The sequence below is a fragment of the Mercenaria mercenaria genome, chromosome 2, assembly GCF_021730395.1.
Source record: "Mercenaria mercenaria strain notata chromosome 2, MADL_Memer_1, whole genome shotgun sequence".
NCBI classification, from domain to species: Eukaryota; Metazoa; Mollusca; class Bivalvia; order Venerida; family Veneridae; genus Mercenaria; species Mercenaria mercenaria.
The window spans coordinates 102,799,350-102,943,528 of NC_069362.1; the positions used below are offsets into that span (position 1 = coordinate 102,799,350).

Here is a 144,179-nt window from a genome sequence, read left to right on the forward strand (position 1 = left end):
TAAACAAATTTAGGCGATTGGTTTCAACATTTTATACGCTTCAAGTATCAATAAAATCTGTAAGGCGATCATTTGGAAGCATAGAATGCAAACAAGCAAAATAATTGCAGACTCGGTTTGATTGAGTCTGTTGATGAGAGGTAGTGGATGGTGCAACACCCCTCACGCCCCTTATCACCGGCTTAAGCGGAACTGTATTACCCATGAACATTAAGTGGACTCCAAGACCCAAAAGGACCAGAAAATATTACAACACTGAAGTTACAATTGCATTTGCCTTAGGAGACAATACACGGATGTGTATGCAAAATTATTTTTTTAAGTCAGTCCATTTTCACAGAATGTTTGTGTGCTTTATGGACCAAATTGAATCTTTTAAGTCTTAGCAGAAATATTTTTAACTGCTTTATTTTACTATTACTCGAATAATGTTGAAATCAATGTTGCAGTGGGCTTGTATTCTCAATTGTGATTTCATTTCAATGTTTAAAGCGTAATAACCTTGAATAAATGAGTTGAAATTAAAATGTCATAGAAATATTCATATTGATGAGGTTTCCAAGCTATTATAAGAACTCTGCATTCTGCTGACTTGTTACTGTGGTTTTGTTTAAATCTGTTTACTTTTTTGTATATATTTTGTCTAGCGACATTTGGTATAGCTATAGTGACATAAGTATTTAAGTATTGTTAAAGAGTACAACGCAGTCACCATTCTGCCCAGGATCTTTAGATATATGTTTAATACATAATATTCGTTTTTCATCATTCATATTTGCAATACATGCATTTTATGTCGTGTATAGAAGAGTCTTTGCAAGAAAACATCAAAATCTATTAAGTTTTTTTTCTTTTTTTTTTCTTGCAAGTACAACAAAAAGAAAACATCAATATAACTTTAACATAATCCTTCCTACACTAAATGGCTATAACATTGATTTATGCTTCATAGATAGTCAGACTGAAAAATTTGCAATATGTTGATACCAGTGCAAAAAAAGTCTGCACAAACACTGTTCAGACAAAACCGAATGTACACTTCATCGCATGTGATTTTCAGTGTACTCATTCAGTTGTTTATATAACGAACACGAGTTGGATCGGTTGCCGGAAATTACATTTTGAAAAACACAATAGCCCATTGAAACTGTCTACCTAATGAATCCTATCCCATATTACCTGCAAGTGAACGACCAAGGGCGACAGTTTCGCAAACTTTAAATGAATATACATGGATCCTCTAAAGAGTCAGGAAATTCAATCGATGCGGTCATTAATTATTCACAAAATTCTTTCATCTCTGGGTATCCTTACAAACTATCATTTATAAATACCTAATGAAATATAAATACCTATAGCACAATTCATGGATTTGCCGTTTATTTTGCATGAACCTCAAATCCAAGTAGTTATTATAGATATATCGTGTGACCCCAGCGCAAAAAGTGGATAAATGCTTTGTAGGTCAATCTTCCTATGCATTTTTGACTGCACCAACGTCCACAACCTGAAAAAAATGTTTTAAGGATCATTTCCTGAAAACAAATATATCTGAGCCGAAATAACATGATTCTGGGTAAATTATTTGCGGATAATAGAGACCACTCCGCAAAACATTATTGTAGAATTAGATTGCTCGGCACTTTCATCTTCCTCGAAGTATGCACTTTTTACCTCTAAGTATTGCGGACAATAGCTGGTTATTTGCACGCTTCCGGTTCTTGGCATTGGTTAAACAATCATGCCCTTCAGGGTAATGAATGGTATCAATAAAGAACCTGAGATTTCCATTCCCAATAAACTGAACATCATTTTATTCATCATCTCAAATAAATGTCCAGAGCATGCATCACTAGACTTGAATGCCAATTGCCACACAACGCAGCAACGTTATCGCTACTGCAAAATTAAAACAGTTTTATGTTGTAACTTCTATAAGGCCTCTAGTATATTTGCGAATTTGTATTCCTTAAAACCATTCTTTTACAATTTTCTTCAATACAACTCGAACACATGTGCGTATGTTTCCATCTATGCCAGCGCTAGATTTTGTTCTTTCTTCAAACTGTATGTCACATTCTGTCACTAACTTAACTAAGGCAAATAATTGCGGAAACGAACTACTGTTTGGTCTTCCTTTTCCGTAGAAAAGATTTCTGTGATCTCTGTTTAAACATTGGACAATATAAATATTAACAATATATCATCCTTAAGATTCCAGAAGATGGTGAAGGGAACTTTTTAAATTTTCAAAATATCTTGATAAGTTCTTAATTATTTATCAAAAAGCGATTTTATGTTGAATTTTTCATTTTGAAATTTAGTCATTTTTGGACACCAAGAAACTCTAAGATTTTAAATTTCGGCTTTACTTGTCAATTGATTGTTACAAAATTTTCATGCTGTCTTAGTTAAGACAAAATCAGTACTTTCATATAGAAATTTTACAACATTTCAAAAATAATTATATTTCGAAATGGTGATTTTGACCGATTTTTAAAGAGGGAAAAATACATTTTTGCAACCATACTACAATTATCAATATCTATAACATTCAAAAAGTTTCAGTTTCCACCCAGGGAGACCTTTAGAATGGTATATTGCTTATATCTTGATCTCGCATAATTATGAAAAATCCTTTTTATTGATTAGGTGGTTCAAAACAGTAGTAGGTTAAAAACTCTGTAAGCTATAAGCATTACGTACGTACATAAGTATATCAAAAACTAATCAAAAATATCATTCAATATAACAGACAAAAATGTAATGTCTAGTTAGGGACGTTGTGACCTATTTTTAAACCATTATTTTGTTCGTGAGTACTTTCAACCTATTGTGGCAAACATAGCATTAGTTTAACCCAGATTAAATGAACTACGACAAAATTGGCATGAAATGTTCCAAAAGTTGTCCAGTTCGTCACTACAAACATGACAATCGTCAGTTCCTTCGTGACATACAGCTCCAGTTTAGTAAACACAAGTATTATCTTCATCACGATCTGATCTGAAAAAAAAATACCAGAACAAAAAATAGAACTATCCCCGATAGGAGTGACAATGAATGCACTTATCAACCGCATAAGGCTAGGTAATTTTTTGCTTGTGGCTTCATATAGACATAAGTCGTCTGTTTTTCGTCAAGAGTATACGGTTCAAAATACTTTTGAAAAACAAGGAAGAAGGTTTGTCATCCAAACATAATGAAAAAGAAATATATGATATTGTTTTGATAACAAATATGCTCTATTCTGATTAAGGTCTTATGTGATGTTTGCAAATGTAATACTATATATGTTAACGATTATTTAAGTTTTCTTCGGAAATTCTTCTGATCATTTTGTTTCGTTTTTTATTACTTACCTATAAGTTCACTTTCATGTATATAAATATCTATATTATATCAAGTGATTTGGTATTTGTAAATAAAAAGCTGAACCCCAATAAGTTCTAACTGAAACGGTTGAAAAATGTATTTAGTTATCTTTGCACATATTTGCAGTCTGAATAATGTCTCAACAGATGAAAAGGTATTATAAACCGGTTTAAGCTCCCCAGTGGTGTTTTTGCCACTGACCGTTCCAAGGCGGTGCCCCACGGTATTTCTTTGTTTGTTCGTTTTGTCCTCTTGTGTAGGCTTTGTGTGTGTGCGCGTGTATGTGTGTGTGTTCCTTTGTTTGTTCGTTTTGTCCTCGTGTGTTGGCTTTGTGTGTGTGCACGTGTATGTGTGTGTGTGTTTGTGGTGTGCACGTCTGCGTGCTGTAGGTTTCGTTTTGGGGAGGCTGCGATTTTGGTGCGTGGCATTCCCTGTTTGATATTTGTCTTTGTTTCCATGATTGTTTGGAGAAAAACTCATAAGGAACAGGAGACACATGTTTCGTCTGAAGAAGATAACATTCCAAAGACCTGTATAGACCTATATTTGACTACAACTGATACGCATCTGTTAAATTACATGGGCTTGGTATTAAATTTTGAAATAGACACCATCGCCTGATTACTCTAAAGTCTCATATTAAGGTCATTGACAGCTGTAAACATCACCTCATTTATTTCATAGTGAACTGAAGAAATACTTACACCTACTAAAATGTATGTAATGTACGTAACTTTTTACTGAAAACTGTATAAATTAAAATGTCCGAAGAAAATGACCCAAATCAACACATAATTTCATGGTGGTTTTGTTTAAAAAAGAATACTTTTTTTCTTTCTTCTTTTTTTGTTGGGTTAAACGTTGCACCGACACAATTTAGGTAATATGGCGACTTTCCAGCTTTGATGGTATTTTAGTACTGTGAAAATCTATGATTTTAGCTGAAAACATCTCACTCATATGGAAATATACAAATGAAAAAACAATATTTCATTACTGTGGAAATGTACAATTTCAGCTTAACAACTAATTGGAAAATGTACCTAAAAGTCGTCGATTTTAATTTATACTAAAATGCAACATCTTACTGCCAAATTTATGTCTTTTTTTCTATGCGGTCTCGTAAGAATTACTATTGATTCAAACACCTGACACATATTACAGCCATTCATGACGTTGTAAATAGACAAACCAGATCTCTTACGTCACATATACAATGACGATTTACATAGATTTGAAATAGAATTTAAATACTATTAGGTTATTTAACATCGAATGAACTTATTTCACACTAACACTACTGGAAAGACAGAGTCGTATACTCCAAAGAAAAATAACATTTCCTTTTTAATCCCTATTTAAATAAACTATTCGAAAATGTTGACAAGGCTAAAACTGATATATCAAACAATTTTTGAAAAAAGGTTTTAAAGATTTTTAAAGCGGACAGAAGTTTTGAATAGACAGAAGCTCGTTTTGACGGTCACATTCATATACATCAAGTACTAATAATATGACATATAACCCATTTTATCTGATGAGCATACGAATATAGATGTTCGTGCAAAGATGATTTAAAAATGACATAAACGCCTCATTCGAATGATACCAGTTTGATCACTGATATGACAGCCGTCTTTTTTTTTTATCTAAAACACAGTTAATGACCAGGAACACTGTTTATTGATGAGTATTTCAGTACTTTTTTTCCAAGCCCCCATAAAATTGGTTACCCATTTTTTCTTCGTCAAAGGCAAGGAAAGGGACGGAAATTTTAGTACGTTTAATTTTTTAACGTATGTTAAAACTAAACAAAACAGATATATAAGCAGTGCTATTTCAATATTACATCTGGACCTACACTGTTACAGCCATAGAGGAAGGTAATCAAAAGATAAAAGAAATCAGTAACATTTTCTACAGTATTAAACAAATATTCAAAGCTAAGAAAAATATATGAGACAGCGGCGGCCACATTATAACTAAAGTCTCTATGACTCTTCAAATACTTTCCCTTTCAAACTTATCGTCGTGACCTACTAGCCTTAAACTCTTATCATGCTTAACACGATTTATTCTGTCTGCGGCCGATGTAAATCATGATAAGCCTGCACATACGTGCAGTCTGATCATGATTTGAACTTTTCGCCATTCAGTCAGTATTTTTGGTAAACACCCCTTTAATGACAGAAAATGGTACTGTTCAAATTGAAAAATGGACGAGTTCATTATAGAAATTTAGCATGGTAAGGGTTAAAGATTTGTGAATCATGGCAGTGTTTTTCCACTTTTGATAATTTGTAAAATTCTGCTCAAATGAAAAAAAAACAAACACTAAAGCAGAAATGTACAAATAACATACTATGTAAAACCTACACTTGGTCTGTTCGGCCATATATGTAATGTAGGATTCATTTACAATCTTACCTGAAAAAGAAATTAACTAAAATATAATGAAACAGGAAATGTTTTTTTAGTGTTAGTAATCTACCAAAATCAGTTATACTTAGTGTTCATTTCAACCCTACCCCCTATGTTATAATAAATTCCTTACATTTATCAGAGATGGAGAAAAAATGGCATTAGACATATTCTGTCATGCAAACATTTAATAGCCAATATGGCAGACGAATCAACATAATGGCGAATTCAAATAGGTTTTATTCTGTTAGAATGTCATTTGGAATTGGTTTTACATGTTTAACCGAGCATATTGTCAACTATCACTGAAGACTGTTACTGAGTTTAGCGTTTAAGAATTTGGAAGTCAGTAACAGTATTTGGATACATTTAGTGACCATGTTGACATTATGAGAGTATTTTAAGCTGTGTTTGCTCTTATTAGTCATTCCCGCATATCAACAATGCAGATAAAACCTACTGTTGTTTTTCTTTCTTGTATCAAATATGACTCCCAGTCACCTGCCAAATTTCCTTGTTCTTCGTTCAAAAATTCACTTGACATAACTGAATTTAATTCTTGATGATTATTAGCTCTAGTAACACTAGTACTTTAAAATGAGGTTATAAATGTATCTAATTGCTCAGTTCCAAAGATCAGAAGCCGGACAAATATTTTTGGTATAACTGAAACAAATACATGTATGTAGTTGATACATGCACTTTCACGCTGCTCTACCCGTTAATATTTCATAGAATGCATAATAAAAGTAATCCAACATCCTATATAGTACCAAAGACAGATCACAGTATATCATTTGTTGTCTTTCACGTGTTTTCGATACAAAGTGTGAAATATAGATATACGCAGAAATATTAGGTTTCTGTCGCCGGAGATGATGTATGCGGCGCGGCACTAGCCGAGCCCTGTGTGTTTAGGAAACGAGCCAATCCGATGGTACTTTAAAACCGCGATAAATTTATGATTTCGATATCAATGTAAATCTAAGGATAAAGAATGACAAACAATGCAAAATTCAACTCCTTTCATTTATCGAGGTATGAAAATACATTTTCAGACTTTTTTTTTAATTTCTATTATTACCTGAAGAAGACTTTGTTTATCTTTTTTTGTGTTATATGATATTTACTTTTTCACGTTTTACTGATTTTTACTTGTTAAAGTGCGTCTACTCACTTTTCACTTCTCACTCGTTTAATAAAGGGATATAATTATCTGTAAGTCTGGTTACAAAATGTAAGATGATTTGATGGTCTTGATATTTAAGCAGGACGTAATGCTACTGATAAAGCATATTTAGTTATACATGTAGCGAAATATTAAGTACAAGAATGTCACCATCGGTGGTCGAAAGCAGAGAATTAAGTGGTAAGGCAAGACAAACAATCACAGAAAGATACCGAAACAAAGGAAAAACACCCAAATAGGAAATTCTGCGTGTATGCTTACTTGGTTTAACACCGTATTTAACTTTGTTTTAGTTCCATGACAGAGGGCTAAAGTAGCCTTATTAATGTCGATGCTGTGAACATTAAGTGAAGCTCGAGAGAAAAAAGGATATTGAGAAGCGTAATAAGAGATGGATGTTGAGTTATAAACCAGAGCATAACACCACGCGCCACTTTGCAGATTGCAATACACACAGATTTATTTACAAGCTTCAGTTACTTGGAATCGAACCAGATGTAAATACATCAGATTCTTAAACAATTTTATACCATGCAAAACTGTTAGGTAATTTATTCTTCTTAGCCGAAAAAAGTCAATGTTTACATTAACCAAGGCTAACCACTTCAATTTATTCTGCTCCTTAACCTCTGCCTCCACCTCCTGATTTCCCAAACCTTCCTGTCTCTAACTTGAACTTATAGTTTTTTCAACTTTCCCTTTTTTCTAAGCATTTTCCAGAATGGCATCGCAATTAGATGTTTACAGGTATTTCTCAGTATTCAAAGCAATCTGCAAAAGTATCTCAGCCAAAACATCCAATATTAAAGTACACACACAGCCTTAAGCAACATATGTTAAAGCAATTAGATTATTAGGGAATGTTCGTAAATAAATGACTAGTACTGAAATAAACATTACCAAGATCAATTCTAATTTCAAGATAAATCATTCTACTTTGATTTACTTTGTAAATAAAAATAATTTACCGACCAGGTAATTTATCTTTTTAAACGATTAATCAATGTACCATCGAATGAAATAGTAAATTAATGAAGTTGAAGGAAATGATTTCTGTTGCGAACAGAATCTGACCGTTATAACAGTATGAAAAGTCATTTAGGCCAAAAACATAATGGATAAACATCCCGCCGTTGCAAAATAACATCAACAGTGATGTTAACAGATGAACAGAAGGATTAGCATTTCTAATAATTATTTGAACATTCTACCGAGAAAAAAAACATGATGTTTTATACATTAAACTGTTTTATTTTGTGTGAGTGTGTGCGTGCGTGTGTGTGTGATGTAAATAAACACAATAACTTTCTAAATGAAAGTGACTAGCTTGCGTTACATCATAGTCAGTCGTACGACTTACTATCATATCCATGATTTTTACCACTTTTCTTGGACTTAATTAATACCTAAGTGATTATTGCCTGTGAAACCTGAAATCAGTTTTTCACCACAGGGAACCACGGATATCCACTGACTATCATTACCACATGTTATATCGGGGCAATTAGCAATAGATACAAGATAAAGATCAAGTAGCATTTTATTGTGTAATTTCATATATAAATACATGCAATCGGAAACTTGTCTACTTTCACTCAGTATATATATTAATATAAACAGGTATTTTCACAGTGTCAATAACTGTCCGATACTATATACATTTTTTATTCAATAATTGTCCGATTATGTATAAAATCACTTAATAGGATTGGATTAATTAATGTATGTATCAAGACTTTTAATCAAGTAAATGATTTTAAATCACTGTCAAATATGTTCTGTTTTTGTCATTTTCTGTTGTTATCCATTGAAACAACATGTCTGCATGGTTATGAATAGCACGTAAAGCTAGGGAAAAGCATGTGTGTTGGCACTTTTTCTCCTGGAAAAATACATGTGATAAATGATAAAGTCAAAGTTTGTTTTAATGTCGAAATTTAGGTTTTGTAGAACATATTGCAAGGTACTGACCTCCAGATTTAGGCTAAAGCAAGATCTTTCTTTCAAATTGAAGTTTGGTTATATAGTGAACAAGAATATGAGTTTTCGTTTATAAATTATTTTTCATGTTTTATTTGTTTCCAACAAAATTGTTGACCAACTAATATTGAATGTCGCATAGAATGTACTTATGTTTTTTTTATATATAAAACTAACAATATATTAACAGGCCTCAGCTAGTTTTAATGTTTCTCATATTTTTTCTTGTAAGTATTAATTGTCTGACGTATCAACAGCATGATAAATTGTAGTAATAAAATACTTACCAGTATCTTCGTCTTGATTTTGAAATCATCGAATCTAAGATGTATCACTGGTCACACACATTGTATCTAAGTCTTTTCAATTAAATAAAATCATATACACCGTCTGAATCTCAATAAAGAGTTTTTCGAACATATTCTAATAGAATCATGTATATCTGTTTGACATGTTCTTACATAATGTCTCATTTTGATTTCATATATTCTTTTCAACAAATCATCTGTGGTCATCACAAAATAAAACTATTTTATTTATTATTTCCTGATCCTTATCTCAGTGTGCACATGGTACACCACCCCAGAAACAGCACTGCTGACCCAGCATGTAAACTGGACTTTTATTACTGGTAGTCAAATAACATAATTAGTGGTACTGATAACTAGAGCATCAGAATGATGCTGGATTTGTCTGTAAGACGTAGGACTGTAGTGAGAAAAGAGAGTGTGTAATATACAGCTATATATAAAGTCTGGGTATCATGCTTTGATAGATCGAGTAAGTGTTATGGATGTGAAGCTGATAGTTAAATGTAACCCTAGACGGTAGTCTTATGCAAACTATAAATTCACTGACAACTTCAAAAAAATGACCACATATCCCTGTTGTGTGATAATAACTTTTGAAACATATCAACACCCTCGGCTAACGCCTCGTGTGTTATTACGTTTCTCAGGCCTGCAATATCCCATAGAACCCTTCTAGGATATTGTTATGTATATAATATGCACAACAGACTCAAGAAACTATCATCAATACCATTAACAATACTATAGTTTAAGGACAATTACCTTTTACTAGTAATTACATTCATGAAATATTATACGAGTATGAACATAATATTTCTAACGTTGTTGCTGTGGATTTGTGTGATATCTTATTACACGAGTCTGTGGTTTTCTAGTTAAATGAAAACAAGATATGCACAACTTGTTCTTTCATGGCTTTCCCTATGGGTTTTGTTCTTGGTTTTATGAAAGCATTAAGGTCAGAATAGAAAGTTTATTATTGAGCTGCTGACGAAAAAATAAATTATTTGAAGTGTCTCTGCGATAAGAAGCATTGAGAAAATATGATGGGTGAACGATGGAAGATAAATTACTAATTGTTCAATATGCAAAGTGCACCTTTGCCGAACTGAATATTTTAGGTTTGAAATGCGCGATTGAAATTGACTGGCATATTTTCCCGCTGGGTGCCACGGTAGCAAGGGGAACGGTAAAACATATACAATGACATTTTCTTTCTCGTCTTGCCATATTATAAAAATATTAGTCAGCACCGCTTCAGTTGTTTGGCTAGTAGAATTTGGTTTCTTTTTGCGCATGCTTACGGTAACATGATCGTTGTTTGTTTTTGATCAGGACGTATATTAATATATATAATACCAAAACCATTATACTGCTTAGTCATTAGCACGTTTTACAGAAAATAGATTATGTCAGGACTAAACAAATAAATGTACACAACAGTTTTTTATTCATCATATAAACAAACAAATAGCATTTAAATACAGCGTGATTTGCGAATGCAATCATTTTAATCAGACCCTACTGGGGTAACAGACCAACATGGACGTATTTTGATGTCACGCCGCATGCGTTCTGTGCCACACATCTGTAAGGACCGGTGTTGTTATGAGCGATATTACTAAACACTAGTTCATTTATACCAGGTATCACCTCGACGTTTTCTGGGAACTTATGTCCGACTATCTACAATGAAAAGTAATGAAATTATTAAATAAATCAGAAAAAAATGAAATAATGTGATGAAATTTGTTATATGTTAGATCATTTTGCAAAGTTATCAGTTCTATACCAACAACCTTGTTTACTTATTATTTTATAATGTGCCTCTTAATAATTTATCGCTCTCACAGGTCATATTTCATTATAAACTTATTAGAAATATATTGTTTCAATATCAGTACATGATCTTGGTAAAATGTTCAAAAATATTCTCTAATATAGCATACTTTATTATTCAACACATGTCTTTCATCCCGTCGTCCACCTAAACCTTCTTATGTTGTAACTTTTAAAAGACCCGATGTGCCCCTCCCTCCGTGCATTGCTTAAGGCATGGGCAGGCAAGTGGGGAGAACTACAGACCTTTCATAAGCCAACCGGATAGTCAATGAAGATGGAAAATGTGTATTTGAAACATACAAATATCAATCACAACTAGAATCGTACTGAAATATTAAAATGTAAAGTACCTTAGGTCCTTCCCAAAGAACACTGTCGGCGTGGGAGACATTACAATGTATCTTAACAAAGTCTCCTATATGAGCTAACGTATCATTGTCGATAAATGTAATAACAGGTGGACCTAGAAATGAAATACATTTAGTTTTCGTTAGTAGAACATATGCGATTCGCGATAATTGTACAAGTAATATGATAAAGAAAGGTAAACCAAAACAGACTCCGTTAAACACGTACACACAGAATGTGTGCACATTATGTACAGTGGTAAATAGTATTTGTTCAAAATTCAAGGTATAACTAAATAAAAATACATCTGAGGCATTCTTAACTATTGATAGATCAGTCAGTGAAACAAAATAAACCAACACGTTCTTTCACTTTTAAAACTAATTTGATAAATTAACTTAAAATGAAATGGCAAAATAGATGAAACGTGATATAAACAAGTCCTAGTACAGTTGTAATTGTTGTTGATTTAATTGTTGTTTTGTTTTGCGGGAATCTCGGTAAGCTTACCGGTGCAGCACGGTGCATTATGACAGAACTGTGTGTCTATTCTAGCACCGGAGCAAAGATTTCCTCCATTCTGTGGAGCTGGGTTATTACAATGGCGAAACCTATGCTGGATACCGTCTCGACCACAGCTAAATGGACATCGTGTCCAGCTCGACCAGTCGCCAAATTTACCGTCCACTGGCTGAGGGATTGCTAAAGAAAAGTATGAATACGTTGTGTGTCTCAAATGGTATATTCAATTTACAGAACGTTTTTACATAAAAACTGATCCGACAAAATTCTAAAGTTTCATTAATACTTTTGTTTGAAAATCAATACATGCAGTATTTCAAGGACATCTGTTTTAGTAGGTGCTGAAACACACTCAATGAACTTTTGGCAATAGTTTGAAATAACGTTATCTACTTATTGCCGTTCTCCCCCGAGTATAAGTGCCGTCTACAAATTGACGTGTTTTCTAAAGTATATTACTACTGCATGTAGTTATTAAATAAACCAGTTCTTACTTGAGATTTGCATGGTTGTTGTAACAGGCTGTGTTGGATTGTTTGTAGCGTGAATATTGGTGCAGTCAATATCGTTGCAAACATCTCCACTACAACACCTCTGACATTCCGTTGTACTCCCACTTCTTTCATTGATTAATTCAACTTCTCTTTTACCAACTGCATATATTTCTTCAGTTGGGCAGTACTGTAGGAACAGCATAGCTTAGATTTTAACATTTAATATGTAGAAGCGCCCAACACGGTTAAATATCTCTGAGCGAAAGCATTTTATCTTCTTTATCACAGTCCCATTGCTTTTGGTAAAAAAAATTTTTAGAATCTGTAAATACTCTTCTAAATTAGCATGATTTATATCTCGTCATAGTATTTGTCTTTCAAATTTAAGATATCATTTTGTAAATGAATGTCGATAAAATATTCATTTCAGTGCAAAAGAAATGCAATTACAAAAATGTTTCTAATATACACAAAGGGGTAATACTTCGACAAAGTTTATGTCAATATGACGCCACGCCTATCTTATACAATGACATCACATTGTGAAGATCATTTACATTAACCAGCAATGTATCAACACTTAAAGTCAAATTAACACTTCATCCTTTACTCAAACGGCTTATAACGCTTCCTACAGATTCAAAACACATTAAACAAACGCAAAATGATATTCATAATGTCAGACATGATACAGCCGATACTTACATAATTGTTAACACAATTACTGTCATATGTTATATTGTTTCCGGTTCTGATTCTTGAAAGTATACACACCTGTTAAACAGAAGGCATGCAATGGTAATATCTGCACCAACAATTTAATGATATAAACCCCTTGCATGATCGTAAGAGGCGACTAATAGGGTCTTAACACTTGGTTTTGCAGTAACTCTGTGATTCCAGCAGGTATGCAAATTTTGATTCCATACCTCATGTTTTTATTTCGATGTAAATGAGATGTGGAACCAAAATGTGTAGTCCTGTTTGGCGCCATATAACCTATACTGTGCTGGTGCGGCGTAAACCCCAAATAAATAAATAAATGATATAAACATTACATATACATGTGTCTCCTTGCGTTGAAGTACATAACGGACCACTCGACATTAAAGACACTATAAATTGTGTGGAGCAGGGAGGGGAGCGAAGGCAACAGGAACATACGAGTAAATTTCGAATTTTAAATAACTGAAAATTATCCAATATCAACATTACAGAAGGCTTGAAATTGATTATAGAACAGCAATTACTCTGACAATATTTATTAATATAACTTGCTATGTGATGAGACTATCATTAGTATTATGTACTACTGTCTTGAAATCTTGACAACTGATAACCGGACGTTGTATCTTATAATTTTAATTGCATTCTATATAGTTAAAGTGTTCTCATTTAACAAATAGCTAGCAGTCGCTGAAATGTGTGGCACGTTCGCTTCTGTAGATCTACTTTCTCTCGGATCCGCCCAACAGATAAGATACTGACCTCTCCGAGCGAACATTGCTTGATCTTAGAACAATCGTTTGTGGTTTCTTGACCTTGACACGTGTAACAAAGTGGACCATGTTGGTTAGGAATTTCTGTAATATTGATAATATTATTCAATTGCCCTCCTGCTGAAAATAATACTTTATTAACATATACATCTTTTTTACAAATGAAACAGACCTGGTGATTCCCTTATTTTGTTTTCAAATCTTGTACGGTTTACTTTTTCTGTGCGGAGTTTTTTCTGGAAACGAAATGAAACACAGGAAAGGGCAAGGCGTGTACTTTTTGTTGTTATAAACACTATTTACGTTAGACGTTAAAATATACGCTACCACTCTGCATCTCTCATAGAAAGCATATCACCTTTTATTTCACATCCTTTGTCATTACAAAGATCACCATGACAACAGGAACTACATGTAGAGCTTGTTGTAAAATTTCTGCAAACCTGTTAGATATGAATATACAAAATGGACATAAAGCGTGTATCATAATTGTGCTTTCGAACTTTTTTTAATTCTTTCTGTAGGTGCATTATGTAAATTTAGTTACTTTGTCAAAATTAGAGCGACAAAGTAGCATGACCGTGTTTAGTGGGATGTAATTAACTTGTTAAATTGCAGACTGGAAGGATAAATGTCTTCAAGGATATAGAAGAAACACAAGAAATGCATATATGAAAATCAAAATCTGAAGTATGAACTTTTAAACTTAGTACGAAGTTACATATAGTTAAATTTACATATAAATAAAAACAAACCCCTATGTCTTGGCAACCAAGATTTCTTTTCGAGTTATTGTTCGGATCAGTTTCTACGAAGCATACCTGAAATGTAAAATCTAATTTATTCATTTAGTAATTATGCAGTCGTTCAAAATGGAAAATGCGACTTAATGAGGTCATTTCAATCCGTTGGTAAAAGCTGACATACCTGTTCAACGCCGCATTTGTCAACGACAGCGCATTCAGAGACGTCGTTTATTGATTGGCAGCTGTAACACACTGGCCCTCTTTGTCCTGTGTAAAAGTGAATTACCATGATTTACAAAAAGTACTATGAAAACGCCTCATCGGAAAATTTAAAAAGAAATGACCCAAAGATTTCCTTAATGTACATAGTTATGAAATATGCATAATGATTAAACTTTGTGATGTTAATTGTAAAACTTATATTGCAGCCTGTCAGCATACTTCCAGTGACTTTACAGATAGATCTGGACGGTGTTTGATCTTGTTGCGTTAAAGCGTTTAAAATGAAATATTTTGAGAAACGCCTACTTTTGACAGGAATATGATCGGATAATAAGTGTTCATAAAAAGACTTAAGACGTCAAACAAAAGCCGGAACACTTTCAAGATTTGATAGTACATGAGTGTGTTGTCCACTTCAACATGAAATATCAGTCATTTTAGGTAATGTGCACCGAGATACAACACAAGTTCCACATAACAGGTGCCAGTTATTGTCAAACAAACACCATATCGGATCAGACTTATTAAGCAAAATGATAAAGAATATCAAAATATATGTATACGCAAGGTCCAAGAATGCAAATAATTGCAACATGTGGAAGCGTTTTAAAAGTTCTTTAGTATAATAATGTTGATTAAATCGATGTTGACATATTAAAAAGAAAATTGTTTTTAGATTGTAAAAACGTGTAATTTAGAGCTAAGAAGATTGTGATATTTAAATGAATAAGATGTCGCAATTTCTCTCCATTGCGGATTCATAACTGGATCCCCATTATTTGACACAAAGATTTCTTTTTTCATAAAATTGACTCTATACTGTCTCAGAACGTCCTGACATTTTGGTCACATTCGATCTGAATAATGAACTAGACTATTGTAATACAGGTAAATTTATACAATGGAAAGTCAAAAACGCATCAAGTTCAGACTTCGTGAAAACTTTATGAATTTCTATTGAGATATTACGCAATAATTGAAGTGTTCCGTAACTTACCTGATAACGGACATATCACAAAGAAAATAGTTAAAATAAATAATAGGAATAACATATTGGTGCTATTTATAAATACGTAACTCCAATATACGTTAATAGATCACAAATTTCTTATCTTAAAGCAAAATATATGTAACTATACTGATACTCAGTGAACTAAACAGGTGAACATTATTTAAAGTTCCATGATATTGGCGGACTACAATTCATTTATGAAGACAGAATTGGAACAATTACCTTACCCTTGCATGGCTTCTAATAGCGTTGAATTTGTGGTTTTACTGCATTGCTTTGACACATGATGGTGACGAAATACTTTGATTCCATACGTTATATTTTCATTTCGATGTAAATGAGGTGTAAAACCAAAATTTTAGTCCTGACCAGTACTGGATTTAAATGCCCAGTTTTATTTATAAAGGTAACTGACCGTTTCAAAGCGGTACCCATATTTTAAGCTTGCTTTTTGTCTGTTTCGTATTATATGTAATTAATATTGCCTTGTTTGTTGGCGGTGTAACTTAACTTTCCCGTCCCACAACCTGAGTGCGGTTATATACTGGCTAGAGATCCTTACTTTTTTGCCACGTGTGGTCCCTGAGCGGTGCTCCACAGTGTTGTTTTGCCCTACTTGACAGTTTATTTTGCTATGTCTATGAGTGTGCGCGTGTGTATATGCGGCGTGCGTGCGTGTGAATGTGTGTTGGACATGTACATATGATGTTCACGGTTTAGGGAGACTGCTTTTTTTAGCCTGACTTTCCCTGTTCAATATTCATCTTTTTTGTGTTTCCTATTGCCCCAACACCTCACCCATTTTTCTACCCCATTGCTATTATCGCATCTTGAATATGATTAAAATATACTTGTTGCTAGATTTTTTTCAGCAACCAGTCTGCTACATGTATATATTTCCACTGCATTGCTCTTGTCGTGCTTGCTCTGTTCCGCGCTTCCGAGAAATCTTACCATTACTTCTTTAATTGTTAATTTCATCATTACGCAAACTATAAACAGTGAGTCGTCATATTTTCAATGAACTTTGGGTCTAATACAAGCAAAAGAGAATGGTGTTTGAAAGATTTAAAAGGATTTGAAAATGTATCATTTTTATGATACGAGGGGTGTTCAAATATGATTGCAACTAGGCCAATTTCAGAAGTGCTTAACAAACAATGCCAAAATAATTATTTCAATCATTCAAAATACTCACCACCATGTGATATACAAAGTTTCAGTCTTTTAATCCAATTTTTAAAGGCGTTCTCATAATCTTTTCGAGGTATACTGTTCAGACACTAGAAAATAACCGAAACGAGATTTTTGCGCGTTTGATATTTTCTTCCAGCAAGGTGTTTTTTGAGCCTCGGAAATAGGAAAAAGCCACAAGGGGCAAGATCTGGTGAATAAGGAAGGTGAGGAAGCTCGACAACAATTTCCTGCTTCAGATATTCGCTTACAATGGCCGCTTTGAGCGACGAAGCATTGTCATGCAACAACCTGACACCACGGAGACCATTTGCTGGTCGACGGTTTGCGAAATATTTCTTTAATTTATGAAGGACCTTGTCTTTGTAAAACTTGGCATTTACAGGTTTACCCTTTCGTACGGCAATCTGAATAGCTGGACATTGATTTGTAAGAAAAATTACATACATTACCTTTTTGACGCTCATGATGCGTTTTGCTATGCAAGGTCTTTGGCTTCCTTTGGTTGCCCATATTTTGTTCTGTATCTTTTGCTTGGGCTCATAAAAGTGAACCCACGTCTCATCGCCTGTGATGATATTTGCGAAAGATCGATTGTTGTATTTAGGGAACTGTTTCAACAATTGTTTGGCAATTCTTACCCGAGCAAGTTTTGCTCTTTGGTAAGAAGATGGGATATCGATCTGGCACTTATCCTTCTCATTTTTAAATCACGTCTGAGAATTGTATGAGCAGCTCTTACTGAGATACCAACGCATTTAGCTATATGCCTAGTTGTAAATCTTGCATCGGTAGTAATCAAATCCTTTACTTTTTCAACTACTTTTGGCGAAGTTGCAGTTTTCGGATTGCGTGCATGAGGCGCATCTTTTACTGAATCTACACCACTTTTAAATTTCAGTGTGACAGATGAATAAGAAAGTTCATTGTTACCATAAACACGACATATTTCATTAAATGTGTCTTTCGCCTGTATACCAAGAATACAGCGGTTCTTGATATAGGACCGTATTTTGTCAGTGAAAGGAGACCTTTTCCCAAACATTTTAGCTTAGTGTACAAGAGTAGATAGTGTTAATCGAGCTATTGTCAAAGCTAGACTGAACGGATTTCAACATGTATTGTATCAATGGAGAGCTTACACAACCCTCTATGCGATACATGTACCTATTTCGTGCAAGTCGTGGCTAAAAGCGAGATATTGGCCTAGTTGCATTCATATTTGAACACCCATCGTAATAAAGGACATGATTTTAATAACAGATTATTTGATATAATGGCTTCAAATACTCATAAATAAGTTATATTCCTATCAAACTTTCACAAAAATAATTTTATTTTATATTTGTTTTGTTGAAATTCTAGCATTTGCGACTAAGGGTCATATTTTCTGTAAAATGTGCAATGTGTATTTTCAGCGAATAAGCCTATTTTGTTTGTTTTGGGTTTAACGCCATTTTTCAACAGTATTTCAGTCATGTAACGGCGGGCAGTTAACCTAACCAGTGTATCTGGATTCTGTACCAGTACAAACCTGTTCTCCGCAAGTAACTGCCAACTTCCCCACATGAATTATCAGAGGTGGAGGACTAATGATTTCCGAATAAGCCTATGCATTTAAGGTATGTCTATTTTAAAATGTTTTAAAACAATAAATAAACTTTTACAATGCAGATTATCAGTTTTATTAACATTTTTAAAAATAACTGAAAAGCAAAAAATAAAAGTGGAATAAAACTTTTGGTCACACAACTGTAGTTCAGTTCTTTTAACTCGAGTGCCCATGATAACTGATGCATTGATCATAGCCTATTGTTTGTTTTTCTATACATCTATTGTTATACTGTATTGACACATACAGTACACATGTACAATACCCACCGGGTATTATAGTGAGAGTTATATACGATATACATGCACGTTTATAATGGCTAGCAAAACAGACAGATGTTCTTTGTGTTACTCCAATACAAAACAAGAGTGCCAGAATGTCACAATATACGCCCGTCACAGCAAATTTCTTTACACTAGCATCTGTATTTGCAAAGGGAAGTAATTCTAAAGAAGGGACCCTCGCATGACACTTCGTCTCATGATGGTGTACAATTGTGCAAAGTTACATCAAAATCCCTCCATGCATGAAGAAGAAATGCTTCGGACAATGTCATTCTTGTATCTGACCTTTAGCCTCTAAGTGTTACCTTGACCTTAGATACACGGACCTGGATCTTGCGCATGACACTCCGTCTCGTGGAGGTGAACATTTTTGCCAAGTTATATCAAAATCCCTCCATGCATGAAGAAGAAATGCTCCGGACAAAGTTTTCATTCTTGTATCATTTGACCTCTAAGTGTGACCTTGACCTTAGACCTAGGGACCTGGTTCTTGCGCATGACACTCCGTCTCATGATGGTGAACAATTGTGCCAAGTTTCATCAAACTCCCTCCATGCATGAAGAAGATATGCTCCGGACAAAGTCATTCTTGAATTTGACCTTTGAGCTCTAAGTGTGACCTTGACCTTAGATCTAGGGACCTGGTTCTTGCGCTTGACACTCCGACTCATGATGGTGAACAATTGTGCCAAGTTTCATCAAACTCCCTCCATGCATGAAGAAGATATGCTCCGGACAAAGTCATTCTTGAATTTGACCTTTGACCTCTAAGTGTGACTTTGACCTTAGACCTAGGGAACTGGTTCTTGCGCATGACACTCCGTCTCATGATGGTGAACAACTGTGCCAAGTTTCATCAAAATCCCTCCATGCATGAAAAAGATATGCTCCGGACAAAGTCTGTGGACGCCGCCCGCCCTCCCGCCCGCCAGGGGCGTTCCCATAATACGCCCCGTTTTTCAAACGGGCGTATAAAAAGAATAAAACAACATATAATGGTAGGAGAACACTGAGTGGCCCAGTATATCAATGGTACAGAACCTATCTAGCTAGTATCGACATTAATGTGGATGTAACTTCAAAATTATGCAAACGCATGCATTTGCAAGTAATACAGAAAAGGAAAACGGTTAGATAGTTCTGCGAGTTGCATCGGGGTAGGGATAAGTGTTGGCGACGTCGGGGTTAGTTCCGGTGATGTCGGGGCTACTTCTGTGGGTGTCGATGTTAGTGCTTGTGACGTCGGGGTAGGTTCCGGTGACGTTGTAGTGAGTTCTAGACTAATGCACTGGTTTCTAACTATTTTGTTCGATATATATACTATAATGTTTTCTATGTTTCAAAAAAAAAACACGAATAAAACTATCGATGTGTAAGGTTTAGGAAACACGTGCAATAATTTTCAAAAATATTTTATGTAACAATAATGTACTGTAGATAGTTCTTTTTAAATTGTGAACACTTCCCAACCCCCTCTCCCCCACTGTGACCAAGCACCATTTTTGCAACACACGTACATAATAATTATTTACTAAGGCATGTAAAATATTTTGTTGCGTCACTGGGGGGAAGGATGTTTGAAACTGACAACAAATGATTATTGTTTACATTTCAATAGAAATGGGAATGAGAAATGTCAATGAAGTCATGTTTTTTTTTCTTCACAAACTTGTACATATTACTAGAATACATCCAGAAATAATCTTTTACTATCTTTCTTACGCCCTTTTAAACGTCTGGTCCTAGCTCAGCTTTCACATGTCCGATGTCCTTACAACACCTTTAAAAACAAAACGGCAACGCTTTTTCTTTCTACTGTATTTAGCATCTAGCATTTGAATCATCACTACACTACCATGATTTTACTTCAAAAGTGATATAGCAAACAAAACTGTACAACAAAATTACAAACATTCTTTTATATTTCTTTTTAATAAAATAGCATTCCCATAACCGATATAACATATGTAACAAAGTATCGTATTTTATCCCAATCGAGTACAAGTGCATAATACACGTAAACAATATCCACATCGATAATGAGTGAATGATTATAGTTGTATGCTGGTACTATTTCTTCTGTGTAATAATAATAATAAAATATAAAATATTGATGCCGTATCTACAAAACATTGGTCTCTTATTATCAACGGTCTCTGCACTTTGAGCACAAGCCTTTTAGATATTTCCCAATACTAAATCGGAATGTTGGAAGAAATGGAATGTAAGTTGTCCATTTATGCTGTCTAAGGCAATTCATGATAAACGGAAGGTCGTAAGTATCATCCTCTATGGAATCGACATTGTTGGGGTCCGCTGTATAGGTCTTCCTCCAAGACTTTATCCCTCTTTCCTCATCAGAACCTTCAGATATAAGGATTAATTTAAGATATATTAAGAACGTGTTACAAGTTATTATGCTCATTGCAATTCGATGTAAGAAGAGGAGTTCCCAATCCATGATAATGAAAGCCCAAAGCATATTGTATATTATCTGCTCTCAAGTTTATCATATATGTCTTTGATCCATTTTGCTCTGTTTTTTTTAAAAACAATTAAAATATTCACTGGAGGAGTTCAATACAATTTTAAGACGCTTTTTCCTGTTATAATGTTTTAGTAGCATGTTTAGTAAGATCTACGTAGAAAGTGTTGGTCATTATGAACTTAATCCTGTTGTTGTTGTTGTTGTTGTTTTCTAAATCGTATCAGCTAATATTGAACAGCTTCCCTGTCGTGCCAAAGAAGTTAACTTAAATCTTGTAGCTTTTGAAAGTGTTTTTTAATTTTGAGGTTTTTTATCTCATTTAATTGCCAAAATGTGTTTGTACACCTTCTTGTTTTTAAACACAAATAAAATAATATCAATACTTTGCCTGTTACTTGAAACGAGATCAACATAAAACCTTTATTATTTATATGTGAATCAATCACACTATAACTGTTTACCTGGGACTGTGTTATCTAAAACAAAACCTACAAATCCACCCACAAACATTGCTGTGCTGAGCAACACCGTCAAAACACGATCTACCTCATCGTCACCTGAAATCATATCAGGTCATGTTTCATTACTTTATACGTGAAGACATGCTTTTATATAGTTATTATCTGCAATTATACAAAATACGATCGTCTCTGGCGCTTATCACACAATAAGACAAAAGGATAAATTAGTCAAAAGCAGCTAATATTTATATTACTGAAAACTAACATTTAGATATAAAATCTAATTCATATTGATTATTGAAATAACTAAACAAGAGAATGTCAGAAACGACTGCAATGGAAAAGTTTGTTCTTTCGATTGAGAAATACCTGTTTTTATACATCCAGGATTTGCGGCGATATATCTAGGAGCCATTAGACCAATGAGCAATGAGGTACCTATGATGACTAAATTCCGGCTGGACTGTAATGATACAAACTGAAGGTTCGACAGTCCTACTGCTGTAACCATTCCAAAACTGACGAGGACGATACCACCGAGTACCGGATCTGGTAATTGAGTTAGCAAAGCTCCAAACTTTCCACACAGTCCACACAGTAAAAATATCAAACCTGCAACCTGGAAAGCTCTTCTGCTCGCTACCTGTATCAAAAACAGTGAAATCTTCTTTAGCATCCATTACATGAACTGGTATAGATTTTTCACATATTTCTATAACACGTTTCCAAAACATCAATATAACGCAATCTTTTGTTTACATACAATATATTTCCTAGGATATGTCATTCGAAGAACATGTTCACGCCTACGGACGGACGGACAGACTGAGCTAAATATTTTAGTAAATTACATATGAAGAAAGTAAAAATCATCATACATTACCTTGGTGAATCCAATTGCACCAACATTTTGACTGTACGAGGTCGTTGCACCCCCGGACCCCACGATGCCAGACAGAATGCTGCCAAAACCTTCAATAGCAATACCTCTATTGACCGCGTGTGTAGGAGGCGGAGAAACACAAGATATTCTCGCGCATGCGTAGTAATCACCCACAGACTCTATGATAGATGTCATAGTTGCGGCAAGCATTGCCATAAAACTGGCGATACTAACAGTCGGTAGACCCCATTGGCCTGAAATAAAAAAAGCCTAATCCATCGTCATTTGTAAAGAGCATTAGCAGTTTTGCGACCAAGTTAGTTTCAAAAAACACATATTTTGTCTAAGAGAACATGCAATACAAACAGAAAAAATACCTGGATACGGAAAGAAGAACCATTCAGCAGTCTCAAGAACATTTGTCCTTGCGTCCGTGCGAGTGAAATATTCCTGACTCTTCGGATCTGAAGAAAGTCTGTCTGTAACGGTTAAAATTGCGCATACGCCCCAAGAGATAGCCACAGCCAGTATTACCTGTTAGCAATAACAATCTACAAATTTATTCAGCATGGGTATGAGATCATAGGTCGGAGAACTAGCATAAAATTTGAGTAAACTGTAAATGTGAATGTTTCATTAAATCACGAGTAGCCGGCGGACGAAAGTTCCTACCCGGAATGTGTAGAACAAATTATTCAAAGCAGAACCCATGGCATAACCCGAACCCATGACAAAGCCAAGTGTCCCCCTTCCCAGTTTATGCCGAACTGCTGTAAACAGCAACAATTTAAATATTCAGCCAGCATTACACACTAATAGGGAAACAATCCCAAACGGCTATCAACCCAGTGGTTGTCGGGAACTGAAGCAAATACTAATCAAACAGTGCCAAATGATAGGGTCAATCCACACCTAAACAGCCCTAAATACATATTTTCGAGCCCTGCATATCACATCTCATATTTTACATATACATTGTATATGTCTCTACATAGTTACAAGTAATAACTTCAACTGAAATTAATGAATACGGGAGAAATAATGGTTACTTGTATCACGATATGAAGAAAATAATTACACTCAATTTTCAATTTATTAACAACAGCAATATATAATACAGTGCGCGGTTTCTAAGAAACCACGTGCAATGCGAGGTACTGTTGTATTAGAATGGTATATATTTAATAGTGCACATATATAAAATAAACTATTACCGGTAACAATTTAAATACTGGATACATCGTTATATGACATTTCCTTCGCTTGCTATATGCCGGAAGTGGTAGCTTGATTTCACTCATGTACAAAGAAAACAGAAAAACCAAACAAACAGTTCTGAAAATAGAGAAAAAGTTGCAGTTACTTTTCAGAAGTCTTTCATCCGTGACTTACATAATGCAACTCAGTCGCAGTCTGGTCAGGATCCATGCTGTTCGCTTCTAAAGCCTACTGCAATTATAGAAACCGCTAGCGAACAGCATGGATCCTGACCAGACTGCGCGGATCCATGCGCAGGCTGGTCTGGATCCATGCTGGTCGCAAACCCACTATGTTGATTTTCTCATGGCGCGGCTCATATAATGGGTGTAGTTTTAATACTAAATATTTTTAACGAGTTCATCATGTTCAGCAAGTACACGAATTTAATATATTATTTATCACATGAACAATACCATTCAAAGCTTGAGTCTGAAACTATAAACAAGAAAGGCATTTTGAATATTTCAACTACTAAATCCTGAACTTAAGAAATATTTTAGCATTAATGTAATACACAATATGTATTTAAATTCTATTAACTTCTATTTATTATCTAATATGTGCATATTAGATAAATCGTCATTATATATGTGAAGTAAGAGATCTGGTTTGTCTATTTACAACGTCATGAATGGCTTTAATATGTGTCAGGTGTTTGAATCGATTCTAGCATAAAACTGCTGTTATTGTCACTTTTCGGGGGTGTTTTAACAGAAGAGAAAACGTGTGTTAACAGAGAGATTCTCGCGCTCACGTGCTGTTATAACACCTTTTTATATATGCACGCTCCGTGGCAGAGCGTAAACGTATTATGGCCCCAAAACAGATAATTCAAAATGAAATGCCGTCAATGTGACAAAACAACGTAGACTTTACCGTGCATTTCATGGAAATTTAATGACGTTGAAGAATATATATTTATTTACTTGATTTTTACGCGTTTCATGCTAGAATAGCGTTAGCGAATGTTCTTTTCGTGTTGTAACATCTTCAGAATCCCTCGGGAATTGTTGGTACCCTTGCTCTAACGGCTCGGGTACCAGCCATTCCCTCGGGATTCTGCAGATGTTATATCACGAAAAAACATGCGTTATCCCTATATAGTAATTCTTACGAGACCGCACAGAAAAAAAAAACGACATAAATTTGGCAGTAAGATATTTTACTGTTATCGTTTATAAAAGAGGCGTAAAGTGCAAATGGTGATATAGGTTCTAAGCTACAATGCGAAAGAGCCGTTCTAGAAGGTAGAAATAACAGCAAACTTGTAATCAGGCCGTGAGTCATCTTCCACCTTTCAAATTTTGGCATTAGTTTTCACGAAATTTTATTAAAATGTTGTATCACATGCCAGCCACTTCTGACAATGGTTGTAACTAAAAGACGAGGATTTTGACGTGACATTGTTTGTCACTTAAAAAAAATATTATCCTCCCGTCTAACTTTCGTGTATAAATCATTTTCATTTCTAAATATGACATGTTGTCAAGATTATCACTTCGGAAAGATTAAGTAGCTTCTCGGAAAGTCTCACATTATGCATGGATGGCGCGAATCAGGTTAATGATAGAATTATGTAAACAGAAGTTACAAATAGTTACAAGCTATTGGATTTGTATCAGGAAATACACTTTTAGACGTGTAGTATTACACAATCGAAAAAAATGCATATTTCTTGACACAAAGCTAATAATCTTTTAACTGCAAACCCTTTTTACTCTTATATTGTATACAAGGGGTGTCCCAAATAGCACAGGAACCCGTCAGATACTTAATTATTGATGTCCTATATAAATAAAAGCAATGCTATAATGTAGAGCTTCAAACACGCAACAAATTATCATTTAGCAGCCTTTGATAGGCATGAGCAGCGCAACCCAAATTTTGCCTTTTTGTTTCAAAATATAGTGAAATTAAATTGAAATGGGCATTTTTTGTGGTCAAAGAGTCCATTGTTAAATGAAGTTTAAAAGATGAGTAAATTCAAATCTAATAACCCTATTACATAAATGGCATTGCGCCAACGATAAGATTTGTCATTTGAATTTGAATTAGAAAAGAATGTTGTTTGTCTTACAAGCTGGTAATTCCCCAGTGAACTTGGCAGAATCGTAGTGCTACATCAATGAGTGAGAGTCCGACCAATGTTATTGTAGGAACAATAGTAATAGGTCCAATGAAGTTTAAAATCAAGCCAAGAATTCCTGTGCATCCGATCACTACTTGAACCAAGGCTGAAAGAATAATTCCTCCCTGAATCTGTCAAAATAAAAAAAAAAACGCAAAATCTTAATGTTTTCTGTACAGCGTGAGAATATGTGTCTTGTATGTTGATATTTGTCATTTATTCTGAAGATGAACCTTATCAAACTTATCATAAAAAAACGTTTAATCCGGCTTAACTAGTTCAGTTCATTTAACAGAGTGTTCACAGGAAATAAATTGCTACAGTACGTTTTCAGTTTTTATCCCGTATTTCACACAGTAGGATCTGACAGTCATTTAGAAGTACCTTTGAAATGCATTAGTAAATCGAGTTTTTCTTCCACTTGAACAAGAATGCGCTAGTATATGCAAAGTAATACAAGAAACTTCTTTTTCAAATGATGAGCACATGTTCACCTTTTTTACTTTAAATATATATATGTTCTTATCATTCTACCTCTTTCATTCTGCTTTGCCACATTGTAGTCCGTTCATCATCTGTAAATCTTGGTACAAGAGTAAAATTTGCCTCGGATCCGTTACCTGTAACACCCATAGATTCTACTGGACTAAGATCTGGACACTTCCAAATGGGTAAGGCCATCAGTGCTGCAACTGCTGGTATAAATTTGTGGCATCCTCCTTGAATAATTGGCAGTCTAAATAGCAGAAATAAAACACGCAATTGATTTATCCAAAAATGTATTGGAGAAAGAGATCGGTCGTCCCTACAACGAATACTCATCAAGAAATATCGGCGACGTGCTCAAAATATACTGACACGTATTATCAAGACAATATTTAGGGTCACCAATAAGTGGTGCCTTATGTCAGACTTCGAACTCCAAGTCTTGAGTTATTTCGATATCAACCACACAATGGGTTAGCCAATTAGCACTTCAAATAAAACTACAAACGCATTGTACACTTGGTACAAGATACAGTACCTTCTCCTCTAATGAAGAAATGTACTATTCATACATACTGCATGTGACACAGTCCTTTATATAAAATTGTTAAATAAAATGAGCTTCAGACTTATCATTTATCGCAAAATGTAATGAAATATTTGCAATGCTTTTGCACCTATTTGACCCGTGTGTTTACAGTTTTAAAAAGTGGGTTTCGTACTCAAATGTATTTTTTTTTTTTTTGAAACTGAGAATAATTTCCTATTAGTAAAAATTGCTGGCCGTAAGTTCAGTCCAATCTTGATTCTTATGTTGTTCTGCCAGCTAATCTGTAGTCTCTGTTCAGACCTAATGTTTTGTTCATAGGAGAGAACTCTTGAGACTATTCAAATTTTGTATAATTATGTCCCTTTTCTTCTCAAAACATTAGATAATCAGAGCCAGGACTGATGAAGTCAGAATTATTTACAGATTATTTTTCTAAAAAAAAAAAAAAAAAAAGAGAGAGATTATCTAGTCGGTAGCCAGACTAGCTAATCTGCTGAGCGTGCATAAAAATATTCAAACTGTATATATACAAACGTCTAGACTAACGACCTAATTGTGCAATGAGCTAGTAAGGACTGCTATTACTAGTAAATTTTATATTTTCAAAGTGGAGTAGTTTTGCACATTTATTCTGGTTAATTTACATATCAGAAGCAGTACGTACAATGCAAGGTGGGTCATAAATGTTCATGTGATGACAAGTCATCCATCTGATTGTGCATTTTAAATGACATCGAGTATGTTACCTTCTACCTGGGTTACAAATTACCTTTACGAAGATAGGCACTATTATGGGAAAGGTTATATATCCTTATCTGTAAACTATTGACCTTGACTTCTTGTCGGTGAAGTTGTCATTACTCTAGGTGTGTTTATTTAATATACTAGTCCACTTTATATCTAAATAAATCTCCCGTACGTGAAACCTTGCTTATGTATTACATGTGTTTTGTTTTAGACATGACGTTATTTATTGTGATAAATTGGCAAAAACATTTTTCTTTTTTTATTTAAGAAATAATTTATAGCAAAAGAGTGCTTTAACACTATTTATGCACGATATGCGGTTATACGTCGGGCGTAATAACTGCACGAGGGCGCAGCCCGGGTTAAATTATTTGTACGACGTATTACCGCCCGAGTGCATAAATAGTGTTAAAACACACTTTTGCTATAAATTATTTCGATTCTTATATGCCCTTAATCTAAAACAGTAGATAAAATATAGTAGCGCTCTTTCTTGGTCGCAACAAAACACTGACGTCACCGCACGTTAACGTGACGTCATTTTAGAGTAAGAGTGTTTAACAGAGGAAAGCATATTAGAATTTGGAATGCTATAGGCGTCAAAAGTGGAAGTCATTTCAAGTCATTCCTGGTATTATGAAAACTTACCTAACCCCTACAGCAGTTTGCAAGATGGTACACACACCACACATGAACAGGAACGTAGACATAATTTCTGACTTCACAAGGTCAAGGTCACCAGCACATATCTCATTGGCAACGATCAATGGAATAGAAATTGTAGAACTGATACTGAGTAAAACTTGCTGAAATAGAAAAAAACTCCTAAAATTATTTTATCACATGTTTAACGTCGTTTAAAGTATAGCAGACGCTGGTCGAATTATTTTGTCTATAATCATATATTTACTAGAATTTTGATTATGTAATAAAAAGATTACTTCCATTTTTTCTTAAGGTTGATCTCTTTTTATTTCTTAGCGCACTTGGCAAACAAAGATCAGTGTTTTTGTAATCGTAATTCGGTTTCTAGATCAATTTATGTAATGCGCAAAGTGCAACGATAATATCCTTCACTGTCGCAACATACATATTCATACTCACATAAATAGTACATTAATCATGAGGGGAAAGTAACGTAGATCTATACCTAAGGCTCAATTTCGCAGATGTAATACTGTAAGAATCTCTTACTGGTTGAAGTGTTTGGTCGGTAACGAGGCTCTGCAGCCGGTAACGAGGATCTTCCGAGTTACCGGAGAGCCAGATATTTCCATCCGCACTTTCAACTAGTGACAGATATCGTATTCTTCAGTTAATAGAAGAAATAAAATAAAACGATTGTTTATTTTTTTTTTCTTTTTAAGCACTATTTTATTATAATACCGTTTGAATTTAGTTTAAACATATTTTATTTCAAACATATGTGCATATTACAATTTACAATTTACAATATTGTTATCATACATGCTGAAAAGGATTAGATCCGAAAGCTAAGCTTATAAAGGTCTTCTCCTATATGGGATAACTTACAGTAAATTTGGCAGTTTGTTTGAAATGTGTTATGGAACAAAAATTTATTTGATATGCATTGAATCGAAAAAATGACATGAAACATTAGTATCAAGTTAGGACAATGTTTTGAAAAAAAAATCGAGATTAGAAAATAGAAGTTTATTGTAATTAGTAATTATAACATTAAAAAATGAAAGAAATTTTATGCATATTAAGAAGATTCCTTCCGATAATAAGATCTGCATAAACAAATAATAATATAAATAGTGAAGTAAAAGGCGTCCAATAGAAATGAGAGGAAACAGAAATAAATGTATGAGGTTTGGTTTGGATTGATGAAGGTTTGGAGCAAAATGGAAAGTTTCTTAATGTAGTTAAGCTCATGGAAAACGTTTACTTTCCCTAATGTAGTTTTGAACTGCTAGGAATATACTGTTATTGATGTCATCGCTAAGATTCTGGTCACCGTACAGAAGAGTGTGCAGAGTGACAGTGCAGAAGCTGGAGGTTGTTTGAAGGAGTCTTCTACGGATATCGTTGTAACCTGGACATTCAAAGAAGAAATGATGATTGCTCTCAATGCTTCCGCACTGAAAAAGGGGTGAAGGATAGATGTTTTTCTTGAGATGTTGGTTCAGAGAGCTACACTCAGTACGCAGCCGGGCATGATAAATTTGCCATTTCCGTGCACCAATACCGTTTGAATTTATTCATTCATTGCAGGTGAGTCATTTTACACCTAGCTGGGATGTAAGACGAGTTTTTCCAGCACCGGCAAAACACGACCAGCACCGGCAAAAACACGAGAACATCCTGTCCGGCATGCAAGAATTCTATTTTTACACTTACACAGCGTTCTGTATGTCCATGGATACGCAACGCAATCGTATTCCAATTAATTGGTCATGAGAGAGACATCGTGAAACATTTTGACAGACGTTGTCTAATTTGCGAGCAACAGTCCGGCGATAAAGATATATCAATTTATAACTAAGGTTAAACTGGATCGCCAATTTAATGATGCTACCTCTCTTTAGTGAACGCCTTTTAAACATGTTTCTTATAGCGAATACTTCTGCATTTCGCTTCTTTCTACATGGAATATATACCAAATGGTAAAAGCTAGCAACAAAACAGAAATTTACCTGCAATCCAAATATAAAAGCTGAAAAAACATTTGGTACATCTGATACTTTATAATGCATATCATTGTTGTCTGGTTCTGTATCAAAATTCAGTCCTAACGCGTCACATTTTGATCCATAATTAATCTTGATGGTTTGATCTCGTCTTGAGGTAGTATGCCCTGTTTGGTCAATAATGCCACAACTGCAGTTTCTCTCTGGTTGTACACATCCATTTAATAACAAAACGCCACCCTCTTCGCACACAAAGTTTTCCTGATCTGTGTGACGCGGCAATTTATTTTCCATATTAGATATTTTGTTCCCTGATTTTAGACAATTACCGCTGACTGTCATCGCCGTTCTTTCGTGAAGTTTTTGCTCAATATTTAAATTATTCTACATTACATGCCTATATATGCAATATCACGTAGCTGCATGATCAGTATAAATTTTCCAATACACAAAGATATATTCTACTCCGTGAAATGTTTCTGCATCAGCCTTAAGCGTATTCTGTTTCTTATTATGCCAAATGACCGATTTCTAGAGTATATATTGTACGCAGGTGAGTCTATATAATATACGTAAGCAAACTTGCTTGTTGACTATTAACTTCGCACCGTTTCAACTAGGAAAACTATTGTACACATAGTTTGCATAATTATCAGTTCGCATTGTCTGCATCCAACAGTTTTAATGAATTAATAAATGAGCCGCGCTATGAGAAAACCAACATAGTGGCTTTGCGACCAGCATGGATCCAGACCAGCCTACGCATCCATGCTGTTCGCTAACGGTTTCTCTAATTGCAATAGGTTTTGAAAGCGAACAGCATGGATCCTGACCAGACTGCGCAGATGCGCAGGCTAGTCTGGATCCATGCTGGTCGCAAAGCCACTATGTTGGTTTTCTCATGGCGCGGCTACACGGAAAACTGTCGTAACTTTTTCATTATAGTAACGAGTTATTCGGCTACGAATAACTTGTTTCATACATTAACAGCAATATATAAAAATAACAATAAACTTATAGCTGATACTGATTTTATCGAATCAACTATATAATGGTAATTTGGCTCTCTTTACATTAAACGGTAGATTTATGATTTTTGTGCAAACTTCCCGTGATCATTTTTCATATGATTTTAGCATCAATGAAATAGCTATCGTAAGCAATTTACTAATATTTCTAAATATAGATGTCGAGTAAATTCTATAGTCATTAGTATCCTGATGACTGAAAACCAGTTTTAGAAATCATAGGATTGCAATTTTCCGTCCATCTATCCGTCCGTCATTCACTCCGTCCATTTTTCGTGTCCGGCCCATAACTATGTCATTCATAATGTATTTTAATATTACTTGGCACAAATGTTTCACATAAGGAGTCGATGCGTCTTGACACAGATCCCTAGCTCACAAGCCGATGTCTCACTTGGAGGTCAAAGGCCAACACAATCTGACTAAAGTACATCTCCTATTACGCTACGCATAGGATCTGAGAACGACCTATTCAAAGCCTCGTTCTGATGACCCTTTCGCTAGCTAATCAGAGCTTAACTTGCAACATTTTGCAAATCTACCTGTAGCCTTGACTTTTGATATTTACAGTTCTTATGTCGTAATGTGTCAGATAGCCTGTTAGCTCATTCGGTAGGCCACTTGCTTTGTACCCGAGAGGTCCCGGGTTCGAGCCCTGGAATGACTGCACATTTTTCTTACTCTTTGACATTCGAACAAGTTGTCTGATTGGTTAAAATAAAAATAGCAATACTGGAAATCCAAAATATACAGAAGACGTATGTGAATGGGTCGTTCTCAGATCTTCGTTTAGAAGATCAAGTACTTAAGTCAGAATGAAGGCCAACAGGGCTTTTTATATGTCCGGTCTGTAACTCAGCCATCCATCAAACGGGTTTTAATACAAAAGAAAAGTATTACTTGACCCAAAACTCAAACGTCAATGCCACCCTTTGATATCGAAGGTTAGCATTAGTATTAACAGGGTCGTGTTCGGTTCATAAATGCTCCTGGTGTGTTACTACTTTTCCTAGGTTGACACTATCTCATATCACCCTCGTGTTATTTATATAATATATCATGTTCATACATGCAGAAAGCGGGCTATTTTATCCTGTGTTTAGGTACTTACAAAGGAATGACACTTGCTAGATTTAAAGTTAAGACAGTTTACCCTCACCTTGTTCTACTAATTAAAAACAAACAGATTTTCATATTTACTTGTCCTTGTAACCGTTTTTGCTTTAAGTTATATTTATTTCGTTTGCTTTTCATGACAGGATAATGAACCACATTCACTTTGACAAATGGTGCAAACAAGTACGTACGTAAGCACCTAAATTTACGTTCAGGTTCCGATTATACAGGTAATCAAGGTGCTTTTTCAGCGAATCGTGAATGAAAAATCGAATGCTAGCGAGGGCTTTTTATCCACGCTGTGCTGAGGATTGGAAAAACAACTGTCTTATTCAGGCAGTCATGTTAAATCTTTTTTTCTTGCTAACCGTTGAGATAATTGCAGTATTTTTTAAGATATTGTAAATTAAAAATCGCCCATGCACTATGACGTCATTATACGACGCACGAGCTTATCTTAAGGCGATCTCCTACCCGGATAACCTTGGTATAGGCAAGAAACCCTCTTTGAAGCACCTGATGGATTACGAGTTAATTTCTGTGTCAATGAAAATGCAAGAAATTTAGAAAAGCTTTGTTTGATATTTCCTGTACATCAATGATAAAATTTGTGCTTGAAAAGGTTTGTAAATATAAGAAAATATAAATTTATTAACTTTGCATTACAACAACTGCCTGTGTAGTTTAAAAAAAGTAATTTTTGCATGTTTGTGTAAAAACAGTATTTCCATGCATAAAAGAACGTTATGTACAAAAAACACTCACATTTTATGGTTTTCAGTGCCATTTTTTTATTTTCAAAACCTATCCGGATGTAATGAAATTATTGTTATGCGATAATAAAAAGAGTAACAGGTATGGTGTCGTCGTGACGCTGACCACCGGGTTTCGCAGTCATACACGATTGATTCACTGAACACGACAAATGTGTAAGATTAACGATTATAAAAAAAATTGTAGCGATCAAATAAGTTATGAAACATCAGTTATTATAAATCTATCAGTCATATTTGAAAAACTTGCGGGTTGATTATAGAAAAGTGTAGGCCTTGTCTTCTAACAGTAGATCAATGTGAAATTTTCTGAAATACAGAGCTGTTTAGAGTGGAATGTTCACTGTAGACAATGCTTGTCACTATTTTGATACATAAGGGGATAAAAGTATGTACACCTAAAAATGACTGAAATCGGCGCCCCTACGTTGCATTTTGCAGTCGTTGATTCTCTAAATAAGTTCGGTCTTGAACTGCCTTATATTAGTCTTGCAAGAAATTCAATTTATTGTTATGGCAACAAACGTGTACAGGGATTGTGTCAGGGATATCAAAGGAAGAGATAATAACTATTGTATTATTCGGGATAACGTGCTGTAAATAATGTTGTTGGTTTTTTTTCTGAGCCAAAACATTGTTTACCTGTTGTTTTCGCATATTTTGTTCCGGAGTTACTAACCCGAATAGCAACAAGTTTTCTGCACTTGTGAGAAAACATCTTGCTCGGCAATAATTTCTAAACAGCTATCTTACAAACCATTGGAAAGGGGAAACCCATAGCTGTAAGCCGTGTTCAAAAATGTAATCTCATCATGGGTTAGACATTTGAGCCGTGCCATGAGAAAATCAACATAGTGGGTTTGCGACCAGCATGGTTCCAGACCAGCCTGCGCATCCGCGCAGTCTGGTCAGGATCCATGCTGTTCGCTTTCAAAGCCTATTGCAATTAGAGAAACCGTCAGCGAACAGCATGGATCCTGACCAGACTGCGCGGATGCGCAGGCTGGTCTGGGTCCATGCTGGTCGCAAACCCACTATGTTGATTTTCTCATGGCACGGCTCAATTTTCATTTCATAAAGTGAACTTTATTTTGAATTCTTTTCTTTCATTTTTTTGGCATCAAAATTTAAAAGGTTTTTACATTATTTCTATTACTTATTAAAATGATACCAACCGTTGAAGGTGTTAGTGCATAAGATTTCATCGAACGTCGTTCTTTACCTTAATTAAATATGATCACGTTTTCGTACTTACCGTGTCCTTGTAGCTGTTTAGCTTACTGTTGCATTTTGCATGAAAGGTGAATAAAGAAAATCCAGTTTAACTCGTACATTATTATGTAAGCACATCCATTTAAACCCCCACGATATTAATCTTACGAAATAATATAATATACTGCCGATGTCAAGCGCAGAGAATGAGAATTTTGTCGTAGTTTTCATATGATATCTTAGTTGGCAGTTTAGAATGTGTGCTTATTCCATCTACTTTATTCTTATTTCTTACGAAATGATAAGGTTTCGAAAAAAAAATACAAAAAAGCAAGAAATGATTACTCACAGGTTATTTTCAGACGGTGTTTTTTTTTCCAAACAGATTGTTTTTCTTATGTAGCATAACATCTCATATTTTGTACTAGTATACGTGCCATACTAACTGATACTAACTGTCTTTATAGATTGTTTTGTAGTGTTGGAATGCTTAAAAGTACAAAGAATGACGTCTGAAGATTAATATGAGCCGTGCCATGAGAAAACCAACATAGTGGGTGTGCGACCAGCATGGATCCAGACCAGCCTGCGCATCCGCGCAGTCTGGTCAGGCTCCATGCTGTTCGCTAACAGTTTCTCCAATTCCAATAGGCTTTAAAAGCGAACAGCATGGATCCTGACCAGACTGCGCGGATGCGCAGGCTGGTCTGGATCCATGCTGGTCGCAAACCCACTATGTTGGTTTTCCCATGGCACGGCTCATATAGTTTGCATGATGTCTGGAGGCTTATTTTTTGTGAAACAGAGAAAAGAAGAAAATTAATCATTAATTTCATGTAACCGTGCCAATAAAGAAATAACACGATTCTTATTTTCTAGGTAAGGTTTTTTGAGAACATATCGACGCATGTATGAAGGTGTAACAGTTAAATTAATGTCTGATGGTGATTGGTTATGTTTAGTTCTTAATGTACACTACAGCATCAAATGACGCAGAAAAAAAGTTCTGACAAGAATGTAACGTTCTTCCCTTTATATGACCTGGTTATCTTGAGAGTAGACGATGGAATGTAAATTGAGTGGTATACAATGTTGTACTTCAAAACTAATTTGGATTTGACTACTGTAGAAATGATGAAAGTGTTCCCGTTAAAATCTTATTCAAAAATTAATTTGGATTTGACTCCTGTATTAAACTCTTAAAAGAGTTACGTTATGTACAATCGTATGTGATTATGTAATAATGTTGTAAAATTGTGGCATACGGCTGTTCCGCTGTAACAGACATTTTGATCGAAACACGTCATCCTCACTAGTACACGTTATCATATACAAACAAATACATAAAGTTATGTCGTATTTTGCAGGAAGTAGAGTGCAACTCGTTTTGCGCATTTCACTTTAATTAATCGCGCATTATCTATAAAATCTACATCTTAATTTATATTTTGTCATACAATCTGTCCTTGAGTATAAACGGCAGCCATGTATGCAAACGCGTGTTACATGATTTTTAGCCTTGAATTGAAATCATCTTTGTTTACCTTTACAACTACAGCAAACAGATATGGTGAGATATTTATTGTATGAGGAGTGGATAAAATGTCAAAAAAGGTAATGTGGTAAATACCTAAGTATATCATAGTCATTTTGGCCCGAGTTCCTTGATCATATAGTAGTGGCAAGCATGTTGGAGACAGCCTTGGTTGTCTGGTAGTTAGAAAATACAATAAATGCAGCTGTCATTTGAATCTTCACTAGCGAATTAATGTAATCACCTGTCTGTGGGTCATGAAGTACACAAACGTTTTCTATAAGCGGTCTTCTCATGGTCCAGTGACAGAGGTCTTAGTTTTCGCCGGCAACCGCAACAAAGCTGAGGTGGAGTTCCTGTTCTTAGTGATCTGATTGATGTAAGAATTTCAAGTTATTGTTTATGTTGATCCCAAAGTATTTCGTTACTTCGACTTTATCCGGGATGCATCATTAGATGTTGTACTACTATTGCAAATAGCATTCAGAACCTGACAGTTCGTTGGATGGAACTGCTCTAATCACTCGTTTTCCCATTAATGCCTCAGGAATGTTCAGCCCTGTTCTTGTCCCCCTATTCGGATCCCCTTACTAATTTTCCCCTTCGGTTTGTGGAGGCTTGATTAAGAAACTTTTGTAACTTCTGTCACCTCTTTACGTTTATAGACGAGAAAGTTTAAATATAACAAATTAATTTCAGAGTCACTTATAGAAAAGAGCTATTACTAAAACATAAATACTTACCTGAAGACCAAACATGAATGAAAGATGGGGTGCAGGAACATCTCCAACTTTATAATGCATCCTGTAAGTGCTCTCCATTTTTCCCTCAGCCTCAATATCGCCATCATCGTTTTCAATTCTCTCGGCATTGTCTTGGCCACGAAACTGTTTATCTTCTCTATTATCATTGTCTGTTTCTATCTCCAACTTCTTTTCACTTTTTATGCCATCGAAAGCATCGTTGTTGTAAGCCTTGCATGCTAATTTCGAAAAATTTTGTGTCGGTACATAAGATGTACATGTAACTGAACACATTTTCGTTTTCGTTGTGAACAATACTGTTTGGTTTATTTATATATTCTTTTACACACTTCTACGGCGAAATTCCAGATTATATACAATTGAGATATTTAATATGTCATATATTAACTTTGAAACTGTTTAGTAATAGTTATATGTAAATGCTTTAATCATTTTGTTTACATGCATGTTAAGATATCTGTCCACATCATTCATTCCCACGGCCAAACAAATAGCTTTATATCCACATCAATAAGATTTCGAGTTAGTAAACTGCAAACTAAGCAAGCAGACACTACGTTTACTGCAAAACATCAAGAATAAGGAAAATATTAAATGATTAAAATGATACTATTTCAGTCATAAAATGAAAGATAAATTTAATGGCTGAGAGGTTTAGCTTTTGCAAATTTCAATTACAGTTTTGTTGATGTTTTCAAATGAACAAAATATTATCAAAAGAAAGGTTAGTTGAACCTGTAAATGATACGCATACCAGCGTGAAAAAAAAATGATTCAAGTGTCGACGAGATAAAGTAAATACAAAGCTATAAGACGCTGAAATTCGTGTTTTCTGTGTATATATAAACAATCATTCATCCTCACAACAATAAAACGTTAGCTAAATGCGATCAATCACGTTAACTTAATTTATTTTTCTTCGCTTTTTTTAACATTTTATTTTGCCTACATGTATTTTGTTTATATCAGATATATACATCTAAAATCAAATTATTTGCAAAAGTTTTTAAATTAAAAATAATGTAAAGAACTAGTTTAAAAGATTATGATATGCGTGCATGCATCGCCCGGGTCCACAACCGTAAACAATTTATTTATCTACCCCAGTTTATGGGATGGGAATATAAACCTTTTTATCTTATCTTTATCTTTTACAAATTGCACCAAGACTATTAATCCGAAGTTGAAATTTGATATAGTCATTATGCGTCTTAAAGTTTCTTTTTGACGTGTTGTTGTCATGTTAATCTTAATCAGCAGGCGCTATGTCACAGTATCAAAATCCCTAAAAACGTCTATGAAATATTTTAAAACCTGCTGAATAAATATCAGCGGAGTCCGTAAATTTCATGTAAGCTATAACATCGATGTTTTAATGCATGACAAACGCAGTTGGAAGCTGTTCGTGATTATTGGGAGTATGAAGTTTGTTGTTGTATGTTTTTAAATGTGAGTATGTATATTGTTTCTTATAGTTCTATTTAGAACGGTCATTTACAATTGTTTTAGTCTGTATGAAATTTTATATGTTTGTAAATGAATGAGATAAATAAATAAATAAATAAATAAATATCAGAAATTCAGGATTAACTTAGACAAGTGATAAAGATCACTGACTTGTTGTTGAATTGTTTTGGATTTGAATTTTCCGTTACAGTTTCCTTTTGTTGTGGGACTTAAAACGTTGCGATGCATGTCCCTCTGGCTGTGTTAGGGGTGCTCTGTGCTTCCGGGGAATTCTACTTTTGCTTGTCCCACACCGCTGTTTGTTCGAGTCCTGTTGAGTATAGATTTCTTTAAAGTAAGGAAGTTGTTCACCTGGCTTGCAAAAGACCGGTGGTTGCCCGAGATAATTATCGATCTCCCTTCGTTATTAAATCCGGAACTTGAGTCGTATTATCAATAAAAACCAAAAGTAGCGTAGGTCTCCCGCTATATCTTATCTCCTTTAATATCTTAGGGCATCTTGCCGCATCATTTATGATTAAAATGGGGCAGTAATCAAAACAATAGATATATGGTAAAATTTCCATGTGTGTTTTACTTTACTTACTCACAATGTCTACTTTCGAACAATTTCTAAAGCAACAATAAAATAATCTAATAAATTACGTGTACTTGCTAAAACCGAATGAACTTCATAAAAGGTCAACGCTGATACTGACGAAAATAGGCGAGGGCCTCTTGCCAAAACTATTGTCTTTATACACAAGTTGCGATTTTGCTTTTCTTAAAACGTAGAGTGGGAGTTCTGGCGCTTTGCGTTGCGTTTACATGTTCTCAGGAATGCGACTTTGTGTTTTGAAAACGAAATATTTTCATTTATAGCCTGAACTGGTATAATGAAATTGGGCCTTCAGTTATTGTAATCGACAACAAATTAGTCAGTACAACATCCGCACTAGTTAATCCTATAGGCAGAAGTTTGGAATTGTTTTCAAGATCCCCATATCCTAGCTTGTTTGAATCAGGTGAACATGCATGTTGTTAAGAAGGTTTCCATTCGTTTTAAACTAAAAATAAGAAATCAACACAAGCGTAATTAAGACTATTCAAATGTCTTACAAGCCTTCTTTTAGGACAAGTGGGGAAAAAAGTTGAGCCATTCGATTACTGAGTAAGATTTCAAAATGTTATTATCTTTTATCATTTAAAATGGAGTCTTTGTACTAAAACAGCTTGCCTCTAACCGATGAGGGTTCGAGCCTCACTAGGGGCGTTGAATTCTTCAATTCAATTCATTTTATTTCTCTCAGGTCACAATACATGACAACATGAGGTATACATAATATTACTTAAACATGTGAGGCAACAAAAAGGCATAGAAACAAATAATCGTTATCATATACAATAGTGGATAATAGAAAACATGATTAATAATATATAGTTAATATATGATTATCGGGAGAGAACAACGTTTTTTTTTTCTTAGCCTAACTTATAAGTAGCCTATAAAATAAATAGATATGGCATTAATCTTCTCAGTGGGGACATCACTAAATTTAACAATAATTTCCTTTACAAAGTTGCATAGCTTATTGTATTCAGACACATTTATACTTGCAATATCATTAATCTATTGATCTTGTTTACATTTGGTCGTGTATAGTATTCCGATTTAAAAAATGTTTCTTCTTAACTTAAAAAACTGACATTCAAATAAAAAATGGAACTCATCTCCTATACTGGTGTTCCATAAATTACATATTCTCAATTTATAATCAACTGCATTCCAGTTTCCCAGTTTCAACTGGCACTTATGATTTCTAGTTCTAAATTTTATCATAAACTTCAGAAATTTTGATGGTGTTTTTTAACAAATAGTCTTAAAATTTTTAAAATCAGTTTTAAATAATTTGTAAATTTTACATTTACTTGAGCTATCTACATCGGAATACCATTTGTTTAAAATAAATCTGACAATTTTTGCTTAATGGTGGCTGATAACCAGGTGTAGTTTACAAATCATGAGTGTCCCATATATTGTATAATCCGCATTTTATAAAAATATTTCTAACATTTTTAATCCATTCAAACATGCGTATTGGAACAGGATTTGTGTACCTAAAATGACTTAACATAATATTGAAAGACAAATTTAGATAGTTTTGGATAAACAGGTTTAACCAAATAAGCCCAGTATGTAATAATTCTAGATTCAATATCTATACTAACGGTTAAACCCCTATCTCACCATAGACCATAGAACTGGTGTTGATGACTTAAGTCCAAGAATATATTTCAAAAATTTCAACTGAACTCTCTCAATACCTCAATATTACCAAATCCCCAAATTTCACAGCCATAAAATAAAATGGGTTTGACAGTTTTGTTAAAAAAAACTATTTGCATGTCAATAGTAGGTAGAGAGACTTTGCCTTCTTAATGAGACTAACATTGCCTTTGTTCCTTGTTTAGCAATTAACTTTTTGCATTGAAAAAAGAACCATTTTCTGCTAAATAAAATACCTAAATATTTATATTCATTAAAAATTTCTAACTGCTGTCCATTAAAACTAAAAGTATAATTCATATGTCTTCCCTTCGAAAATACCAGAATTTTGGTTTTAGCAGGTTCAGTTTTAATTTCCATTCATTGCAATAATCCGCGTATATGTTTAAAGCATTTTGTAAATCCCTTTCTGATTTCTGACACAATAACAGTACATCTGCAACAGAATAACAAAAAGTTTAACAAAGATCAATACATCATCATAAATTTGGGGTTGGACATACAGTCAATACCTTCAGCTATACCACTATTTACAAAAAATCATACAGATCTTTTAAATACAAAGAAAAGAGCAAAGGCGACAAATTTTCGCCTTGACGAACGCCGATTGAGCAAGAGAAAAACTGGATTTTTCCCCATTAACATTAATACAGGACTTTGCATTGGCGTAAATTTTTTTCACCACTTTTAGAAATTTTCCATTAATATTACAGGAAAACATTTTACTCCAAAGACCTGCTCCCCATACTGTATCAAGGCACTTTTCAGGTCCACAAAGGCACAGAAAAGTTTCTTTTTTCGTCTACGTAACAGATCAATTAAAGTATTTAAAATAAACATATTATTAATAGTAGAATAACCCTTTCTAAACCCAAATTGGTACATATTTATAATATCCGAGTCAAGTGTATACTTCTGTAAACGTATATTTAATATTGCCGTAAATAATTTGCCCAAACACTTAACAGTGTAATAGGTCTGTAATTTGATGGCTCAGAAACATCACCTTTATTTTTATATATCGGGTTAATAACTCCTATTGTCCAAGTTTTTGGGATAATACCATGTTGGAAGATAATATAAAGAGTTTCACAAATAAATCTTTCATAATAGGAACGAATTTTAATGTGTTCATTTAAAATATCGTCTAAACCACTGGCTTTCCGTTATTCAGTGATTTTACAGCATTTTCTATTTCCTGTACAGTTATATCTTTGTTTAGTTCTTATTTATTTGTTCAACATTTTCTACTTCAATATTTGTATTATAACGTGCGTCATCAATATTGGTCATCACAATTTAAGTTGTTAAAATAGTTATAAATCATTTAAATTAGCATTTACATTATTTTCATTTTTCCTTTAGAACTTTCCGTATTGTTTTAGATCAGTTTTTTATTTTTCTCAGTTTATAAATATTCTTATTTTGAAATTCAAAATTCCGTTTAAGTGTTTTTTTATACATTTTACTTTCATTTCTCATATTAGTTCTGTTTCATCAGTTTTCTTAAATTTTGTACAAAAATTTTGCCCTATGAAAATTAGTCTAGACAATTTACAATCACGGTAAACCAACTGGGCTTACTTTGTGCTTCATTAATTTTCCCTTTGCACTACTTGTAGTCCCAAAACTTTTTTCTTGCAGCTTTTACATATAAATCACTTATTTTGTGACCACATATTTAGATTTCTTCTGTATGTGTTCGGCTTTTCTAAAACACACAACTCTGTATATATTTCGTTAATTTTATCGTTGTCATATTATTAACAAAAGATTCTGTTTTAGAACTATCCCAGTTTTACACTGGCATTTCTAGTTAAATTATGGCCCAGAAATTGTTTCCGTACTTGTAAAACTCATTTTCAAACAAACTGGTTTATGTGCGTCTGAATAGAGCGGACAGAAGTCCAAAATGGATAATTTCCTCAACATTTTGAAACAAAATAGCTGAGCAAATAAAATAATCGACTGTGCTGACATTTTACAAGTAACACTCCCATTCGTATCGCCATATGTTCTTCCATTTAGAATATAAAAACATTTCGCTGTAGAAAGTCAACAAATTTATAACCAAAATTTTGTTAACACCACATCGGCATTATTGCGTTCAAGCGATAACATTACCGCAAGAAAAATAGTTATTTGCTGTTGCAAATCGTAATAAAGATCATCAAGATTATTTTCATGCAAAATATCAAATCTGTAAGAATGAAGTCTTGCAATGTTTTAGTTCGTGAGTTGAAATCACGAAACAAACATATTTTATCTACCGAGAAGAAAAAGTTTCAATGTCAGCCTAAATCTCCGCAAATGGATCATCGACGATACTCTGAGTTTTCAGGTGGCAAAAAAACCACACCATATAAAATATCCCCCATCATTTGTAAACTTATGTGAAACAGTAAACCATAGCACAAAATGATTTTCGTTCTAAATTTACTGATACGTACTTTTTCAATTTATTTTAAACTGCCAAACATAGCCGCCAGACTTTCTTTTCGAAATTTGCTTTCTATGTTTAAAATATACATCAAAATTGTTAAAACATACAGAGTCCAAGGAATCAGTTTTTGTTTCCGAAACCCTACAACATCATAACTGTCTATTAAGGACAAAGTTCAGGTATAATTTGTTTTGATACAAGTCCACATACATTTAATGAAAGAAGTCTCAGATTTGTAGATTTATCACCATTCACGTCATTATCCGTTATTAAGGTAGGTGAACACTGAAAATTTGTTTATGCAATTACCGCTATGTATTTATTAGCTGCACTCTCCCGGATTATTCTATTGTGTATTTTCACGAGTCTCCTCGTATTGCATGATTTCCGAGTTACACGTATCACTTTTATCGGATTGTTTTGTCTGCGTCTGATGTAAAACGAGGCCCGTCTTCATCAAACAAACGGTCATCTGCATAATTTGTTTTGTCACAATATCTCTTGACAGACGTTTCTTCAAGGGAGATCTCGGCGAACGTAATTGTTTCGGTTCGTTTCACTGCTGTCCCCGAGGACAGCAAATCGATTCGGTGGGGTTTGAAATCTCCCCTAGTTTTACGACTATTACTGTTATTAAATGTACGTGTTTTTGACATTACGGTTCGACATAATTTGGTCTTTTTTGGTACTCCTCGAGATCTATGGTTTTCTAATTTTCCTGATTCTAGATTGTACAGTTAGTAGTATAAGAAATGCCGCTTTTGGGACACTCTTTTCAATTTTAATTAGCCACCCTCTTTTTAGAAATCCAAAGCTGGCCAATTAAAAAAACCAGATTTTAACAAATTATTGTTAAAGGCATTTAGTAAAATATGATTAAACGTTTATAAATTATTTTTATTGATAAAATGACAAAGCCTCTGGTCTTTGATCTTTTTTTGAATTAGTAAGTATATTATCAGGGTACACTAGTAATTAAAACTTTAATTAAACTTTTAATTCAAAAGTTTGCTTATATCGGCACGTCCATCCGGTATAGATTCCATCCGATAGGGTAGAATCTAATGTAACTATCCCTCATAAGTGAAAATGTTACTTCTGTAGATGTTGAATCGTTATAAGGATAAATGTCAAACATTGTCCCTTGTGTTAAATAAATTTTAATTTTTTTCTTAACATAGATATTAATGATCAGTGTCAAAGTCCTCCTGCCTCAGCTGCTATATTTTATTATATTACTGCAAAATTTACCAAAAATAGATCATCAATCCACCCGAAACCTATCATTCCACCACCTAAATATAAAATGTGATATTGGGCTTTTAATCGGTTTATCCGGTTCACCTAGGGCCTGACCCCGTTATTAAAATATTAATATCTAATAAAATAAGTTCCGGTTTTTCTGGCTATAAACACACCCTTCAAAGTCACATTAGTACATCTATTTTATATTCTTGGTTTGTGTTTTATAAAATCTTTATAATCTACGATAATTCCAGGTCTTAATTAAAATTATTTAAATAGCCCAGACCGCCCAGATCTTTATATGTTGAATATATCCAGGCACCATGACGGTTAAAATACTTTTTCATTTTTACCATAATCATAAAAATTTTTTTTTATAGTATTCAAAGAGAACACTTCATGTTTTACTCTTTCTAGTTTTTCTTCTATTTTCCTGTTTTTCTTTTTAAGTTTAAGAATTATTTCAGCTAAATCATCAATCGTTTTGTTGTGGCAACTTCAAAAGCAGATAAATTGTCAACAGTAGCCTTTGTTCTAGCTAATTGTGTTTCTTTTTTTAAGAAAAATTTTTTTTTTTGTAATTTCTTGGGTATTAGTGGTAATTTCTCCGACATTAGCGGTTTTGCTTTAGTATTAGCAGTAATTACTTGGGTATTAGCAGTGATTGATTCCCTTTTTTAGTGATATTTCAACTACAGAGTCCAAATCATTTGTTATTTTTTAAATTTCATCATTAAATTTATCATTAATTTCTTAATTGCTTCTTCTTGTTTAGCTGATATTTCAACTACAGAGCCCCAAATCATTTGTTATTTTTAATTTGATCATTAAATTCATTAATATCTTCTTGTAATTTTTTTGTAATATTACTTAATTCTGCATACTTTAAATTAGACGGTTGAAACAATACTAATCCAATTTCGAATTGTTTTTTAAAGTCATCTATTTTAGAATTAATTTCTTTTTAAGGTTATCTAATGCGTATCATGACATCACCTCTTTGTGAAGCTGCCTTTTTTCCAGTTCAGATTTATATTCTGCAAATTTATTTGAAAATGTGCGAGTAAATCTTGATTCCCTTTTGTCATTTCAGTATTTAGTTTATTTATTTCTGTTCTGATTTCTAACTGATACATATTTTGTAACTTTTTCTCAGCTTCAATAATCTTGTCTTTTAGTTTTTCTGTTTAATCATACTATTTTTTAATTCTTGAACTTGAGTGAATAAAATGTTTAAATTAACTCGAAATACTTCTTTTTGTTGTCATCTGTCAAATCAGATTTCTCTTCAAGTTCTTTAATAGAATCAGTCTTTACTTTCATTTCTTCTTCAATTTTCCCTTGTAATTGATTAATTAATAATGAATTCTTTTAAAATCTTTTGATAATTCTTCAATATTCTTTACTTCTACTTCTGTGTTTGTTTATACTTTTGATGTCTTCAGTTTATATATCAATACACTTTGAATTTTTTTATCCAAACCGTCTTGGAACTGCATCGTTGGTTTATCTGGATTCCTAGGTTGATTATTTCATTACCTCCCTTTATCTAATGCTCTGTTCATTGTGTTATCAAGTTCCCTATTTCTGTAAAAGATACGATTCCGTTTCCTTTTTAAGCTTTTGAATTGTTTTAGTAGCATAATCACTTAAATCCAATATCAAATTTAACTTTACTTATACGGGTCAGGTTGATTAATTTTTTACATCATAAAAACTCCCATTATATAATTTTTATATATTACCAGTAAAGTTTTTTCTTAAAACTTCCTTGGTTTGTCAATATATAAGAAATCATATTTTTGATTTGTTGCTTAGAAAAAAGTATCACGATCTATTTTTGTTCATCCAAATCCTATTATTTTCCATTTTACCTGGACTTTTCAAATAAAATATAATGTGAACAGTTAATCCGAATATCCTTTGGTTTGTTTATAGAAAGGGACTGACTTAAATAAATAACACAACAGTTTTTGTGACGTCCTTGAATAAAGTATTTTTTATTTCATTTTGAACTTTTTTATCTTCACATACAAAATCATCAAATTTTAAAACTTTTTGTTTTTCTGATTCAAGATTCTCACAAGGTTAATTTGGTCGGGATCAGCTGAATATTCAAGTATTTCATTTGGATCAAACTTTAATTTTTTTTGCAATTTCATTTAAGTGATTTATTAAATCCTGATATTTAGATTGTTCTAATTTTTTTAGCATATAAGTATAATTTATCATAATATATAAGAGGTTTTCGAAGTATATGCATTAGTGTATTTGTTTTTCCAGATCCGACGATCCACATATTAACATTCTAAAACTGAATCTGGCATAAAAGGATAAAATTGTTTAAAGTTATTGAATTTAATCATTTTTTGTATCATAATTTGGAATTTCCATTTAAATAATATTACATTATTTTACAATATCTTACATATCTTACATTATTTTACATTATTTTACATTATCTTTACATTATTATATAAATGCAACCCAAACTTAATGAAATGATAATAAGAAAAAAATTAGTTGGCAAAAGATGAGAGCTCTTAGAGAAGAAATAATGAGAGAAAAAAATAAGAAAAGCTACAAATCGGGATATGTATACTGAAATTTATAACCCAATTACTGAAAAAATAGAAAGTCAAAAGAAAAATTATAAAGGGTCAGTTAAAAGCATTACCTGGAATTAAGGAGCAATTAGCGTTTTACTTTCAAAAAGTTTTGTTGATAAAATAAAAGAAGCAGAACAACAACAAAAATTGGCAGAGATAACGGAAGAACAACCCCCTCCGGGACTACAACAACCATTACAACCGTTACCGCCGGGAATACCTATGGGTTTGGAAGAGCTATTCCGAGAACCAATGCGATTAATACCGCCGAAAGATCATATGGGTTTGGATGATGAAGATGATGTGTTTGAAGACACTGATGATAAACTGAAGAATCAGGAGCCAAGACCAAAAGAATTTACAGTTGTTTTTAAAATAAAAAAAATTGATTTAAAACTTTTAGATACAGAAAAATATAACACCCACAAGAAGTGTTTAATTTTTTTCACAGCAAATCTGAAAATCCTGATGAAAAAATGATAGGAAAGAAGTAGAGGATATCATAAAAAATGTATCGGATGAAATAAAAAAATTGGGTAAGAATCTGGTGCAATACCCAGAATGAAAAAATCCCACAGTCTTGATTTAAAGCAACAGAAGCAATTATAGCTAAGTCGGATAATTATAAAAAATTTTGAGGCGAAATAAATTGATTTTCTTGATCAAGGAAAAAAGTATATGGGAAAAGGAATAAGATAATCATAACCCATATAAAGTTTTACCAAATGGACAATACGGTAATTTAATTTTTAAACTTAAATAAACTTTATGGTCAAAATAAGTTAATTTTGCTAAGGGATAGAATAAGGGAAAAGAAGTAATTAACACTAAAGTAGAGGGAATGATTAATTGATTTGATTAATAAAAGATATAACAATAAGAAAAAGCATTCAATTCACCCAAATTTAAAAATATTTAAAGAATAACAGAAAAGTCAGGATTACCTATCAATAAAAGATCTATGAAATTTAAAAAAGTAATTAGGGGAAAAGGGTTTAAATGACGTTTGTCCATGTAATCCAAAAGAATTGGTTAATGACTTGGAGTTAATTTTGTGGTTCAATTAATGCTGGAAATAATAATGAAGAACTAAAAAATGAAGGTATTAGAATAATTGATGAACTTTTAAAAATGAATTCTCTTTTACCAAACAACATGAAAAGTTATATAAAAATTTTTTTCTTGAATTTTTGTTTTTAATTAAAGTTTTTAATTATATATAAATGGAACAAAAATAGTATTAAGTTTTTGAAACAGTTTAAAAATAATAAAAATACTCCGAGTGATTTTACAAACAGATTTAGTCGTTCTTTTAAATTTTTGATAAAAAAAACTTACGTTGTTGGTTTGGATAGTATTAACACTATGACCTACTCTTGGCATAAAATTAGTGAGAATATGAAATAAAAAATTCGTTATCATAATGGTAAGGATTGAAAATATTTTATTTACAAATGGTTCTTACAGTTACACAGACATTAATAATTATATTAGGGAAACATTAATAAGTAATGATGATTATGATTTGATAAATCAAAATTGCTCCAATAAGTTTTTGGGAAATTTTATTTAAGTAGTTTTTTTAAAATTTTTGATTTCATTACAGATTTAATTTTAAGTTGGATTTGGAAATATCAAATTTCATACATTGCTTGGATTTGAGAAAAAAAAATTAGACAAAACTGAATGGGGAACTAAACACCAAATATAACTAACTTGTGGATACAATTTATATTCATTGTGATCTTATTTATAATTCACTTGTTGAGGGTAATTTCAGTGATATTATCTTGCTTTAAGTACTGCAGATTTAACAAGAGCTTATCCCTTTACAAAAGAACCACAAAGAGTTGGGTATTCTGAATTAATAAATATATTATAAATTCAATTAAATATATATTACAGATGTATTGGTAGAATAATTAATTTTAATGAGGGTTTAAACAAGTTTTTCATTTAAAATTAAAAGAAATTTAATTAAAAAACTTTTATTAAAATTTAGTTTTATATAATGTACAAAAAAAATTTATGATAAAAAAAAAGGAAAATTTATTTATGTTGATCTCACACAGGAGAAGAAATCATACACGGAACAGGTATCTTTGACACTTTAACGAAATTGTTTTCAAGTGGAGTTGCATCTTCAATTAGCACAGCTGGAAAAAAAGCTTTGGAAACAGCAGGAAAAGCAGCACTTGAAAGTGGAACAAAAAAGGTTGGAACAGAAGTTGGAAATTTAGCTGCAGCTAAAATTGTTGAAAAACTTAAAAAGAAACCTGCTCCAGCAGTTGGTAATTTAATTGCCAAGGAATTACAAGAAAAGAATAACAGTAAAAATAATAATAAGAATAATGATAATGGGGAGGATATTCATATAAGAATGAATAGAATATTGTCAGGATCTGGGACTTTAGCTCAACAAAAACGTATTAACAGATTAATTTATAAAAAAATAAAAAAAAAACTAAAGTTTAACTTTAATAAAAAACATAAATAAAAAAATAAAATAAAAAACTAAAATAAAAAAATAAAATAATATATAATATATACATGTTTAGAACAAAACAATTGTGAAAGATATGAATTAACTCCCATTCAATTTTGATACAGCTTTAATATCTGTCTTGGGAAATAATGTTAAGCAACAAAAAAACGGATATCACTTTACAATTAATGATAGAAGTTCATATTTTGATTGGTTTAATGGTTATTTTGAAGCAAGTTTTAAAGTAAATAAGCTTGCTGATGGTAATAATTATGATGTTGAGATCAAATTGCTTTAATTAATAAAGCAGCTTCATTAATTGATCAGTTAGTGGTTAAACAAAATGGGAAAAAATTTTTTATGATTGTAATAATTTTATACAAAGTAATAAATGTAAAGAGTTTGGTTGAACTATCTGAAGATTATGTAAGAACAACTGGAACAAATGAATTTATCTATTTAGATATAAATGATAATGCTGAAAGCAGAAAAACCGAAGATAAATATAATTCGGGGTTTGCATCAAGAAAACATTAATCGAAGGGGGTAAAGAGGTAAACACTAAAATTCCATTAAATAATTATTCATTTTTTCAGGGGTTTTGAAACTAATATTTTACCTCCAAGTCAAATTCAAATAACACTGCAGCTGACAGATGATGATGAATTAATTTTTAGAGCTAATGCTGCTGATGTGGTAGAGTAATTGTAACAAAATTAATTCTATGGGTTCCACGTTTGGTTTTTAATGAATTTGGGTTTTTCTTAATTGCTACTGAAAGATTAAAAAAGCAAGATGGTCATACCTTAGGGAAATGATAACACAATCAACTGATACACGACAGACGGACATAACTTTTAGAATAACAGCTGGTATAACAAAACCACAACATGTATTTGTTTTTTTACAACGACTGATAAAAGTAATGCACAAAGACGGAATCCACATTTATTAGATACATTTAAGTTGATGCAGCAGATGATAATACTTGTATTTGAGCTCTTGTCGTCTTGAAGTTGGTATGGTGTTTTTTATCCAGAAAAAGGAATACACAAGTATATCAAGAATATATTTATGATGTAATTAATTATTATTTTAAACAAAATAATAAGACTACTGGAAGTCTGCTAAATAGATCAAATTTCAAAAATTTGTTTGGATTTGTTCATTTTAACTTGGAATATAAAAAGGAAGTACTACAGAAGATCCTAAGCATATTACATTAACAGCAAATTAAATGTTCGGCCGGGAGCACATGTCCGTGTTTACGCAATTTTATTGTATGAAGAAACAGTTGAAATAAATACTATTGGAAATGAACTTGTTTTTGTTAAATAAAATAAATAATAAAATTTAAAAAAAATATAAGTAAATAATGTCATCAAATTATATTGAATATAAAATTAACCTTACAGATGGACAAAAGAAAAATTTTAGCCCGACCTACAACAACAAACTCCCCATACTTTTAGATTAAAACATGAACAATTACATGGAAACTTCCCTTTACTTTTAACAAAAACACAAATTAATCAAATTAAAAAAGCGTTGCAAATAATAAGGGGTTAGAAATTACAATTTAAAAAAACAAATGTCCAGTCAAAGTCAAAATGGTGGATTTTTAGGGGGCTTTGGCTGGTTGTTAGGAAAAAAAAATTCTTCCAATGGCACAAAAATAGCTCCAAAAAAATAGCCCCCTTTTGGCATTGGGGCTTTGTCTGGGCTAGCCAGTACTGGTGTTAGTAAGTTACTTGGAAATGGTATGATTTCAGTAGCTAATGATAAGAAAATATTATATCGCCATATCTTACCACCTAACAAAGAAAGCAACTAGTAGGATCTGGAGTGATTAAATTAACACAAAAACAAAAACAAGACGGTGAGTTTTTTTTTTATGTTGGCTGCTAGTCTAGGAATACCTTTGATTACATCTTTGTTAAGTGGGAAAGGACTACAGATTGATTCTCAACGGAGGGCCTTACAGACGAATTCCTATAAATAAAAAAAAAATAAAATTTATAAACAAACCAATATCTAACTTTGAAATTGAACAATGGGTAAAACAATTAAAAATTAAAAACTTTAGGGGGGTATTTTGTAGAAATAATTTACCAAAAACGAAAGAAAAGGACGAGTGTGGAATTATAAATTTGGACGACTCTGTTGGGCCTGGAACACTTGGGTTTGTTTCTTAAATAATATGTATTTCGATCCATTTGGACTTCCTCCACCAAAGAAGTAATTAAGTATATACCAAATGTAAAATACAACAATGTTCAATTCAAGACAAAACAAGTATGCTTTGTGGATATTATTGTTTATTTTTCATTAAAATGTTACAAGATAAAATACCATTGTATGATTTATTGTATAAAATACTAAAAATTAATAATCAAAGAGGTAAATGAACAAACTATTTTTAAATTATTTTAATAAAAAAGGACATTTTTTTAAATGGAATAATTAATATAATGGGAATATTCAATAAAATAAATGAAAAAGAATAAAATAGAAAAACAAAGGCAATTAATAAGAAAACCTCCATTGTTTTTACAAGTTATACCCAAGATACTGATGGTGGATTAAATTTTAATGGCAAACTGTAAATGCTAGTCCTGGTTTGGTTCAAAATGGTAATAATGTAAGAATTAATTTAATTGCATCTTAAAATTTTTCTTGTTGATGCAATTAAATTAGATAAAGGAGAAGCTTAAAATTTCAATTAAAAAATAAAGAAAATGTAATTCTTCAAAGTTACGATGTAAAAAATAATAGAAAAAAAGAATCTATTTCTATTAATTATGCAAAAAGAATTTAAAATGGATGATTTTTTTATATTAATTCTTTAAACGTTACGAATATTCAGTTAAAAAATTTATGGTTCTATAATTTAATAAAAACTTTAATAAAAACTTTAATAAAAACTTTAATAAAAACTTTAATTAATTTAAGAATAAGCTAAATGTATCAATACCATTATCAAGAATATATCTTTTATCATCATAACATGATAAAGATGTTTTATTTATAACATAACTGGAAAGATTGTGTTTATTAGAACGAATAACTTTAAAGGTGTGATTACTTTGGGTTGAATTTAAACCCAAAGTATCTTTATAATTTTATGAACTATTGTTTTCTTAACAACAAGTTTTTTAATTCCTTTACATTTTTTAATGTTAACTTCATTTTCTAATAAATATGAATAATTTTACTTCTTAATCCGACAAATTCAACCCAAATTTCTACACCGGGAGCTTCATCTTTAAATTTTTCCCAATTACTTTTTGTTGTAATCAAAATAAAACTTTGAATTACTATCGTAATCACTATTATCAAATAAATCTTTGTCCTTATAAAGTCTTTATATGCATCTTTGGTTTTATTTCATAACATAATGAATCAGTGTCATAAACAATAATTTACAATTATCCTCGTATTTTCCTTAATGTAATTATAATGAAAATCATACATTAAATATTTGATAAATCTAGAATGCACATTCCAACATAACAAGGTCTGTTTAATAACAAACTTTCTTTTATTCTATGAATACCAAAAAGGTTAGAGTTAAACATCGTTGAACTAACAAATGAAGGTTTTGGGTATGTATTTTTTAAAAAAATATTTTCATCATGTGTTAATTTAATATTAACCTCTTGCGTAAATTCTCCATCGTCTTAAACCCAATACAGAGTTGTTCATTAACTTAAAAAAGTCCTTTTCAAATGAATTTTTTGCTTTAGATCTTTTTTGGTATTAAAATCAATATACTTTTTTAACCAAGGACTTTTGTCAAAAGTTAATATTTTATGTATTTTTGTTACTTTTAACCCTAATTGTGTATATAGTTCCCAAAATTTTTATAATGAACTACATAATTTTGTTTTTTCATTAAAGTTGGAACCCCTTCTTTACATTACTTTTTCCTATTTCAAAAATTTTGTTTTAATATTTTTACTGTAATTGGAAAGCCATTTTGTCTGGTATTTTAATTTTTTCAGGAGCTAAAGGTAATCGTTGTGGGTTTTATGTAATTCTTTTGGATATTCAAGATCACATTCAATTATAAAATTGTTTTACCTTTTGTAATTAATTTCTTATATTGTTTTTCGGATATAAATCTAAAGTTTCAGAGGGTAAAGGTTGACACATAGCCCAACCGTAAAGGTTATTGGCGTCGAGGTACATAATGTATTTTTCTGTCAAGTTTAGGATTATAATCTTTCATATATTTATTGTTTGCTTTACTGTATCTGTTTGAAATATAACTTATTCCTCCTCTCAGTCCTTTTTCAATAAAAAGAACATATCAATATCAGTTATTAAAAACTAACTTAATTCCAGTCATTTTAAACATTGCAAACCCAAGCTAACCCAGGACTACTAAATAATGACAAGGATCTAATTGTAGTACTCTAACATAATTTTCTAAAATTTCAAATACATCAGCTAAAAGTAATACGTCAGTTTTTTTAAAAATAGATTTATGAATTCTCCTATTGTTTTAATTTTAAAATTTTTTCCAAACATTTTTAGCATGTTCATATTCGTTGTCAGAAATATTAGTTTCATTTAAAATTGAATTTAAAAATCTTCTTTAAAGGTAATTTTTTTTTCTTTAAAAATTTTTTTAAAAGAAACCATGTAATCATATGGATAAACACCCTTTTTTTTTAATAATTCTATGTAATCAAATTCTTGAGATAAGTATTTAAATTCTGGAATATTTTTACTAGGTTAACCAATGATTGAGACATAAATTGGAATGAATCAATAAAGACCAAGTCAGAAATCATAAATCATATATCTTTTCCATATTGTTAGGAATAACATTTAATTTCTTTTTTGAATTTTCCTATTTGTTGCATAATAAAATGACCGTCATAACTCTTAAATTATGAAAAATAACAGGAATTTTATGTGTTAGTTTTTAAAAATTAATATTACATTCTGAGTGAGCACTTCCTCTGAATTTTCCTGTTATATGGGCAGTGATCGCGTACTGGCACTTCACCTTCTATATATTCTTTTTCACAGATATGACAAAAATTTTGTTTTTTAAATTCGCTTTCATCTTTTTTGACATTCTTAGTTCTTTGTTAAAATGTTCTTTAAATATTTCTTTACAATATTCCTCTTCTCAAGCATTTTTTCAATAAACTTATAAACTGCATTAGGACCTCTATAAATTTTGGGTTTGGGTTTTTGTATATTTATCGTCATAACAACAAACAACTTTATAGCCGTAACCACAATCTATATGATTTTGATATGGTTCATAAATGAAGATTCAGTTGATGGTAAAGCAGTTAAAACTTTTTTAGTTATTGATTCAAAATCAGCATAAATTACAAAAGGTACTGCTAAACCTTTATGATAAATTTTTAATTGTACTTACTTCCCTCTTTTTGGGATTTTTACCACCTTTAATACCATTAATTTGCTAAACAGTTTGGTATTGTTCATTTAATATTCTTTCTTGTGAAAATTCTGTAAACTGATTTACAAAAATGTTTTTTATGTTGATCTTTGTTTTATTAAACATTAATCTATTAAAGTCTTTTATCCAAACCTAATGTTTTGGACTGGGGGCTCTGGTGATTTACAGTCGCCGTTTATTTTATCATTAGTAATTAGCAACATGTCACAGTGTTCTTCGTATTGAATTTGATATGTACAATGGATAAATACTATTTTCTTCATATCCAAAATATATTAAATGATATTTCAAATTTTAAAACTTCTATTTTAGGTATTTGATTTAATGTAACAGGAAATTTAAATTCCAGTATAATCAAGATCGTTTATATGTTTTTTATAATTTGAACTCTTTCAGAATGCTTTTTACAGGAAATTTTTAAGCTAAATGACACCAACTAAAACATTCATTATCATCATTTTTTATAATTATTAATCCTTTTATTGGATGTGTAATGGGTTTTGGTAATTCTAAATAACTTGAAGCAGCCAATGGACTATACTTATATCTATTTATATAATGAGCATCAACTGATTCTATTCTCCCGCACTTCCTTCTGAAATCCAATTACCAATTCTATTTATTATTTCATCAAAAGCTTGATGTAAAGTTTTTTTTTTCATTTGTGTTAAAAATTTCTAAAGCCTTTGATTGATAATAAGCTGATTTATATATTGTATCAGTTTTATCCATTTTTGCAAAAAGTTATTTTAAAACAACGTTTATTTTTATGCCTTTTAAAGTTTTAAGTTCAGATTTTAAATATTTCATAGAGTCGTTTATAGTTAAATTAATTGATTCTTTGGATCTTGTCTATATGTAATTTTAATTCAAATTCTTATAATATTGTTTTGAAGATCTCTCGATTTCCATCTATATATTTATTTAGAAAAAAAAATCACTAAGGAAAAAAGGATTAAAAAAATAATTAAAAAATAATAAAATAAATAAAGTTTTAAATTATCTTTAAGATGAATTAAAATATTTAAATTTTATATATTTTTCCGCTGGTTTTTGATATTCCACTTTTAACTTGGTTTTTTCCTTTGCAGACATTGTTAAATTTAAACCCCGAATTAATTTTTAAGCCTTTGGGATGCTGCATAAGTGCTTTTATATGTTTTTCCTTCATTAGTGTCACAATCGGTTGCAATAACTTTTTAGGATTGTTTCGAATATTATTTGGTCTGGGACAATCACATAATTTTTTCAGCATTTTCTTCTTCAGTTAATAGACAACCACAGTCCCATTCAAATAAATTTATTTTTAAAAGATAAGGATCTATAAAAATTTTGTAATTTATCAATGAATGATTTTTATATTCATCGCTAACTATTGATTAAGTTTTGATTAATTAACATTTTCTTCTTTTAAGAACTTTTTTATATGAATTTTGTCTGGATTCATTATTTCTCCTAAAGTGCTAGATAATTTTGGCATAATTATTCTATCTACCTTTCTATTAACCATCTATATATATAAAACTTATAGAAAAAAAAAATTTAAAAACGCACCTAATGAAATTATATTGATTTGAGAAATTTGTTTTAAAATATCATATCTTTTGAATAAGATTTTAAAGTCATTTTTTCTAAAATTGTTATCAACTGTTAAAATTTTAATACCTTCTTGAAACATTCTGTTTAACCATTCTTCGTGTAATTTTGTAGTTTTTCTAAATAATCTAAACCAACTTTTTTTCTTCCCTTTTTCTTTTTTGAAGTCTTTTAAAACATATTTCTGGATCGGGTTTTTAACATAAACAAATCCATCAATTGGGTTTTTTTCCCTATGGTTTTTTTAATATGATCAGTTAAGAAAAGATTGTATACTGCCCACTCGGGTCATTAATAACACCATTGTCGTTTATGTTGTTTTGTAAAAACGTTACTGTTAGTTAAATAACAACGTTCAAGGACAGAAACACCATCAAACTGTTTAGAGAAGATAACATTTTTATATGACTATTTAAGTTGTTAGCTGAAAAGGAAATAAATATTTGGAAGGTTTCTTGGCAGCAAGTTCAAAAAGATTATATGAATTTCCGCTTGGATCCATAACATTCTGCCATTCGTGAATTGGTTCTGGAATTATATTAAAATTAGGATTTATTCTTTAATAATATCTAAAAACGTACTTTTTCCTGATGCAATATTACCTTCAACTGATATAATTTTTCTCATTTTATAAAATACTTATAGAAAAAATCTTTTAAAAATCTTAATACAGCTCTTCTTCTTTTTTACTTTTATATCCGTTAAGTTTAAATTCCTTCATATGCATTCAAGGGGGGTTGAATAATTTTTTTCTTTCTGCATTTCTAATAGTATTGTAAAAATATCCTGAATAACTTTATTTGGATCTTCTTTATTTTTCTTTTCCCAAACCGTGCTTTTGTTATAAGTTGTTTTATTTTATGATGATGTGATTTTTAAAAAAAATTTCTTGTCGTCAAATTTAGTCTGTTAGTAAATATGGTAATTTACTGATGGAACAGCGCCAGCAACTGCTACAAATATAGGGAATAGCTGGAACAAGTACTAATGCAGCTGAGCAACCAAAAATACCTGCTGTAATATAAATCCAGTATTTACTTTTCCAACAAAATTTATAACTTTTTCTGTAAGCAGCAGCTAGTTTAGTTAAGTGAATAATTAAAATTTATCTATTGTTTCTATTCCATTATTATTAGAAATTAGATTTTTATTTCTCATTTATATAATTAAACTTTTTATTTCTAAATTAAATTTGTTTCAAGATCGCTAAACGGGAACCCAACATTAAATTTTTCATTGTAACCTTTCCATTTTACTAAAGCTTGTTTTTTTTTTTAATTCGTCTAATAACTTTTTCATTCTAAAAACTTCTTGTGTAGTAGGTAAAAGTTCTTGTTCATAAAAAGAACCTTGAATTATTTCATCATTTAAATCTTTTAATAGTGTATGTTCTGGGATTTGTATTATTAATTTTATAAATTAAAAAATATTTCCTCTGTCCAGTTTGGTGTATATCCTTTTTCAAAAAGTCTTTTAAGTTTGCTAAGCGAACCGATCACCAATTTTAAATTTTGCTTTACTCTTGGGATCTTTAAATCACCATATAAATTAAAGTAAACAGTACCTTTATTTAAGTTTTTTCTAGCTTCGGTTGGTGTCATTTTTGTACTAGAATGTTTTGTTTTGTTATATTTATCAACCATACCTGCAAATTATTTAAATAAGATAAGTAAAATTTTTTGCTGTAAATATTTCCACATTATTCTTTTAAACTTCTATTAAATCTTTCTATTACTACAGCCTTTCCTTCATTAAATGTATGATACATATTAATTTTATTTTATTCAAAATGATTCAAACTTTTTATTATAAAATTCTTTTCCTTCATCTACCCATAAATTTTGTGGGAAACCTTGCAGTCTTCGGGACTTTTGTCCCTGAATTCTATCTCAGAAATTATTTTTTCAAATGCTTCAGTAACAGATTCTCCAGTTTTATTCTTTAATGGAATAACCCAAGCATATTTACTAAATATATCAATAACGGTTAACAAGTATTTTACTCCTTTATTATATTTTGAAAAAGCTTGCATGTCAACTAAATCAGCTGACCAAGTATCATCAATATCATTAACTATCACTCTTCGTTTCCTAAATTTTCTTTTAATTGGTTTGTGTAATTCTTCTGCTAATTCATCGCTCCAGCGGTAGCTTGGTGCAGTGATTTCGGGGGTATACTCTACCCCCTTTTCCCGTTTTTTTATTTTTGTCCCAACCCAAGTTTGTATTTCGTTTTGATAGCTGGTTTTACAACTAAATGTTTTGCAATCTTTTCTCCAAATGTTTTTGATTTAGTTTTATTTAAGTTGGAAAGCATTTTTTTGTCACATTCACTTTTACTTAGTTCTGAGTCATAGCAAAAATCATGGTCCATACATACTGCATCCAATTCGTTGACAGGAGGTCCATTATCTAAAGGATTTCCTGGTCCACAATAATTATATCCTGGAAGTGTTAAACCTTTCTTAGGTAATAAAGGTAACATTGCTTTGTGAATATCTAAATTACCCCCTGTACTTTTAACAAACTTTGATTTCATTTTTCCACAAGATGAACAAGTAGCCCTTATCATTTTTCTCCCGTTTTTTGTTGTAACATAATGAGGATTTATATTATCAGTAAATCTTCTTTCTTTCAAACAATATATTTTATTTTGTAAACTCATCTATATCAAATGTATTTAAAATTATTTAAAGACTAATAATGTAGTTATTAATTCAAAATAAGATCAAAGACCAGAGGCTTTGTACATTTTATCAATAAAAATAATTTATAAACGTTTAATCATATTTTACTAAATGCTTTAACAATAATTTGTTAAAATCTGGTTTTTTTAATTGGCCAGCTTTGGATTTCTAAAAAGAGGGTGGCTAATTAAAATTGAAAAAAGTGTCCCAAAAGCGGCATTTCTTATACTACTACAGTTGATTCCCAACATATAGTTTATCTCGAACTAGTGTACATTTTTGAGTGTTTAACGGGTCATTTTTAAATTTTCTCATGATAGGGAATAATTTTCGCCGGCGCTCTTCTACTTCAGCTGGCAATTGTTCATTAATATAGTAGCCGGATTTCTTTATGTTAAGTCTAACTCCGGCTTCGCGCACTTTGTCACGTCCTGAATTTGGTTCGAATTTGGCAATAATTGGGCGTGGTTTGTTATCATTGCTAAAGTTGCGATTAGGGCCTCCTAATCTGTGTACCTTCACAAATTTGATGTCAGAAACTGTGGCATTTTGTGTATTGACGGTAGGGTCATTTTGTACATGTTCTGTTAAAAAGTGTCTCAGTGTGGTTTCACAAGTTTCAGGATACTCAGGAGATTCTGTTTCCTCAATTCCGAAAAATATCAAATTGTCTTGCATATTTCGGCACTGTAAATCGAAGACCTTTTCTTGTAATTGGATGTTAGACGCTTGTAGTGTATGAATATCATCGGACATACATGTACATCGATATTGCAGGTCACAAAAGGAGCTAGACCTATTTTGCTTGTGTTCCTGAAAGTCATCAGTGAAGTCACTGATATTTTGGCAGAATTGTTCCATTGAATTCAAACGACGATTAACAGTAACACTGTCACCCTTCAAAATATCAACATCACTACTCACTTTGGATATTTGTGACTGGATACTGTTTAATTTTGAAACACTTTGTTCAATTGTTTGTAAGCGGGCCATCAAGTTTTATTTATCAGATCAACTAAAAGGCGCGTGTTCTGGTCTGCAGATGGTACTTGTTGACTATTTTGAGGTAATAGTCTCTTGATTAGCGTTCACATTTGTATTTGGGTCACAATAAAATACTTTTGGTCTGTTGAACACCTGAATTCATAGACTGTTCAGGGGAGGATTCTGTAGTATAAATACCGGGTGATGCTTGGCTGGAAATGGATGATCCCTGTCGTATTTTAGCTAGAACCACGGGTCCAGGCCCCGGGTCTTGGCAAGCACTAATCGGACCCAGTTGTGGAGGCAGAGGTCCAAATATTTGTGCTGGTAAAACCTGCTTGTGGTCCAAACGGAAATCGGAATGGGTTCTGTAGATTACTGATAGGGTATTGGGGGCGTTCATTAATGTTTGTACTTGTGTAATTTAGCATTTGGTTTACATCTGTCATCATATTGTCCGACATGTACGTGGGTGGGGAATAGTAAACAAATGGCGGGTCCTGAAGATTTCGATGACTCTGCACACTTTCGCATTGTTGATCAGTGGTTTTATTAGGCAAATAACAAGAGTCATTACCAGATGAGCATTTCGTTGGTTTTTCAACGTCTGATTTTGTGTTTCCACTGGATCCTTTTTATATCGTCACAAGATCCTTTTTTCCCACCATTATTCTGTTGCTTTCTTGACGAATTTTCAGGCATATTTACACATATTTTACCAAAGTTTTTCTACTAATACACCAATTTTAGTTATTTTCCAGATGTTCCATCCGTTTGAATAACTTTTCCTTTGGATTTTTAACAATAAACATTATATTTCCCAATTATATTGGTAACAGACTTTTAAACGTCCGCCATTTTTGGTGCCTCGATTTGAAAAATCATGAAGCGATCCAGATAGCTTACGGAATAGACTATGAGCCAGAAGGGGTTTTGCTCCCCCCCCCCCCACCCCCGCCCCACAGGAGGAATTTTGTGGACCATATTTTTTTGAAACTCCAATGTGTGGTGAACATTTTGGCATAAAGTTTGCAACTGACGAGTGGGGCTTTTCTCTGTAACAACATCTTAAAATACGTTACCCTCAAAACCAATAATTTTTTCATCAATTTTTACAGACAAATGGTACCATTATGTTAGTAAATCATTTCAAGTTTGCATATTTTATTACAAGGTGTATACTAGATGCTGCAATTTGATAAAATTTCAATATCTAAAATGTGATGTTAAAGAAGAAAAAAATCGGAAAAAGATACGTTACCCTAAAAAAAGCAACATTTTTGGCATGAAGTTTTTATTGCAAATTTAGATGACCAGGTAATTTGAAATTGAAGTTACTATTAAAAAGTTCAAAGTTCAGCAAAAACAATGATATATAGATTGCTAGTATAAGTTAAGGGAAAGCATACTTTTAGCGATTCTTAAAATGTAACGTCATTCTTCCAAAATATGCTAATTTTCAATCATACCTACTTCAAACATGTTTTTCATAAAAATGTTCCATCAATTTTATATTGACATTCTTTAGTTACATGTAATACAACTATATACTTATTTATCAACAAACCTCTAACTTGTAAATGTCTTACATTGAATTCTACATTACATTTTACGTTACCAAACATACAAATTATCTGTATGTCTTCATTTTCTTGTAAACACACTTTATCAGTTGAAAAAAACAACAATATAATTCTGTTCTCACAGTATGTTTTGCATTTCAAACTGAAGGTTTAACTTAAAACACGTATAAATATATCAAATTAAGTTACAATTTAACGTTACCGAAAAACTAACTATATCTCTTGTGTTCTGTTACCTTAAATATACTGTAGCACTTAGAAAAGGCATATCTACAATTCAATCAAAATATGTTTTAACATAGCTTTGCATTTTAACTTTAAACCCATGTATTTAAAAAACAGTCTACGTTACAATTTATGTTGTACGTTACCTAACATATAAGCTATACATTTCATGTATTCTGTATTGTGAACATATACTTTTATCTTGGAAAAATAGCAAACTTACAATGATTTTTTTTTGTTTTTAAATATTTTGCTTTCAATTCTAAACACATTCTAGAACCTAATTTACATGTCCATGATTACACCTTCACGAGAACACTATGCAGCCAAACATTTTTTAAACAATTGATATATATATTCAGCTATTTAAGCACATCGAAGTGACATACTTATAATATATACAGACATTGCCCAACACAGTGCTCTATAAAAATGCTAAATTTAAAACAGGCATATCACGATATTTAGAAATCTTGTGCATGTTTATGCACACACATTTTACATTTTGTTAACTGCTGTATGTTGTAACTGTGATTGTTTTGAATGTACAGTAGATTCATTCATCAACATAGACTTCATCCAACATGTTGTCAATCTCAACTGTATCCTTAAGTAGATATACCATGTACATGTATCTTCTATGGAGCCGGTATCTAGTAATGGTCATGACTGGAATACTGTGACTTTCTTTAATACGGTATGTATATATTGATGGTAGTTCAATAAGACAATTATAGGAACTGCCTTAAAATAGGATATTCTGCAAGTGAAATTAATGTAACTCTAGTAGGTAAAGTAAAGTGCATTTGATTGCCCACTCTGAAGGCAATTTCTTACAACACTAACTCTTTTGATGGCAAATATGTGACTTTAAACTTTTATGGGTGAATTCCGTTACCAGTTGACAAGTTTATTCCAGACAGAGGACCTATTTGATTTCCAGTCATTTGAACCTCAACTGGTTTCTAGAGAACCTAAGGTCAGAGACAAATAACACTATTGGGAATATTGTTACTAAAAGTCAAGCCACTTGTGTGAAGTTCGGAGGCCACTTTCTTCCAAAGGTTTGTGTACCTCATACTAGCAACCCTATCAACATCAACATCAAAAGCCCACTAGAGTACTGCCCTTCAATCACACTGGGCAGTTGCCTTTTTAAAAATGTTGGGTACCAACAGTCCAATCTATCATTGTTCTGTCTAGGTCATGAGGCATTTGTCTAGGTCATGAGGCATACAGGCCTGGTGGTTGCCACCACTAGAAACCTTATTGTATTCGGTACCACCTTCTCTAACAGCGTTCCATCTTCCTGCATTTAACCTAAGTGCATGTACATCAAGTCCATCTTTATGACAGCAACTATGGAACAAATATATGTTGAGCAATACTTGTCCTGCGTCGCAAACTGCAGTATCGTTGTTTGGGGATCAGTGTCCTTCATGTCTATTTTACTAATTCCTTCATTCCGAGGTTGGTAGTTTACACTACCCTTACTGTGCACATTTCGGGGGAAAGGGTTGGGTTATGACAACAATTACTGTATGGACCTTGCTCCTGAAAATATGGCTTTACACAATTATGGAAACATCGACTTGGAGGGGCTGGTCTATGGATGTGTTCATGTCTCCTTTCTGATGGATAGACCAGTAGGGGCACGTTGTGCCAGAGTCTCACTTATTTGGTCTGGTTTTGGCTTGCTTACCCTTACTCAGTAAGTGGACGTGTGGATTTGGTTAAGTGGCGGCAAGATCAACTTATCTCCAGTGTGAGACTGCAGTCTCTAAAACTGATGGTAGATATGGCTGTGCAGCCTTTATTTAACCACAATATCCTTTGTACTTGGGTTGAAACACGAGTCCCTTCCAGATGGTATTGGTATTTCGGGACCTTTTGAGGGACCTGTCTGGTTTAAGCAATAGTCTGTTACACTGATCTGTCTTATCGAATACAGAGTCGTTAATATGTAGTATCTAACGCGTGGAAGAGTCTAGTTTAAGCAATAGAGATTCTTGGGCTGGAGGCCTAGGAAAGGGACTTCGGGTCATGGATCATTTACTTGAGACCCTCGTTTAGATATGTGTCAGCAGAAGCAAATCCTAGTCCAGCAATAGACGCAGAAACTGTGTCCATCTGTTTTAAGTCTTCCAAGCTTCCTGGGTATCCCAGGTTTATCCTTGTGAAAGATGCAGAAGCTATGTCCATCCGTCCGCCAAACTTTCAAGAAAACCCAAGTTTCTCAGATTTGTATGTTTTGCTAGGTATCTTGACTGTGTTTTAGAAATATAGGTCAGAATGAGTATCCCATAGTACACATTAGTATGGGTATTCCAGCACGGTAATAATTTGGTACATTTCTCCGTGCAACCCAAGAGTTTATGAAATAACGCAGTATGTGTATCACCTGGCATACATTAGTGTCAGTATTATGGTCCTTGCTCTGGGTATCCCAGGGCCTTGATAAATTGGTATTTTTTCCAGGCATCCCGGAAGTTTATGAACTTGGGTCAGGGTATCCCATGACCTTAAGTTTTGTTATTATAAGATAAGTGTGGAATAACTGCTTCAGTATAGTAATTAACCATCTATTGGGGAATCTCGTCTGTTTTAAGTTTACAGTTTACAGTTTTATTTGGCAAATCAGCAAATCAATGCCTTTGGCCAATTAACATAAACACAAATTGAATATGGCCAAGACATACATACACATACATAATACAGGCATATTTATATACATATTCAATATAACATGGAGTAGAGACTATCGTGATAGACATAGTTCTTATTTGTCGATACATAGGATTCTAAAAAATCGTTCAGGGTTACTCCATCTGTACATTGCTTTTCATTTTTTCGAAATTTATTTATATACTTCCAAAATTTGCGAGGATTCTTTTTACTCATAACAGATAATTTGCTTCTCTCACTGGAAAAAAATCTTAATCTAGCTTTTCGTTTAATTGTACAATATTCCCTGCGACTAGAAAGAAACTGTGCCTTATTTTCATCATTTGGATTAAGGCGAAAAGATCTCTTATCACTAAGAAATGTCGATTTTGCACGTTTACACGAATCATCGAACCATAAAGACTTTTTAAGTTTAGGTTTTTTACGTGCATGACTAAATGTTTTACCATGTATCTTAAAAGAAATATCATAAATTACTTTTGACAAATTATCTATATACATATCTATATCAATACCATCCGACAACAACTGGTCAGACAAATTATCAAAAATATGTTTGTTTTCTAACAACACATCTTGCAACACAACGGGATCTGCACTATCCCAAATTATTTTGTCATAAGTAAGAACATCTGTATAGTAAAATGGCATTTTTTCACAGTCTAAAGAAAATTCAATAGGGCAGTGGTCCGAAAATTCAGTCAGTTCATGCACATTCATATAGGAAATACTATCAAAATTATTTTTGCTTGTAATCAAATAATCTACTACACTGCAAGCGTTTCTATTTCGACTGGTATTAAAACAAGTAAAATTTCCTGGTTCAAGACGACCATTAACAATACAAAGATTATTTTCCTTGCATAAGAATAACAGTTTATTTCCAAAGCTATTCACAAAATTATCACGTGAAAAACGTGCTGGAATGTCAGACAAGCTACCCTGATCATCAAAGGGCATTGACACATAACGGTCGAGATTAATGTTTTCAATGTAGTCTGCACGCTGGCCTACTCAGGAGTTAAGGTCACCTGTCAAATAAACTTCACCTAAAAAGCTATATCTTCGTATATCATTGTCAAGCTGTTCAAAAAAGTCATAATCATGAAGAGTTGATGCAATATTTCTATAAACCCGAGAATCCTCGGGCGGTATATAACAGGTGCACAAAAACAGATCATTAACTGTCCCAAAATACTCCTTTTTTAACTTAATCCATATAATACCATTGTTATTCGAATAGGACTAGTAGTGATGTTGATTTAAATGATTTTGTAGATTATTTTTGCAATGTGTCTAATATACAACATGAGAACACTTTCAATCAAAATGATTTTGTTAATAGGGACGAATCACTATTTATTGATAGCCTTGATCGTCCTTTCTCTGTAGAGGAAATACGCAAGACAATTTCAAATTTAAATAGACATAAGAGCTGTGATGTTGACAAAAATGTGGCGGATTTCTTTATTGACTCGAAAGAATTTATATCACCTTATCTTGTTCAGATTTTCAATATTATCTATGATAAAGGGAAATATCCGGAAGCATGGAGTAAGGGAGCAATAGTTCCTATTTATAAAAAAGGTGACCATAAAGATCCTTCTAATTATAGAGGGATAACTCTTGTAAATGTTGTTGCTAAGATTTTTTCTCTTGCTCTACGCAATCGTATCAATATTTTTTGTGAAAATGAGAATGTATTAAATGATGTACAATACGGGTTTAGAGATAAACGTAGTACCACAGACTGTATTTTTCTTCTACATGCAATTATTCAAAAGGTATTGTTAAACAAGGCCAAACTCTACTGTGTCTTCGTTGACTACGAAAAAGCCTTCGATACAATTATACATGACGCTCTATGGATAAAACTAGTGCAGTCTGGAATAAGTTGTAAAATGATCAAAATGATTAAAGCCATTTATCAAAATGTTAAATCCTGTATAAAAGACTTGCATACAATGTCATATTCACATTATTTTGACATATCACTCGGTTTGAAACAAGGGGAGCCACTCTCTCCTCTGCTCTTTATCCTCTTTGTGAATTATATAAATAGTATACAATGTAGTTGATTTTTCACAACTTACAAATGACGACATAAACTTGTTATCTATGTATATGTTACTATTTGCTGATGATATTGCATTATTTACTACCAATCCTGATACTCTTCAACTCCAACTCAATAATCTTTTTGAATATTCACGCAAATGGGGATTGAAAATAAATGTTAATAAAACTAAAATTTGTATATTTGAAAAGAGAAAATCTAGAAATAATTATAGATGGTTTATAAATGGAGAACATGTCGAAATTGTAGATTCTTTTTGCTATCTTGGAGTGAAATTTAATTACACAGGTACTATGTTAAATGCTGTTAAAACGCTAAATGACCAGGCTCTTAAAGCATATAATAACCTGTTGTCAGTATTTAATCGAATTAAGATGGACATTAAAACAAATTGTCTTTGTTCGATTCTCTTGTAACTCCAATAATTCTGTATGGTTCAGAAGTATGGGGAATATATAACTACAAAGAAATCGACAAAATTCATCTCAGGTTCTGTAAAATCATTCTAGGAGTTCGTCCTCAGACTTCCAATGCGGCTGTTCTTGGTGAGCTTGGTCGTTTCCCTCTTTCTGTTATATGTAAAGAGCGATCTCTAAAGTATTGGTTAAATATAATGAAAACTCCCAGTCACTTGTACACAAAATTTTTATAGAACAGTGTGATTTGTTAAATAACAATATTGAATCTACTTGGGCTTCAGCTGTTAAAAGACAACTGGATATCTTAGGATATAGTTATTTGTGGAATAATCAGAACTATGATATTAATTATATGCCAATGTTAAAACAAAGATTACGTGACCAGTATGTACAAGACTGGAATGATGTGATAAGTAACCAGTCCAAATTGTTTTATTATAGAAAGTTTAAAACGGTGTACAAATTTGAAAAATATTTAGATGTAGTAGGTAACGATTTACATAGAAAAGAAATGTCTCGTTTTAGGCTTTGTTCTCATAATCTTGAAATTGAAAGTGGAAGATTTTCTGGAGTTGAAAGAAACTTACGTGTTTGTAAACTTTGTACACAAAATGTAGAATCTGAATATCATTATCTGTTATGCTGTCCAATTTATAGAAATCTTCGTCAAAAGTATGGTATTGTTCAGTCATTTCCATGTATAAATACATTTACAAGGACATTATCTTCAAGTAATAATAAAAATATAAGAAATACAGCCAAATATATATATTATGCTATGCAATTAAGAAAGGAAAAACTTACAGATATTGCTGCTTCTTAATGATTAATATATATATTTAGAACCTATAGTTGTTTTTTACTGTATATTTTGTGATATCTTGGCCATCCTTTTTATTTCTGTAAATGGCCAAAGGTATATTGTATATGCCGATATGCCAATAAATCTGAAACTGAAACTGTTATTCGTGTTGATCAGTTCAATTTTATTAAAATACTTCTCTCTATAGTAAATAATAACACCACCGCTAAAACGTTTTGCTTTTCGATTGCCTTTCGGCCTTGGACATGAAAAGGAACAAAAATCATTAATTTTAACATTAGAAAGTTTAGAACACCAGGTTTCAGTTAAACATAGCAGATCGTATTTATTAATGAACTGAAGAAAATCATGATCATTCAGTTTATTTCCTAGCCCTTGAACATTCCAGGATAAAATCTGTAGCCGCTTCTCGTCGACCCACTAGCCTGAGGAATTTTCTGGTGTGAACAACTGACCGTCAATGATCAGTTTATCATACTTTAGGACTGCATTTTTTCCAGCTCGTTTGGCTTTAATTAATTCAGGAATAAGCACTTTTCTCCGATCCTGAATCTCTTTGGGATATTTGTCACTGACCCTAATGCTTGTTGTATCGCGTTTGGCCTGTACACTTCTCTTAATATCCAACTTATCCTGAAAATAATTGAATTTTACAACTATTGGTCTAGTTTTTCAACCGTTATAAACACCAACGCGATGTGCACGGTCAATTTTGATGGATGTTTTGGCATCATAATGAATTTTCACAGAATTCGTGAATAGATTTCACACAATCTTCATTCTTCCGCTCTTCAGAGGACCTTGGCTCTTGAAAATTAAAAAAGAGAAGATTATCCCTCATAGACCTTGATTGTATATCCACAATGTTTTCTGAAAGGCGATCATTTTCCGCCTTAAGGCTTTTAAAATCTTTCATTAATTGTGTATTGCGGGATTTTTCGGCTTTCAAAGAATTGTCTATTTCTACCTGTTTTTGTTTTATTTCGTCGCATGATTGATTGTCATAATGCCTACTAGCCTCCATCTCCGTTAATTTTCGATTTGAGTCTCGAGCTTGACTTTCTAAAGATGACACTCTTCTATCCATTTGCATTAATTGATGTGACATATCTTTTATTTGACCCTCTATTGAGTCTAACTTTTGTAATTTACTATCCATAATCTCAAGTTTTTCGAGAATAATCTGATTAAAGTTTTGGCTACTTTGTTGGGGAGCATTTGTAATATTTGCAGGCGCTTGTGGGATAAACTGCTGTGATGCAGGATAAAAGTTTCCCGGATATGGTGGAATCTGTGACAGAAAACTGCCGTTTGGAGATTGTATACTCCCTGGAGATGCCATATTTGATATTGCTAAACGTTTATCAGGATTTTCACTCACCCAACTAGGAGATGATGCAGACTTAGTCCGTTTTTTCTTACCCATTGAACAAAGGTCCGTTTACGCGCCAATGAGAAAAATCCGTTTGCACTCATAATATGAAGTATACACCACTATTAGTTAATCCAAAATATGTTTTAATATCACAGAATAGTTCTAATCCAGGTTTCTTTTAGAAAAAGACTCCCAGCTAACACTTTTTATAAATTTTTCACAGGCATTTTTCACAGGTTAAAAAGTATGTCCGCCATATTCATCGCGTGATTTAAGAAGGAAGTACTTCTGGTCTGCTTCGCATTAGATATATGATTGTTATTGGCATTAATTATCCTGCAGGGTATCCCTGTTATGTTTGATTCTGCAAGGAATCCATTTGTGGACCCCAAGCCCTTATGACCCACTTTATAGAACAGGGCTGGGGGAGTGTAGTGAGAATGCTGTTAATGGTTACCAAGGTCACTGTCAGAAGTCACAGGAGAAACAGCAAATCAGCGAGGAGGATCGACATCACATGGCTAGGAGGATCAATCGTTTACGAGGAGTATCTCCTCTAGACCAGACTCTATTGAATGCAGTTGTATTTATCATCAACAACCGAAAACTAAGGCCATCTGCCTTTTAGCGTTAGAAACCTCTTCCACCCCTAATAAGATTGTATAGTGAATACCATTTTTCACTTCAAGCTCAATGTCACACTTAGTCGTCAGAGGTCATACCTTAGGACTAATATTGCTTTGCATTGCAGAGTCTATGTTACTGATTTAATTATACTAATCATGATAATTATGATATGCAGTCATACTGGTACATTCAAAGAGCTATATATTCTTAATATACATTTAAATAATATTTCTAATGAATTATAAAATCTATATACATTTATCTGATAATGTTGTTCATGTCTGGTGATGTTTATTTATAGTCAAATGTATAAATTTTTTTTAATCCTGACCATATAGGTAATACCAAAATTTTAAATATTTTTTCTTTAACACATATTTCGGAAAGGTAACGTATCATATGTGACATATTGAATAAGTTAACTCTAGGGACAGTTTTATTATATATAAATTTAATCACTGAACTGTGTATTTGCCATTATCAGTATTTTACAATTTAAAAAATCATCATTGTTGATATATTTCTATGTTCTAGTAATTTCAAAAGAAGTAACGTAAGTTACGGATAATACATAACATCTGTTCACCTAAAATGATACAAAGAAGTATAAAATACACAGAATGGCAACTGGCTGTAATCTCGCGTGAGCTCGTGTCAGAGCGTGGTTCGGCGTTATCTTACTAAAAACAAACATCGGCGAGCATGGAGTTACAATTTGTACCTTTAAAACTATATTTAAAATATATGTTAGCTTCTAAAACAAAATTAGTTTAATGAGAAATGGTCTTAAGACACGAAGTACAGGGGTTTTTTTGCCATCGAAAGAAGCGTGGTCATACGGTGATAATTATTTTACCGATGAATAATTGCTTTCGCATACAAAATGGCGCGTGGAGAAAGCGCCACTTCCGATAACGAGATCTCGTTTTTTTGTCACGGGAGGTTGGCGAGATTTGCTCTATATGCCTTTCAAGTTGCCAATCTATTTATTTTTATAGCTCTTTGAATGATATGAACATATGATAATTTCTATTTTAAATACATAAAGTTAAAACATATCTAAGCGTCTTGTTTATTACGATTAATTGTACAACAGGCATGTGTATAATATTAAATTAACATAAATGGTGAATTAAATGAAAATTTGCATGGTAACGTATTTTAAATCTCCGTAACTCGTTAAAGCCCCAACGGAAACTTGCAAACTTTTGTCTGTGAATGCCAACTACCATAAGGTTTAAGAAAATCATAGTGTTGAAAATTCCCCCTGGGGCGGGGGAGCAGGGTCAATTGTCAGCTCAAGGTCTAGAATGTCGGTGCCCGTAATCTTCCTCCACAATCAAAGCATGACCTATAATTGTGTCGGTGCAACGTTAATTAAGCCCAACAACAAACAAATAAACGAGTTGAAATAGGGTTTAAGTTAATGGTATAGTGGCATCCGCCCCGGTGTCTTAATTGGAAAGTTACGTCCCTTTTATTCAATTACACCGTTTGCAATGAAGTTACGTCCCTTTTCTGCTTAAGTAAATAAGTTAATGGTATAGTGGCATCCGCCCCGGTTTCTTAATTGGAAAGTCACGTCCCTTTTATTCAGTTACACCGTTTGCAACGAAGTATCTTGAGTGACATTATGGTATGAAGGTATTAAATGCCTCCGCTACTATTTTCTATATAAAATTAACAACTTATAACATATTTCTATCAAAATTTCTAGCCTTTCACTTCCTGCGAGACTACCCTTGTCTTGAACGTCTGTCTTTAGGCAATCAAAATATACCCAAAAAATATGGGGTTGACCGTAATGCAGTGAAACCATTGTCACGTGACTGAGACACGTGATGAAAACGCTAATATTGCATAGGTAGACATCAGGAAATACCTACTTTCACTTTCATTTTACAAGGCAGCTTCAGATCAACTTTTGAAGCATATAACGTAGCTTAAAATCATCTGCGGACATTCCTTTTTACAATTAAGCATGAGTAAAGCTTATATCTGGCATGAAAATGGCCTTTACTAGGCGGGAAAATTGCACTATATATTGATATGGGCTACAGTCGAGTGGACCACGGAGGCATATCCGGCTAATTGCCCCCTTCATGCCTATAAGAAATACCAAAGTTTTCAAAATCGTTCTGTTGCAGTCAATTATTGTACGTAAGTCAATTGTCAACAATTTTGCCAACTTTTAGTTTGAAAGAATGGCTACTGTCGGAATTATGCAACTGTCGGACAGTCTACACCTGCAAAAAAACGTGTCAGGGGCATAGATAATGCCAATTTTTCATTAAATATAGTATCATACGGCCTTACTTTTCTTATTTCTATAATTCGTTTGCAAGAAACAGCTAGAAGTACGCGAAAAATAATCGATTTCTGTCATTCTTACCTAAAATCGTGTCGCTGATGCAAAACTGAGATGTGGGGAATCACCTTAAAAATCAGAATTTTGCCTACTTTCCAAAAACAATCTCAAATTTGCCCAAAATATTCAAATGATATGCCATGTTTGTCTTAAAATGGTGCTTATTGCTCAATTCTGATCAGAAAGTACCAGTTTTACATCGGTTCAAGCAATTTTCACGAAGTGCGAATTTTTCATTTTAGGTATGAAGGTATTAAATGCCTCCGCTACTATTTTCTATATAAAATTAACAACTTATAACATATTTTTATCAAAATTTCTAGCCTTTCACTTCCTGTGAGACTACCGTTGTCTTGAACGTCTGTCTTTAGGCAATCAAAATATACCCAAAAAATATGGGGTTGACCATAATGCAGTGAAACCATGATCACGTGACTGAGACACGTAATGAAAACGCTAATATTGCGTAGGTAGACATCAGGAAATACCTACTTTCACTTTCATTTTACAATGCAGCTTCAAATCAACTTTTGAAGCATATAACGTAGCTTAAAATCATCTGCGGACATTCATTTTTACAATCAAGCATCAAAAAAGCTTATATCTGGCATGAAAATGGCCTTTACTAGGCGGGAAAATTGCACTATATATTGATATGGACTACATTCGAGTGGACCACGGAGGCATATCCGGCTAATTGCCCCTTTCATGCCTTATTTCTTGAAAACTAGTCCATACGCTCGCATATCATATGGTTAGTAATATGAAATTAGGTGCTGCCTATCTGACGAGAAAACCTAGTCATACAGATTCTTTCTGCATGAATTGTTCTTTCTGATATTTTCAGTATTGACGAGTAAGCCTGACGGCTTTTCTCCTGTTACGAAATTAGGAACGAAGGCAAATGTTTTAAAATGTGTCGGTTTAAATGAACGTAGATCTACTGGTACTGATGATAAACCCGGACAGAAAATGAGGTTTTTTACCTGTAACTTTTTTTTCCTGCAGATTGTTATCAATGGTTGATATTAAAATAAAGCTTAACATTTGCTGAAACTTTACATAATTCAAATTTATATTTTGTTAGCAAACTCACATGAAGTGAGGCCCTGAAAGGGGTATGTAAAATGGGTACTGTACGAACGTTGACTGGTGATAAATTCGACCACTTTGTCATTTACAAAATTTTCCTCATAGTACAGTGCCTTAGGGTATAGCGGATTTTAGGGTATAGAGGATAGGCTGATAAATTTATATTTAGACTTGAATAATTGTATAAATTTTCATATCATTCTTTTACTGGCATGCAAACAGACATTCTGACATACATTTTAAATATTTGCTTGTTGTGTTATTTTTCATATGTCTTCAAATGTAAAATAAAGCTATCCCCTAAAGACTAAATCAGTGTATATGTAAAAAACGTCAGTGAATGAAAAGTATTTGATAGAAATTTAAAAAGCTGAATGTTTTGAAAAGAGAATACATTATTATTCTGATTTATAGTAAAGAAATCTTGGAAAGTTTGTTAAGATGTGGATTTTAAACTAATAATGGAAAAAACAGGGGCGTCGGAAGGTGTTTGATATTGGGGCCGCGAGGGGAGAAGGTACGGGAGGGGGTAACCCTCTTCCATATGGGGGTATGGGGGATCTCCCCCTGAAAATTTAAAAAAAAACAGGATCATGAATGGCGAGATCTGGTGCATTTTAGGGTGAATCACATCTCAAGTCTCCAGTATTTTCTTACTATTTACATGACTATAAGCAAAATAAAGTTTAATAAACTCTTATCAGAATTAATAATGTGTAACGCAATACAAAGAATGCATGTATGTTTTTTGTATTTTATGTACTGAACAATAATTTTTCGAGTAAAAACAATTTATGTAACTAGATATGCTTTTGAGAAAAGCGCATGTCTCCCACAACTGCCCCTATGGAAAATGTCTAGTTTCTCTAGATGGTTTAGACGAGTGGATCCAATTAGATGGTCTGGATGAGTGGATCCAATCAGTAATTCAAGGGCCATAAATCAAAAGTGCCTTGAAGGATTTGGCTAGTTATCAAACTTGGCTAAGGTCTTATGGCCAAACACATTTTCATCAAGTTTGGTGAAGATCGGACGGGAAATGTTCGACTATAAGAGCGGATAAAAGTAAAATGTCAGATTTTTCGGTAATTCAAGGGCCGTAACTCCAAAACGCATGGACCGATTTGGCTAGTTATCGAACTTGGCTGAGGTCTAATGGTCAAACACATTTTGTTCAAGTATGGTGAAGATCAGATGAGAATTGTTCGGTTAAGAGTGCGGACAAGAGTAAAAAGGCTGATTTTTCGATAATTCAAGGGCCGTAACTCCAAAATGCCTGGACCGATTTGGCTAGTTATCCAACTTGGCCGAGGTCCTATAGTCAAACACATTTTGTTCAAGTTTGGTGAAGATTGGATGAGAAATGTTTGACTTAGAGTTCGGACAAGAGTAAAAAGGCCGATTTTTGGTAATTCAAGGGCCATAACTCCAAAATGCCTGGACCGATTTGGCTAGTTATCGAACTTGGCCGAGGTCTTATAGTCAAACACATTTTGCTCAAGTTTGGTGAAGATTGGATGAGAAATGTTTGACTTAGAGTGCGGACAAGAGTAAAAAGGCCGTTTTTTTTTGTAATTCAAGGGCCATAACTCCAAAATGCCTGGACCGGTTTGGCTAGTTATCAAACATGGCCGAGGTCTTATAGTCAAACACATTTTGTTCTAGTTTAGTGAAGATTGGATGAGAAATGTTCGACTTAGAGTGTGGACAAGAGTAAAAAGGCCGATTTTTGGTAATTCAAGGGCCATAACTCCAAGACGCCTGGATCGATTTGGCTAGTTATCGAACTTGCCCGAGGTCTTATGGTCAAACACATTTTGTTTAGGTTTGGTGAAAATCGGATGAGAAATGTTCGACTTAGAGTGCGGACAAGCTTTGTGACAGACAGACACACACACACACACACAGACTGGAGTAAATCAATATGTCTCCCACACCACTGTGTGGTGGGAGACATAATTAATGCCTTACATTTTAGCGGTGTGATAAATCTTAACATTTACCTCTCATTAATTAAATAAAAACTTGATGATTATTTTTCTGAATTTTATCAGTTAATACCTTACATCTTTGCGACGGGTAAAGCTTAAAGTACCATTAACTAAAGACATGCCAATTAAAAACATGCTGATTTGTTCTGTTCTGTTCTGTTCTGTTCATGCGTAATTAAGTCCAATCACGGACACGTGTGTATGACTCCGTGTCACCGTCACCACGGTAACACATTACTCTGGACAGCGTGTATTGTTTAACGCGAAGCAAAATTTAGCATACTATACAAAATATTGGGTCCACGGTTCTGCGACTCCAACTTATGAATTTATAAAAACTCGTTTTGGGGCAAATTATTGGGGCCGCGGCCCCTGCGGCCCCACTTCCGACGCCCCTGAAAAATGACCAAAGCTATCCTGTACACCCTAAATCAGCGCATATGTAAACAATGGCTTGGAGAGAAAAAACACATTAACTTCTATTAAAAGCTGAATGTTTTAAGAAGAATAGATGTTTTCTGTCTGCTATACTGAAAAAAAAACTAATATTTTCATTTCTTTTAACTGGAATGCAGGAAAAATTAGTTAGCTATCCGCTATACCCTAAAGCACTGTATTATATTGAAACTTTCCCAAAAATGCTGCAACAGTCATTCCACAAACAAACATTTACTATACGCTGTTGCATACTTTCGAGCTGGTGGAAGTCAGTGCGCGCGCAAGCGTATTGAACATCTCGCGTTAAGTCCCGCTCTCGTTTAAAACGTGGTTGCTAGGGGAAAAAATGCCTCAGTATTCACATGTAGTGCATTTTCCCGATTAAATACACATAGTCATACCACAATATTACCTGTATTAATTGACATTCACGTCTTTAAGAACAACAGAATATATGGAACCCTTGAATTGTTGTTTGTTTGGATTTCGTAAATTTTGTCGGCTGTTCTTCAATATTCACTTTCGGTTTAGAAATCAGTCTTGTTCCCAGAATAGAAGATCATGTCCCCCTTAGCAACCATATATAAATACGCGCGAAATTCTCCCAAGATTCCAGAAAAATTTTGACGTTTATGGACAAAATTCGAATAATCACTACCCGCGACTTGGAAGTTGAGGCTTCTCTCACCCGCCAGAAACATGTCCTGGCTATTTTCCACCTTGCAAAGCTTAAACTGGATCAATTTTGAAGCAGTTTCTTTTAGGAGAATAAAGAAAAAATATGTCACGTAGAACTTGTTTCTGCGCATAATTTATGCAAATAAGCTACTTTCCAAAACATCTGCGCAAGTTAATTTGCCTGGGCAGACAGGTGCACAAGGGGAGATAATTTTGACCTCACGTTAGAATTACTTGTTCTTTTTGTTGTAATTGTAGCTGGTAAAAGCTTGGTAAAGAAGTTTGTACGTGCATTCTGGATCAAATAATGAAAAGTGACCCAATGTCAGGCCTTTATGTGTTGACAGTAAGCATGCGTAAAAGCACCCTCTTCCCCAGTAATTTTGGATAAATATTTTGTTATACAGATAAATGTAAGTCATTTATTTATACAGAATGTTTACCAATTTTGTTTTTGTTTACACTTGTTGGTGTTGTAAGTGGTTGCTATTAGATGGTGTGTTCAATTATATAAATAACCGATTGCAATCGAATAATTCCAAGGTGGTTGACTATCATCTGTCCGGGTTTATCATCAGTACCAGGTATCAGAGAAGTATTGTTATAGCTTGTTGGTCTTAACAGGTCACACACGGTGACACCGGTAAATAGTAGAATTCCCTATGTATTCTATATAAAACTCACTTTTTTTTTAAGAGCTGCCAAACATAGCCAGACCCATTTCAGAGAACAAATCCTTACCTCATTTTAAAGAGTTATGATAAAACTGATATAAAATGAAGAGAAAAGTAGGGGTCTTACAGGGATTTAAATTAGCAGGGGCCCAGTAGCCCATGGCCCCTATATTTTGGGCTGGGCCCCTAAATTGTTGGAGAAAATGCCCATATACCTAATGTTGAACATTTATTTTTGACAGTCTCAGGGCCCCTAAATAAATATAGATAGTTTATATCCCTGTCATATATCTTCTAAGAGAGATTTCTCTTGTCACATTTGCTTACTGTAAAATCACATCAAAATCACACTGCTGTGACTTGGAAGTACTTCTTATACTAAACTGAGTTTCACTTCACCAGATACAACCTCCTCTCCCATTTTTCCTACCGAAATGTCAAAAATACATCCACAATGAAATTTAAACAGAAACCAGCTTTAATTTAGTCCTCTGTGGCCTAGTCAAAATATTTCGACGTTCAGATTGTTTTATATTTGTGACGGGCAATCTAAATGTCAAAACTTTGAAGGACCAAAATAATGGAGGATAAATCACAGTACACAGTCATGCAAAGTTATTGGTTTTGTCGCTTGCGCATATTGGCATGTAGACACGGTTAACGTTAATCGTGTACAGTACATACATAGATTTAAATCACCAGAAAATTCGTCATTTTGGATGTTATTGATAATTTTTACATAAATCAATGAGGAATTGAATCCCTGTTCGATACATGTAAATTTTATTTGAATTTATGGCCAGTTCATAAAATAATCAGCATTTAAACCTATAGCAATCAATTGTAAAACGTCGGCAGCGATGAAAATTTCATCGGAAATTGCTTCCACTATTTTGGTCTTTCGAGTGTTTGACGCGAGTGGGGATATTGCACATATGAAAAAATTATCTCAATATTTCCTGGGATCGCGTCAATTTAGTTGGACTACTCTGTGGCCATGCCATGTGAAAAATTAGTGTTCATTACAAAAACCTGTCCGCCATTACGCAACTAGACCAGATGGCTTCTACGCTGGTTCCTTTACTATAGTTAGACCAGCAGTGCCGCAGACAGACACAAATTTTAACCAAGCCTATCCTAGGGGTTTTGAAATAAGGCATGAATTGGTGGCCTCTGGTGTTGTTTTTTTAGCTCATCTGATTTTTTGAAAAAAAATGATGAGTTATTGTCATCACTTGAGCGGTTGTCGGCGTCGGCGTCTGCGTCGGCGTTGCTTGGTTAAGTTTTATGTTTAGGTCAGCTTTTCTCCTAAACTATCAAAGCTATTGCTTTGAAACTTGGAATACTTGTTCACCATCATAAGCTGACCCTGTATAGCAAGAAACATAACTCCATCTTGCATTTTGCAAGATTTATGGCCCCTTTTGTACTTAGAAAATATCAGATTTCTTGGTTAAGTTTTATGTTTAGGTCAACTTTTCTCCTAAGCTATCAAAGCTATTGCTTTGAAACTTGGAATACTTGTTCACCATCATAAGCAGACCCTGTACATCAAGAAACATAACTCCATCTTGCTTTTTGCAAGAATTATTGCCCCTTTTGGACATAGAAAATCAGTTTTCTTAGTTAAATTTTATGTTTAGGTCAACTTTTATCCTAAACTATCAAAGCTATTGCTTTAAAACTTGCAACAGTTTTTCACCATCATAAGTGGACCCTGTACAGCAAGAAACATAACTCCATCCTGCTTTTTGCAAGAATGATGGCCCCTTTTGGACTTAGAAAATATCAGATTTCTTGGTTAAGTTTTATGTTTAGGTCAACTTTTTCTCTTAAACCATCAAAGCTATTGCTTTAAAACTTGCAACTGTTGTTCACCATCATAAGCTGACCCTGTAAAGCAAGCAACATAACTCCATCCTGCTTTTTGCAATAATTATTGCCCCTTTTGGACTTAGAAAAATCATTTTCTTGGTTGAATATTATGTTTAAGTCAACTTTTCTCATAAACTATCAAAGCTATTGCTTTAAAACTTGCAACAGTTTTTCACCATCATAAGTGGACACTGTACATCAAGAAACATAACTCTGTCCTGCTTTTTGCAAGAATGATGGCCCTTTTTAGACTTAGAAAATCATGGGTAGGACAATATTTCTATTATACAAAAAAAATCAGATGAGCGTCAGCACCCGCAAGGCGGTGCTCTTGTTTTAATTTTCAGGTACTGACGTGGGTAACCCTTCCATTTGAAGAGGATAAGGGGGCTCTGTTCCTGGGAAAGTTTAAAATACAGATACGAAATGATGGCATATGGTGCATTTTTTGGTCTAAATTTTGATGTACTGTAGGGGGAACCCCTAGTCCTATAAATAACACCTGATAACATACCGTAGATACCCATGTATAATGCGCAGTTTTTTGACCCCTTGGACCACCCCCTAATCAAGGGTGCACATAATACACAGGTATAGACAATTTTCCAACTTCAAAACAAGTTTGTTACCGATGTTCGCCATTTTGGTAAAGGGAAACTACTCCCTGCGCTTACTGTCACCGCTAACATCTAAGATTGCCGTTACGTTCCGTAAAAGATCAAATGGTTTATTTTTCTTTCAAACAAAATAAATTTCATATAAATTTAAAAGTATTTTGATGAAAGAAATGTTAATATATCACAAAAATTATGATACTATTTAAAGATCGAGAATTATCTTTAACCGAGATCAAACTGTGAACAACATAATTGACACGAGGTGACATGTTAATCGCCGGTAATTACTGGCTATTTGATCGTGACAAAAAGGCTATCACACCTTTTGTTATTGGTTTGAATTGAGAAGCTCATGTCATTTTGAAAGATACCATTCCGAAATATTGAATCAGCTGCTGTTTATTTATTCAAAATAGTTAATTAAAAAGGTAAAACAACAAATAAAACAATATTTTACTGGTTTTCTTTTCAAGAAAACAAAAATCGATAGTACCGCGAGACAGATGCTGCTCTCCGCCGTGGAAATAAAATTTATTACCAGTGTGTCGATGTAAACTCTACTTTCATTTTCCATCCACCTCAAAATTGACCAAAAAATTTTTTTTCCCAGGATTTTGGGCCAAAATCGGGGGTGCGCATTATACATGGGTATCTATGGTACTTTTACATTTTGATGTCTATCGGTTATGTCAGGTCTTATCGGATCGCCATTCATAAGATAGAGTGACTGCGCGAACAAACTCCTTGTCACCTTAAAACTTCAAATTATGAACAATATAACACAATTCGAAATGAAAGAACACTACTTGCCACTGACCGTTCCAAGGCGGTGCCCCACTGTGTTCCTTTGTTTGTTCGTTTTGTCCTCTTGTGTAGGCTTTGTGTGTGTGCGTATGTATGTGTGTGTGTGTTCCTTTGTTTGTACGTTTTGTCCTCGCGTGTTGGCTTTGTGTGTGTGTTTGTGGTGTGCACGTCTGCGTGCTGTAGGTTTTATTTTGGGGAGGCTGCGATTTTGGTACGTGGCATTCCCTGTTTGATATTTGTCTTTGTTTTTTTACACCCAAAATAATCCTTTTTTCAACTACCTAGGTAAAAAATACATAAAAACTTTACTTTTTAGCGCTGCTGAGCATAAAGTGCTCAAGGTGAGCTTTTGTGATCGCCCTGTGTCCGTCGTCCGGCGTCGGCGGCGGCGTCGTCAACAATTTGACTGTTAACACTCTAGAGGTCACAATTTTGGCCCAATCTTAATGAAACTTTGTCAGAATGTTACCCTCAATAAAATCTTGGACGAGTTTGATATTGGGTCATCTGGGGTCAAAAACTAGGTCACCAGGTCAAATCAAAGGAAAAGCTTTTTAACACACTAGAGGTCACAGTTTTGGCCCAATCTTTATTGAAACTTGGTCAGAATGTTACCGTTAATAAAGTCTTGGACGAGTTTGATATTGGGTCATCCTGGGTCAAAACCTAGGTCACCAGGTCAAATCAAAGGAAAAACTTGTTAACACTGTAGAGGCCACATTTATGATTATGTCTTCATGAAACTTGGTCACAATGTTAATCTTGATGATCTATAGGACAAGTTTAAATCTGGGTCAGATGAGGTCAAAAACTAGGTCACTAGGTCATTTCAAAGGAAAAACTTGTTAACACTCTAGAGGCCACATTTATGACTCTATCTTCATGAAACTTAGTCAGAATGTTAATCTTGATGATCTTTAGGTCAAGTTCGAATCTTGGTCATGTGGGATCAAAAACTAGGTCATAGGGTCAAATCAAAGGAAAAACTAGTTTACACTGTAGAGGCCACATTTATGACTGTATCTTAATGAAACTTGGTCAGAACGTTAAGCTTGATTATCTATAGGTCAAGTTACAATCTGGATCAGGTGGGGTCAAAAACTAGGTCATTCAAAGGAAAAGCTTGTTAACACTCTAGAGGCCACATTTATGACTGTATCTTCATGAAACTTAGTCAGAATATTAATCTTGGTGATCTTTAGGTCAAGTTCGAATCTTGGTCATGTGGGGTCAAAAACTAGGTCACAGGGTCAAATCAAAGGAATAGCTATTTAACACTTTAGAGGCCACATTTATGACCATATCTTAATGAAACTTGGTCAGAATGTTAATCTTGATGATCTTTAGGCCAGTAGGTCAGGTGAGCGATACAGGGCCATCATGGCCCTCTTGTTTATGTATAAACATCGTTTTGTTTCTTTCCACTGTATGTATCGCCATGTATCTGTGTTAGACTGTGCAACATTGCCGGTCTATTCCGAATGTTGTGTAAACACAATTTATTTTGAGAATCAATTTTAGACAAAATATTTTCCCTCTAGATCACCTCGCAAATAGTTCACGAGGAAAAAGTCGATTTTAAATATATTATACGAAGGCTGTTAAAAAATAACGTAGACTTTTGCTGTCAGGTGTTGTATAGTGTGTAAATAATAATGTGACATATATCGTTGTAATTCGGAATTTTTCTGTAATTTGGTCATACATTTTTAGCTCACCTGAGCACAAAGTGCTCAAGGTGAGCTTTTGTGATCGCCCTGTGTCCGTCCTCAGTCGTCCGTCCATCCGTCATCCGTCGTCAACAATTTGACTGTTAACACTCTAGAAGTCAAAATTTTGGCTAATCTTAATGAAACTTAGTCAGAATGTTACACTCAATAAACTCTTGGACGAGTTCGATATTGGGTCATCCGGGGTTAAAAACTAGGTCACCAGGTCAAATCAAAGGAAAAGCTTGTTCACATTGTAGAGGTTACAATTTTGGCCCAATCTTAATGAAACTTGGTCAGAATGTTACCCTCAATAAAATCTTGAATGGGTTCGATATTGGGTCATCTGGGGTCAAAAACTAGGTCACCAGGTCAAATCAAAGGAAAAGCTTGTTAACACTCTAGAGGTCACAATTTTGGCCCAATCTTAATGAAACTTGGCCAGAATGTTACCCTCAATAAAATCTTGGATGAGTTCGATATTGGGTCATCTGAGTTCAAAAACTAGGTCACCAGGTCAAATCAAAGGAAAAGCTTGTTAACACTGTAGAGGCCACATTTATGACTGTATCTTCATGAAATTTGGTCAGAATGTTAATCATGATGATCTCAAAGTCCAGTTTGAATCTTGGTCATATAGGGTCAAAAGCTAGGTCATCAGATCAAATCAAAGGAAAAGCTAGTTAACACTCTAGAGGCCACATTTATGACCATATCGTAATGAAACTTGGTCAGAATGTTAATCTTGATGATCTATAGGTCAAGTTCATATCTGGGTCAGCTGGAATCAAAAACTAGGTCACCGGGTCAAATCAAAGGAAAAGCTTTTTAACACTTTAGAGGCCACATTTATGACTGTATCTTCATGAAACTTAGTCAGAATATTAATCTTGATGATCTTTAGGTCAAGTTCGAATTCGGGTCATGTGGGTTAAAAAACTAGGTCACCGGGTCAAATCAAAGGAAAAGTTAGTTAACACTTTAGAGGCCACATTTATGACCATATCTTAATGAAACTATCTTTATGATCTTTAGGTCAATAGATCAGGTGAGCGATACAGGGCCTTCATGGCCCTCTTGTTTGTAACGGTTTTGCTGATAGGCGAAGCTCGACGAACGTTTTCATTACTATAGCTACGCATAACCGGCGCAGTCGCTTTTTGATCTGTCGAGATTTGAATCCGATCGCTAATGTTCGCACTAAATATACACTTGTTTGCCCAAAAATACCCCAAAGTGCAGCAACACGTCAGGACGACATGCACCAAGAGTATTGCATCATTCCGATGTAGGAGGCGGAGGAAAACAATGTTTAAACAAAGTGAGTGTTACTGTTTATAATGCATGTAAATTAATGTCATCATCGACTCACACGGATACTAAGATAATTGCTTAGTTATGGAGAAATTTTGGCGAACAGCAACTGAAACTCATAAACTAATGAAGCAGACGCCACAACAATGTTCAGTCATCTGTGTCTTTATCTTTAAGTGGTACAAACGATTCTCAGATGGTTCAGAATTGCTTTAAAACAGTGAAAACTGCGAATGGATGTTAACGCCAATGTATGGCGCCGTAGATAAAGAGCAGACATCACCATGAAAGCAAGACGTCGTAACGTTGTTGAAATATGATCGCTGTGCGCCGGGTCCGTGTAAGTGACTGTTTTTAAGGAGGCGTAACTCCTAAATGCATGGTCATAATCACGTCAAATTTGCAGTGCAGTTAGTAGGAAGATTGCAAATTATGATGGTATATTTCTTAAATTGCTTCGTTAAAGTATATAAAAGCTAGAGAAAAAGTCTACGTTATTTTTGAAGAGCCCTCGTAATCTGCTGAATTTACATAAAAAATGGCTGAATGTGTATTGAAAAGTGTACATGATTGACATATATTGGATATTAGGAGTTTTAAAGGTAAATTTTAACGCGATTTCACTAGAATATTATGATAAATAACGGTAGGTTCAACTGTTTAAACCTGTGTACATCGTATATCTTACGTGTACAAAAATGCTACATTATACTGATTAGGGCCCTTTTAGACGTTACAATGCAAATGGAAAATGAAGTGTAAAATAATAAAACAATGAATGTTGAAGGTAAAATGAGCATGTATGCCTGTTTCTCATCGATTCGAGCTTTCTCATCGATTCGAGCCCTTGTGTTTCAGTAAAATTCATGCTCATGTAGCATGTTCTTCCACCAGAAACTTGTGTCACTTACATTTTTAATGCCTTGGAAAATATTATTCATGAAACCACTGAAAATTGAGTAAATACTTGTTTTAGTATTTTGCATCAAAAATTGCATATTTCAAAAGGAAATTACACAGTGGGTAATATTGTCAGCCAAAATTTCAAATTAAAAGCATCCTGAGCGTATTTCGACTGTTGTAACAAGTGAATAAGAAGTCAATCTTGATAGAAATTTGCTTTATGGAAATAGACTGTGCAAACGTTAACACTTATTGACCTACCAACCAAAGGGCTCGAATCGATGAGAAAGTTTTAAAATGATGTGGAGTTTGACCTCCTTCAGTCTCATGCAAAAAAATACATATAAAAGATGATAACATTGTAATTCTTTATGTCCATTGTTAACTGCAAATATTTTTGTAACAACAAACAAAAATTATTTAATTGAACAGGTTTAAAAAAAATATGCCCACCCCTAAAAGATTTAAGAGGCTCGAATCAAGGAGAAAGCAGCATACACGTCTAATTTTGGACTAGGGGAACCCCCTCATTTTATGGGGTCAAGGGGCTCTCTCCCTGGAAAAAATTGAAATACAGGTATGAAATGGTGGCTTCTGGTGCATTTTTTGTCAAATTTTAAGGTTTGGGAGGGGGTTTACTTATTTTAGTGTGGTCAGTGGTCTCTCTGCCTGGATTTTAAAAGATGGCCTTTGGTACATTTTTTGGTCTAAATTTTGAGGTACTGTATGGAGAACTCCCTTGTTTTATGGGGTCAGGGGGCTCTCCCCCTGGAAAAATTTGAAGTACAGGTATGAAATGATGGCCTCTGGTGCATTTTTTGGTCTAAAATTTGAGGTATGGGAGGGGGTTACCCCCTCATTTGTGGTGTCGTGGGGTGGGGGGGGGCTGTTTCCTTGGAAAATTTTTAAATACAGATATGAAATGGTGGCCTGTTGTGCATTTTTGGTCTAAATTTTGAGGTATGGGAGGGGGTTGACCCCCCTCATTTTAGTGGGGTCATGGGGCTCTTCCCCTTGAAAATTTTGAAATATCGGTATGAAACAGTAGCCTCTGGTGTGTTTTGGGGTTTAAATTTGATAATAATAATATTTGGGTGCAACTTTGATGAGTTACTGTATAGGTAACTTCTCAGCCAACTTTGTGGGGGAGGTGCTTGGAGGGGTGTGGTGGCTGGGGACTGGGAAGGCTATCAATATGACTGCAGCTAGGAAATCTGCCTCACCTTGCCTCAATGATCTCATGAGGCAAATGATATTTTATTATATTTTAATGATATTAATATACCTTTTTGAACTTTTATAACTGAATTTTTCTTCAGTGTGGTAGGCCTACTTTTAACCGAGGCAACTGCCTTTGTAACTTTTTTTGGTTTGCCTCAGTGTGGCTACGGCGCTGTCTAATCATAATGTGTAAAGACTAGACTGAGGATGGAAAATAGTGTTCATGATATAAGATATTAGTGATATTTGGGTGCACAGAATCTAGTCCTAAAAATGCAACAGAGGCCACCATTAACATACTAATATATAAAACTGTCCAGTATACCCCCACACTCGGCGCTATGTGCCAAGAAGATGATGCTTTTGCTGTCAATTTGTTTTTCTAATACAACAAATTTCTGAACCCGGGAATGCAAAGTTTCTTTTACACATCAAGCCTGCATAACATCACTCTCAGCCTCATGGCATCAGCACATTTGGATGATGTTGGTGCAACATCAAGTCAGACATGACCGTATTCATGCTTAATAGCAAACTTAAGTTCTTTTAAAACTTATCTTTTTAAAGGGAAAATGGACATCACAATTAACAGAAAATCAGTATGAAATTAGGTGCTATCTAAATGACAGAGTTCTCTTGATAAATCAACAGTGCCCCATAAAAATTTAAAGAAGTGGGGTTATAACTAAAATATTTCCATTAATCATATTAATTATGAGGTAGATATTTCATGTTCTTCTGATAAACATTTGTAGTATAGATACCGGAACTGACATAATCCTGTTTTCCTAAACACAGACTATTGCAATTCTTTTAAATGTCATTTTTGTTGTCAAATGATGCTCTTAAAAAGGAAGAATGGGGCCAGGTTTTGGCCCACTAATACAGCTATGGTAAACCTCTTGTATGGGAGAATGACAAACAACCATTTACGTGTAAAAATTTTATTTCAAATTCTTTCTGAAAAGTTCTTGACCAGAATTTTATCCAGAGACAAACACTGTTGGTCGAAATTCAAGAAATCCAATTTAATTTACCAAACTCCTAACAGTCTAGGGCCTTTTTGAATATGATTTCTTAGTTCTATAGGGACCGTAGTTGGAGCCTTCTGAATTTTAATTCTCAAGTTTATAGCCTACATTTGTTTCCAAGTGTAAAGTTCTAGTCAGTGATTTTTTGAGAAAGTAGTTGCAATGTATGTGTAAAAAACTGTTGAAGGGAGGGGAGATAAACAACATTTCCATGCCTTTCAATTTGAACCTCAAAACTTTTGTTCGAAAGTTACAGGCAGAACACTGGTAAACTATACACATTAATGATTTATGTTCCAATATTTGCAAAATTCATGATAAATGATCATAAAAAATCAAAACTCGACCAAAAAAAAAAAAACAGCAGCATCTGGTGGGGATCGAACTCCGGACCTCGTGCATGTGAAGCATGTACGCTAACCAGGAATTACAGTTTTCTCAGATTGCATGTAGTTTTCAATTGTTTCCTCCCTTGTCTTAAATACACTGTTAAAGAGATAAACCCAACTTAATGGTTATTGATCATCCTCCTCAAAACTTAAATGAATAATTGTCATTGTTGATTAATATCCGCACATTGTTCGTATTATTTCAGAGGAACTTAAGCATTTCGCTCAAGAAAAACAGAATTCAGAATAACAAGCAATTCTTTATTTTGTTTTCCACATGTAAATATTGTTCCTGTAAATGACACACATTGTTTGCAAAGAGCTACTATAAATAATATTTGCATTAAAAATGTTTTTCATATTAGTTTTTTTTTTTTTTTTACATTTTTTCATATTGTTCCATTCATAGAATATGGGCGTATTATGTGAACACCCCCGGCAGGTGGGCGGGCGGTCGGCGTCCAAAAGCGTGTCCGCTGTCTAAGTCAAATAGTTTTTATCCGATCTTCACCCAACTTGATTACAATGTTTGTGGGCATAATATCTTGGCCAGGTTTGCTAACCACCCAAATCGCCTCAGGTCCTCCTGGATTATGGCCCTTGAATTACTCGAAAAACTGCGAATTTAGCCTAGACTGCTATCAAAGTCAAACAGTTTTCATTCGATCTTCAAAAAACTTGCTGACAATGTTTGTGGGCATAATATCTCGGCCAAGTTCGATAACCACCCAAATCGCCCCAGGCACTCTTGGATTATGGCCCTTGAATTACTCAAAAAAACTGCGAATTTAGCCTTGTCCGCTATCTAGTCAAACAGTTTTCATTTGATCTTCACCAAACTTACTGACAATGTTTGTGGGCATAATATCTTGGCCAAGTTCGATACCACCAAAATCGCCTCAGGCACTCTTGGATTATGGCCCTTGAATTACTCGAAAAACTGCAAATTTAGCCTTGTCCGCCCTCTAAGTCAAATAGCTTCATCCGATTTTCACCAAACTTGGTGACAATGTTTTTGGGCATAATGTCTTGGCCAAGTTCGATAACGACCCAAATCGCCCAAGGCACTCTTGGATTTTGGCCCTTGAATTACTCGAAATCTGCAAAATTAGCCTTGTTCATTCAAACAGGTTTGATCCGATTGTCAATTTCATCCCACATGGAACCTCGCAAATACCTTGATTCCTTCTTACTCTTCTTTTGGGTTAACAAGGCATACAACATCAACATTATTACCTTTATGATATGTAACTGAATATTTAGACGGATGTATTTTGTGACATTCTGGCAGTCTTGTTTTTTGTTCTGTTGGACTTCAGTATTGTTCTTTATGGAAATCATGCATTTTGAATACTGTTGTAAAGTCCACTTGAAAAAAAAAGGAGATTTAGTTTACCAACAAACATAACGTTGCTGTTTATTATTCGTAATGTTATATACAGAAACTTAGCATGAATAATTGCCATGGAATATCACTTGTGCCAATTGTAGGGACCCAATCAGACCACATTCAATGAATATATTTCTGAAAATTCTCGGGAATTAATCCAAAATAAAGGAAAGTTCTGATACATCAAAAGATATTTATTAAATATTTCAGACAAGCAAGATACATCATGCGTAGAAGGCATCAGTTGAGCAACATTAATGACATATTTCTAACAGTTGTAAATGGAAATCTGCATGGCTTAAAGAATTACCTAACCAATGGTGGCAATGTGAACCTGCAAGATAGAGATGCAGTCACACTTCTACACAAGGTACCTTTGGAGTAATTCAGGTTCTGTAGGCTTTGAAAACCTCAAAGTAAATATTCTAGCTCTTGAGCTGTTTTCAGTCTCAAGGTCATAATATGACTTTTGAACCCCAAAATGAAATGAGTCATCTAATGATCATAGGCAATCAACCTATGAGGATTGACCATTTGTGAGAAGATTGTTTTCTCTACAACTATTGGACCAATTAACAGACATTTTTAGCTCATGGTGAGCTTTTGTGACGGCTCTGTGTCCGTTGTCCGTTGTCCTTTGTGAATCCATCAACAATTTTTAAAAAAATCTTCTTGTTGAAAACCACTAAACAGAATTACACCAAACTTAACCGGAATGATCCTTGAGTAGCTTCCTTTCAAAATTGTTCAAAGAATTGAATTCCATGCAGAACTCTGGTTGCCATGGCAACTGAAAGGAAAAACTTTAAAAATCTTCTTGTCCAAAACCACAAGGCATAGAGTCTTGATATTTGGCATGCGACATCATCTAATGGTCCTCTATGAAGTTTGTTCAAATTGTGCCCCTGGGGTGAAAAGAGGCCCCTCCCCGGGGGTCACAAGTTTTGTATAGACTTATATAGGAAAAAAACTAAATATCTTTTTGTCTAAAACAACAAGACCTAGGCCTTTGATATTTGGTTTACAGCATTGCCTTGTGGTCCTCTACCAAAATTGTTCAAGTTGTAACCCTGGGGTGAAAAGAGCCCAGCCCTGTGGGGTCTCAAATTTTACATAGCCTCATATAGAAAAAAACTTTAAAAATCTTCTTGTCCAAAACCGCAAGGCGTAGAGCCTTGATATTTGGGATGTGACACCATCTTATGGTCCTCTTTGAAGGTTGTTCAAATTTTGCCTCTGGGATGAAAAGAGGCCCCTCCATGGGGGTCACAAGTTTTACATAGACTTATATAGGAAAAAACTTTAAAAATCTTCTTGCCTTAAACTGCAAGGCCTAGGCTTTTGATATTTGGTATGTTGCATTGCTTTGAGGTCCTCTGCCAAAATTGTTCAATTATGTCCCAAATTTAACATAGACTTATATAGGGAGAAAAAAATCTTCTTGTCTAAAAGTTCAAGGCCTAGGCCTTTGATATTTGATAGATTTCTCACAAGATTGTTCAAATTATGCCCCTGGGGTGAAAAGAGGCCCCACCCTGGGGGTCACTTGTTATTTAAGTTATATAGGAATAGATATTTAAAAAATTATCAGATCATATTTCCTAGCCTGTTTAGTTATAATTACCTGATGACCACAAGCGATAAAGGGTAGATTGACCTACTTTCTTGTTTTTAGGTCACCTGAACACGAAGTGCTCAAAGGTGAGCTTTTGTGATCGCCCTGTGTCCGTCGTCGTCAGTCATCCGTCGTCAGCAATTTGACTGTTAACACTCTAGAGGTCACAATTTTGGCCCAATCTTAATGAAACTTGGTCAGAATGTTACCCTCAGTAAAACCTTGGACGAGTTCGATATTGGGTCTTTAGGGTCAAAAACTAGGTCACCAGATCAGATCAAAGGAAAAGCTTGTTAACACTCTAATTTTGGCCCAATCTTAATGAAACTTGGTCAGAATGATACCCTCAATAAAATCTTGGACGAGTTCGATATTGGGTCATCTAGGGTCAAAAACTAGGTCACCAGGTCAAATCAAAGGAAAAGCTTGTTAACACTCTATAGAGGTCACAATTTTAGCCTAATCTTGATGAAACTTGATCAGAATGTTACTCTAAATAAAATCTTGGACGAGTTCGATATTGGGTCATCTTGGATCAAAAACTAGGTCTCTAGGTCAAATCAAAGGAAAGGCTTGTTAACACTCTAGAGGTCACAGTTTTGGCCCAAACTTAATGAAACTTGGACAGAATGATACCCTCAATAAAATCACATATGAGTTTGATATTGGGTCATCTGAGGTCAAAAACTAGGTCACCAGGTCAAATCAAAGGAAAAGCTTGTTAACACTGTAGAGGTCACAATTTTCGTCCAATCTTAATGAAACTTGCTCAGAATGTTATCCTCAATAAAATCTGGGATGAAATCGATATTGGGTCATCTGGGGGTCAAAAACTAGGTCACCAGGTCAAATCAAAGGAAAAGCTTGTTAACACTGTAGAGGCCACATTTATGACTATATCTTCATGAATCTTGGTCAGAATGTTAATCTTGATGGCCTCAAGGTCCAGTTTGAATCTGGGTCATGTAGTATCAAAAACTAGGTCACCAGGTCAAATCAAAGGAAAAGCTAGTTAACACTGTAGAGGCCACATTTATTACCATATCTTAATGAAACTTGGTCAGAATGTTGATCTTGATGATCTATAGGTCAAGTTCAAATCTGGGTCAGGTGAGGTCAAAAACTAGGTCACTAGGTCAAATCAAAGGAAAAGCTTGTTAGCACTCTAGAGGCTACACTTATGACTATATCTTCATGAAACAAGTCAGAATGTTAATCTTGATTGATCTTTAGCTCAAGTTCGAATCTTGGTCATGTGGAGTCAAAATGTAGAGTCTGGTTCAAATTAAAGGAAAAGCTAGTTAACACTTTATAGGCCACATTTATGACCATATCTTTATGAAACTTGGTCCGAATGTTTATCTTGATGATCTTTAGGTCAATAGGTCAGGTGAGCGATACAGGGCCTTCATGGCCCTCTTGTTTAAGTTACAGCCTTGAAATATGTATGACCTGTACAGTTTTGCACACTGATCTTACAACTGACTTTCAGTGACCATGAATGTGACCTACATGTACCTTCTAATATTTTAGCATCAGTATGCCATTTTAAACATGTGGCTTATATTACTCAGGTGAGCGATTCAGGATCATCATGACCCTCTTGTTCAAAATTCTTAGGATGTTTGGCTATGGTCAGTAGATGACCTTTGTAGTTTTGGGGTTATTATATCAAAGGTCCATCTCTTGCTGACCCTAGGATTGAAAACGCTTTCTGCCCAATAACTAAAGAACGCTTTGGGTTTCAGACTTCAGGAAAATAGCCTGTGATCAGCAGATAAACCATCCTTGTTGTTTTAGGGGTCAGTAGGTCAAGATCTCCTTTAGACTGGAAACTGTTTCTGCTAATGGTTTCCATTCAGTAATTAAAGAATGCTTTAACTGTCAATCTCCATAAAATGGTTGCCTATAGTTGATAGATTACACTGGGGGTTCTGTTTTAGATCATTTGATCAAAGGGCAAGGTCGCAGTATGCAAAGTTACATACCCACTTGCCTCTGACAGGTCATCATTGGGGGCTTATGTTGTACAAGCAACTCATATTTTCTAGGTTGCACAGAGGAGGGAGTCACCCATAACACCATCCCAGTGATATTTCGTCGTTAAATGGATTCCAGTGAAACTTTATACGTTTAATCACAATGAAGTGCAGGTGTGCATGACATATTTTGTTACGCTGAATGAAGGTAGGAGGGGACTATACCCACACCCCTTCAGATATTTTCTTTACTTACTAAAGTTATTTACCAACCCTGCTCCCCCAGTCTGCCTTTAGATGGTGAGCAGGTTGGGGGCCAGGTTGGCCCTTGTATTAATTGTTGATAAAGTTCTATGTAACAATTTACTGTAGAATAGATCCTTTAATAATTTCAAAATATTTTAAAAATTAATATAAAGTATATGTACTTAGATTTATTTTTTGGCAGGTTAAATTACAGTCTTATCTTGTTGTTTTACAGGCAGCAGAAGAAGGTGACATCAGCAAAGTGAAAGTACTGCTTGAACATGGATGCTGTGTGGATTCTCAGGACAAAGATGGCTGCACACCTGTATATGTCGCTGTCAGCAAGGGACATCACTCTATCCTGAAAGTTCTTTTAGAAGCAGGATCATTTGTGAACACTGTAGCCAATCAACATACCACACCTCTTATTTTAGCAGTTATTAAAAAAGACAGGAAGTCTGTGCGTTTATTGCTAGACTGTAGTAAAAGCTGTGATATCGACATGGAAAATTATTTCTTACAGTCAGCATTAACACAGGCCATTGTTTCCAACAATCAGGAAATTTGTGAAATGCTTTTAAGTAGTGGTGCATCAGTGAAATGCATATATAATAAAAGTTTTTCTCTTGAAGTCGCGCGTGTATTATGCCAGAATATAGAATTAATGAAACTGTTTTTGAAATACTCCAAGAGAATGGATCTAAATTATCACCTTATGATTGCCTGCATTTATAAAAAGCTCGATGTTGCAGAGATGGTACTGCACAAGTTTGATGATCCGTTTCAGCGAAAGGCTTTAGGGTTTGTTACCAAACAAGAGGAAGACAGTGTCTGGGAGCGATTAACTAAATCGGTTGTGCAACCATATAAACTTGCTACAAAATGCTCAAAAGATAACAAGTTCCTTATGATGCTGTTTAATTTCTGCATTTCTGAGCATAATCAAGATCAAAGAAGAAATCATAAATTAAGAGCTATAGCTATGATACGTATTTTAATGAAATATGGTTTGGTTATTCATCCGCAGACTTCTGTTAAACAGTGTCATATTGACTGTGAATGTAGGAAAAGTATATTTACTGCACAGTATGACAGTGATGTGGTAACTAGTTTGAAAGGACAGTGTTGCTCTGTAATTAGGCAAACATTACGTGGGGATGATAATTTTGAACTGCAAGAGGTGGCAAAACTACCAGTTCCGAAAGCACTTCAGCAATTCATTTGCATGGCAGATTGGTAATTTGTTGATAGGTTAGCCAGTGGTTTTACAGAGGCAGTAATACACTACATTTTTAAGCTTGACTTGACACAGTATATGGAGAGTTGTCCTACTCAAACAGGCATCTTGGGTAACATTTCGATGCAAATTCACTTTATCTCTGTTATTACTTGATTTATTTGCTTCAAACTTGAGTTGTTCCTCAACACTCACGTCATATAACAGCTTACACTAATATTTCCTTAAGGATGCCCCATTTATGTAGAATTCCAGGTTAAACTAAATAAAGTTTTGATGCATTTTCACTCTATCTCTGTTTTTACTTCCTGGATTGTCTTCAGGCTTAAAAGTTATTCCTTATCATCACCCACATGATGTGACACAAGGGTCATAAGTCCCCCCGACAATATTTCATGAATTATATCCCATTTTAATTAAAGTTTCAGGCTAAAGTTTGATGCACTTTCCTTCTATTTCTGTTATTAGTCAATGCATTTGATTTAAATTTGAAATAGTTGTTCAGCATCATATGACACAAGATCCATGACTCTGGAACCAGTATTGCAGGAGTTATGTACCCTTTCTACTAAGAATTTCGGTTTAAAGTTTTGATGCTCTTCATTCTAATCATGTTATTTCTAAACAGACTTGATATAGACTTAAAGTAATATTTTCCTAATCATCACTCACATCATATGACACAATGTGCATTACTTTGGAAGAAAAATCCATGAATTGTGTACATTTTGTACTTAGAAATTTTGGTAAATGTTTTGAAGTGCTTTCTCTCTTGCTCAAGTAGTACTAAATGGAATTAAATCAAAATTTAGATAATTGTTCCACATTATCACCCACATCATAGGAAAAAAGTTCTTAACTCTGGCAGATATATTCCATGAATTACAATATGTCTCTTTTCTACTTACAAATTTTGATTAATGTTTTGATGCATTTTCTTTCTGTCTCTTATTTTTAGCTCACCTGTCACATAGTGTGACAGGATGAGCTTTTGTGATCGCCCTTCATCCGTCGTCAGTCCACAATTTCTTGTGAACACGATAAAGACCACATATTGCAATCAATTTTAATCAAACTTGAACACAATTTGTATTGGCATAATATCTCAGTTCCTTTCGAAAACTGGCCAGATCCCTTCATGGATTCAAGAGTTATGGCCCCTTAACTCCTTGGGGCCGAAATGCGACTAAAGGCGCTATATTTTCTATCCCTGTAGCGTCGATATCCGACTATACGCGCGTTATCAGGACTCCCCAGGACGGCGATTGACGAGTATAGTCGCGGCACCGAGATCATGCTGATTGCATCACGTACTTGTTAATTTTTGATAATTCTGATAAAAGCAAAACTATTTTGCATACCGGCTATTATTTCTTAGATGTTATAATTATTAATTATGCTTATAATTAGTTTCCTTGTTAAAATAAATTTTTGTAAATATGCCGTAAAGGAAATAAAAAAGACGAACTCTGCTGTGTTTCGTTCATACAGTATTTTAAAAGATTAAAAAAATGTTGGCTGCCAGAGATTTTTCTTACATTGAAATAAAATATTTATTATCATGCTAATTGTGAAGTATCAGTTTCGTCGGATGATGATTCTGACGATGAAATTTCATTATCAGAGAAATGAATGCTCGGAAAATGTTAAGTTTTAGAAAGCTGAAATATTCGTACACTTACATCGTATTAAATTAAAATGGTTAAAAATAACACAGCAAAACATGTGACATACACAACAATGTGTGTAAGTAAACGCTTTTTGTAAATTTAATAATTCTTCAAAGATGGGTGTAAATGTTACAACTTAACTGTCTCAGTGCGTGTCACACAACGTTTGCGTACATGTTTAGAAATTAATTATACATCAAACAAACCATCGATATTCCCTCAAAAAAGGGTGTTAATTTTGAGTAATGCTGATGTAAATACTCTGCAATAATAATGCATTTATATTTATTGGAATTTAATGCGTTTACATGTGAAAAAAAGTAATAAAATCGGAAATGTTCAAATATTTATTAAACGCAATAGGTGTGTAAAAAAAGAGAATGTTTCGAAGTGAAATTATTACATTTTGTATTCTGTTTGGATATAAGTTACGGACGAAAGTGGATATATATAAATATTTGTTAAAACTTGGAAGATTTTATAAGTATAGTTTGATTTACATCCATGTTAATAATATTTCCATGTATGATTTCAATTGACTGCATGCGAGTGTGATTATGATAAGATCAGATGATATTCTTCGACGTCAGGTGGTAATTCTTATCTCGCCGCAGCACATATATTATGATATCGGCCTCAAGGAGTTAAAGGGCCAAAATATGCTACTTTTGGCTTGTGAACACGATAGAGACCACATTTTGCTATCAACTTTAATAGAACTTGCACACAACTTGTATTGGCATAATATCTTGGTTCCTTTTCGAAAGCTGGCCCGATCCCATCATGGGTTCCAGAGTTATGGCTCTCTATTAAGGGCCAGAATTTGCTATTTTTGGCTTGTGAACACAATAGAGACGTTTGCAATCAACTTTTATCAAACTTGCACACAACTTGTGTTGGCATATTATCTCGGTTCCTTTTGAAAACTGGCCAGATCCCATCATGGGTTAATCCAGAATTATGGCCCCTTAAAGGGCCAAAATTTGCTATTTTTGGCCATACTTTCTTGTTTTTTAAGATACAGCTTTGAAAATTGGATGACATGTACAGTTTTGCATGCCTATCTTTAAAAACTGACTTTCAGTGACCATCAATGTGACCTTCTGACCTACTTTCTTGTTTTTAAGCAAAAAGGTTTGGACCACCCATAATATTTTTTTACAGATTTCAAAAGTAATCTTGCATAATCTTTACCTTGACCCACTCTCCTAATTATTTTGTTTTTAAAGCTTTAGCTAAGAAATTTGTTCAAGCAAGCAACTCTACTCAGATGAGAGATATAGGGACATCATGGCCCTCTTGTTAATAGATTTGATACAAACTGTTGTCCGGCATCATCATTCACATACTTGGTTATTAATCATTCCAGTGGTAACTCTAGTTTCCTCAAATATGTTGCTTTCTCCTTGATTCGCGCCTCTTAAATCTTTTAGGGGTGTGCATATTTTTGTAAACCTGTTCAATTAAATGATTTCTGTTTGTTGTTACAAAAATATTTGCATTTAACAATGGACATTAAGAATTACAATGTTATCATCTTTTATATGCACTTTTTTTGCACAAGTCTGAAGGAGGTCAAACTCCGTATCATTTTAAAACTTTCTCATCGATTCAAGCCCTTTGTTTGGTAGGTCAATAAGTGTTAATGTTTGCACAGTCTATTTCCATAAAGCAAATTTCTATCAAGACTGAATCCTTGTTCACTCGTTACAACAGTCGAAATATGCTCGGGATGCTTTTAATTTGAAATTTGGGCTCACAGTATTACCCACTGTGTAATTTCCTTTAGAAATAAGCAGTTTTTGATGCAAGGTATTAAAACAGGTATTTACACAAATTTTCAGTGATTTCATGACTAATATTTTCCAAGGCATTTTAAAATGTAAATGACAAAAGTTTCTGATGGAAGAACATGCTACATGAGCATGAATTTTACTGAAACACAAGGGCTCGAATCAATGAGAAAGCTCGAATCGACGAGAAACAGGCATATACGCTATTTCAGTACCAATCATCAAAATAGTTGACTGTACTGTCTCTTCTGACAGGACTGGTGTTGTTAAAGGGAGTTTTAGGTTGACTTGTTGAGTATTAAAAGACAAAAAAATTACTATTTCTAGTTATTGCAGGAAACTTATTTTTCATGTTTTAACAGACAGAATTTTGATGATGTGTGTTTGTGTGTTTCTTTTATGATTTGCTTACCTGAAGTACCAAGATGCAGAATATGTCACATTTCTTCTTCAGTTTGCCGTTTTGTGCCACAAATTTAACATTTTAAGATTTTATAGGGCATATATTATATTTTTTGATGATTTGTCACATATTATTTTCTAGATAGCAATACTTTCAACGTGTTAATAATAAACCATTTCATCCTGCATTCATACAAGGTATTGGCTTGAATTTTTGAAAACAACTGTTTTTCAGAATTTTGTAATGAAACAGTAATCAATGTTTCTGCAATATAGTTTATACTGGTTCTTGGAAGATAATATAGCAATTCAAGACAAACCTAGTGACAGATTAAGTTGATTAAACAGCAAGTAAAAATAGGAAACACCTACATGATGTTGTTTCGGTAAGGTAATGAACCATTAGTCCTCTATAGCTGAAATGTTGGCAATAAATATAAGTGACTTGTTTAATTTTGTAGTTTTTATTGAGTCGGCTAAACGCTGAAAGCGTCTGATGAGCCCTTGCTATCGCTCGATTTCTCATTCTCATTAAATGGCCTCACAACACAGCGAAGTGATGTAGTTCCATTAGATTGTCTCTAATTTCAAAGAGTTCATTGATCGGATGAAGTTCAGTTTTGTCAATCCCATTTGCTATGACCAATATACAATGTAACCTGTCAAATTTATGACTTGTAATTGTGCAATACTCGAATAAAGCCACGTATTTTCTTCCGCGGTAACTCATTAAGCATAAACACGCATAACGATTCTGCGGGATTTGGTAATGCGTGTGCGCATATGATTATGGTGAGTAATTTAATGCCCTTTTGTCCCAAAATAGCAAATATGATGTTCACAAATTCAAATAAAAACTGCATATAAACTTATTAGCCAAATTATCCATTTGTTACCCTGTCCTTTTCAAAAAATAATCTTTAAAATCATTGCGCAAATAAATTTATTGCGCTGTGTGTTTTATGAATTGCGCAGGCTTACCAAGCTTGCGTAACGTCCAGCGAAAGGCAAAACATAGTTCCAGAACATACTGCTAGTATTTTATTGAGTCGGGTACCTCTGAAAGCATTGGAATGTCTCTTACCAAAGAGTTTACCACATCGATGAAATTAAATTATGACAGCTTCATTTTAAATGACCTGAAAAAGATATATGCAGTACGTTTATTCTTCCGCGAGACTTCTCGGATGAATCCTGATTATATTCTGGACACTTGTCGGCAAACACGCGTGACCTGTTTATAACAACGCTTCTACGACTTTGCGTGGGTTGAATTTTGCAGTCAGTAAGCGGATAATATCGGGAGAAGAAGTTCTTACTGGTTTGTTTTATTACTACTGATTTTAAAAATGATTTTATTTCTTATTTTTGAGAAATAAACAAATCGGCGAAACATTAAATTGTATTTTCTTGTAGTTTTTGAAATCGAAAGTAGATCGTCTATGTTTGACTGCTTTGACGAAACGAAACAACTTTTTTATGAAATGATTTAAATAAGCAGTAATTTCACCGTAAACTTCAAGTCAAATACTGCCAATTGCTGCTATACTGTCTTCGTATCATCACAACTGGTAAAACATATTGTTGAAACTGGAGATTTAGGAAAGTGAAATCGTATCCGGATATAATATTTTGGGTAAATATTGAGCTGTGCTACGAAATTTTAACATTCAAGTAACAGACATGATAGATATTATTGTAACAGAAATGATTCTAGAATTTATTTTTATAACACATACATAGAATCAATATCAGACTCATATTCTAGTCCTGAGGCATGATCTGAAAGTAAAAATATGAAGTGACAGTCATTCATACTTTGGATATTGTAATACTAAGAAAGAATCTAGGTAATATTTAGAAATTGAAACATAAAATTTTCAGTTAGAAATCGCACCAACAGCTGTATCAAGGGTCTTCATATTCCCAATCTGGACCGGTCTACATGAATCAAAATGGATAATTGAAAGTGCATGGACATGGGATTATTGACATGGTTTTGAAGGGGTTAACAGGTCTGAAATAGAATAAATGATGGTTTTAAGTAAAAAAGAACTGCATAATTTATTAATATCGGTTATCTTTTCCTAAATTGGTAGCTTGTCCGAGTAACTTACCTTAGTTTCGAATATTCCTGTCAGTGTAAACATTCGTGACTATATATTGACACTCAGCAACATTTACATAATGCTCTAAATGCAAATGCAAGTAGACTTTAAATTCACATCACTTATAATATGATTAAACAATACCTAATATATGACACGGTTACCGCCAGGCCCGTTATCTGTAAAATATCTGAACCGTTTTTTCGTCCATCCGTTACAAATTGTACGTGGCAACCCGCACTGTAAAATTTTAATATATAAATTGTCAATTTGTCATATTCAAATTTTATCATGTGCAAATATATACCAGTCGATAATTGCCTCTTTTGGCAGTGCCAGAGGCAAATGTTTACTGGAAAAATATATAAAATTATAGTCATGGGCAGTATGTTAGTGTCAGCTGTCAAATTGTAGTTTGTACTTTCAACATTTTTATTTCTGCGAACCACTCTGCAATTTTAGAGAAATATATTGGGTTTAAATACGTGTATAATGTCAATCAAAGTTTTACTAGGCATCGATTGAATGTTCATTTCATTTATTGTAACACAATTTCTGTTTAGTTGGGGAAAAAACTAAAAACAAACCTAAACTGGTAGACTACATTACCAGTACGCCAATCATTAGCCGACTCTCAGGCCCTTCAGGCCTTTGATCTTTATAGTTTTTTCTTCAACACAGTTACAAATACCCCAATAAATTTCAACAGCAGTATGAGGTACAAATGAAAGACTTTGGCCCCATATCGCTCACCTGACTTAGTTTCTTGCTTGAACAAATTTCTTTACACAAGCTTCAGAACAAAAAAAAAATTAAAAAAGAAAAAGTTTTTCCTACATAATTTTATGTAAAACCAGTGAGCCCTAGGGTGGAGCCACTTTGGACCCCAGGGCATTATCGGAAAAAAAAACTTTGCCACTACATAATGCTACATGCCAAATATCTGAGCCCAGGACATTATGTTTTCAGACAAGAAGATTTATGCCTTTAAATGATAGCTATAGGTACTTGCATGCAAAACTTTAACCAAGGTGTGAGGCAGACTCCAGGGCTATAGAATAGTTTGGACTATTCTTCGAATGGTTGAGCTAAAAACAGTAGCAGTTTGATATCTGAGTAACTTAATATAAGTTATGTGTAAGCTTTTTCGTTGCAACACAAAAGAAATACAATGTATATTCCTCTAACACAGAAAATATTATGCCTTGTAAAAACTTTTGAAATGTAAACAGATTTCAGAGTTCGTTGTAAGCACAGTAGATATCATGAAGACCAAAGACTGGAAGGGGGAATAGCGCCAAGCTCCCAGCCTATGTCTTCTGTTGATATCAGGAAAGAAAAGTCAAAATAATTAGATCTGTCAAGATAATTTAATGTTTACTTTACACATTCAAAGAATACATAAGACAGTCACCTAAAAATCAACATTATGGAATCAGAATTATAACAAGATGGCCCTAGGTCGCTCACCTGAGAAACAGACCATAACAGTGTAAACATGTTTGACCTAGTGATTTCATGGAAACAAATATTCTGACCAGTTTTCATTAAGATTGGACCAAAAATGTGTAAACAAGTATTTTCTTCCATTAGACCTAGTGACCTAGTTTTTGAGCCAAGATGACCTACATTTGAACTTGACCTAGATTTCATCAAGGCAATCATTCTGACCAAATTTCATGAACCTCAATTGAGAAATACAGCCTGTATCACATACAAAACATTTTTCTTTGGTTTGTCCCAGCGACCTAGTTTTTTACCCCAGATGACCAAAATTCAAATCTGACCATAATTTCATCAAGGCTATCATTCTGACCAAATTTCATGAAAATCAACTGAAAAATACTGTCTTTTATTGCATACACAAGACTTTTCTTTGATTTGACCTAGTGACCTAGTTTTTGAACACAGATGAGACATATTCTATCATGACCTAGATTTCATCAAGGCAATCATTCTGACTTAATTTCATGAATATCCAGTTTAAAATGCAGCCCCTATTTCTTACACAAGGTTGTTCTTTAATTTGATTGAGTGACCTACTTTTTGACCCTAGATGACCCATATTCAAACTCGACCTAGATTTCATCAAGATAAACATTCTGATCAAATTTCATGAAGATCCGGTATAAAATGCAGCCCCTATTGCATACACAAGGTTTTTCTTTGATTTGACTTAGTGACCTTGTTTCTGACCCCAGATGACCCATATTCGAACTTGACCTAGATTTTATGAAAGCAGTCATTCTGACCAAAATTCATAAAAATCAATTGAAAAATACAGCCTCTAACGCATACACAAGGTTCTTCTTTGATTTGACCAAGTGACCTAGTTTTTGACCCCAGATGACCCATTTTTGAACTTGGCCTAAATTTCATCAAGGTTATCATTCTGACAAAATTTCATGCAGATCAGTTGAAAAATACAGCCTCTGGCATAGACACATGGTTAATCTTTGATTTGACCTAGTGACCTAGTTTTTAAGCCCAGATGACCCATATTCAAACTTGAACTAGATTTTATCAAGGCAATCATTCTGACAAAAATTTATGAAGATCAATTGAAAAATATAGCCTCTATCGCATACACAAGGTTTTTCTTTGATTTGATCTAGTGACCTAGTTTTTTACTCCAGATTACACATTTTCGAACTTGGCCTAAATTTCATCAAGGTAATCATTCTGACCAAATTTCATGAAGATCAGTTGAAAAATACAGCCTCTATCGCATACACAAGGTTTTTCTTTGATTTGACCTAGTTTTTGACCACAGATGATCCATTTTCAAACTTGGCCTAGATTTTATCAAGGTAATCATTCTGACCAAAATTCATGAAGATCAATTGAAAAATTTAACCTCTATCGCATACACAAGGTTTTTCTTTGATTTGACCTAGTGACCTAGTTTTTGACCCCAGATGACCCATTTTCGAACTTGGCCTAGATTTTATTAAGGTTATCATTCTTACTAAATTTCATGAAAATCAGTTGAAAAATACAGCCTCTACTGCATACACAATCTAAATGTTGACAGATGACAGACGCCGGACATTGAGTGATCACAAAAACTCACCTGAGCATTGCTCAGGTGAGCTAACAAACAACATTTTAAGTGCATTCAGAGCATCACTATCTATGAAAACCTGTGTCTGTGCACTTAATCTTACAGTTTGAAAGGTCTGACTAAATAAAATAAAACATATTGCCGTCTCAAAATTTCTTGTCTGGATTAAATACGCAAATAACAAAATAAACTAGAAAATGCTTTTGTAAAAAAGCGCATGTCTCCCCCAATGCAAAGTCCTATAGGCAAGAAGTTAATAGGGGTCAGGAGCGAAAGTCAAAGAGACACTGATGGTTGGCTGCAATAGGGATCATCTACTTGGCATGTCCAGTCATCCCGCTAAATTTCAACACTCTTGGCCTAGTGGTTCTCAAGTCACTGTTCAGGCTCCTGTGACCTTGACCTTTGATCAAGTGACCTCAAAATAAGTAGGGGTCATCTACACTGCATGTCCAATCATCCTATTAAGTTTCAACATTGTAGGTCAAGTGGTTCTCAAGTTATTTCCAAAAAAATGATTTTACATGAACAGGCCACTGTGACCTTGACCTTTAATAGACTGACCCCAAAATCAATAGGGGTCATCTACTCTGCATTTTCAATCATCCTATGAAGTTTCAACATTCTGGGTCAAGTGGTTCTCAAGTTATTGATATGAACTGGTTATCAATGTTCAGGCCTCTGTGACCTTGACCTTTAACGGAGTGACCCCAAAAACATTAGGGGTCATTTACTCTGCATGAACAATCATCCTATGAAGTTTCAACATTTTGGGTCAAGAGGTTCTCAAGTTATTGACTGGAAATGGTTTTCCATGTTCAGGCCCCTGTGGCCTTGACCTTTAACAGAGTCACCCAAAAATCGTTAGGGGTCATCTACTCTGCATGACCAATCATCCTATGAAGTTTCATCATTCTGGGTCAAGTGGTTCTCAAGTTACTGACCGGAAATGGTTTTCAATGTTCAGGCCCCTGTGACCTTGACCTTTCACAGAGTGACCCCAAAATTGTTAGGGGTCATCTACTCTGCATGAGCAATCATCCTATTAAGTTTCAACATTCTGGGTCAAGTGGTTCTCAAGTTACTGACCGGAAATGGTTTTCAATGTTCAGGCCCCTGTGACCTTGACCTTTAATGGAGTGACCCCAAAATCAATAGGGGTCATCTACTTTGCATGTACAATCATCCTATGAAGTTACAACATTCTGGGTTAAGTGGTTCTCCAGTTATTGATCGGAAATGATTTTCCATGTTCAGGCCCCTGTGACCTTGACCTTTGATGGAGTGACCCCAAAATCAATAGGGTCATCTACTCTGCATGACCAATCATCCTATGAAGTTTCAACATTCTGGGTCAAGTGGTTCTCTAGTTATTGATCGGAAATGGTTTTCAATGTTCAGGCCCCTGTGACCTTGACCTTTGACGGAGTGACCCCAAAATCAATAGGGGTCATCTACACTTCATGGCCAATCATCCTATGAAGTTTCAACATTCTGGGTCAAGTGGTTCTCTAGTTATTGATCAGAAATGGTTTTCAATGTTCAGGCCCCTGTGACCTTGACCTTTGACGGAGTGACCCCAAAATCAATAGGGGTCGTCTACTACAGCAGCCCTACAACCCTATGAAGTTTAAAGGTTCTAGGTCAAATGGTTCTCCAGTTATTACTCGGACATGAAGTGTGACGGACGGAAGGATGGACGGACAGACGGACGGACGGACAGGGCAAAAACAATATGTCTCCTGGGGGAGACATAATAATATTTTTAACAAATGCTCAGTATTCACTTCCTTAAATCTTTTTGTTTTTTTTTATATATGATTATTCAGGTTGATTCAAACTGATCTGAATATAACTTTGACAAATGTCCAAGTTTTTATTGACAATTTCTAAAAATTCAGATATGTGAACTGATCTTGACCAAAGACAAATCTTACTGCTACTTCTTTTCTTTTTAACAACAAGAATATCTATGCTCCAGCTACAGATTTTGATCTATCACAACAGTCAAATTCTGATAACCTAAAAGTTGCCTGCAATCATGGAAGTTTCTAGTGGTTTGCAAAGAAATTGTTAGTTACCTTTTGAATATGCAGTTCTATAAACACTTAACAATGAATATGGTATTTCATATCAGTGAATATTTCACCTTAGTAACTTATAATAGATGTAATCAAATTTGGTATGTGTGTGTTCGGGTTTAACATCTTTTTCAACAATTTTTCAGTCATATAAACGACGGTGTCTACTTGTAGCAGTGAGCACAATGCCCAGCTTTATAGTGCTGCCTCACTGGAATATCACGCCGTAGACACGTATTACAACATCAGACGTAAGGTGGTGGCGCAATGATTATGAGTTATATTTGGCAAAAAATAAAACATCGATCTTTATTTCTTTTATATTACAATAGCTTTAAAAAAGCCAAACTGACTATGGAATCAGCTTTAAAGATACGTTTGCTGGTAATTCTCGTCCTGGGAAATACTACTTAAATTGCAAAACATGGGAAATAACTAGGAAACTCTTCAAAATGACTCCAGATTCAAAACAAAAAGCAACAAAAACATCAGGTAACTAAGTTACCAGAATTATCCAGGTATTTCCAATACTGGTATTTCATATCGTCCTGAGAAATACAAGTATTTCGTGCCAACTCTGCTTTAAACATTGCAGAAAATAATGAAACTCTCCTGCAACAACAAAGTACATTTTTTGTATCCTGTATCAATATATTGAGCAAGCTATGTGTACTTATACCTTAGATTGTATGTGTAAATCGATATAACTAGAGCTTAGCTTAGCGGAAAATTATCTTATTGACACAGTCTCCTATATCTAAATTTACAGTAAGGTTACTGACTGTTCCAAGACTGTGTCCCTATTTTAGTTTGTTATATTATGTCAATTGTTTTTTAGATCAACTACATTACCACCAATCCTTGTAACTTTTTCCAAATACCTCCCCCTATTTTATAGTGTTTTCATTATAATAATACTATACTTTGTTGATGGGTATTTAAAATACCATTTCTGCTGTATCTTTTGAAAACAGTGTCAGTTTGAAGCTCTGGGCTCAATACTTCCATAGAGTAGCACGAAAGTTTATTGAACAAAATATTACAACAAATTTTCTGAAAGCCACCCACATTACTTTGAATAATACAGCAGGGAACTGACTGAGCAATATTATTATTTAAAATAAAACAATTAGAGCAATACTGGAAATGACCATAATTTTATTATAGGTTAAATTTTTTATTCAGGAATTATCTTGTGAGTAAAATTTGTATTCCCCATTTTCAGTCATTTATAACATTGCAAGAAGTTTTAAATTTATTTAATAAAAACTTGAAAATAAAACTTAAAATGACCATAAGTCTTCAATATTATCACTCACTTAATGAAAAACAAGAGGACCATGATGGTCCTGAATCACTCACCTGTCTCAACATGACCCAATTTTCATGAAGATCAATTGAAAAATATGGCTTCTAGAGAGGTCACAAGGTTTTTCTATTATTTGACCTAATGACCTAGTTTTTGAAGGCACATGACCCAGTTTTGAACTTGACCTAGATATTATCAAGGTGAAGATTCTCACCAATTTTCATGAAGATCTCATGAAGAGTATGGCCTCTAGAGAGGTCACAAGGTTTTTCTATTTTTATACCTACTGACCTAGTTTTGACCACACATGACCAAGTTTCAAATTTTACCTAGATATCATCAAGGTGAACATTCAGACAAATTTTCATGAAGATCCATTAAAAAATATGGCCTCTAGAGTGGTCAAAATGTTTCTCTATTTTTAGACCTACTGACCTAGTTTTTGACCGCAGTTGACCCGGTTTCGAAGTTGACCTAGATATCATCAAGATGAACATTCAGACCAACTTTCATACAGATCCCATGAAAAATATGGCCTCTAGAGAGGTCACAAGGTTTTTCAGCTCACCTGAGCAATGCTCAGGTGAGTTTTTCTGATCACTCGATGTCCGGCGTCTGTCTGTCGTCTGTCTGTCCGTCAACATTTAGCTTGTGTATGCGATAGAGGCTGTATTTTTCAACTGATCTTCATGAAATTTAGTCAGAATGATTACCTTGATGAAATCTAGGCCGAGTTCGAAAATGGGTCATCTGGTGTCAAAAACTAGGTCACTTGGTCAAATCAAAGAAGAACCTTGTGTATGCGTCAGAGGCTGTATTTTTCAATTAATCTTCATGAATTTTGGTCAGAATGATTACCTTGATGAAATCTAGGCTGAGTTCGAAAACGGGTCATATGGGGTCAAAAACTAGGTCACTAGTCAAATCAAAGAAAAACCTTGTGTATGCGATAGAGGCTGTATTTTTCAATTAATCTTCATGAATTTTGGTCAGAATGATAACCTTAATGAAATCTAGGCCGAGTTTGAATATGGGTCATCTGGGATCAAAAAGTAGGTGACTAAGGTCATTAGGTCAAATCAAAGAAAAACCTTGTGTATGCAATAGAGGCTATATTTTTCAATTGATCTTCATGAAATTCAGTCAGAATGATTGCCTTGATATCATCTTGGTCAAGTTTGAATATGGGTCACCTTGGGTCAAAAATTAGGTCACTAGGTCAAATCAAAGAAAAACCTTGTGTATGCGATAGAGGCTGTATTTTTCAATTGATCTTTATGAAATTTGGTCAGAATTATTGCCTTGATAAAATCTAGGTTGATTTTGGTTATTGGTCATCTGTGGTCAAAAACTAGGTCACCAGGTCAAATCAAAGAAAAACCTTGTGTATGCAATATAGGCTGTACTTTTCAATTGATCTTTATGAAATTTGGTCAGAATGATTGCCTTGGTGAAGTCTAGATCAAATTTGAATATGGGTCATCTGGGATCAAAAACTAGGTCACTAGGTCAAATAAAAAAAAAATACTTGTGTTTGCTCCAACTTTAATGATACTTGGTCAGAATATTTTTTTCCATGCAATCACTAGGTCTATGTTTACACTGTTATGGTGTATTATGGTGTGTTTCTCAGGTGAGCCACCTAGGGCCATCTTGGCCCTCTTGTTTATTATTTGATCTACTGACCTAGTTTTTGATGGCAACTGACCCAGTTTCCAACCTGACCTAGATATCATCAAGGTGAACATTCTGATCAATTTTCTTGAAGATCCACTGAAAAGTATGGCCTCTAGAGAGGTCACAAGGTTTTTCTATTTTTAGACCTACTGACCTAGTTTTTGACCGCAGTTGACCCAATTTCGAACCTGACCTAGACATCATCAAGATGAACATTCAGACCAACTTTCATACAGATCCCATAAAAAATATGGTCTCTAGAGAGGTCACAAGGTTTTTCCATTATTTGAATTACTGACCTAGTTTTTGAAGGCACGTGACCCAGTTTCTAACTTGACCTAGATATCATCAAGATGAACATTCTGACCAATTTTCATGAAGATCAATTTAAAAGTACGGCCTCTAGAGAGGTCACAAGGTTTTTCTATTTTTAGACCTACTGACCTAGTTTTTGATCACAGTTAACCCAGTTTCAAACTTGATCTAGATATCATTAAGATGAACATTCAAACCAATTTTCATACAGATCCCATGAAAAATATGGCCTTTAGAGAGGTCACAAGGTTTTTCTATTATTTGACCTACTGACCTACTTTTTGACGGCACGTGACCCAGTTTCGAACCTGACTTAGATATCATCAAGGTAAACATTCTGACCAATTTTCATGAAGATACATTGAAAAGTATGGCCTCTAGAGAGGTCACAAGGTTTTTCTATTTTTAGACCTACTGACCTAGTTTTCGACCGCACATGACCCAGTTTTGAACTTGACCTAGATAGCATCAAGATGAACATTCTGACCAACTTTCATAAAGATCCCATGAAAAATGTGACCTCTAGAGTGGTCACAAGCAAAAGTTTATGGACGCACGCACACTCTGACAGACGGACGACGGACGCCACACGATCACAAAAGCTCACCTTGTCACTCTGTGACAGGTGAGCTAACAACAAAATAATTTAAGAGTTTCAGAATATGTTTTGAAAAAAAATAAAGCAAAGCAATACAGCAGAACTTTATTTGCAGTAAAAGTTTGGAATCAAAATGAATGCTTTCATATGGTTTTTGCACTAAAATATTTAGATGCAAAATGATGCTTTTTCTAGATTAGATGGGGACAAAAAGAATGTTTTCTCTAGATAATTCTCAATTTAAAATTCAAACTAAGACAATGTTAAACTATATCAAAATTTTTTTTGACTAACATGACATTGAATAATATATTCAACACTAATAATTATAACTAACAAGAGCTGTCTGATGATAGTGTGCTCGACTTTTCTCAGTGCTTTACTCTAAATTAGAGCTTTGCCAGTAAAAACTTCATAAAACTTTAACCAAAAAATTCTAAGTTAAAAAGGGGCATAACTCTGTCAAAATTCAAACGGAGTTATGGAGAATGTTTCTCCTGGTGTTGACTTCAATAGTAAATAACTATTTTAAGTTTCAAGTCAAAAGCATTGATAGTAACAGAGATATCTGACTTTATCAAAAATTTTAACCAAAAAATTCTAAGTTAAAAAGGGGCATAACTCTGTCAAAATTCAAATCAGAGTTATGGAGAATGTTTCTCCTGGTGTACACTTTGATAGTAAATAACTATGATAGTAACTGAGATATTTGGCTTTATCAAAAATTTTAACAAAAAAAAATGTAAGTTAAAAAGGAGCATAACTCTGTGAAAATTCAAATCAGAGTTATGGGATTGTTTCTCCTGGTGTAGACTTCGATAGTAAAGAACTTTTTTAGTTTCAAGTCAATAGCTTTGATAGTAACAGAGATATTTGACTTTATCAAAAACTTGAACCAGCGGGGATGTCGACGCTGGAGCAAGTGCAATAGCTCTACTTTTTCTTCGAAAAGTCAAGCTAAAATCTAATTTAAAACAAGACATGTTTTAAAACACTAATATGCCCCTCAGATTTGTTGTCCAATTTTCAGAAAACATATGTAATGAGTTCTCTGAGAATATCCTGAATGTACTTTTATCATGTTCCTTCTGATGATTATGTGTAAACGAAGACCACTTCAGCTTAAATCTCCAGTGTTAACTGGCCTACATGTATGTTTTAGTCAGTTAGTGGATGGCACAAAACCCTAGATAACTTAAGAATTTTGATCATACCATTATGACTTCAAGCCACAGTGAATCACTCACTATCATCAGCATTTTACTGTACTGTGTATTCAAAAATTACTTGAGAAAAGATGCCTTATCAGTTCACACAGTTTTAATATTTTTTCAAAGAAATTCCCTCTTATCTGTGACACTGTAGGTAGGTTCTGTAAGAAAAGACTGTGCTAATCCAATCAAAATTTGTATGTTTTCTATCATAAATCACAGCTCTTGTCACTTCAGCAATTTTTATGAATCAGAACTCCCTTAACCCTAGTCACCATCTTCAATCACAACTCCCGTCTTTCCAGCCGTCTCGCCATCGTTCATTTACAAGACTGCAATCAAACTTTGGTTTCCCCAATTTCACATTGACAATGTTGTGCATCCTACATAACCACTGTGAGAAACCATCTTGACTACTAGTGTCTGGCTCATGTTGTTTCAAGCTGAAATAAAAAAAAAGCTAGTACATTTGTATTTGAGCCGTGCCATGGGAAAACCAACATAATGGGTTTGCGACCAGCATGGATCCAGACCAGCCTGCGCATCCGCGCAGTCTGGTCAGGATCAATGCTGTTCGCTAACAGTTTCTCCAATTCCAATAGGCTTTAAAAGCGAACAGCATGGAGCCTGACCAGACTGCGCAGATGCGCAGGCTGGTCTGGATCCATGCTGGTCGCAAACCCACTATGTTGGTTTTCCCATGGCACGGCTCATTTCACTTCTGCATTTGAAATAAAACACATTATGTTTGACGTTTTTGAGTGAAATAAAGCCATTACATAAGTGTAATAACATTAAGACACTGGTGCTGTTTTAACCTTTAGACTGCTGGTGGCAAGTGATTCTTCCTTTGCGACCGGTGCAGACCAAGATCTGAGCCTGCACATCCTTGCAGGCTGATCATGGTCTGCACTGTCACTGTTCAGTCAGTAAATTTTCAGTGAACATCCCTTTGAATGATAAGTGGTACTGCCCAAACTGAATGATGGACCAGTCCATTTTAGAAATTTAGCAGGGTAAAGTTAAAGTATGAGATGTTAGATTATGTCCCTTTTGTTGTTTTCAAACTATGGCCAAACCTGCATTAAGCAGCTAGCCAAGGGATGATACAATCTGGCTGTTTATGGCAGGTGACTGCTGAATACAAGTTAAAAATAACCTTTACCCTGCTAAATTTCTAAAAATAGACTGGTCCATCATTCAGTTTGAGTAATATCACATTTCTAGCCAGCCAACAAAATAAAAGGATGTGCACATTATTAGTATTGCCATTTATTCATGTACTTGTACCAAATTTTATGAAAAAATATCTTGTACATTTTAATGCTATCTCAGGATCCTGCTTAATGTGTAACTAACAACAAACTTGAAAGATGGAAAGATGGAGGAAAACTTACAGTCTACTTCGGTTAAACACCAGTAAGGAATGTAATGTGTTCAATATTGTTTTGACAGACTTATTAAGCACATCTATATAGTGTTGAGAAAAATCTAAAGACAGCATTTTAAAACAAGAGCTGTCGGAGGACAGCAACGCTCGACTATTTAACAGCCTTGTCGCTTGAATGAATAAGAAAGTCGAAAAAGGGGCATAATTTAGTAAAAAAGTAAAATAGTGTTATGGAACCTGCATAGTGCTTATCAGCTCATGACAGTGAACTAGTGTGTGAAGTTTCAATCCTTTCCCATTAGTGGATACTGAGATACCAGCTTACATACAAAAACTTAACCAAAATTTCTATGTTGAAAAAGGGGCATAATTTTGTAAAAAAGCAAAATAAAGATATGGGACCTGCTTTGGGCATGTCAGATCATGACAGTGAACAAGTGTGTGAAGTTTCAATCCATTCCCATTAGTGAGTACTGAGATACCAGCTTACATACAAAACCTTAACCAAAAAATTCTAAGTCGAAAAAGGGGCATAATTTTGTAAAAAAGCAAAATAGAGTTATGGAACCTGTGCAATGTAAGTCAGTTTATCACAGTAAATAAGTGTGTGAAGTTTCAATCCATTCCCACAAGTGGTTACTGAGATACCAGCTTACATACAAAACCTTAACCAAAAATTTCTAAGTCAAAAAAGGGACATAATTTTGTAAAAAAGCAAAACAGAGTTATGGAACCTGTGCAATGTAAGTCAGTTTATCACAGTGAATAAGTGTGTGAAGTTTCAATCCATTCCCACAAGTGGTTGCTGAGATACCAGCTTACATACAAAAACTTAACCAAATCGGGACGCGGACGCCGACGCCGACGCCGACGCATGGGCGAGTCAAATAGCTCTACTATTCTATGAATAGTCGAGCTAATAAATTCTAACATGACCAGCAAATAACCTACATATTTGTAGAGCAAAATCTATCTCGGCTTATTCTGCAATAAACCGACCTTGAACTACGCTGCACGTGCACCGTGTTTTGGCTAATAGTATTTTTTTTGGCCAATTATCAAAAAGGTATCATACAAGTTATTTATAGTAAAAAAAAAAAATAAGAGCTGTCAGAGGACAGCAACGCTTGACTATTAAACAGCCTTGTCAATTGAATGAATACAAAAGTCGAAAAAGGGGCATAATTTTGTAAAAATGGGAAAAAGGGTTATGGAACCTTCACAGTGCTTATCAGCTCATAAGTGAACAAGTGCGTGAAGTTTCAATCCTTTCCCATAAGTGGATACTGAAATACAAGCTTACTTACAAAAACTTAACCAAAAACTGCTAAGTCTAAAAGGGGCATAATTTTAAAAAAAAAGCAAAGTAGAGTTATGGGACCTACACAGTGCATGTCAGATCATGACAGTGAACAAGTGTGTGAAGTTTACTGTTTCAATCCATTCCCATTAGTGGGTACTGAGATACCAGCTTACATACAAAACCTTAACCAAGAATTTCTAAGTCGAAAAAGGGACATAATTTTGTAAAAAAGCAAAACAGAGTTATGGAATCTGTGCAATGTAGGTCAGTCTATCACAGTGAATAAGTATGTGAAGTTTCAATCCATTCCAACAAGTAGTTACTGAAATACCAGCTTACTTACAAAACCTTAACCAAGAATTTCTAAGTCGAAAAAGGGGCATAATTTTGTAAAAAAGAAAAACAGAGTTATGGAACCTGTGCAGTGTAGGTCAGTTTATCACAGTGAATAAGTGTGTGAAGTTTCAATCCATTCCCACAAGTGGTTACTGAGATACCAGCTTACATACAAAACCTTAACCAAGAATTTCTAAGTCGAAAAAGGGGCATAATTTTGTAAAAAAGCAAAATAGAGTTATGGAACCTGTGCAATGTAGGTCAGTTTATCACAGTGAATAAGTGTGTGAAGTTTCAATCCATTCCCACAGGTGGTTACTGAAATACCAGCTTACATACAAAACCTTAACCAAATCGGGACGCGGACGAGGACGCATGGGTGAGTCCAATAGCTCTACTATTCTTTGAATAGTCGAGCTAAAAATTCTATACAAGTCCACACAAAACGCTTTACCAGGTAGAGATAGGTCAAAATACACCTAAAAATTGGATGTAACATGCATGTTGTACCACAGAAAACTGGTCTCAATTTTACCCTACAGCCTGTAATAAATACAATATAAGCTATTTATAGTAATAACAAAGGGACATAATTCTAAAAACAAGAGTGCCTCATGGTGGTGAACATTTGTGCCAAGTTACATCAAAATCCCTCCATGCATAAAGAAGAAATGCTGCGGACAAAGTCATTCTTGAATTTCGCATTTGACCTCTAAGTGTGACCTTGACCTTAGACCTAGGGACCTGGTACTTGCACACAAGAATCCATCTCATGGTAGTGAATATTTATGCCAAATTACATCACAATCTCTCCATGCATGAAGAAGAAGTGTTCCAGACAAAGTCATTCCTGTATCTGACCTTTGGCCTCTATGTGTGACCTTGACCTTCGACCTAGGGACCAGGTTCTTGCGCATGACACTCCGTCTCATAGTGCTGAACATTTGTGCCAAGTAATATTCAAATCCTGTTTTGCATGACAAAGTTATACACCAGACAGGAAAAATGTCCCATTGACCTTTGATCTCCTTGACCTTTAAGCTAGGGTTCTGGGTGTTGCGAATGACACATCAACTCATCATGGGGAATATTTATGCCAAGTAATATCAAAATCCCTTGATGGATGACAGAGTTCTGGACCAGACAGGAAAAAAACCCTATTGACCTTTGACCTCCAATTGTGACCTTGACCTTTGAGCTAGGGGTCCGGGTTTTGCGCAAGACATGTCAACTCATCATGGGGAACATTTGTGCCAAGTAATATTAAAACCCCTTCATGGATGGCAGAGTTATGGACCGGACAAGAAACAGACCCTGTTCATGCAATGTTAACATTTGACTGCCAAGTGTGACCTTGACTTTTGGGCTAGGTGTCTGAAAGTTGTGCATGACACATCGTCTTATTATGAGGTACATTTGTGCCAAGTAATATTAAAATCTCTTCATGGATGGCAGAGTTATGGACCGGACAGGAAAAAGGCCCTGTTGACCTTTGACCTCCAATTGTGACCTTGACCTTTAAGCTAGGGGTCCGGGTTTTGCGCACGACACGTCTCATCATGGGGAACATTTGTGCAAAGTTATATTAAAATCCCTTCATGGATGACAGAGTTATGGACCGGACACAAAATTGCGGACAGACGGAATGACAGACAGAAGCGCATTCCTATAGTCCCCGAAACTGGTTTCCAACCAGCAGGGGACTAATAAGGCTTATCGAAGAATAACTCTAATTCTGATACTTCTTCTTATTTCTTAATAAGAAAAGAAAGCTGTCTTTATTTGTCATAAGACTGATACAATGTATTTATTTTTAATTGAATAAATCATTATTTAAAAGATCTATCAACAGAAAGAAATCTAATATCACAAACTTTTTTCTGAAGTCCTTAGCACAGTAATCACACGGGTAAAACTTTGAGAAGAGGTGCATCATATCCTTCATATCTCTCTGCTGTTGTTCTGTCGGCCTCTCCGGGTAATTTGCAGCCATGGTATGCAGAAATGACCATGTATTGCGACCAAGTTCATCTTTAACAAGAGGGCAGTCTTTGCGGTTTGAATTACTGCTATCTACTGACGATTCTGTATTTGATGTTTCTGATGTAGTATGGTGCTTCTGAAAAATAGAAATGTTCACACTTAAAGATGCACCATAATTATAATAACTGTATTTTTTTTTTGTATTTCCATGATCGTAATTTATAATACCTGTACATGATTTCCATTAAACAAGAGGGTCATGACGACCCTGGATCGCTCACCTGAGTAATATGAGCCACATGTTTCAAATGGCAAACTGATGCTAAAATATTAAGAAGGTAGATCAGTAGGTCATATTCATTAGAACTGAAAGTCCGTTTTAAGATTGGTGTGCAAAACTGTACATGTCATCCAAATTTCAAGGCTGTATCTTAAAAAACAAGAAGTATGACAGTAGGTCAAGGTCACAGTCAAGTGATCTCTAATCGCTTGGGGTTATCAGGTAATTATAATTAAACAGCCTAGGAAATATGATCTGATAATTTTTGAAGTATTTTTTCCTAAATAACTCATAATTATAACAAGTGACCCCCAGGTTGGGGCCTCTTTTCACCCCGGGGACATAATTTGTTAGAGATCTACCAGGCAATGCTACATACCAAATATCAAAGGCCTAGGCCTTGAACTTTCAGACATGAAGATCTTTATTTTTTTTTCCTATAATTATTAAGTCTATGTTAAACTTGGTACCCACAGAGCAGGGCCTCTTTTCACCCTAGGGACATAATTTGAACACATCTGGTAGATGAACACTAGGAAAGGCATACTTAATACCAAAAGCCTAGGCCTTGCATTTTCAGGCAAGAAGATTTTTAAATTTTTTTCCCTAAGTCTATGTAAAACTTGAGACCCCCCAGGGCAGGGCCTCTTTTCACCCCAGAGGCATAATTTGAACAATTTTGGTAGAAGACTACAAGGCAATGCTATAAACAAAATATTAAAGGCCTAGGTCTTGTGGTTTTAGACAAGAAGATTTTTAAAGTTTTTTACTATATAAGTCTATGTAAAACTTGTGACCCCCGAGGTAGGGCCTCTTTTCACCCCTGGGGCACAATTTGAACAATCTTGATAGAGGACCATAAGATGATGTCAAATGCTAAATATCAAGGCTCTAAGCCTTGCAGTTTTGGACAAGAAGATTTTTAAAGTTTTCCTTTTGGTTGCCATGGCAACCAGAGTTCTGCATGGAATTTTTTTTTTTTTTTTTTTTTTTTTTTGAGGCCCCAAATGGGTAACCCCGTTTATTTTCCCCGTCATAGGTATAACTAGGGTCAGAGAACCATCCCTAATTAACCTTACACACAACATATTACAACATATACATATTATAATATTGTACTTATTTTAAACATCAGTATTTTCATATAACAATACTATCAATACTATTACAAGTATGGTGTAAAAGGTCATAAACGGGTACCCAAGGAACATTCTTTTTAGCAAAACCATATCAAAAAGGTGAAAAAAAGAAAAAGCGGTTATACATGTATGATATATAATGATGCTGAGCGAGCTTGCACAAACTAAGAATTAGTATTATGAAGTATAATTGTAATAATATCTAATTACAAAGTTAACATTTATCTGATGAATAATCTTACAATTGACCAGTTTTGTTTTTCTAAATCTGTAATGTTCAAATTCTTATATATTTCCCATGCTAATGAAAGGCTCTTCTTAACTCCAGTAACAGTTGGTATAATTCCTTTTCTTTTGCACAAATATATATATCGTTTTATCTCCAGAAACAAAATATCATATTCAACATTTCTTGGTTTACAACTGAAGGATCCAAGTAAAAAACATTCTTGTTTCATACATTCCATATTTATATTAACATTTGCACATATATTTTTTATTCCGCTAAGTAATTCTTGAACAATATGACAGTTCCAAAATAAATGTAATAAAGTTTCCTCTTCCATTCTGCAAAATGTACATAAATTATCGTTTCTCATATTCATTTTATACAACAAAGAGTTTGTACCTAGAGTTCTATGTACTATTCTAGTTTGAAACCACTGAATATATGAATCTCTTGTATATTTGAAAGGTAAACTATATATATATTCCCAATCTAAAAGACTAATATTAAACAAAGAGTTCCATTTCAGTTGACTTGTTGATTTTTCATTATTTTTTATAACTATACTATAAATAGTTTTATTGTTTTTCAGAATTACAGGCATTAAATAGCTACTGATACAAGGATGTACCACATTGTAATCAATAACAAAGTTGTTATTTTTACTTAATATAAAAGTTTTTACGCTTCTTTTTAATATCTCATAATGTAAAAAGTTTATTTTACTTCCAGCAATTGTTTCCAAATACTGCAAACTAAGAAAAGACACAGAATCTGACATAATATCACTAACAAAGCGAATCCCTCTATCATAGAGTGGTTTTATAAATATACCATTTCCACCTGAGAGAATTTCATGATTATAGAATAGTGGCATATTTAACAATTGTTCAGCTGTATCAATTGGTGTACAGTAACACTCTATTAATTTAATAAAACATTTTAAAACATCAATCCAAAATTTATTTTTGAGTTTTCTTATAGTATATTCTGCATACAGTTTACCAGTATTAAATAATTTATCTATATCAAACAAGGTTCTAACTAATCGAAAGCAATTACTCTCACTTCCATTAACACATTTCTTGAACCATGATACTTTCAAGCTGTATGTATATGAAAATATGTCTATCATTTTCAGGCCTCCTTCTTTATATTCTTTAATGATAACTGTTTTCTTGATTTTTACTCTACCTTCCCATACAAAATCATAAAAATATTATTAATTTCCTGTAAGACTTGATCACTTGGGTTTGGTAACGATATCAGACAATGTGTCAACAAGGGAAGTAACAATGATTTAACAACTATAATTTTACCAATTGGAGTTAGTTTTCTTCTCTTCCAATATGATATACTTTCTACAACTTTACTGATTTTATCTTGAAAATTAAGATCTACTATTTTCTTTAAATCAACATCAAATATAATACCCAGTAGTTTAAACCTAGTTGTACCCCACAAAAGTTTCCATTTTGTTTTTATTGACCTTGTGCTATATTTAAGAGAGCCTATCCAAATAACATTAGTCTTATCAAAATTAACTTTTAATCCAGAGTGAAGAGAAAAATCATGCAGTAAGTCAAGTGCTGAGTTTAAAGATTTATCCGAACCATCTAATAATAATGAGGTGTCATCTGCAAATTGAGAAATCTTATATTCTGTTCCATCAATAACTATACCTTTAATATTTGAACAATTTCTAATTTTTATAGCCAGTATTTCAGCACAGAGAATAAAATATAAGATGAGATTGGGTCACCCTGTCGGCAACCACAGCCGCAGCTGAAAAAAATTGATAAAAATCCATTTAACTGTACTGATAATTGTGTATTATTTAAGAACATTGTGATCCATTTTCTAATCATTGGACCAAAATTAAAAAAGGAAAAAGTCTTCTGTATGAAATTGAATGACAAAGTATCGAAGGCTTTTTCGAAGTTGATTAACATAACTAGACCTGGGATATTATTATCTTCAGTGTACTTCATTACATCATACAAAAGTCTGGTATTTTCCCCAATATAATGTCCTTAAACAAAGCCAGTTTGATCTCTAGCAACTAGATTATCTAACGCAGATTTTATTCTGTTAGCAATACTACCTGAAGCCAGTTTATAAACAATGTTTAACAATGTAATCGGTCTCCAATTTTTCAGGAGTTCTGCATGGAATTAAATTCTTTGAATAATTTTGAAAGGGGACCACCCAAAGATCATTCCTGTGAAGTTTGGTGAATTCTGCTTTGATTAAAGCACGTACCTGCCATTTCTTGTCTGCAAGATAGAGGTTTCATTTATAATTTTATTTTAACCAAACTTGCACACAACTTGTATCACCATAAGATCTCGGTTCCTTTCTTGAACTGGCCAGATCCCACTATGGGTTCCAGAGTTATGGCCCCTGAAAGGGCCAAAATCAGCTATTTTGACCTTGTCTGCACAATAGCAGCTTCATTTATTATTTGAATTTAATCAAACTTGCAAAAAACTTGTGTCACCATAAGATACATCCTTTCTTGAACTGGCCAGATCCCATAATGGGTTCCAGAGTTATGGCCCCTGAAAGGGCCAAAATTAGCTATTTTGACCTTGTCTGCATAATAGCAGCTTCATTTATGATTTGAATTTAATCAAACTTGCACAAAACTTGTGTCACCATAAGATCTCAGTTCCTTTCTTGAACTTGCCAGATCCCATAATGGGTTCTAGAGTTATGGCCCCTGAAAGGGCCAAAATTAGCTATTTTGAACTTGTCTGTGCAATAGCAGCTTTATTTATGATTTGATTTTAGCCAAACTTGCACACAACTTGTATCACCACAAGATCTCAGTTACTTTCTTGAACAGGCTAGATTCCATGATGGGTTGCAGAGTTATGGCCCCTTAAAGGTCCAAAATTTGCTATTTTGACTTTTGCAGCCATATAGAGATTTCATTTATGGTTTGATTTGATACAAACTTCCAAAATATTTTCAGCAACAATTAATCTTGGATTCCATGACAAATCTGTCAGATCCAGTTGTACTAATTCCAGAGTTATTTTATATCTGATTACCTCCCCTGATTGTAATCAAAATGGATTTATATCAGTAAGTACTTATAGGACTTATTTGAAATTTCATTATTGTCATTAGTTGGACTCAGACAATCAGGGTAGATAACTATGGACTGATTTTATATCAAATTACCTCCCTTTATTTTAAATCAAAATGGGTATATCTCCATAACTAATGAAGATACTGATCTGAAATTTCATTTATGTCAACAGATGGACTTGGACAATTCGTGATTTAGATACATATTGACTGAATTTATGACAAATTACCTCCCCTTTTTTTTTATCTAAATGAATATGCCTTAGCAGCTTCTAATGAGATTGGTTTGAAACGTTATTTATGTCTTCCATGGTAAGAATAGTCATATTAGATAACTCTTGACTTGAACATTTATCAATATGAATACTTTACTTACATATTGTTGTATAGGCTTTTACTCCATATCTTCTACATGCATATACCAATGCATGATTACCTCCCCTGATTTTAATAAAAATGGATTTATCTCGGTAAATATTTATAGAACTCATTTGAAATTTCATTATTGTCTATAGTTGGACTGAGGCAATCAGGGTAGATAGCTATGGACTGATTTTATGTCAAATTACCTCCCTTTGTTTCAAATTAAAATGAGTGTATCTCAGTAACAAATGAAGATACTGATTTGAAATGTCATTTGTGCCATCAGACAGACTCGGATAATGAGGGTAGATAACTTTTGACTGAATTTATGACAAATTACCTCCCTTTATTTTATGTAAACGAATATATATCAGCAGCATCTAATGAGATTGGTTTTAAATGTTATAAATGTTATTTAAGTCTTCCAGGGTAAGGAATAGACATGTTAGTATAAAAATGCAGCATTTGAGCCTAGGACCCTCAAACTTGGTACAGAAATTGGCCCTGACTAGGTCAAAAGGGACTGTTACAAGAAAATGTTTATCCTGATGATATTTAATGCGTATGCCTATGTGCTCTATGTCAAAACTTGATCATATCATTTTGAGCAATGGTACTCAGGTGAGCGATACAGGGCCATCATGGCCCTCTTGTTTATTGTGGCATTGCCCATAAAAGTGGCAAAGCAGGAACGTTCAAATTTCAAAGTTATGACGGTAACGTATTTGGTCAAAGCTTTTAGATTTGTTTTATAAGGCATGCATTAATTTTATTAATAGAAAGGTAGAAACAGTGAGTCAGAAATTCATCACGTCATAACTGAACGCTCTTCGTTACTTACTGCACGAAGGTACATCTAAGGAACTGTACGTTCCAAACGGTATACAAACATACAATAATAATAGGCCAACCTGTTTGCTGTAAATTTATACATTATACATGATAACAAAATTATTATTCCATTATCACTTGTACTATTTAAACACGCCGATGATGATAATGACACTCTAATCATTTGTTGTTAACATAAAAAAATGTTGGCCGATATGATATGAGTCAAAAAATATGGCGAAATAAATAGGTAAATCATAAATCACAAGAAATGTAATTTATTTAGCTAATATAATGATATTTTATAATACAGTTTATTAAAGAGCCGGCTACCTTAATTGATATGTTCGTATACGATATGTATATTGAGCCGGTTACCTAGACATTTAGTGTACATAGCCGGAACCGGCTACCTAGACCTTTGGCCTATGTAGCCAGAACCGGCTACCTAGCAACTGCCAGTTTTAAAATCCATTACCAAGTGTAGCAACAACCACTGGAAAGATAACTCTTGCAAACACCTGATTCACGATTTCAAAAAAATGTGACCCAAAAAAAATTTAAACACTTGAAAACACTTTTTAAACCTAGCTTATTGTGTTGCATAGAAGGTATCCTAAATACTGTATGATTTTTAAGACGGGAAAGTATGGAGATTGGAAATTATACACTGCTTTCCAAAGTGAAAATGCCGTGTATTTGAATGGGACTAAAATTTCATTTTCATTTTTTTACAATCTGACTAAAGTACTTGATCTTCTAAATGAAGATCTGAACATGACCCATTTAAATTCATCTTTCAGTATATTTGGATTTTCGAAATTGCTATTTTTATTTTTGCAAATCCATTTTTATTTCAACCAATCAGACGACTCGTTTCAACAAGCATTAGGCTGAACCATCAAAATAGCGTCAAATGTCAACGGTTGAGAAAAATGTGCAGTCAGTCCGAGGCTTGAACCCGGGACCCCTCGCGAGTGCCCTACCAACTGAGCTAACTGGCTATCTGACACCTTACGTGACCAAGTCCGTACCGTGACATATGATTTCTCTCAAAACACGTGGGCGTAGTTGCGATGTGGTCGTCATAAGAATTGTAAATATGAAAAACCCAGGCTAAATACAGATTTTTTAAACTTCTACTTTCACATACAAAATGTTGTAAGCAAGACTCTGATTTGCTAGCAGAAGGGTAGTCAGAACGAGGCTATCAATAGCACGTCTTCAGATCCTAAGCGTAGCGTAACTGGAGATGATCTGAGATCTGTACTTTAGTCAGATTGATTTTTTTACTGAATGGCTGCATAAACTCTCTTACGAAATTAGGGAAATCTTCCTTTGTAATAGATAAATAAGTCATAGCGAGCTCGAAGAGCAGGCCCAAAGGGCCTGCTCGAGAATCGAGCTTTACGGTAACGCAAGTATACTTTCACACTTGGTGATGGATTTGAAAAGTTTCGTCGGAAGTTTTAAAAAAGCGCACCCTAGCGGACTGGTGCTCACAGCAAGTACTTCTTTCCGGAGTGAATACGGAACTTCATTCAATTGATAAAAAATATTCATCACTTAACAATAATGAAAAAAATGATTTCCAGTTGTTTGAAAAAAATATTGTTTTCATTTAAAAGATCAAGCATCGGCCAGAGAATGCAAAAAATGTCATAATAAGCCAAAAGAAACGGGAACGCGGTAATGACGTCAACGTGACCGGCTTCCCATAAATTTTGCAACGTATGATATTCACTGTTATTGGTATGGTGACACTAAATGTAGACTTTTTCAGTGAATAGGTTCTCCTGAGTTCTTGTGACTAGTGAATAGTTTCTTTGTGACAAATAAATGATGCATAATATTTTTAGATAAATCCGATTTCTTTGAGCTCGCTTTGAGGCTTTGCCTTATTTCATATTATTAAAATAAATCAATTACATATAGGACAAAATATTCAATTAGCTGCGGTCACTTTTGCTACAAAAACTGAAAAATTTGTTATGTGTCAAAATCTAGGACATGACTTTTAACACACAATAAAACTTTATCAGTAAAATTTATGTTCAAAAACACGATTGATTTGTCTTTCATACACATATAACAGTCCAAAGATTTAATTTTCATCTTGTAATCAAAACCAACAAGAAAGTTGTGGTTGTTGCTACCAAGTGTGAAAGTATACTCGTATTACCGTAAAGCTCCATTCTGGCGTGACTTTGTGAACCAGGCCTATGTAAACATGCCTTCGTTTGAGTCAACTTCACCATCCTGGATCAAATGAACCAGCCTGGTGCAAGATCTGATAAATTTCATCAGCACACAGTGACAGTCATCATGGTCAGGTCATGACAACAAGTTACATAATACCATTGTTGAAGGAATCTAAGAGATCAAATGTGTACCTTTCTCGATTTTCCATATAGCTTCACCCATGTCGCTGTATCAAAACATGCTCTACTACGACATTCAGGATCATTTGGGTTGAAAGATGAATATTTTTTTTCGTCACCAGGCGCTGACATTTTCATTCGTCTGTCCTGCCGAGATTACAACGCTTATTGACACTGATCAAAGTATTTGAATAGAAAATGACAACGTAGAATATATTCAAAAGTGTTAACCTGTGTCAAAAATACACCTTGACGAGATTTCTTCTTGTCGCCTTTTTAGTGAGACTTCGACTTCGACGATATACTCTCCAACGCCTCTGTGGACATCGACTGGAGAGGGTTAAAAACTGCACATGGCAGAGTGAAAAACACATCTTCAACGTGTGTGTTGTTAAAATGACTTATGCCAAACATATATACTGGTTGGGAACTATTTTCCGGACAAAATTTCATATTTCGGCTCCATTATTCCCTAAAGAAAATATTTGACATAAATGAAGTTACACTGCACAAACTTCAGCTTCTTCTGCAGCCGATGTTGTAATCAGCATCGCGTTGTGACGTAAAATATGGGTTCCAATGGGCCTCAAATGGGGTCACCAAAAGAAGAAAATAACCTCGTGAGGTAAACCAGTATCCGGACAAATATTTTGACGGTGTTTTGCTGTTAATATGATATCGAAATAAGTAATTAAACTATTTTTATACATTTCTTTATCATTCATCTCTTCAAAAATGCACATGAAACGAAAACTGACGTTCAAAAGCAGCTACGAAAGCAAACAGAAGATGACAATAAAAATCTCGAATTTCGTTTAACACGAATTCTTGATAATTCCAATAGATATAGAATAAAATATGTGCAAAAATCGACAGCCCTGTATTTTATGTAACTATTACCTTGAAATTATAAAAAGCATAAGTTATCAGCAGACAATTAAAATGTAGCGTAATTATTTCTTCCCCACTTGATACCTCTGCACGAGTGAACTACTGCGCATGCGCAATGCTATCTTCATGCCCCGTTAAGACAGAAAGTTGAATTGTAAACATAGGTGAGTTATCATCGTAAAACCTAATATTTATACAGCCTTGTAATATAGTGGTTTATTCTAGATATGAAGAACAAACATCTAAATGATCTAGATGAAACAGTTACATGAATAACAACGAAATAAAGCGAGTATTACGTGTCCGAAAACTGGTTCTGTCCGGAAACTGTTTCCCAACCAGTATACACTGTATAGTCTATTATTCACCTAAGCAGAGAGTACAGGTGTAGCGTGAAATCCGTCAGCCCGTGAGATCCTTCAGACATCCGGTTCCGGCTGATTGATTTCACGCTAGGGTCCCGTGAGATCATTCAGCCATGAGAAATGTCAGACATTTAGGTGTATACCGTGAACCGCTAGATTAAACAGTCTCTGCAAACAATGTTTGTGTGTAAAACGTTTGAAGTATGAATAAATAAAAACAACCCCCCCCCCCCCCCCCCCCCAATTATATGACCAATTATGGTAATCGCTAGTAAATTTTAGCTGATTTTCAATATGTGTTTCCTCCAACCCCCGCCCCAAATCTGAAAATGGTTCCTACGGTCCTGTGATTTTCTACTCATCGATTAGACCAAAATATTATGTGAATAAAAGTTTTTTTCTACATTCATTTTGTGGCCTTTGGCAAGGGCGGAAATAGAATTTGGCGCGAGTGTAAGAAAAATTTTGAAAACAATGGATCTATCTGGTGCATTCTGGACGTTCTGAAGTACTTAAATTTATTTGGTATTGAAAAAGGGCCTGTTTTGTGACAAATCAAGGGATATTAACATAGAAATGGTAAAGAGATTATAAGACCTCATGCTGGATTTTCATTGTGCGAGCGTAGCAAGCGAGAAAAGGGCATATTTTATGTTCAGTCTAATAGTTTCAATCTAAATCACTTCGACGCCCCAGAATTAAAAGGGCGTAAGTGGAAAATCATACTTTTCGGCAAAACGAAAAAAACTGTCTATGACAGATACGCCCTTCTAATTCTAAGGGCGTAAGTGGACATTTCTGGTACAACAATTAAGTGCGGATACGCCCTTCTGTTACTAGGATTCTGAAAAACTTTTCACTTACGCCCTTTTATTATTGGTGAATTTGGTCAACACAGCAGTTTATGACGAATTTTTTTTTACAGAATTATGCCCCTTGGTGTGTAGTTTCAAAAAATGTATGATTCATAAAAGGGCGTAACTAACACTTACGCTCTTCTAATTCTGGGGCGTCGACTTGTATAAGGCACAACAAAACACACACATATAACTGGGATCCACTTTTTTTTCACTTGAGCACATTTCATGTGTAACCACTTTCCACAACAGTCACACTGGATCCACTTTTTATGTGGTCCACTACAAGATTCTACAAAGTCACATGTTTCTTCATTTCTTCTCTTCCCTTCCATAAGAAGTCTTTTTGTTACATACTTTCTGTATGTTTCACAATGTGCTTACCGCATAACCAAAGTTGGTATGTTTTTGATGATGGCCTCAGCATTCTGCAAGAAAAAAGAAATATTGAAGTCACTGACATAAGCTTAACACAAGCTTTGTTTTGATGTGTATTGGCACTTATTTCAACTATAAAAGGAACAATGCCTTCATGGCATTCTACATCTGTATGACACAATATGCAACAATAAAAGCTAGTGCAATGTTCAACCATATAAAAACCTCCCTCTAAATATCACAGAAAAACTTATCTTCCATCAAGCAAACCTGCACACCATCAAACATGGCAGATAAAGTTGAACAGCTGAGATTTTAAAGCTATTTGGAGTTCTCAAGAATCCACTAAGCATGAAATGCAGTAAATGTTTGAAGTATGTAAATGTCATGGATATTTTCTGCACTTTAATTTGTTGATTTAACCTTTCAAAGTAACAGCCATCTCTCATGTGCAAATGCTGGACAATATGTAAGGAAAGAGCTATCATTCAGACTTCTAAATGGAAAAGGGTCATAATTCTAACAAAATGCATTATAAAGTTATGGCTTTTACTGTGCTAACGATGATATAAGAGTGCAGTATTTACCATAAGGGGTACCAAATGTTTAAAGACTCTATAGTTCTCACTCAGTTTAATTAACGTTTCGGCCTTAAGGCCTTTATCAAAATAACCAATTCCGAGAATTACTCTACATCATGGCGTCTCATAATATAACAATATTTGAAATACCAGGTATTATAAGAGTGTGCAAAGTTTAACGCAGCTGTAGCTGTTATAGATTTTTTTTTAGGAAATTTGACCTAAACAAAAATTTTAGCCAAGAAACTCTAAGAAGGGTCATATTAACGACAAAATGAATCAGAGTTATAGTTCTCGGCCCCCATTGTTCATTATGATGATAAACGATTGAGCAATGTTTCAGAGCTGCAGCTCTTATAGGTTTTGAGAAAGATGGACCCTATACAAGAATTTTAATATGACACTACGGTCTACCATGTAGATTTTTTTTTCAAAAATCAGACAAGCTAATAATTTATTGAATTGTCATCATAGACAAAGCAGTACACACAACAATCCCCACAAAAAGAAATATCCTAAGATCATTTACATACTAACCATTAGGACAAAAGTGCCGCAGTTGTTACCATCTTCTTGTTTGCTAGAGCAACCCCTGACGAACCGCCAGTTTTCAAGCTTCTCCACACTAGCTTTGTTTCGGAGACGCATGAAGGACCTGTTGATAGAGAAAGTAAACAAATGAAAATATCCTCAAGGCATGGCTAATTTCCTGAAAGTATCAACAAATATTTCCAGCAGGGAATCCTTTACAAGCTGTGTCTAAAACTTTAATACTCAAGTACATTATTGCAAATATCTGAAATCACCAGACACCAAAATGTTAGAATACTAAAAAATGTGTACCAACATGGAAAACTTTGCAATGTTTTGCTTCAAAGTTGTAAAAACTAGAAATAATATTGAAACAAGAGCTCGTCGAACACGAAATGCCCCCCTTGATGCATTTAGTAATTGCACAAGGAACAGAAATTATATGCACACTGTAAATAAGTATATGTAAACCATGTGACCCACAGGGCGGAGCCATATTTGACCCTTGGGGAATAATTTGAACAATCTTAGTAGAGGATCACTAGATGATTTCATATACAAAATATCAAAGCCCTAGGCCCTGTGGTTTTGGACAAGAGGTTTTTTTTAAAGTTTTTTCCTATATAAGGCTATATAAACCATGTGACCCTAGGGGTGGGGCCATATTTGACCCCAGGGAAATAATCTGAACAATCTTGGTAGAGGACCACTAGATTTTGCTACATACCAAATATCAAAGCCCTAGGCCCTATGGTTTTGGACAAGAAGATCAGAAACCATTTAACTGTTCCTGGCCAATGTGACCTTGACCTTTGACCTAATGACCTCAAAATCAATAGGGATCACCTGCTGGTCATGACCAACCTCCCTATCAACTTTCGTGATCCTAGGCCTAAGCGTTCTTGAGTTATCATCCGGAAACTGTTTTACTGTTCAGGGTCACTGTTACCTTGACCTTTAACATACTGACCTCAAAATCAATAGGGGTCATCTGCTGGTCATGACCAACCTCCCTATCAACTTTCATGATCCTAGGCCCAAGTGTTCTTGAGTTATCATCCGGAAACCATTTTACGTTCCTGGTCACTGTGACCTTGACCTTTGACATACTGACCTCAAAATTAATAGGGTCACCTGCTGGTCATGACCAACCTCCCTATCAACTTTCGTGATCCTAGGCCTAAGCGTTCTTGAGTTATCATCCGGAAACTGTTTTACTGTTCAGGGTCACGGTGACCTTGACCTTTAACATACTGACCTCAAAATCAATAGGGGTTATCTGCTGGTCATGACCAACCTCCCTATCAACTTTCATGATCCTAGGCCCAAGTGTTCTTGAGTTATCATCCGGAAACCGTTTTACTATTCAGGGTCACTGTGACCTTGACCTTTGACATACAGACCTCAAAATTAATAGGGGTCATCTACTGGTGATGACCAACCTCCCTATCAACTTTCATGATCCTAGGCTCAAGCGTTCTTGAGTTATCATCCGGAAACCGTTTTACTATTCAGGGTCACTGTGACCTTGACCTTTGACCTACAGACCTCAAAATCAATAGGGGTCATCTACTGGTGATGATCAACCTCCCTATCAACTTTCATGATCCTAGGCCCAAGCGTTCTTGAGTTATCATCCGGAAACGGATAGGTCTACATTCCGACCGACCGACCGACCGACCGACATCTGCAAAACAATATACCCCTCCTTTTTCAAAGGGGGGCATAATAAAAAGAAACAATCCACTTTTTAAATTTTATTCATTAACGGAAGATAATTCCAGACCCAAGATACAGCTATAAGCCGGGGCTCCTCTTGTCGGTCTTTGAACACCCTTTCGATACATACCCGGTTTTAGGGGGGCACACTTCCTGGGTTCTGAGCTACGGCGGCTCAAAGGGGGCCAAGCAGGCCGATTTTGTCTCCGACACTGTCCCTTTCACGACCCTGCTGTCAGTTCCAGACCCAAGATACAGCTATAAGCCGGGGCTTCTCTTGTCGGTCTTTGAACACCCTTTCGATACATACCCGGTTTTAGGGGGGCACACTTCCTGGGTTCTGAGCTACGGCGGCTCAAAAGGGGCCAAGCAGGCCGATTTTGTCTCCGACACTGTCCCTTTCACGACTCTGCTGTCAGTTCCAGACCCAAGATACAGCTATAAGCCGGGGCTCCTCTTGTCGGTCTTTGAACACCCTTTCGATACATACCCGGTTTTAGGGGGGCACACTTCCTGGGTTCTGAGCTACGGCGGCTCAAAAGGGGCCAAGCAGGCCGATTTTGTCTCCGACACTGCCCCTTTCACGACCCTGCTAACAGTTCCTTCCTTATTTGATGTCAACATTCTAAGAATGTTATTTTTAGCATTTCATAAATGTGTCAGGGTGTTATATTGATATTGTTATCTTCTGGTGTAAGTTTTAAACAATCATCTTTCTATATGTAATTTGCCAGGTTGTTACATATGACCAGTTTTTAACTATGGTTGCGAGGGGAAATGAGAGTTGTATTAAAGTGATGGATAAAGTGTCGTTTCTGTTTCGACATACTTTCTGTATCTCAGTTAACATTTTAGACCCTTCAGTCCCTAAGGAGCTAGGAAAATCAATTCAGGCATTTTCGTTTATTTTATACAATTACTCTTTCGCTGGAATTCTTAGTTCTTTAAACATCATAAATAACGCAATATATATAAATGCCTTTAAAGTAAATGTAGGTCTTTTATTTAAAATCAGTGCAACTAGCCAAAGCTCTATTATGCGGACCGTAAATAGATTCCTGAGTCGCAGTTTAGTTACGTTCGCATGCTACTGTTCGCCAGTTTTCTTTTCCGATTTCTATTCAAGGGACAGCACTCGATTTAATGTGCGCTAGTTTTAATGCTCGCCGTTAGTGCGCGCTAGTTTGTGTTTATCATTTCAGAGCCCTGTCTTAAACTTTTCACACCGGAAGTAAACAATATTGTGCGCATGTGCACTGACGGATATTATGGGGCTGACGAATCTCACACTACACCGGGCCCGCAAATTTTCTCTTGTCTGCACAATAGACCCCAACTATCAGCTTCGATCTGCAAAACAGTCTGATTAAAGCACGTACCTGCAGTCGGTGTAAACACCCGGGAAACGTTTATTTTTATAGAAAACTTTGAATTTAATGGTTTTTATTGCAGCTTTATCCTTTTAAGCAATAAATTGAGCATGAATATAGGTGTATCATAAGCAGACTCATAACATCCCGGGGTGTTTACCCCGACCCCACGTAGTCCAACTATAGATGTACGTGAGTCGCGATATTGTGATATTTTTTGCATAGGTCAATATCTCTCCTCCGCTAGGATTCTACCCTATCACGAAAATATCTCAGAATTACTTCTGACGTCAAATTATTTGGACTATGACCCCACGTACCTGTTTTACATGGGGGGGGGGGGGGAACAGAAAAATTAGGAAATGTTTGCTTTAAACTTCTTTCGATTACACCCCATTTTTGACCGAATTACTGACCTTATTCCTGTTAGAAGTATTTCTTATTATTTCATAACCCTTTTACCATTATTTAAGAGAAAGATGTAACACCAATACATTATAATTACCAAATTCAAGGAGGTATATTGATATTTACGTTCTTACCAAGTTAAATTTCTTCGAGAAAATTCAAGTTTTACACGTCACGTCACGTGCGATAAATAAAATCAGTTTTATTTATTTCAAGTCAAGATATATAACAATACAACATATATAAGCTCTGAATAAGCTTTTAACCATAGATATTCCCGTTTAACCGACCACTGATAATAACTACAAATAGATATAACAAATGTAAAAGAACTAAGTGAAATATTTTTACCTTTAGTATTTAATTATTTCAAATCAAATTACCAAAAATCAGTCTACACAATTAGCAGTATTAAATTATCAAATACCAAGAATTTAAATAATTTATAAAACGTGTTAAGATTACAGTATAACTTCTGCTGACCTACGCGATGGGCATACAAAATGCTAAAGACATTAAGATCTAGACAAGTATGAAAAGATGGTGTAGAAAGTAATATCACTTGAAAACTCATCTAGATATGAAATCAAACTACGGTTAAAGGTATGGCCGAAAGAAACAGTTAGATTTTTAAAACGATGCACAATACATTTTTTAATGACAATCAAACTCGCCCCTACTTATTTTCAGGGATAAATTTATACAAAATGGTACCTCTAGACAAAGCTGTAAAGGATTGTGTAGTTGTAAGGACCTTCTTTTATCAGATATTGTGGTTTATTTACATCTTTAATTTTGTGGCATTTTCTATAAATGAAGAACATTAAAGAAATCACGCGGAATCGATAGGACACAAATATTTTATACAAAATTATGTTGTAGCAAAACTTTTCTTTAAGGTAGACCATCCCTAATGCCAACTTCCTGTTTTGAAGCCATTTGGAATCCTTGGACTTTATTGGGCCTTAGCCCCGTGGATAAGCATCCGCCTCATAAACCAGAGGTCGCTGGTTCAAACCCCACTCTGGGCAGAAGTTTTTTTCACTCTTTTTGTTTTTTATGACTTTTTGATGATACCTTATAGACCATAGAGGACTTTTTGAAATGTTTTAGAAATTATTACCAAAGTTTTAGTGAATTTTGTTGAAAAAACATGGCTGATTTATGGGATTTTATCAACTACTTATATTGAAATTGTTCTAACTAAATATCTAGACGGTGAAACATCCACATTTTTGGAAAACATGTTGAGAATAGATTACTGATAATTTTTAAACATCCAAAACTGATGCCCCATCATTATTTCTGTGCAAAATTTTTGTGTTTCATGTCTGTTGTAGAGCGGCTTGAGGAAAATTGTGGCAATTTCATGTATGATATAATAATGAAAACCATTAATTGTGAATTCTCAGTGAACAGATTGTATATTTATGACTCTTATTATAATTCTCCATTGTCTACAGAACATTTTGATACCAACTATGAATATATATATGCATATTCAATATAAATTATTTTCAGTTCACCTTTGGTGGGTGGGGTGAACAAAATCTGCATTTTCTAAATTGGGGGCGGGGCAAAGTTACTCGAAATAACTTTTTTTCCGGACGGTGAAACTCCTTCAAAATTTGTAAATAGATGAGATAGAAGATGTACTTTAAGAAAATAATAAGTTTATCTATGTTTGGAAAAGTGTCCATTAGGGGTGGTCTACCTTAAGTAATATTAAAGGCATTATTTCATATGCTTTCCGCCAATTCGGCTACACCCGTAGATTTTATATAACAATATTGAATTTACAGCTGTATATTTCAATTAAAAGCTGTAAAACGTCTGTAAAAAAATGAATTATGCAAATGAGATACAGCTGTAAAAAAGACTTACAGCTGTGAAAATGGAGAAAAAAAACTTACAGCTGTAAATTTGCCTAAAAGTTATGCAATATATATATATAATATTTTAAGTGTCAAAAAGAGGGCATTATGTAAAGGGACAAAAGCAGAGGTATAAAAAGTTTATAAATGAATTGTAATTCTCTAGAAAGGGTAGAAATTACTACAAAAATGGCAAAAAATTGATCTGGTAAGTATAGAACAATATATGTAATATATTTACAGAATAACAATTGCAAAAATCAAGAGTAGGACAGATCTTGTTTATAAAGCTTTCTTATTAATGAAAAAATATGACAGTCTTGTAATTAACTCTTTTAAAAAGATCGGCTTCAGTTATAGTGTAAGTATGTCCTTTACACATATATTAGATAATTAAACATTTGCACGTACTCCATGCCGCTTTAAATTCCAATATTTTGGAAGATGTGATATCTCTTTGAATTTCAGTTATATCCTGTCAAAAAAGTTACAGTTGGCCATTTACACCTGTAAATTTTAACTGTATTTCTTGTTATTTTCCACTTACAGGTCTTTCAAAGTTGTAATTTCATAATAAGGTCTTCTACAGACGCTTCACAGCTGTAAATCAGGTCTTATTTTCGTACAGGTATAATAATGGATGTTTAGAGATAGACATCAACCTGAAGAAAAAATATATTGAAATACAACAAGGACAAAGTAAACACGCGATGGAAAAGTAGTGCACACACTTGGTATGGTAAATGGCAAAAACACCACCGGGGAGCTTAAACTGGTTAATTGTACAACAAAGCTCTCTTTTAATCCACAACTATACAAACTTAAAAGGTTTTGTGAATATAAAAATTATCCTTATCAAGTGAATCCCTCGCACATGTAATGTAAAACACAAAATCGTAAAAAAAAAAAAATATACACATCAACTCAATGCCTACAACAACAGAAACATAATTTAAGGTCCTTCGATACAGGCTAAAAATTAAAGCAGCTCTACTCTCAGTAGGCTTCAAAAACTGCTTTGCATAGAGTCTTATACCTGTAGGTCAAATGCAATCAAAAAAGAAAGTGGAGCTTAAGGGGAGCGGTGATCTAGTGGATAAGATGTCGGCCGCTCAATCTAGGGGTCGTGGGTTCGAGCCCCACTGGGGTCACGACCATGACTTCTCATATGACACCAGTATTGGTTTTTCCAGGAAGCGGACTCGAGGGTGGTTCAAATAAGCTTGAAGCTTTCATCACAATCGAGCTAAAACGAATTAGTATAAACTAAAAAGAAAGTGTAGAGTACAGCTTTGAAAGAGACAAATTCCAAACATGCTATATATCTAAAAAACAAAATCGGGTCGTAAGCTCTCATAACAAAAAATAATTTCTCCAATCTTACTGACAAATTCTTACAATGAATACAAAATTTTACGAAGTTTGTAAATAACATCACCATTAAAGTTAGGATTTTTAAACATTATCACAGAAGTATCTTCAGTTTGATTATCACACTTCTTGATTTTAGACTTTCATTAATGCTCTCAGTCTCAGTATATCTTACATTTTAATATGTTTCACTTCAAATGGTCTTTAACGATGACAAAAATTACATTTCCTGTCTTTTGTTATACAGTTGCTGACATTTTATGGTCGCTCATGTTAAACCTTTAATAAATATTTCCCAAATTTCGTGTTATTTGTAGTAAACCTAATTGATAATATTCTATAAAATTTCCATAAAAGACCTATTAATGTTAATAAACAGTGAGTATATGAATCCCTAGCTCGTAATCTGGCATATTCACGTTCTGGAAAATAAATATTTTCGCTCTGATGTTGTCACTTGTAAATAAAACATTCTGATAAAGTTCAATATGTCATTTGGTAGTTGTAACTTGTCATCCGTCATTCGACACGGGTTACTGGTAACTTGTCATTCGTGACTGGTTACATATGTAATTGTCATTCTGCACTGGTTAATTGTCATTCGGTACTGGTTACTTGTCATTCGGCAGTGGTTGTCAATCAGCAGTTGTCACTTGTCATTCGGCAGTGGTTTTCAGTAGGCAGTTGTTACTTGTCATTTGGCAGCTTAGGTAATATTTAACTTGTATGTAGGGTACACATATATATGTTCATGGTCTGTACGTTATAGACTATTGATCTGTATAAAGGGTGTGTAAAAAGTTCGTTCCTATTTTCACCATAGGCTTCATTTTCAAACGAGTAGGCAACTGCCGCTGTAATTTAAACATTCAAACAAGAACGCACATTAGTTTTAGAAAATTGAATAAAAATGTTATAATTTCCGGACAAGTTGGATTCTTTGTCTATAAAACAAATAAATTTTGAAATCACTCAATTTCGAAAAGGCAAATATTTTCACTGCCCCCATCCACTTAATGATACAGTTTACATATATACTGGTTACTTAAATAAATTCATGGTTCTGGCTAAAGTAGATGATAGGTATGTTCATCAGAAAATGAAAACGTTAAATCAATATAAGTTACGAAATGGAAAAGCTAGCCTGTAAAATATTCAACAGCTTGATTTTATCCGAAGTGGCATTATCCAAACTTGGCACACTTTTTAAATGTGCAATATAGCTTACGGTCTACATGCCAAATTGCATTTGATGACATTTTTGAATACTAAACAGGTTTTACAGTAACAGTGTAAGACGTGCAACAAAATCCATTCTACACTATTGAGTTTATTAGGCTAAAAAACTAATAGGAACGAATTTACTACTCACCCTTTATGTACATAAATAATGTATTCGGTACAGCATCATCAAGAACAACATTCACGTTTATTACATGTAAGTCAGCTTAATGTATTCTAAGGAACTATAATAGAACAGTTAAATGAATATAAGCATCTAGTAATTACATGGGAGCCAGTGTTTAACTTGCGTATGTGTGCTAGATCAATACAGTACAATACAATACAATACAATACACAATATACAATACAATGCAATACAATGCAATGCAATGCAATGCACAATACAATGCAATGCAATGCAATGCACAATGCAATGCAATGCAATGCAATGCAATGCAATACAATACAATACAATAGCAATAACAATAGCAATTACAATAACAAATACAATACAGTACACTACAATACAACATTTATTTATAGTTGGTTTATATATATACAACAGTACATTCTAACAAAACTCGCATTCATTGCTATATAAAGACATAGCAAACAACCTTTATATGAATCTTCGATAAAATATGATTGGCTGATACATTTTACCCCTACGAATGTAACATAAGCGATTCTAATTCTGTTCCATTACATACGAATTATTCTGAGGCAAAACGGTTGTAAACAAGATTTCAAAAACATGATAAAAAATCGTACTGACTTATATGGAGAGCCTTAAAACATATTTTGATCTCTACGAGCAAATTAGCTCAGTTACGATTCACTAGTGACGTCATAAAAGTATGACATAAAGTATGACGTCATAATGATTTGACGTCACACAAAAGTTAAGCTCGTAGCACTGTGTCTACACACACACAGTCAAATAACAAAATTTGATGATTCAAATATTGACTCCACACCAAAATTGACTCTACTCCAAAATTGACTCCACTCCAGAGATTCCGCTCAAGTGACTCCACTCCAAAATTGACTCCAGACTCCATTCTACCACTCCACTCCATATTTTGTATGTATGTATGTATGTTTACTGCTTGACGCCCCTTTCGGGTATAATGGTGCCAGCAAATTGGGGGTGGGGGTAGGGTATGATTGGTTTTAAGGTTCTTAAAATAAGGTCGCTCTAAAGCTCTATATAGCTTATTTTCGTTGTTTCACCAAAGGGTAATGTATTTTATACTCCTTTGGTTTCACTGAGCAAATAAGCGGAAACAATGAAAAACCTCGATGAAACTACAGAATTGCCTTTAAATTAATAGGTTTATCATCAAGCAGGTCCTAGAACCGACAAGAAAATGGTAAAATACAAGAAACTCCTCCCTGGACCACCATATGTAAAGACTCCACCTTTGACAGAAGGATTTGTTCCAGGAGGTAACTAGAAATCAGTTTCTCTTTTGTTTGGATATTGTTCTTGACAAGTAACCAAAAGTGTGAAGGTTACACAAAAGTGGATGTATTTTCGGATGGATAGAATACAGATAACTCGCCAATAGCGGGTCACTATCAACACTTTTAGCATGTGGTGAAGAATGTTTAGACTTTCGTGATATCTAAACTTACTAACACTTAAAACTATTGCTCACATTCATTTAAATGTTTGATTTATTTGAATCTATCTTTTATGTCTGAAGTTATTCCTTTTACCTAGTATCTCCCGTTTGAAAAAGACCATTTTAAAGGGATAGAAAATATGGTAAACTAGGTGACCCCCTATTGGCAAAAGTGACCCCCTATTGGTGAATCTGGGCCGTCCTGGACTGGGCCGTCTTGGTATGGGCCGTTTTGGATTTGGGCCGTCCTGACCCGCATTCACCTGTCTGATTCACCAATAGGGGGTCACTTTTGCCAATAGGGGGTCACCTAGTTTACCATATTTTCTATCCCTTTAAAATGGTCTTTTTTCTGACAAAACATGACTGTGGTATTGGAAATATACATTTCAAGGCAGAATATAATGAGAATCAGTATGTTTACATTTCAAACGGGAGATATTAGGTAAAAGGAATATAGCACTAGTTTTCACAGTTGTATTTCTAAGCATAATAAGCACCAACTATATCTAAAACTAAAATCAAAATATTGATGCACAGAACCTTATTCATTTATCTAAATTTGCCAGTTCAAACCATTATTACATCAAATCAGCCAATGATTTGTATTTTTAAGCAGAATAAACAATCTTTTGATTATCCCTGATATAGGTGATTCTTTATTGGCTAAATGGCCGCCTCTGGTTGATGGCACTTTTTTTCGTCAAAGTCAATCTAAAATTCATAATCATATTATTCCTATGAAAGTGTGTGTTTCACTCTTCGAAATGGTACCAAATTTGTATTGTTTTGTCTAAGAAACTGTGAGGTATGTACAAAAATATTCTACTTCGAAGAATTCAAGAGTGTTAAAATCCAAGTCAGGAAACATGGTTGCAAGAGTTATCTACTAATGGAACTCAAACTCATTAGATTAGATCCATCTTCTTTTGTGTAATAATTGCTAAGTGATAAGTTTACATTACTGGATACTTAAACATTGTATACTCTAATATGTATAAGAGAGATTCACATTTTATTTTAAAGTGACCCGCTATTGGCAGTGATTCTCTATTGGCGAGTTGACTGTAGTCGTTCCGTTGACATATTCAATTGTATCAAACAATTAATAAAGGAAGCGCTTTTAAATAGGATTAGATTGACATTGTTTACCAATTTCTATGACTGATTTGGGGTGCTCTATAGTCCAATTAATTGTAGGTGAGTCTCGATATTGCAGGGATCGAATTTAACTTTTTTTTTGCTAGTGCAATTTTTTTCCACTAGCAAAATGGTTCCGCTAGCAATTATTTAAAGACTGTTTTACATGCTAAATTTATTAAGTTGTTTTGTTGTTTTCCGACAACCTTTGTTTTTCTGTCATATCTTTGTTACTATTGCTTATATCTTACTGTAACTTCACATAAACAATGTCCAGCATACAAACAAAGTATGCTCATTATACCCAAGATCAAGGTCACCAAGGTGTTATACTTAGGTTATTTTTAAGGTTAAAGTTTTTCGGCAACCTTTGTTTTTCTGTCATATCTTTGTTACTATTACTTATATCTTTCTGTAACTTCAAATTAACATTGTCCAGCATACAAACAAAGTATGTGCAGGGACTTGGCCCATTATATCCAAGGTCAAGGTCACCAAGGTGTTATACTTGGAATTATTTTCATGTTAAATTTTCAAAAGCTTCGTTTATAGACATATCTTTAGATCTTTAAAAAATAATGACTTTAAATTAAAAATATTTCTTTATAATCATCATCTGCACGTGAGGTTACAATCCCCATAATTCTAATTGTATTTTGACTGAATTATGCCCCTTTCATACTTAAAGTTTTTTGGCAATCTTTGCTTTCTGGATATAACTTTAGTACAATACATGTATAAGATGATGACTTGAAACTTAAAATGTATCTTTATCATCATCATCTGCATGTGTGGTAACAATCCCCATAACTCTGATTTGTATTTTTGACCAAATTATGCCCCTTTCATACTTAAATTTTTTGACAAACTTCATTTTCTGGGTATAACTTTGGTACTATATAAGATAATGACTTTAAACTCAAAATACATCTTTACCATCATCATCATTACCCTTTCCATACTTGAACTTTAACCCCTCTGAGTAGTAGGGTCTTTTTATATCTTGGTGTATCTTCCTCTTTAAGTAGTCTCAGGTCTCTTATTGAGGATAAATTCATTTTACTGTCAAATTCCCGAATAGTGGAGCGCGCTGTCTTACGGACAGCTCTTGTTCAGTTACTGTTACGTTTAAACCATAAAATGATTCAATATTTTTTGTTTTACGATTTTATGGTTTAAGTATATTGCCTGATCGTGTTTTACCTAAATCTATTTACACCACAGAAAAGGTCTTTACTGGTTTTGGCATATAGAGAGGGATTCTGCCCTATCACGAAAATATCTCAGAATCAGTTCTGATGTCAAATAATTTAGACTAGGGTGCTCTGTTACACATGCAGACAACCAGTCTGCAGACTGTACATAAAATGGAAGAGGAAGACATCGAAAAAATTGCCTCAGTGTATGCAGACAACAAAGACGAATACAATATAACTATATACTGATGTTACTGTCTCAGGATTTTTATCCCCTATTAAAGTAGAAATTGAGACACACTGACGTTTTCCCAAAATATCATTTGCTAAATCAATAATACGTATAATCCAGGGTATATTCCCCATAATGAATTGAATGTGTTTCAGTATTTGCGTCTTTTCCTAGCTGAAAAAGAAATTTATGTCCATGAGTTATTGATTACTTTAAGGCCTTTACTGGATATGTTTACTATCAGTATTTCTATTCACAGTTTTATAGAATTGCCAATAATTTTTTCACAATTTTTCCAAATGCCATGTTATTTTTCACAAAATGACCAGGCACAGGCCTCTTCACAATTTTGGCTAAAAAAGCAAGGCCCCTTCACAATTTTGGCTAAAACAGCACTGGCATGATGAAGCAGGATGATAGGTCACAGCAGATCATATTTTGTGCCTAGAGCATAACTTAAAAAATATTGAAGGTATTGACTTGAAACTAGGACTATAGGCAGGTGGTGCCGAGACGATGTGCAGTCTGCAACAATTTACAGTACAACACCCCCCCCCCCCCAACCTTTCCTCCCACCCCCTCACCACCACCCATTGTGGGAATGGATTGAAACTTCACACACTTATTCACTGTGATTATTAAAATTGACTTACATTGCTCAGGTTCCATAACTCTATTTTGCTTTTTTACAAAATTTTGCCCCTTTTTCGACTTTCAATTTTTGGTTAAGATTTTGTATGTAAGCTGGTATCTCAGTACTCACTGATGGGAATGGATGGAAACTTCACAGTCACACTTGTTCACTGTCATGATCTGACATGCACTAAGCAGGTTAACCAAATGGGACCGTTTCGTCTAGCATCAATACCCCTTACTAGAATGAATTGATACTAATGCAGATGTAACCTGTGACCATTCCTCATCTTCAAACATCACCTGACCTCAGTTTGACCTTGACCTCGTTTTGGACTTAGGTGCAAAATCTATTGACAAGGATGCCACCAGGGGCATCAAGCGTTTATTGAACGCAGCTCCTTGTTTTAAATTATGCCCCTTTTTCCACTCAGCATTTTTTGGTTAAGTTTTTATATGTAAGCTGGTTTCTCGGTATCCACTTATGGGAATGGATTGAAACTTCACATACTTGTTCACTGTCATGATCTGACATGTAATGCACAGGTCCTGTGACTCTACTTTGCATTTTTTCAAAATAATGCCCCTTTTTCCACTTAGAAATTTTTGGTTAAGGTTTTGTATGTAAGCTGGTATCTCAGTACTCACTAATGGGAATGGATTGAAACTTCACACACTTGTCCACTGTCATAAGCTGATATGCACTGTGCAGGTTCCATAACCCTGTTTTGCATTTTTACAAGATTATGCCCCTTTTTGGACTTGTCTTTATTCAATTGACAAGGCTGTTTGAACAGTCGAGCGTTGCTGTCCTCCAACAGCTCTTGTTTTCATTTATTTTCTTGCCCTTTTGTGTCTGTATCGTGTCATGGTAACAATCTACATTACCACGACCTCCCAACCATTATCACCCCCAAACAAAAAAAAAGTCATTTAGCTTCTTAACCTTTAGTTTATTTAGTTTAGTATCCTGTCACCACCACCATCCCCTCCTCCACACACACACCCTGCTTCCTTTCCCAGTTTGTCTCTATATTACATTCAGAGCCTATTAATAGACATGGCAAAGTAATTGTAATTTAATCAGTAAGACTAATCCTCATCTCATGAAATTGGTTACGTTTGAAAGTTAAAGTAAAGTAATCTACATGAAGTAATCAGCCCAGATCTGTATTGTACCACAAAAGGTTTGTGATAATTAAGTAAAAACAGCACCTATTCAACTGTCAAACTTAATAAATTATCATAATTGCCTGTCACAGTAATATAATATGTGATATGTATTATATATATGTAACGTAAGAAACTTCTCTTGTCTGTTTCAGTTGGATACTTCAGAAATTTTATTGCAGCAAAGCCAGTTTGGGCATTTTGTGGTCTTTATGCTGCTATCAGTAAGTTGCAGATAAGATTTATTATTAGTCAGAGCAATTTTCTGTAAAGACTTAACAAATACATACAGATGTGATTTCACTGGAGTTTTCATCAACTTTAAAATATGTTTAATAGTTTTCTTAATATGTTATTGCAAACAATATACTGCCCAAATGTAAAAAATACCAAAAGCATTAATTCTTGTGTCACTGAACAGCTTGTTATATCTTAAGTAGAAGCCTGGTGCTCCTATTAGAGAAATATTCCCAGATTTCTTTAAATGGTAGTTCTTCACTCATAAGACCCATTAATTTAGAGACGTAAACCACAGACTAATGCAAACATTCTTGAAGGTCTTTGAAGTACTGAAGATAACAAACAGGGTTTGTGGCTCTACCATGCAGAGGGGTTAAACTCCAGTGTATTTGTTTGTCCAGACTTACTGTATGCAAGGGGGACATTTAAATAACTTTGTAAAATGTAAAAAAAAACAAAAAACTAACCCTCTAGCACAAAGGTTTAAACAGTGTCACACTTACAGGTTAAGGTCATTAACAAGTACAGTAAGTAATTGATCAAGTCAAATTAGCAGGGGAGAGGAGCGGAAATGCTCAAGTTATCCAGGGTTGGGCTCCCTAAACATTAAACAAAAGAAAAATGGTCGTAGACACATAAAAACATAACAAAAATGGCTGAGAAGCACACAAATTCTCAAATCTGTTATGGTGCTTCAGCAGTTGATGTTAAAACAAGTAGTGTTTCATTGAAGATGATTTTTCATGTCTGGATGCGTATCTCTTGTAATGCATGGAGAAATTTTAAATGATTTTCTACAATGGACCATGTGCAGGTAGCCTTACTCGTTTGGCTTATTGGGATGACTTATTTTATGAGCTGATATTTCATAGTTGTCATCCCTCTTTAATGTTTCTACATAATATAAATGAAACACACGTAACACATGAAAACGAAATTGAATGCTTCAATACATCATATTTACAATCATGATACATAATACTAAGTAACGTTCACTTTTATTAAGTGCAGCACACTTGGTTAAGATCCTGGAGAGGGCATCTGGTACAACATTACCTTTGCCCTTGATACTAATGTGAAGATTGCCTATACTAAAATCTTCACTATTTAGAGGATGGCAGTATGCGGGGGCATCCATGACACAATATTAGTTTTTTAGCTCATCTGATTTTTTGAAAAAAAATGATGAGTTATTGTCATCACTTGAGCGGTTGTCGGCGTCGGCGTCTGCGTCGGCGTTGCCTGGTTAAGTTTTATGTTTAGGTCAGCTTTATTCTAAACTATCAAGCTATTGCTTGAAACTATGGAATACTGTCACATCAAAGCTGACCCTGTATAGCAAAAACATAACTCCCTCTTGCTTTTGCAAGATTTATGGCCCTTTGTACTTAGAAAATATCAGATTCTTGGTTAAGTTTTATGTTTAGGTAACTTTTCTCCTAAACTATCAAAGCTATTGCTTTGAACTGGAATACTGTTCACCATCATAAGCAGACCCTGTACGTCAAGAATGCATAACTCCACCTTGCTTTTTGCAAGATTATTGCCCTTTTGGACTTAAAACTCATGTTTTTTGTTAAGTTTTATGTTTAGGTCAGCTTTTATCCTAAACTACAAAGCTATTGCTTAAAACTTGCAACCTTGTTTCCATCATAAGTGACCCTGGTATAGCCAAAAACATAACTCCGTACTGCTTTTGCAAGATTTTATGGCCCTTTTTGACTTAGAAAATATCAGATTTTCTTGGTTAAGTCTTATGTTTAGTCAACTTTTTCTACTAAACTAATCAAACTTTGATTTGCACATTGTAACACCTGGTTTCACCATTTATAAGGTGTGACCCTGTATTAGCAAGAAACATAACTCGTCCGCTTTTGCAAGATTATAGGCCCTTTTTGACTTAGGAAAATATCAGATTTCTTGGTTAAGTCTATGTTTAAGTCACTTTTCATAAACTATTAATGCTATTGCTTTAAACTTGCAACAGTTTTTTCACCATCTTAAGGACATGTCATCAAGAACATAACTCTATCCGCTTTTTGCAAGAATGATGGCCCTTTTTAGACTTAGAAAAATCATGGTTTGGACATTATTTCTATACACAAAAAAAATCAGATGAGCGTCAGCACCCGCAAGGCGGTGCTCTTGTCTTGATTTGGCATTTTTAAGATAGTTTCGAAACAAAATCTCATATTCTCATGATGATGTTCATAATAAATTATGTCCAAACTTCAATTTTAAAGAAATACCACTTTCAGCCAAAATCTGGAAGTCAGTGCCTTTAAACCAAATAGATTTTCTTGATGTGAAAGAGGTTGTTGTTTTTGGTCAGTTGCAATAATGTATTGTAATACTTGCAGCTGCAGTATACTTGGGTATCCAATTTTCAAGGAACCCAGATGATCTACATCCAGATATGCGGTTGATGCATCGTGAAGCCTACAAAGGTACTTTATCAGCTCATCTAGCCAAACTATAATGATTAAAATAGTGAGAGCTATTCTACTCATTTGGGCATTGCAGTCATTGTAGGCATCACATATGGGTTAAAGTTCTGCACACAAGACTTAGTTCTTATCTCTGTAATCATTGCAAATATTGCATGGAAATGTAATACAAGGCTTCATAGTCATCTGTCCTACTAGAATGACAAAGTTAGATAACCTTTGGTTGGATTTTATGCAAATTATGGCCCTTTTGGACTCTAAGTTTGCCACTAATTTTTTTTTTTTGTTACTAAATATCAAGTTGTATCTCAATAACAACATGATGTATCAGGGCTAGACTTTAACTTTATACAGCACATGCCCATAAGGCAACTTCAGCTATATTTTTACTTGCCTGAACCCAATTTTTGGTTGCACAAATGTATCATGGTGATATGATGAAATACTGCAATGCAGTATAGCAACAAAAAACAGTAATACATGTAAATGATTTACACCAATATTCATGAGTTATGCCTCTTTTATACTAGAATTTATGGTAAAAGGTTAGATGTTTTTTGTGCCCCCCATGAGTGGTGGGGGCATATAGATTTGTTCTTGTCCATCCGTCCTTCCGTCCGTCCG

The 144,179-nt window shown here is 34.2% G+C and overlaps 3 protein-coding genes across 12 annotated transcripts; 1 reads left to right on the top strand and 2 right to left on the bottom strand.

Moving 5' to 3' along the window:
* Nucleotides 1–10,745: 10,745 nt before the first annotated feature.
* Nucleotides 10,746–16,840, bottom strand: LOC123562938 (thrombospondin-2-like). The gene is made up of 10 exons (XM_045355516.2): nt 15,947–16,840; nt 14,909–14,994; nt 14,737–14,802; nt 14,340–14,424; nt 13,971–14,065; nt 13,188–13,256; nt 12,483–12,669; nt 11,977–12,168; nt 11,469–11,581; nt 10,746–10,962 (listed from the first exon to the last, which is right to left on the bottom strand). Exons 1-10 carry the CDS (start codon nt 15,999–16,001, stop codon nt 10,798–10,800), a joined length of 1,113 nt encoding a protein of 370 aa, XP_045211451.2. The 5' UTR covers nt 16,002–16,840; the 3' UTR covers nt 10,746–10,797.
* Nucleotides 16,841–20,853: 4,013 nt separating this feature from the next.
* Nucleotides 20,854–37,715, bottom strand: LOC123564752 (solute carrier family 23 member 2-like). 5 transcript variants are annotated; one of them, XM_045358527.2, is made up of 11 exons: nt 37,115–37,254; nt 36,616–36,741; nt 28,703–28,860; nt 26,806–27,007; nt 26,221–26,402; nt 24,098–24,218; nt 23,261–23,417; nt 22,884–23,137; nt 22,370–22,643; nt 22,001–22,096; nt 20,854–21,415 (listed from the first exon to the last, which is right to left on the bottom strand). In XM_045358527.2, the coding sequence occupies exons 2-11, from the start codon at nt 36,628–36,630 to the stop codon at nt 21,198–21,200; spliced, it is 1,677 nt and encodes a 558-aa protein (XP_045214462.2). In that variant the 5' UTR covers nt 36,631–36,741; nt 37,115–37,254; the 3' UTR covers nt 20,854–21,197. The 5 variants fall into 5 exon arrangements, with proteins under 5 accessions (XP_045214462.2, XP_045214461.2, XP_045214463.2 ...); XM_045358526.2 differs by lacking the exon at nt 36,616–36,741 and having other exon boundaries at nt 37,115–37,715; XM_045358528.2 differs by lacking the exons at nt 36,616–36,741; nt 37,115–37,254 and adding an exon at nt 36,468–36,608.
* LOC123564753 (E3 ubiquitin-protein ligase mib1-like) lies at nt 36,304–98,062 on the top strand. Of its 6 annotated transcripts, none has more exons than XM_053537399.1 (3): nt 36,304–36,451; nt 88,878–89,037; nt 92,743–98,062. In XM_053537399.1, the coding sequence occupies exons 1-3, from the start codon at nt 36,405–36,407 to the stop codon at nt 93,745–93,747; spliced, it is 1,212 nt and encodes a 403-aa protein (XP_053393374.1). In that variant the 5' UTR covers nt 36,304–36,404; the 3' UTR covers nt 93,748–98,062. The 6 variants fall into 6 exon arrangements, with proteins under 6 accessions (XP_053393374.1, XP_045214468.2, XP_045214467.2 ...); XM_045358533.2 differs by lacking the exon at nt 36,304–36,451 and adding an exon at nt 38,431–38,584; XM_045358532.2 differs by lacking the exon at nt 36,304–36,451 and adding an exon at nt 71,705–71,817.
* The last annotated feature ends 46,117 nt before the right edge of the window (nt 98,063–144,179 follow it).

What these genes read in the sequence shown, in the direction of transcription:
- LOC123564752 (XM_045358525.2), bottom strand. Translation starts at nt 31,050, where the DNA reads ATGACAGTCAGCGGTAATTGTCTAAAATCAGGGAACAAAATATCTAAT. An exon ending in CACTGGGGAATTACCAGCTT is followed by an intron (nt 24,219 to 26,220) that starts GTAAGACAAACA and finishes CTCTATTTTCAG; the next exon opens with AACTGTTTGTTTGGTTTTTC. An exon ending in CAGTATTTAAATTGTTACCG is followed by an intron (nt 23,418 to 24,097) that starts GTAATAGTTTAT and finishes TATTGCTAACAG; the next exon opens with GTAATACTGGCTGTGGCTAT.
- LOC123562938 (XM_045355516.2), bottom strand. Translation starts at nt 16,001, where the DNA reads ATGTTATTCCTATTATTTATTTTAACTATTTTCTTTGTGATATGTCCG. An exon ending in TTGGTTGCCAAGACATAGGG is followed by an intron (nt 14,425 to 14,736) that starts GTTTGTTTTTAT and finishes CATATCTAACAG; the next exon opens with GTTTGCAGAAATTTTACAAC. An exon ending in AACAACCATGCAAATCTCAA is followed by an intron (nt 12,169 to 12,482) that starts GTAAGAACTGGT and finishes ACTTTTCTTTAG; the next exon opens with CAATCCCTCAGCCAGTGGAC.
- LOC123564753 (XM_053537399.1), top strand. Translation starts at nt 36,405, where the DNA reads ATGGTGAGATATTTATTGTATGAGGAGTGGATAAAATGTCAAAAAAG. An exon ending in TGGATAAAATGTCAAAAAAG is followed by an intron (nt 36,452 to 88,877) that starts GTAATGTGGTAA and finishes TAAATATTTCAG; the next exon opens with ACAAGCAAGATACATCATGC. An exon ending in CAGTCACACTTCTACACAAG is followed by an intron (nt 89,038 to 92,742) that starts GTACCTTTGGAG and finishes GTTGTTTTACAG; the next exon opens with GCAGCAGAAGAAGGTGACAT.